A 110,628-nucleotide genomic window follows, 5' to 3' on the forward strand; every position below is an offset into this window, starting at 1 on the left:
TAGTCCCGTTTGTTTACTGCTTGTTAGTTGCTATTGCTATAAGCTGTTCTGTTTCAAACAACTCTTTATGCATTGACCTACCTCCTTTAGACCTTGGCCCATATGGACAGTATGATTACTTGCTGAATAAGTGCCCTCCACAGACAGCTCAACTCTTCAATAAGTCTAAGTTTAATCCAAAGTTGTTTTACTTTATAAAATGAAAAACATGGATGTTCACTGGTTAAATTGTAAGTGTAAATAGTCTTCTACACCTTATGCCCACTATGAAGTCTAAAAACAAACTGAGGGAACAAGAAGAATATGGAGGGATCTAGCTAAGGACTAAACCAACTAATCCAAACATGTAGGTAAACTGAATTGTACCACTTAGGAATACAGTAATAACAAGTTGTAGTTACACTGGTTGCCACTAGGTGTCAGCACAAAGATATTTATACATTACATAATGGATTCAATGTAAAGCGAAGGATACACCATAAGTGTACCAGAACACTGGCAATCCTGAATATATTTCAAAGGCACACATTTGCCAATTAAAGTGTATACAATCAATTTTTTTTTCTTATTTTGAAAGCAATGGTTAATTTTTTTTTGCTTCACTAGGAAGATTTTCCTTTACCTTCTGTGTTATAGACCCAGCTGTAAGAGAAAATCTTTCCTAAATGAAGGATCAGGAACAAGTGTCCCCTTCTAAGAATTTCTTGTTTTCTGTTCTAGTAAGAACTTAAATTTGTGGATCATACCTCAGTGTCTATCACTTTGGCAGTTATAACAAGGGCATAGGGCATAGTCAAACTCAAGTCATTTTTTTTTTAATAGAGCCCCAGTTTTGGTAGCAATTCCCACCTCCCCTCCAGCATTGCCTCAGAAGTAATTCCATTATGCCACTGGATATCTGGGCTAAACAATTCAGAAAACCAAAGACATACTATTACAGGATGTCATAGACAAGCCCCCGGAGGCAGATCCAGGTTTAGACCTTGGGGAGGCCGGGGCACTTCAGGTTCGGGCAGCCACTTATACACAGAGTTGGTTTACATTCTCAATGACAGACACACATTTTTAAAAATGCAGTCACAGGGCTCCATGTCTGGTTTGCTTGAACTGACAAAATACATTTTTGAAAAACAATACAACATACAAGTCCAAAGTTTTGCAGATGATGGCCGGCAAAATCTTACTTCCCAAGATACATTTAATAAATAAAGTCATTTATATAATACATTTTATATTATTTTATTATTATTTTCGATTTTTATTATTTTATATATAATTTTTTTATATTGTTTTATATCATTTTTGTATAGAGGGGGACCCTTCTGTCAGGGGGTGCCCAGGGCAATAGCTCTTTTTGCCCCTTAAATCCAGCCCTGCCCTAAGAAAGTGTAACCACGAAGCCCTTCACACACAGTAATGCAGAGCTCCACCCTGACATGTTTCGTCACACGTGACTTTTTAAAAACGTCACGTGTGACGAAACATGTCAGGGCGGAACTATGCACTGTCTTCACCAAGCTCTACGTGACCCCAGAAGCACGGGCATTCGTAGTTTCTTTGTATTTTATTGCCGGCAAATATTTTTTTTTAATTTTATGTACATTTTGTAACCTTTTTGAATAAACCACATAGTGTTTTCAAGATAATGCACTATTGGAGCCCCCCTTTCTTTTCCTCCACATGTTTCGTTCCTGCCTGAAAGAGTGCCCTAGCTCTCCATTAGAGGGAAGGTTTCTCTCTAAATGGCATGGTTAACCAGCATGGTGTGCAAGGAAGATGACAGGAGTCGACAGGGACCCCCATCTCGGACAAATCAAGGACCCAGCAAAGGGTGATATCTGCAGCAGAAAAATGACCTTGCCACTAGTAGGAGGTCCATCACATCTGGTAAGGGTCCTCATTTTTATTCCGGTGTGTCCCTCAAGAAGTGACCTACTCTTCATCCCTTCGGTGGTGGTGGAATCATCTTTCAACCTTATTTTCTTTCTTTCTTTCACTTTAAAATTGGACTTATTGTTCATCTTATGTGGACTTTTTTGCACATTTATTCTGCTTATGTGAATATCTTTGCAATTGCATATACTGTTGGTTACGTTTTTATGTAACTATCCACATAGTGCACAATATTCTTTTTTAGATATTCATTGTTCACAAGTAGCGCGACTATTTCTCTTTCTTACATTATTTACCTTGCATGGATATCACATGTTTTTTTGTGCCGCAGCTTTGTCTCCACAAGAGTTATTTTTCATTTTTTCACTTTTGAAAAGTGTTGATCAATAAGAAGAATTGGTTTAGATTTTCTTCACCTTCGGTCCATATCATAAAGATATCATCAATATAGCAATAATATCTGTATGGCTTTTGTTGTATGCTGTTCAGGAATTTGTCCTCCAGGTCAGCCATAAATAAGTTTGCATATTGGGGTGCCATTTTGCTTGCCATAGCAGTACCCATACATTGGAGATAGATGTCATTATTGAAAGTGAAGTAGTTGTGTGTAAGATTGAATTTGATGAGCTGTGTAACATCCTCAGCAGTGTATTTGTGGTTTGGTGAGGATGAAAAGAATCTGTGAAATGCTGCCAACCGATCCTTGTGAGGGATGTTACAGTACAGAGATTCTACATCCATAGTGACTAGAAGTGCAAGCGAGGATGAATTTACACAGACATACCATCAAGGAACATAAATAAAAATGCACACCTGTGGGGCATCACTTCTTACAACCGGACCACACTATAGAAGACCTTAATGTTTTAGGGCCATATTCTCAAATAATTTACGCCGGCGTATCAGCAGATACGCCGACGTAAGTCCAATCCTATGTTTAAGTGTATTCTCAAACTGAGATACACTTAAACATGCCTAAGATACGACGGCCTGCGCCGTTGTATCTTAGGCTGCAATATTTACGCTGACCGCTAGGTGGCGGTCAGCGTAGAATATGCAAATGACTAGTCACGCCGATTCTCTAACGTACGCTTGCCCGCCGTAGTGTTTTAATGTCGTTTCCGTAAGCGATACGCGGCGTAAAGATAAACATGCCCCCTAGGTGGCGTACTCAATGTTAAGTATGGCCGTCGATCCCGCGTCGAAATTTGAAAATTTAACGTCGTTTGCGTAAGTCGTCCGTGAATGGCGCTGGACGCCATTTACGTTACAGTCAAAACAAATGACGTCCGTGAGACGTCATTTAGCGCAATGCACGTCGGGTAATTTACCCGACGGAGCATGCGCATTACGATCGGCGCAGGAGCGCGCCTAATTTAAATGATCCACGCCCCCTACCAGGATCATTTGAATTAGGAGGGCTTGCGCGGGTGGACTTTACGCGCCGCCGCCGCAAGTTTACAGGTAAGTGGTTTGGGAATCAGGCACTTGCCACTTAAACTTGCGGCGTGGCGTAACGTAAAGGACATACGTTCCGCCGCCTCAGATCTTTAAGAATATGCCCCCTAGTTCTTAAAGGGAATTTCATAGCTATCCAGGAAAGGAAAACGTTTGAACTAAAAATGATAATTCTTTTTGACACAAAAACTAATGGCCTAAATTTAGATATTGGTTTCCTTACCCATTATACTACTGTTTTATGACCCCCCTCTGTGACTAGCATCCCCCCTCAAGTCTATAGCTCTCCCTCTGTCTTATCTCACTAACTCTGCTGCTATCTTTATTACCATTGATTTGTATGTGTTTGTTTTTCTTTTCTTTTTTCTTCCTTTTCCTCAGATTTTTTTTTTTGTTTTGTTTTGTTTTAACATTCTGCCAAAAAAATTGTGAATCAGTACTTGTCATGTTACATGATATTATTTTTATTATGTACTGTCTCTTTAATGCCTATCTAGTTTGACTCTTGTGGCATTCCTTAGTTTGCATGCTGCTCAGTCTCCTCCCCCTCTTTTCTGTATCAGTCATTTTAATGCTGTAATTCATGTGACCTGTATGTTTCTTCTACCTGCATGGAAGAATCGTTCTTTTACCTGTTGTAACTTGCATTCTACGGATCATATGACGAATAAACATCGCCAGATCTTCTTTCATGTGAGTTGTGACTGAGTAAGCTATCTGGAAAGGTGATTTGGGATGGATAATCTCTTCAGGGCAATGAGCTCCATGTGCTACTGAAAAATACATTCATAGCCTTTGCAGCCGATTCAGAATAGTAAAAGAACGTATCCAGCAGCCTGCACAGAGATAACTGCGTCACAGGACAGATCATAGTGAAGTGTAACTGTGTGTATTGCATGAGAATTCTGCATACAACCCCAGCACAGCTTGTTACAGCTCCTCACAGTATACAGACACTCTTCACTGCTACAGTCAAGCCTGTGTACTGCAGGCCATCATGAGTGGAAAGGGCTCAGTGTGTGATGAAACACCACAGCATGCTTCACACAGAGAAAGCCAGGATGAGGACCCAGAGTTCACTGCATTGACCAAACGCTCTGTGAAACCCACTTGGAAGGTTAAAGAGAACTATGAATCCATGAGAACTGAACTAGCAACCAGTTTGAAGCAGATTTGGGATAAAATCCTCACCCACATTGATGTGATTTCATGTCCCAGCCATGAGGTACTGCAACTAGAGGGCGCCATAAAGCATCTCTCTGCTTCATACGAACTGTACGAGACTACAAGCAACAAATATAAAACTATTCTGCAAAGCATCAACACTGAGGAGTCCTTAGAGCAACTTAACAATGCCCAGCTTCTTAATGAGGAAAGAGAAAGCTTTATCCAGCGAACTAAAGCAAAGGCAGAAGCAAAATTAATGCTGCCACGGGGCACTGTATCTCACAAATCTGTATCCACCAGACGTTCTAAAGGTTCCTCTAGATCCCGAAGTTCAAGGCACTCAACGCTTAGTGAACAGCTAATAAATGCCCGCGCCGAAGCAGAGGCTATCAAGGTACGGGCCGCATATGCAAAAAAGAGAGCAGAAATGGAAACCGAGGCAGCGCATCAAAAGGCAGTAATGGAAACCGAGGCAGCGCATCAAAAGGCAGTAATGGAAGCCGAGGCAGCGCATCAAAAGGCAGCAATAGAAGCTCAAACGGCACGTCAAAGGGCAGCAATTGAAGCTTTAAAGGAACAGAGCAACTACGAGGCAGCTGCAGCAAAACTAAAGGTTTTGGAACAAGCTATCGGTGCAGATGAAAACGCTAGCGAAAGGGTCAGCGTCAAGGCAGATGTAGAAGATCCTTTTGAACGCACTAAGAACTATGTTCTAAACCACAGCAGTGAACACTCAATTACCTCCACGTTTTTGACGGCAACGCAAGGACTTCACCACATCATCAGGTAAAAGCTGTTCCAGCCACTTCCTACATGCAAACCCACCCCAGTGCAGCTCCCGACTGTCATGCTGATCCCGCATATGTCACAAAACGGCACACTAATCCGCAAGCAAGTCGCCAGCCTCCTGCTAACAGTACTGTTCCAGACCTTCACCCAACAATTCAGCTGAATGCCCTTGCTGCACCATATCTTCCCACGTCTCTTTGCAACGATACCATAAACAATGCTATCCACAACAATCAACCAGCAACCTCCTATGTAAAGTCAGAGGCAACAGAGGTAGTAAAGTACTTACTTCGACATGAGCTCGCCAAGTCAGGCCTAGTAAACTTCGACGACCATCCTGAAAATTATAGAAGCTGGAAAGCCGCTTTCAAAACTACATTAGGCGGTATCGGTTTTACTGCCGATCGTGAGCTGGATCTGCTGATCGGGTTGCTTGGCCCACAGTCAACAGAACGTGTCAAGAGCCTCAGGTCAGTTTACATCGACAATCCAACTGCAGGTCTCACCGCAGCATGGGAGCGTCTAGAACAGACTTACGGTAGTCCTGAAGCCATAGAGAATGCATTGCTCAAACGATTGGAAAATTTCCCAAGGATATCTGGTAAGGACAATATAGAGTTCCAGAGACTCAGCGACCTTCTTCTCGAAGTCCAGCTTGCCAAAACTGACCCTAAGCTACCTGGCCTCAGTTACCTGGACACTGCTCGAGGAGTTAACCCTATCGTTTGCAAGCTTCCGCATGGCCTACAAGAAAAGTGGATCCAAGTTGGGTCATCATACAAACGGGAAAACAAGGTTTCCTTTCCCCCGTTCTCCTACTTCTGCAATTTCGTCAGGAACATTGCTGACACCAAGAACGATCCTAGTTTTGCATTCAGCGAGTTCAATACTCCCTCACCTAAAGGTGACAACCTACATACTAGCTACAGGAACCGCAGAGGTCCCGTGTCTGTTAGGAAGACAGACATTATTCCCACTCCCGCCCCAAACAAGAGCGGCAAGATCGAAAACCCAAACCGATTATGTCCCATCCACAAGAAGCCTCATCCCCTCAAAAAATGTATCGGTTTCAGAAAGAAGCCCCTACAAGAACGAAAGGAACTCCTAAAGACCTTTGGGGTATGTTATAGATGCTGTGCTTCCACCGATCACTTTGCCAAGGAATGTAAAACTCCTATCAAGTGCATAGAGTGCGGTTCCGAGGACCATGTGCAAGCACTCCATCCCCTTGAGTCCAATCCTTCACAACATGCAGACCTTCCTCCTGGGCAGAACCACAGCGGGAAGAGTACAGATCACGTACCTAATTCCACCATGGTATTTTCTTCGTGCACTGAAGTCTGTGGGGAAGACCACTGTGACAAATCTTGCGCTAAAATATGCCTAGTGAATATTCATCACAAGGATCAGCCAGAAAAGACTTTAAGGGTGTATGCTATCTTAGACGATCAAAGCAATCGATCGCTTGCACGATCCGAACTGTTCGATCTATTTTGCACAAAAGGAGAGGTTCACCCTTACACCTTAGGCACTTGTAGTGGAACTACAGAGGTTTTTGGAAGAAGGGCTCATGGATTTATTGTGTCTTCCCTAGAAAATAACCTACAATTACCCTTACCTACACTTGTAGAGTGTAACCAGATACCAGCCAACAAAGAAGAAATACCTACACCAGAAGTTGCCTTCTACCACCCTCATCTAAGGTCAATAGCCAGTGAAATCCCACCACTTGACAAAGATGCTAAAATCCTTCTTCTGCTGGGAAGAGATATTCTAAGGATCCACAAGGTACACAGGCAGGTCAGCGGACCTCCAGAGGCCCCATTCGCCCAGTACCTGGACTTAGGCTGGGTCATCATAGGCAACGTCTGTATAGGCAAAATGAAAAGGCCTACTAACATTTCTTCATTCAAGACAAATGTATTGCCAAATGGTCGTAATACTCACTTTGAGCCATGCCCACATCACTACTGGGTAAAGGAGAAGGTAACTAGCTGCAAGTTGCAACATTGCAACACAAACCTTTCCCGCACCTACGATGACAGCTTTGGTTCTACAGTTTTCAACGTAAGCAGTGAAGACGACAAGTTGGCTCCTTCGGCAGAAGACAAAGAATTCCTTAAAGTAATGGACAATGAGTTCTTTCAGGAAGATTCCAATAGCTGGGTAGCACCCCTACCCTTTCGCCTCCCGAGAGAGAAGCTACCAAACAATCTACATCAAGCAGTCAAAAGATTCTCCTCCTTAAAGCGTACCTTAAGCAGGAAGCCAGAGATGGAAAGACATTTTGTGGACTTCATACAGAATATCTTTGACAGGGGTCATGCCGAACCCGCACCCCCATTGAAAGAAGGAGAAGAATGCTGGTACCTCCCTTCCTTCGGTGTGTATCACCCACGAAAGCCAGACCAAATCAGAGTTGTCTTTGACTCCAGTGCCCAACATGAAGGCTTCTCACTTAACGACATGCTCCTCACAGGGCCCAACTTGAACAACAACCTCATTGGAGTCCTAATTCGCTTTCGTCAAGAACCTGTAGCGGTGATGGCCGACATTCAACAAATGTTCCACTGCTTCATCGTCAAGGAAGATAACAGGAATTACCTCAGGTTTCTATGGCACAAGGACAACGACATCAACAAAGAGGTAATTGATTACCGAATGAGGGTACATGTCTTTGGGAACAGCCCTTCCCCAGCTGTAGCAATCTATGGACTAAAAAAGACAGCTCAGCTTGGAGAAGCTGAGTATGGATCCGATGCTCGTCAATTTGTTGAAAGGAACTTTTACGTAGATGACGGGCTCAAATCCTTTCCTACTGCTAAAGAAGCAATTAATCTTCTTACCAGAACAAAGGAGATGCTAGCTGTAGCAAACTTGAGACTTCACAAAATTATATCTAACAGCCAAGAGCTAATGAATGCATTTCACCCTGAGGACTATGCTGCCAGTGTGAAAGACCTTGACCTTGGGTCAGACACACCCCCTATACAGAGAAGTCTAGGTCTGCTGTGGAACATCAAGGCAGACACATTCACCTTCCAGGTGTCAACCTGTGACAAACCCTTCACCAAGAGAGGAGTCTTGTCCGTAGTGAACAGCATCTACGACCCACTGGGATTTATAGCCCCAGTCACCATCCAAGGTAAGATGTTATTAAGACAGCTTACTACCGATAACCTAGATTGGGACACTCCGTTACCTATTGAGAAACAACAAAGATGGGAGAAATGGAGAGGTTCTCTGAAGACATTAGAACAGCTCCAAATTCCACGTTGCTATGCCCCAGTCTCCATCTCAGCCGCTGTCCAGAGGGAAATCCATATTTTCTCTGATGCATCAGTTGAAGCTATAGCTGCAGTGGCCTATTTGAAGACCTCAGGAGTTAATGGAGACATACACTGCAACTTTGTTCTAGGCAAGACAAAGCTAACACCAAAACCCGCACATACCATACCCAGACTTGAACTTTGTGCAGCTGTGCTAGCAGTGGAAATAGCTGAAGTCATAATGAGTGACTTAGGCAGGAGTACCGGCTATACCCGCTATGGCGGGGAGAATATCACTATCACTATTGACTGTGCTACTGTTGAAGTCCCACGATTACAAACGATAGACTGCAGGACTCAAGCCATCTGTTTTTTGGACGTCATGTTTCATTGTTCATTTACTGCATACCTTCTTGTGTTTGCGGGTATCTCGTATCTATGGTTTACACACCAGTTTTACCTTTAACGTTTCTTCCCCTACAGGTTCAAGTTGGACTTATCTTTATATATGTAATAGACTTTGAAATCTAAAGATTTCAGGCGGGGAGTGTCATGTTACATGATATTATTTTTATTATGTACTGTCTCTTTAATGCCTATCTAGTTTGACTCTTGTGGCATTCCTTAGTTTGCATGCTGCTCAGTCTCCTCCCCCTCTTTTCTGTATCAGTCATTTTAATGCTGTAATTCATGTGACCTGTATGTTTCTTCTACCTGCATGGAAGAATCGTTCTTTTACCTGTTGTAACTTGCATTCTACGGATCATATGACGAATAAACATCGCCAGATCTTCTTTCATGTGAGTTGTGACTGAGTAAGCTATCTGGAAAGGTGATTTGGGATGGATAATCTCTTCAGGGCAATGAGCTCCATGTGCTACTGAAAAATACATTCATAGCCTTTGCAGCCGATTCAGAATAGTACTGCTTAGACCTTGAAGAAGCAAATAAAAAAAGTATCACGTACAGTACTCAATTTCCCCTTCAGAAACAAAACCAAAACCAAAAACAAAGTAATCATGATTATAAATAAATATTCAATTACATTACTACACAATTTTAATATTTTTGTCTTAGTTTACTATTGCACATTTTTCTTACATATGAAAATGTATGTAAATATAATAGCTTTTGGTGGTTTCATGGTGTTTATGAAATAAAACAGCACTGTGGATACTCAAACCTTCACGTCCATATGTCAAATACAAAAAGAGGCCCACAGTGCACAGATCAGATCAATTGGCTTTCGGCATCTTTTTCCAATGAATGCCCTTTGTCTACATTATAACGCTGAAATCCACGGTGGTAATAATTACAGTTCTCCTCCATGTTGCTATTGCCTGTTTTGGATGGGATGAGTCCGTACTCTGTAGATAATGACGGCTGCAGCCGGGAAGAGAAGCAATGATGTCATCACCAAGATGGTGGCTAGAATAAGGAGTATGATGACCCAAATTTCCAGTATGTGTTTAGGGATCTCTGCTGGGGATGGAGTCACGAGATCTGTCATTTTGGCTTATGATGTGAAATCCACTCCCTGGAATAAGTAAAAACAGAAAACAACAATGAAAAAAGACGAACCATTAAGTGCTACGTAATTTAGGTTAAAGCGGAACTCTGGGAAAAGCAGTATGGCCTAAATTCAAGTGGCAAGTATATTCTTACTTGAAACTTGGTTTGTTATGTATTTCTTCCAGATATGTGCAGTTACCTAACTTCTGTGCCAGAGCTTCCTACAAAAAAGACCAATCTCTGTTTGTGCAGGGTCAAGTATCCGCCCCCTCCTATAGTTTTCTGCAAGAAGCATGTTTCCAACCAAATTAAATGACACATATAAGAGGTATTGTAAATTTGAATAGCAATGCAGATAGTAATACAATTTTTATTTTTACAGTAAAACCTTGGATTGCAAGCATAATTGGTTCCAAAAACCTTCCTTTAATCCAAAGCACTCTTATATCAAAGCAAATTTTCCCATAAGAAATAATGGAAACTCAAATGATTCGTTCCACAACCATTTTATTCATAAGCCCTTTAGTTTATAGTCCATATAAAAAGATTATAGCAAAGTTGTGTAACCATAAAATGTCCATCCACAAATGGAAGCCTCCACAAGGGGATTAGAAGCAATATCCAGCAGGAGTTCCAGAGTATAAAATAGAAGAGAGGCACCTCTAAGTGTAGCAATATGGTTACATTTAATGAAGGTACAACATTTAGCAACTCACATGGTTGATGAATAAAAGAGGCACATCTACCCAGGCATCAGGGGTGAGGCTGTCCCCATAGACCGTCCTCCGCACTGTCAGTCAGCAATCGTGACCGGGAAGACTACCCTGCAGTAGACCGATCTGAACGTGAGGCTTGAAACGCTTGTGGAGGGCAGTGTGGAAGGGATGACGTTAATGGCAGTGAGGAGGATGGTCTATGTCAGGGATATGCAATTAGCGGACCTCCAGCTGTTGCAAAACTACAAGTCCCATCATGCTTCTGCCTCTGAGTGCTATGCTTGTGGCTGTCAGAGTCTTGCTATGCCTCATGGGATTTGTAGTTCTGCAACATCTGGAGGTCCGCTAATTGCATATCCCCGGTCTATGTGGACAGCTTTACCCAGAATGCCTGCATACTTAGATGTACCTGTTTTGATCATCAACCATGTGAGTTGCTAAATGTTGTACCTTCATTAAAAGTAACCATATTGCTACACTTAAAGGCGCCTCTCTTCTCTTTTATACTTGTGACATGACGCTACTCTTATATCCAGACATCGCTTGTATATCAAGCTAAACATTTTAATTTTATTAAAAAATTTAGCTTGTCTTGCAAAACGCTCTTAAACCAAGTTACTCTCAAACCAAGGTTATACTGTATTTTTAATTGGGCAACTTTTTTTGTCATGAGTTGACTGTAAGGCCTCGTAGACACGACCGAACATGTCTGCTGAAACTGGTCCAGTTTCCGCGGACATGTTCGGTCGTCTGTACGGCCGACCGGACAATTTTCCGGCGGATCGGACAGGTTTCCAGCTGGCAAATGTTTCTTAGCATGCTAAGAAACATGTTCGCTGGAAGCCTGTCCATCGGACATGTTCGGTGGTCTGTACGACTCACCGGACATGTCTGCTCGGCCGAAAGCCCTCGCATGCGTCGAAGTGATTCGACGCATGCGTGGAAGCATTGACCTTCCAGGGTCGCGCACGTCGCCGCGTCATCGTCGCGGCGACGGCGCGGCCACGTCACCGCGTTTGCTGTCCGCGGGAAATTTGGTCTGATGGTGTGTACAGCCATCAGACCAAAATCCGGCAGCGGACATGTCCGATGAAAACGGTCCGCGGACCGTTTTCATCGGACATGTCCCATCGTGTGTACGAGGCCTTAGAAGTCATATTTCACTACACATAAAAAAAAAGTGTCCCAAGAATGTTCATTCCACGATGAACCTTCTTCTTTAAAAGGTGCTCCATGGTCAAATATTAATCAAAAAAGGGCTGAAGTGCTCAAAAACATCATAAGGTGAAATGTGGCACACACCCCTTGTGTCCTTACAGCTGAACTTCCAGCTGTTAGGCATAAGGGCCTAACACTCTTATTCTGGTAAAAGGTTGTTTGGTTGATCTTTTTCCTAAATACCCCGGGGACTGATGCAATAGGATGTTGCAGTTGCTAATGCTGGTGCCACTTGTAACCAACCATGATGAATAGAGGGAGAGACGCATTTCGCCCCCCACACATTGTCTTTGAAGACGCCGTGTGGGATAGACAAAACGCGTTGATGGAATTTCTGGTTCCACTTACACGAGGAATGCACGCAAAGCTGCTGCGAACCCGGAAGGTGTCCAAACACAATTGGCAGCCCAGCATCTTGTAAAGCAGATACATGTTTTCTAGTTTGTAAGTGTAATTTTTTTTTTTTTTATTAAATAAACAGATTTACTACATTATGAGAGTTCTCTCCCTCTATTGATCCGGGTTGGTTACAAGTGACACCAGCATTGGCAGCTGAACATCCCATTGTATCTGTCCACTGGGTATTTTAAGAAGATCAGCCAAGAACCCTTTCACCAGAATAAGCGTGTTAGACCCTTATGCTTAAAAGGGTTGTAAAGGTACAATTTTTTTTCCCTAAGTAGCTTCCTTTACCTTAGTGCAGTCCTCCTTCACTTACCTCATCCTTCAATTTTGCTTTTAAATGTCCTTATTTCTTCTTAGAAATCATCACTTCCTGTTCTTCTGTCTGTAACTCCACACAGTAAAGCTTTCTCCCTGGCGTGGAGTGTCGTGCTCGCCCCCTCCCTTGGACTACAGGAGAGTCAGGAGGCCTTCTACGTTGCAGATAGAGAAAAGAGCTGTCTGTTAGTGGGCATCCTGACTCTCCTGTAGTCCAAGGGAGGGGGCGAGCACGACACTCCACACCAGGGAGAAAGCCTTGCATTACTGTGTGTAGTTACAGACAGAAGAACAGGAAGTAAGGATTTCTCAGAAGAAATAAGGACATTTAAAAGCAAAATTGAAGGATGAGGTAAGTGAAGGAGGACTGCACTAAGGTGAAGGAAGCTATTTAGGAAAAAAAATTGTACCTTTGCAACCCCTTTAACAGCTGAGGGTCCATTTTTTCTGGTGAGTAAGGACACGAGAGGGATGTGTGCCACACTTCACCTTGTGGTGTTTTTTTGAGCACTTCAGTACTTTTTTGATTACTATTTGAGCACGGAGCACCTTTTAACCACTTTAGCCCCGAACCATTTTGTTGCGATTCGGCACTGCGTCGCTTTAACTGCCAATTGCGTGGTCGTGCGACGTGGCTCCCAAACAAAATTTACGTCCTTTTTTCCCCACAAAGAGCTTTCATTTGGTGGTATTTGGTGTGGAGAAAGCCTCTTGAGGGGGGAGGGGGTGAGCAGGAGTGTCAGGACACCCACTAGCACACAGCTCTTTTCTCTATATGCAAAGTAGAAAGTGTCCTGACACTCCTGCTCGCCCCCTCCCCCCTCAAGAGGCTTTCTCCACACCAGGGAGAAAGCCTCGCATTACGGTGTGGAGTTACAGACAGAAGAACAGGAAGTGAGGATTTCTCAGAAGAAATAAGGACATTTAAAAGCAAAATGGAAGGATGAGGTAAGTGAAGGAGGACTGCACTAAGGTATAGGAAGCTATTTAGATGGGCTGTATGTGTATGTGACAAGACAGTCATCACCGCTTCTGATTACAGGAAGCGGTGATGACTGTCATTGTCACTAGGCAGAGCGGGGAGATGCTTGCTTACATTAGCATGTCCCGGCACTATCTCTTCGTGAGACGATTGCGGGTATCCCAATGGCAAATGAGTCCGCGGGACCCGTGGTTGGCGCGCACGTGCACAATGGCGCTTCCTTAAAGGGGACGTATATATACGTCCTTCTGCCCAGGAGTGCCATTGTGTCGACGTATATGCATGCGGCGGTCAGGAAGCGGTTAAAGAAGAAGGTTCACAGTGGAATGAACATTCTTTGGACACTTTAACAATTTATTTTTACTGACAGTTTATTTCTATGTGTAGTCCAATATGACTCGTTTGCAGCAGTTTAATCTACTGTATATGTAATTTGGTATATACTGTAATGCGCAGTGGTTTATAATGTAAGGCACCAAGCAGGTGTATAAAGCCCTGTACACACGATCGGTTTGTCTGATGAAAACAGACCAATGGACCGTTTTCATCGGACAAACCGATCGTGTGCGGGCCCCATCAGTTTGTTTTCCACCGGTGAAAAAAAATAGAACATGTTTTAAAATTTTCCTATGGATAAAAAACCGATAGAAAAAAAACAATCATCTATGTGGAAGTCCATCAAACAAAAATCCATGCATGCTCAGAATCAAGTCGACGCATGCTCGGAAGCATTGAACTTCATTTTTCTCAGCACGTCGTAGTGTTTTACGTCACCGCGTTGGACACGGTCGGATTTTTGACCGATGGTGTGTAGGCAAGACTGATGAAAATCAGCTTCATCAGATATCCGACGAAAAAATCCATCAGATTAGATTCCATCAGATATCCGATCGTGTGTACAGGGCTTTACACTTTAAGCAGCAGCAACAGAGGTAGAGGTTCACATGTTATAATTCCTAGCGTGTGTTTCTTTGATATTTGAACTATTTGTCATGATTTGTTTCCAGAGAAAGATCTAGTGAAAGCTCCCTCTTTGTTCATCTGAACAAAATTCACATGTTATCATGTTACATAGTAGGTAAGGTTGAATAAAGACAATAGTCCATCCAGTTCAACCTGTGTAGATGCTTGTGAGTCAGTGTCTATAATTATTTGCCATATCCCTGTATTTTGTGTTCTTTAAGATGCACATCCAAGAGTTTTTTAAAAATATCCATACATGTGGTCACATGTCCTCTGACACTCCTTGAGACTGAATAGTTTTCCTATAGTTACAACATAGACGTGATCATGCTTTCGTTGGTTGTTTTTTAAACATTAATTCACATTATTGTCTACATTAAATGTATATTGAAAAAATACAATTATTTAAAAAGACTATCTAATAAAAAAAAATGATTCTTATAGATAAACTCTGCAGCTTTTCACATAGTTACACTTGAAAAGTGAAATGCGAAAAGAGAAAGAAGACTCTTGGGAATGCCCCAGAAACATCAGCTGAGGTTAGGGGAAAAGTTCTTGAGATGCTAGTAGACATTTCAGCCTGATCAATAAAGATGTAGTTTGAATGTTTGGTGTGGAGGAACTTGAGTGGCCCGCACATGGCCCTGACCCTAAACCAGACAGCTTTTTGGTCCAACGTGAGCACCTGAATTCACAAATGCTCTTTTGGCTTACTAGGCACACATATCCACAGACTCCAAAATCTTGTGCAAAGCATTCAAAGAAGAGCAAACACTGTTATAGTTACAAGGGTGGGTGTCCATCTCCATATTAATGTCCATGATTTTGAAATAAGATGCCCAACAAGCTGATAGTCAGGTGTCCACAAACTATCACCCATATACCTCTTTGGGATTCCCCCAAATAGTTACTCCATGCCATAGCTATTGGTTTTGATCCCACCCACCTGAGTTTGGAGTTTTCCCACTGCTTGTTTTGCATTATCTACAATATTAAATATTTGGACTATCCAGTAATGAAAGTGGCTAGACCTATACAGGCTGCAGTAGGTGCACAGATCAAGGAACTTAGAAAAAAAGAGATCTCACTAGATTACCCAGGTAACATATACCTTTAGGTCAGGGGTGCCCAACCTTTTGAAGAGTGAGGGCCACTTAAGCAACTTGGTAACCAATCGCGGGCCACAATGAGCGGAGCGGACGGATGACAGGTCACGGCTACTCTATAGGCTCTCCGATCTGCCCAGATAGAAGGGGACGAATTCCCTTCTGTTTTTCAGATTGGAGGTAGGCGAGCGTAAATGGACATCTGTTGCTTTATAGAGGTGAATTGAGGGTCCCAATTGGTTGGGCTGATGTTTTGAAAAGGACCTAAGACTGCTTTCACACTGATGTGCTGTAGTTTACCCACACCATGGGTGCAGTGTAAGGCACCGGTGTCTATCCTGCAGCTTAGCTGAACTTTGCCATAGACTCTGCCTGTGGCAAAAGCCAGCGCTGTAGAGGAAGCATCGGCTTATTGGGCTCTGCTCCGCAGCAGCTTTCTTCGTCTACCACCAGCTACATTCACAACACTGATGCTGTGGTATTGTGGGTCAACCTGCGATCTGGGCTTGCCGACCCGCCATTCCAGAGCAGGAGGTCGCGGGCCACATCAGAGGGCGCCGCGGGCCACTGGTTGGCCACCCCTGCTTTAGGTGGTTCGATGAGGAATTATCACTTTTGGGTGAAAAAGGATATGAAACCAAACTCAAAAGAAAAACAGAAAAAGAAGAAACAGAAAAACAACAGACACTTAAATTCAACATTTGTCCATTGCATTTGTTACGATCAAATACGCAACAAAGACAAACATTTTTCAGAAGAAAGCTTTGGTCCCATTTCTGATCATAAATCAAGCAGTAAAACTGTATTTAGACTCATAAAATAAAATCAACAATTTAGCCAAGCTGTGCAAACATCCCCAGGATAAGACATGCTACAGATTACTTGCTACTGCCCATCAGCAGCTGGCAGAATCGAAATTTCTGATTATAAACAGAACTATCTGCATGTGAAACAATATCGTCTATGGAGCGTTGTCTTAATAGAAAGCAGCTGGATAGAAAGCAAATTGAGGTTTTCATTTCTACCCTGCACTGAAAATGATTGCACTATTATAAGTATTATTGATTTGAGAGGAGACAGAGAACACATGCTTTCTTTCACATCAAAAGCTACAAATTGTGATAAATTACTAATCCTACTTGTAATCCTGTCATCTAACCCTTCCCATACTTGTAACGCTAATCTTCCCAATAACCCTAGCAATCACCCTCAAACTAACTCACTGTAACCTGGCAACTAAACACTTATGCTAACCCTTCCAATAACACTAATGCTAACCTTCTAACTCCCAGTAACCCTAGCATTAACCTGGCAAAACCCTACCTGATACCCTAACACTAATCCTCAATTTTTTTTTAAAATAAACACTAAGGCCTCGTACACACGATTAGTACATCCGATCAGAACGGTCTGAAGGACCGTTGTCATAGGTTAACCGATGAAGCTGACTGATAATCCGTTGTGCCTACACACCATCGGTTAAAAAAAACGATCATGTCAGAACGCGGTGACGTAAAACACAACGACGTGCTGAAAAAAACGAAGTTCAATGCTTCCAAGCATGTGTCGACTTGATTCTGAGCATGCATGGATTTTTAACTGATGGTTGTGCCTACTAACAATCGGTTTTGACCTAGAAATCCATTGGTTAAATTTAAAGCAAGTTTGCTTTTTTTTAAACGATGGTTAAATAACCTATGGGGCCCACACACGATCGGTTTTGACCGATGAAAACAGTTCATCAGACCGTTATCCTCTGGTTAACCTATCGTGTGTACGAGGCCTAAGGCCTCGTTTAGACTTGTGGTTGGAGGGTGGCACAAATGCGTAATCGAGCTGTGTTTTTGCTGCCCGTCAACCAAAGCTGTAAAAGGCAGCGGAACAAGGATGTTTTCATGCCGCAGCCACGATGTTTCACAACCATGGCAAAGTTGACCCGTGGCAAGCCCACCTAACGCTACACATTCAAGTCAATGGGGAAGGTCCCACAAATTTGCTGTATGTGGTTGCAGCAAATTTGTTGGCAACAATGTTGTGAAAACAGGCGGTGAGGAGGCGTCGTATTACTTCCTCACCACCTGTTCATAGCCTCTGGAGCGAGATCTGAGCATGGATCAGACTTCAGAGGCAACGGAGATTTAGACACACATCTAAAACTACCTTAAAACAAACCCTCCCTGTGAACCTAACATAACTTGCCCAGTAACCCTAATGTGGGTTAACCTAATACTGACCGAGTGCCCCCCCCCCCCCCATAACCAAACACTAACCCTTCAGCTAACTGTCCAAGTAAACCTAAATTAAGCCCTGTACACACAATCGGATTTCTGATGGAATAAAATCCGTTGGATTTTTTCGTCGGAATTCCGATGAAGCTGACTTTCATAAGTCTTGCATACACACTATCAGACTAAATTCCAATGCCAAAACGCAGTGACGTAAAACATGAGGAGCCGGAAAAAGTTCAATGCTTCCGAGCATGTGTCGACTTGATTCTGAGCATGCGTGGATTTTTCTCCAATGAAGTTCCACACAGATGATCGGAATTTACTATCGTTTTTTTATCCATCGAAAAAATTTCAAACATGTTCTATTTTTTTACACCGATGGAAAAAAGACCGATGGGGCCCACACACGATCGGTTAGTCCGATGAAGAAAGTCCATCAGGCATGTGTACATGGCTTAACTCTCCCTGTAACTGTCCAATTATCCCTCTCTGTAATCCTAGGGCTCATTCACACTATGTGTGGAGATCTGCCTTTTTCTGCACCTGATCAACGGAGGTCTCCGCAAGGGCACCTAGAAATCAATCCCAGTCCCACCACAACAGCGTGGAGAAGTGAGAAAAAAGGCAGCATGCCTGCATTTTTGCTGCACTGTACCTGAGCTCCCCTGAAGTCTCTGTAACACTAACCATCTCCAACTAAGTCTAAAAACCTAACATTAGCCCTCCGACTAAATTGTAAAATTAAACCTGCCTGTTACTCTAACCCTAAGGCCCCGTACACACGGTCGGTTTGGTCCGATGAGAATGAACCGAAGTTCATTTTCATCAGACCAAACCCACCGTGTGTATAGGCTATCGGTCTGTTTTCCTTCGGTCCAAAATTTTAAAACATGCTTCAAAACCGAACCGATGGACCGCTGCCCCATCGGACCAAACTGATGGTTAGTACAGAAAAGCATCGGTTCAAAACCCGCGCATGCTCAGAATCAAGTCGACGCATGCTTGGAAGCATTGAACTTCGTTTTATTCAGCACGTTGTGTGTTTTACGTCACCGCGTTCTGACCCGATCGGATTTTGAACTGATGGTGTGTACACATATCAGGCCGTACGGCCACTTCAGAGGTGAACCGATGAAAACGGTCCGTCGGACCATTCTCATCGGTTTTGTCCGACCATGTGTATGGGGCCTTACTCTCTTTTTATCCTTTCTTTGACCCAGAGGCGTAGCATGAAGCCTTTGGGCCCCCTCACTACTACTCGTCGTTTCCACTGCATGCTTGTCCCATCACCCTGTGTAGGTGAAACAGGTAACTCAGAGGGCCCGGGACAGGCCTGGGTGGGCCCCTGGCTCTGAGTTTACTGAATTACCTACGCAGGGTGACGCAGCAAGTGCTTTTCCCCAGCGACACAGTGTAAAACAGGTGTAGGCAACCTTTGAGAGATGGAGATCTACCTGAACAACATGAAAGAGATCAAAGATCACCGGGTTCTGCGCCCTTTTTTTTTTTTTTTAAGAAATTAACTAGTAAGGCCTAACTTAGTAGTAAACTTATACTACCTTCTATGCTCGTAAGGCCATTACAATGAACTTGAAACAATCGTCTCCCCCCTCTGTCAGATTCTGGAAAAGCCTAGTGAATGCCAGTTTACCACTGTATAAAGCCATCTACTTGGGCAAGGGTTTTCCACAAAAATTTGAAAAGGTATGGACCTGTTGGCTAGATGACAATACCACGGCAACTGATGCAATAACCAATTCCTAGATTAACACAATATCTTTAGTCTGTTAGTATATTGACCCAACTATTCTCATGTTGCATTATCCTGTCGGTACCAATTTGAGCACAGATTCTGCTGAACTGAACCTCTCCCCACACTGAGGTTATAGTATAAGTTAGTTTGTTTATGTTGTGCCCTGTTGTGGTATGTTGCTGCATCAGAAGAACTGCCCCTGCGTGGGCAAAGGTTTGACCCCTGCATGGGCTAATTTTGTATGCTTTTTTTCCCTGCAGCTGCTGAATGACGGTGGGAGAGAGAGGAGAAGCGTGTCTAGTAAATGCCACCACCGCCCATCTTGTCCCTGTTCTTCTTGCTGTCTGGGCCCCCTGGAGCATCACCGTGACCCGTGACCCCTATTGCTACACCCATGCTTTGACCCCAACATTAAAGAGATTGTAAGCCCTGAGCTAAAACAAAAACCCAATATCCTGTGTGGATAAACATATATAAATCAATCAATCTTATACGAAAAATATTACAGGCAGTGCAGAATTATTAGGCAAATTAGTATTTTGACCACATCATCCTCTTTATGCATGTTGTCTTACTCCAAGCTGTATAGGCTCGAAAGCCTACTACCGATTAAGCATATTAGGTGATGTGCATCTCTGTAATGAGAAGGGGTGTGGTCTAATGACATCAACACCCTATATCAGGTGTGCATAATTATTAGGCAACTTCCTTTCCTTTGGCAAAATGGGTCAAAAGAAGGACTTGACAGGCTCAGAAAAGTCAAAAATAGTGAGATATCTTGCAGAGGGATGCAGCACTCTTAAAATTGCAAAGCTTCTGAAGCGTGATCATCGAACAATCAAGCGTTTCATTCAAAATAGTCAACAGGGTCGCAAGAAGCGTGTGGAAAAACCAAGGCGCAAAATAACTGCCCATGAACTGAGAAAAGTCAAGCGTGCAGCTGCCAAGATGTCACTTGCCACCAGATTGGCCATATTTCAGAGCTGCAACATCACTGGAGTGCCCAAAAGCACAAGGTGTGCAATACTCAGAGACATGGCCAAGGTAAGAAAGGCTGAAAGACGGCCACCAATGAACAAGACACACAAGCTGAAACGTCAAGACTGTGCCAAGAAATATCTCAAGACTGATTTTTCTAAGGTTTTATGGACTGATGAAATGAGAGTGAGTCTTGATGGGCCAGATGGATGGGCCCGTGGCTGGATTGGTAAAGGGCAGAGAGCTCCAGTCCGACTCAGACGCCAGCAAGGTGGTGGTGGAGTACTGGTTTGGGCTGGTATCATCAAAGATGAGCTTGTGGGGCCTTTTCGGGTTGAGGATGGAGTCAAGCTCAACTCCCAGTCCTACTGCCAGTTTCTGGAAGAGACCTTCTTCAAGCAGTGGTACAGGAAGGAGTCTGCATCCTTCAAGAAAAACATGATTTTCATGCAGGACAATGCTCCATCACACGCGTCCAAGTACTCCACAGCGTGGCTGGCAAGAAAGGGTATAAAAGAAGAAAAACTAATGACATGGCCTCCTTGTTCACCTGATCTGAACCCCATTGAGAACCTGTGGTCCATCATCAAATGTGAGATTTACAAGGAGGGAAAACAGTACACCTCTCTGAACAGTGTCTGGGAGGCTGTGGTTGCTGCTGCACGCAATGTTGATGGTGAACAGATCAAAACACTGACAGAATCCATGGATGGCAGGCTTTTGAGTGTCCTTGCAAAGAAAGGTGGCTATATTGGTCACTGATTTGTTTTTGTTTTCTTTTTGAATGTCAGAAATGTATATTTGTGAATGTTCAGATGTTATATTGGTTTCACTGGTAAAAATAAATAATTGAAATGGGTATATATATTTTTTTTGTTAAGTTGCCTAATAATTATGCACAGTAATAGTCACCTGCACACACAGATATCCCCCTAAAATAGCTAACACTAAAAACAAACTAAAAACTACTTCCAAAAATATTCAGCTTTGATATAAATTAGTTTTTTGCGTTCATTGAGAACATGGTTGTTGTTCAATAATAAAATGAATCCTCAAAAATACAACTTGCCTAATAATTCTGCACTCCCTGTATATATAAGTGAAAAAATATATATACCGTATATATATATATATATATTGCATGGATAGTGTGGTGAACGCAATAAAATGTGACCAAAAAATGTATTGCCGACATAAACATCAATGCACCATACTGTTCCTGTGAAGAAAAAGGTGGCCACTAATAATGCTCTAAACAAGCAAAGGCAAAAACAAAAACAAAAAATATGGAAAAACCAAAACAAAACCAAAAAACAGAATGTTTTTGTTTTTGGTTTTGTTTTTTGGTTTTGTTATTCCATATTTTTTGTTTTTGTTTTTGCCTTTGCTTGTTTAGAGCATTATTAGTGGCCACCTTTTTCTTCACAGGAACAGTATGGTGCATTGATGTTTATGGCGGCAATTAATTAATTTTTTGGTCACATTTTATTGCGTTCACCACACTATCCATGCAATATATATATATATATATATATATATATATATATATATATATATATATATATATATACATATATATATATATTTTTTCACTTATATATAATATTTTTCGTATAAGATTGATTGATTTATATATGTTTATCCACACAGGATATTAGGTATGTTGATGTACCTGATATAATATTTTATATAAGGTGGTTTGTGCACTAAATTAGTTCACAGTTTATATAATTATCTCCAGAGACCGCATTCTTTGGACAAATAGATCAGCGCAGTAACACTTTTTCTTCATATGCACATTTAATCCCTCTTTTGAGGGCTTACACAGTATTGCAGCAGATCACGTAAAATTTTAATTTATTTATTTTGCGCCGGTGACACCTATAATAATTGTTAAAACAAAAACCTGTAAGACAAAGGCATAATGAGCTAGTATGCATATCATACTAGCACACTATGAAATATTTAACTTAGGACAAAGCTCTCCAGCATCACCCGCACACTGGCGAGACAGCTGACATCTTCCCCGCTGTTGACACTATGTTGACACAATGTTGACACTCCCGATCATGTGCGCGGAAGCCGCCGTTTATGAAACGGGCTCTGAAGGTCCGGCACAGTAAGCCGGACCTTTAGAACGCATACGCCGATGAAGTCATCAGCTGCATGCACTCTGAATATCTCCTAAACTGTATTAGCCGGATTCAGGTAGAGCGACGTATGTTTAAGCCGGCATAGCGCATCTCATATGCGCTACGCCGACGTAACATAGAGAGGCAAGTACAGTATTCACAAACACTTGCTCCGTAAGTCACGTCGGCGTAGTGCAAATGGGCCGGCGTAAGCTCGCCTAATTCAAAGTAGGCATGTAGTGGGCGGGCTACATTTAAATTAACCGTGACCCCATGTAAATGAGGCTCGTTCGTACGGCGCATGCGCGCGCATGCTCAGAATCACGACGCAAATACTCCCTACGAAACGACGTTGGCTCAATGCTTTTCGACGTGAACGTAACCTACGACCAGCCCCATTCACGTACGCTTACGCAAACAACGTAAAATACGACGGCTGTTCCGTCGTCCATACCTTGCATGGGCTGCGCCATCTTTTTGGTGGTTTATCTTTACGCCGGAAAAACGCCATTCGTAAACGGCGTATCTTACTGCGACGGGCGTACGTACGTACCTTGCTCATTTACATATTCAACGCGTAAATCCAGGTACACGCCCCTAGCGGCCAGCGTAAATATGCAGATAAGATACGACGGCGTAGGAGACTTTCGTCGGTCGTATCCTAGCAACAGTGAGGCGTATCTCATTTTAAGAATACGCGCAAAGATACGAAGGCGCGCATTCGGATTTACGAAGGCGTATCTACTGATACGCCGTCGTACGTTTTTCTGAATCCGGCTATATAGGTTTAGGAGATATTCACAGTACCTTATTATAGGCTTACCTGCAGGTACAACTAAAAAATACGATTTTACTTCTTCTTTAACCCTTAATTAATTTTCGTTCACACATGACTCACAAGCCTTGTTACCACAACTAATTAACCCTCTTTTACCACAACCCAACCACCCACATGAATACTAAATATACAACCACTCACAGCTGTACTCATGCTGCAGTAATACTTACATGTCACCTTCACTGGGCAGTCTCATAGCTAAATGTGACTACTGCAGTTCTATAGGTCCACACCAGAACTGTACCACAACGGTAGGCAATGCATGTGATTGCGGCCTGGTAGTACGGCAATTACAGGGTTAAATCAGGCATGTTGTCTCCTTACTGCTTGTCAAACACCTCCTAAAAAGCGATTTCAGTGTGAATCACTTTTCAGTGGAGCAGAAACTCTAAGGCCCGGTACACACGAGCAAACATGTACGATGAAACCGGTCCGTCGGACCGTTTTCACCGTACATGCCTGCCAGAGGGCTTCTGTACGATGGTTGTACTAACCATCGTACAGAAGTCCGCGCGTAAACAATACGCGGGGCGTGTCCGCGTCGTCGCCGCGACGATGACGCGGAGACGTGGGCGGGCCTGCCATTTAAGGGCTTCCACGCATGCGTCGAAGTCATTCGACGCATGCGAGGGACGGCGGGCGCCTGGACATGTACGGTAGGTCTGTACTGACGGTGGGAGGAGTCTGGAGATGGCGCGGTCAGTGTGGAGGAGTAGCTAGACGGAGGCGCCCGCTCTCCAACCCGCTCTGAGTACGGAGACTGGGGATGCATAGGTGCTGGATTCCCTGCTCCCTCCGCTAGGTCGTCCCCCTCCCCCTTCCCCCTCCCCGGACTGAAGTCCCTGGATCCCTGGATCGGATCGGATCCTCACCCCCCTCACCCCCCTCGATCAGGTTAGCCTGACGCGTTACCTGTGGACACGTGGGCGGTGCGGCTTCCCTGGCTTCCCTGGCTCCGCTGGCTGATTGGGCGGCGGCGGCGTGCAGTGACGAGCAGTGACGAGAGGACGGAGCTCCGAGACAGCGTGCAGAGTGGGGGGGACGGGGATCTGCAGAAGTGAGTGGGGGACGGAATCCCCCTGTGGTAACAGGCTGTGCTGTGTCGCCCTCCATCGGAGTGTGTGGGCGGCTGAGCTGTTGAGGTGAGCCGCACCCCCCCGGGCTGTAGTATAGAAGAGGAGGCTGAGGGAAGGGGAGACACGGCGCCAGGCAACTCTGCAGTCCAAGTGAAATATCACATTAAAAATCTCACTGGAGAGGATCGAATCTGTGGTTGGCCCTACCAATGTCATCAAAGTAGGTCCAGAAACATGGTCAAACACATCGCAGTAAAACATATTCCTCCCTCTTCATGCCTGAAAACTACCAGAGTGGTGAGTACATGGTGAGCTCATTGCATGGTGCAGAATGGTGAGTACATCGTCCTTTAATGAATTAAAGAACTAAGGAAAAATAAATAAGTATATATATACACATATCTCAATGGGACATTTTTCCAGAGGAACTAGCAACTGGACGGGACTGGCATGAAGAAAGGCAATGACGTGATATAAGGGATATGAGTTCATTACTGTCATTTCCTATGTTTGTAGAGACGTGTTTATAATGATGCTGATAACCTTATAACTTCGTTGGCGGCTCCCCCTTGACATTTCCCTTTTTTCCATTGGGAGAAATTAAAGATACAGGGAGAATTTCCTTTTTTTCTCTCCCCCTGTTCCCTTTTTTTTTTTTTTTTTTTTTTTTTTTTTTTTATATATGCAATATATTTTGAACTCTTTTCATATTATACTTCGGAATCTATAGTACACGGATAAGTTGGCAGAGAACGTAACTAAAAATTGGCGGAGACAACGGTAAAAGCGCAACATATAGTATAATGAATCATACTATATAGCCCTGAAAATCAGTAAAAAGAGGTCATTGAGTGAGACGCGCACTGGAGACCGACAGAATAGAGGGGTTAATATACGCGCTTGGTGCTCCGAATATCTTTAGTACAAACCAAAGCTAAAGAGTAGAAATACTAAACCAATTTTAAAACGTGATACCAAAGGGTATTGTCCTGTGTAGTATACACCCCCCGTAAGTGTAAAGTGGTCTTTCAATAAAATTTGCTGTAAAGTGTCGCAGTTTTAACTCAGGCGCGGCAAGAAGCACGGGTAAGCAACCAGGTCTACGGTAGGACCGAGAGGGGGCGAAGGATGACCACAAGGGGAAAAGGAGTAAAAGGTGGGGCAATCCCAAAGGTCCCCCGCTTAAGTCAAAGCCCAGGCCCGATGTGCAAATTTGTGACCCATGGGACAAATGGAGATAATCAGCATATAGAAAAACCATCAACTACCCGAGGAGGCCAGGCAGAAAAGGAAAAGAAAAAAGAGAAGAAAAAAGGGGTAGCTAATATCTTGACAGACGCAGAAACACTCCCAGAGTCACTATCAGAGACTAGAACAGATCAAGATAGAGAAACAGACAAAGAAATAGACCTTGAACAGGGAAACAAGGAAGAAACGCAGGACATGACACTTTTGCCAACAAAAAGGGAAATGGAAGGAATGTTTGCCGCCTTAGAAAGATCACTTAAATCGCAAATGGAAAAAATGGAGAGAAATATGGGGCATATATTGGAAAGAGTGGAAGAAGTTGAGAAAAAAGTTGACTACAACATAACCTCAGTTAAAAAATTAGAAGATGAAATAAAAGCATTAAAAATAAATCAACGAGAGCAGGCGTATAAATTAGAAGATCAAGAAAATAGAGATAGAAGGAAGAATATAAAAATACGCGGAGTTCCAGAAACGACACAGGCTGAGGATCTCCCAGAAACAATAAGAAAAATTTGTAATCCAATACTAGAGAGAGAAATAATTTCCCCACTAAAAATAGAACGTGCGCATAGGATAAGACGTCCCAGAGAGAGAGCACAGGACTATCCAAGAGACATTATTGTGCGATTTGAAAGTTGGGAAGAGAAGAACCAACTATGGAGAAAACTGAGAGGGAAGTCGCCATTAGAGTATGATCAGCATAATATTCAAATATATCAAGATCTGTCACAAGAGACGTTAAAAAGAAGAAGAAGTTTAAAACCGTTGTTAGGAGTCTTGCAGGAACATGATATACAATATAATTGGGGATTCCCAGCCTGCCTAATAGGCAGGAAAAACGGTATCTCTGCAAGACTGAGGTTTTTAGAGGAAGTGCCAGAATTTTGTCAGAGATTAGATATCCCAACACCAAAAAAAGATTAAAAATGTTAGACGGCGGTGGGGGGGGGGGGGGAGGGGGGGGGAGGGGGGGGACAGGGAGGGGGAATATAGTAAGCTACAGGAGCGGGATGGGAGAGAGGGGGGATCTGGAGAGCACTCCTTCCCTAATTCCCCAGCATAGGGGGATAGGAGATCGGGCTAAAACAGAACTCCACCTTAGCCTGAGGAGCAAAAGAGCGCCTGGAGCGCCAAATAGAAAAAGCTCTAAAAGACCATAGGGTCAGGGATCGACCGGGGGGAAGGGGGGGAGGGGATGACAAAGCCCCATATGAAGAACACGGGGGCAAGATACGACGGGAGGGGAGGGTGGGGGGGAGGAGATGGGAGAAGGGCCTCGGGTGGGAGGGGTGAGGGGGAGATTAGGAGGGCTCGGAGGGGGGGGAAAGGGGATTTAGATCTGTGTGTCATGCAGCAGGAAAGAACATACATACTTGAGAAAGACAGAAAGAAAAAAAAAAAGAGACAGAAATGACAAATATAAATTTTTTAACATATAACGTAAGAGGTCTCAGTTGCCCGGAAAAAAGGCATATGGTATTAAGAGAGGTCGAAAGGTACTCCGCTGAAATAATTTTTTTACAAGAGACACACATAACGTTGGATTCAAATGTTAGACTGTATTCTCGGGCAGTTCCCACTTGGTATTATGGAGACTCCCCAAAGAAGAGAGCTAAGGGGGTCGCCATAGGAATAGGGAAGAATATCTCTTTTACAGTAGAAGATAGGAAGGTAGACCCTGAAGGTCGCTATTTGTTCCTAAAAGGTGTACTCCAAGGGAAAAAATACACGCTAGCAAACATATATTGCCCAAATAACCAACCTCATAAATATCTGAGGGGGATTCTGAATGCCTTAATGGATTTTAAATCAGGACACGTAATACTAGCAGGAGACCTCAACCTCTCAATGGACTATCAACTAGATAGTACGTCTGGGGCTCAGAGGCGAAATATTAAACAGCTCAGAATATTAGGAAAGAAAATGCACAGCTACGGTTTAATAGATCCTTGGAGGATTACATATCCAAATAAAAGGGACTATACCTATTACTCTTCTGTGCACGGAACATACTCGAGACTGGACTATATAATGGTAGACCATGAGTTACTGGAAGAGGTAATTAAAACTTCAATAGGGGTAACTACAATCTCAGACCACGCCCCTGTAATGGTGAAAATTAGATTCAAAGAGATAGAGCAAAGAAAGGGATCATGGAATTTAAACGAAGAACTCATAAAAGATATAGAGGTAAACAACATAGTGAGAACAGATTTGGAGCAATATTTCACTCTTAATAATACACCTGAAGTAAAGGTAGCTACTGTATGGGAGGCCCATAAGGCATACATCAGAGGGAAACTAATCTCGATAGGAGCAGGGAAAAAAAAGATAAGAAAACAAAACATGAAAAAATTAACAACTGAGCTATTTGAATTAGAGCAAAGGCATAAAGAGCGAGGGGAAAACGAAATACACCAAGAAATTGTTGTAAAGAGGGTCCAGCTCAGAGACTTGATGAAGGTTGAAACAAGGGACATATTCAAAAATGTTAGAAAAGAGAGATATAAATGGGGGAACAAACCAGGGAAATATTTAGCTAGAATATCTAGGGAAAAAAAAAAAAAAAACTACATAGAAAAAATAAAAAATCAAGGCGGCCTTATGAAATATAAGACGTCTGAAATTGCGGAATCGTTTCGGACTTTCTACAGCTCACTATACTCAATAAGAACTAATGAAACACTAGAGCAGGAAAATATTAGAAAAAAGAAAATTAGGGAATACTTAAAAGAAGTGAAATTACCTAAACTTGCTCAAAACGACGTTGAATCCTTAGAGGCTCCAATAACTCAAGATGAGATATACAGAGCTTTCCAGGAAACACCGTGCGGTAAGAGCCCAGGTCCTGACGGCTTGCCGATTATATACTACAAAAAATTTAAAGAACTCCTGGTCCCAGAGATGTGTAACTATTTTAATAAAATAGGGGAGGAAGAGGAAATAAGAAAAGAATCCTTATTAGCAAATATTTCTATTATCCCTAAACCAGGAAAAGATGGAACTCTGTGCTCCAACTATCGACCAATAGCATTGCTAAATGCAGACCTGAAGGCATATGCGAAAATATTAGCAACTAGGATAAAAAGCCTAATGCCACAATTAATAAACACAGATCAGGCGGGCTTTGTAACAGGCAGAGAAGGGAGAGATAACAGCATAAGGACCCTGTTGTTGCTACAACAGGATCCAAAAAAGAAACCCCCAGTCGTACTCATGTCTTTAGATGCTGAAAAAGCATTTGACAGAGTCGACTGGGGGTTTATGATGGAAACTTTACAAAATATAGGCCTGGGACCAAGGTATATGAAATGGGTAAAGAATTTATATAGTCACCCGACGGCAAGGGTGAAGGTCAACGGGAGTATGTCGTCTGTGTTCGAAATGAAAAATGGAACCAGACAGGGGTGCCCGCTCTCACCTCTCCTATATGTAATAGCTCTGGAACCGTTATTAGCAAAAATCCGGGAAAACCCGGATATAGGGGGGGTGAGAGTGGGAGACGAAGAACATAAGGTGGCGGCGTGCGCAGACGACATACTCCTATATTTGACCAAACCTAAAGTTTCCCTTCCTAATATCATAAAGGAAATAAAAAGATACGGTGAACTCTCAAATTTTAAAATAAATCCGATAAAAACAGTAATTTTGAATTTGGGGATAGATAAAAAAGAAGTAGAAGAACTACAGAAAGAGTTTCCATTTACATGGGAAAAAGAAGCTATAACGTACTTAGGAATAAAAATTACATCAACAGTTGAAAAACTTTATCTGGTTAATTTTGTCCCCTTAATTAACGACATTAATCAAGATCTGAAAAATCTCGCAAAAAAACACATTTCTTGGATAGGTAAGATCAATGCGTTTAAAATGATGATATTACCGAAGATTACATATAAACTTCAAATGCTCCCAATAAAAATACCACAAAGTTTTTTCAAAGTAATCAAAACAGTAATTTTGAAATATATATGGGCAGGTAAAAAGGCCAGACTAAACTATTCATTGCTGAGCATGAAAAAAAAAGGAGGGGGGTTGGGGCTCCCCGACATAAAAAGATATTATTTTGCTGTTAATTTAGCCAGGCTGGTAGAATGGACAAATATTCACACAAAAAAAAAATGGGTACGAATGGAAGAATTATTAAGTAGCACACAATTAAATAGAAGTGTATGGATACCACCAAAAACGAGGGAATTGGGCACAAATACACATAGCATAACAAGGAACGTATTTAGAATATGGGACACAATATTTAGACGGGAAAAATGGGAGTATAACTCTCCACTAATCCCATTAGTAGGCACAAATTTTTTTCCACCAGGTAATGGAACACGTTTTGGAAAGCAACTGGGGGAGAAAAAATTAAAAGATATTGTTACACGGGGAAAAATTAAATCAAGACAAGATATAAAGATAGGGGATGGGGAACAAAAGATGAGTGAGTGGGAGTATTTGCAGTTAAAACACTTTGTGAGCACATTACCACAACCGATTAGGGAAGACAAGACACTATACCCAATAGAAAAAATATGCAATACAGACAAACCCCTGGTACACGGTATATCAAAAGCATACGGGATATTAACGGAGCTCGAGACCCAGGAAACTCTCCCCTTTTTAGAAAAGTGGGAAAGCGATTTGGGTAAAAGGATTGATAAATCACAATTGATAGGTGCAGTATATAATCATGCTTCAGATATGACCACCATAGAAGCAAACTATAAATGCATGGTTCGTTGGCACTTGACCCCATCAAGAATGAGTAAGATCCACCCAAATAACTCAGACCTATGTTGGAGAAATTGTAAGCAAAAAGGAACAACCCTGCATATGTGGTGGGACTGCCCGAGAATACAGGAATACTGGAAAGAAATTTTGGAATATATTGTAGAAATAACAGGGGAGAGGATTCTCTGTAGCCCGCTGCCCTATTTGTTTCACGGAACTGAAAAAACTAAAAAACAATATGGAACAACTTTGGTCCCAGTGCTGCTAAACGCAGCAAAGGCTCTGATCCCAAAAAACTGGTTACATCCAAAGAGGCCATCAATTAAAGAGTGGATAGAAAGGGTGGAGTATATAGAAGAGATGGAGTATCTTGCCTGTGGAGAGACAGGAGGAGAAGACAAATACAGGGCGGTCTGGGAAAAATGGAAAGCGTTTAAAGCCACAGAAAAGTTTGTCCAGGGAATGACAGAAGCAGATAGGTAAGAAACAAAATAGAAGATTGCATGGCACACAGATCTAGGGAGGGGGGAGGACAATGGGGGGGGGGGGGAGAAAAGGGGGGGGGGGGGAAAAAAAAAAAAAAAAAAAAAGGGGAGATTAGCCATGTTATAACAGTAAGTAACGCAGTTAGACTTGTTAACCTTGAAAATAATAATTAATGGTGTAAAAATGCCAAATCTGTAATTGTATAAAAAAAAAAAAAAGGAACCCAAACAAATAATATGTAAGGGGGAGAAAAGAAAAAAGAGAAAAAAGAAAAAAGAAAAAATAAACATGAGGTGGAGCAAAAAAAAAAAAAAAAAACCCCCACGGATGATGCGAAGCCACAAGGGAGACGCTATGGGCGGTCGAACCGTGAGCTAGTCTCGTAGCCATATCTGAGCAGAGTCTGACGTGGAAAAAAAGAAAAAAAAAAAAAAAAAAGGTCTGTACTGACGACCGTACATGTCCGAGCGGGCAGGATTCCAGCGGACGGTTTTAAAACACGTCCAGGAATATTTGCCCGCTGGGAAAAGGCCCGGCGGGCAAATGTTTGCTGGAATTCGGCCCGCTCGCGCCTACACACGACCGAACATGTATGCTGAAACTGGCCCGCGGACCAGTTTCAGCATACATGTTTGGTCGTGTGTACGGGGCCTTACACTAAACCTCCAACTAACCCTACCTGTAACCTTTAAGTATAACTAAAGGCAAAACTTTTTTTTTTGTTTTGGATAGAGAAGAGAGGGATCAGAACACCTGTCCGTTTATATTGCTGTATGTGCCCCTGTTAAAGCGGAGGTTCCCCCTAAATATAAAATAGAGCTTATCCAGAAGAGCTTATTTTTTAGATAAACATTTCGCTATCTAAAATTTTTTAAAGCATTGAAATACCTTTAATCTTTTCTTATTTGCAGACACTTCCTGGTCTCCCACGGGAGTGGGTGTGTCGCTTTCCTTTCTCAGTGCCCGAGTGTTTGCTGGGAGTTTTTCGCTATGTCTCCTGGGAGCACAGCGTCACGCTTTCCATAATGCCCCGTCTGAGCTAGAGCTGATAATCCTGATGCTGTGCATACCGCCACAGCGGGGCGTGCACTTTTCATGACGCCGCCCGTTGTGATGGCAACCGCTGCTCGCCGTCAACACGGCTCATGCGCGGGAGAGAGCGGTGAATGCTGGGATATCAGCATTCACCGCATCCCGGAAGTATTTGCTTTTACGGCCGAATGACAGTGCGGATGAATAGAAACTACAGACAAGTGAGTACAAGCTTAACAAACGTAAAACAGCTTAAAAAAAAAAAACGATTTCCCGCAGAACCCCTGCTTTAAGGAGATTCACCCTCTGTTTGCCAGTATCATTGAAAGTGAAAGTAAAAGAAAAGCTCAAGTTTTAGGTTGTCCCCAAAAAAGTAATAAAGGGGAAATGTTCCAATGGGGACACTCGTTCTGGTGACCTGGGTGTCCCCATGGGATCCTCTAAGGCCCTGTACACACGATCAGTCCAAACTGATGAAAACAGACTGAAGTTCAGTTCATCAGTCCAAACTGACCGTGTGTATGGCCCATCAGACTTTTGTCCTTCAGACCAAAGTTTTAAAACTTGCTTTAAAATCAGACTGATGGACTGATGACCGATCGATCAAAACCGATGGTTAGTACGCAAAAGAATCAGTTCAAAACCCACGCATGCTCAGAATCAAGTCGACGCATGCTTGGAAGTATTGAACTTCGTTTTTTTTAGCACGTCATTGTGTTTTACGTCACTGCGTTGGACTTGATCGGATTTTGAACTGATGGTGTGTAGGCACATCAGACCATCAGTCCATCAGACTTCAGCCTTCAGTCCGTTTTCATCAGTTTGGACTGATCGTGTGTACAAGGCCTTAATGTGCAGGAATTTCCTCTCACTTCCTGTTTGGCTATGGGAGAGGAAGGAGAAATCTCTACAATGGGACACAGATGGTGAAAAAAAATCTGACAGGGGTTATTACCCTCGTTTGCTATATCCATAATGGAAAAAAAAATTTTTGTCTTGAAGTCAGGATTTTTGGAATAACTCTTTCCATGCTGAAACTAACTCCCTATGGTAATGTAGCCACATCCTGGGCTACAGAAATATGGAGAAGGAGACATTGCCCTTTACTCATCTGTCCCTCTACTGAGATACTGCACCTTCCTCCTCCGCCCAGTAGGAGTAGAGCCAAAGCCAAGCAGGTTTGAGATGGCCGCCATATGAGGGGATGTATAGACTCCTTACACTGAAGATCACATTTGGCACTGTGCAGAAGGAAAAGTTGAGAAACTATTTTTATTAAACTGCTTGGGAAAATTCTTCCTCTTGGCACCGAGGAATTAGAGAGACAGCACCTCTGGATGTTCACCTGACAGCGGGGGGGCTATACCAGTAAAGATCTGAGACTGGAAGTGAGGACACCGCAGCACTGCCCACATCACAGCACCTGCACCACAGCCACAGGGAGACTGGAGTGTCCACTTACCCTCTGCTTCCCACCGCTGATCACCGGGGGTTTTCAGGGAGAGAGCATCCCAGGGACTGGGGAGAGGCTATTCGTCTATTGCTAATACTGCTAGCAAGGACTGAGCAACTGACACCAAGTGTAGCCAATCCAAAGTGCATCCATGCTGCACTCAATACACTTATTACAAACCTTGATTGCACCTATACCAACCCATGCATTATACATTAATTATACTGTATATAATTACTACTATATATATAATAATAATAATAATGATTAATTATACTGCATTATACTGAACCTTTACTGAACCTTTACTGCCTTTACTGCATCTTAACTACTTTGCACCTCTGCTTAGACTATACTCTACCTATTCTGTACCTATACTGCATGCAGGTTAAAGTGGTTGTAAACCCCCGAAAAAAAAAAAGAAACCTGAAAGACAAAGGTATAATGAGCTAGTATGACTAGCATACTACCTCATTATTAATTACTTACCTTAGATCGAAGCCCCCGCAGCGGTCTTTGTCTCCCCCTCCAGCGGCGACATCTCTTCCAGAGGTTACTTCCTGGTATCGCCACTCCGGTGCTGTGATTGGCCGAAGCGGCGATGACGTCACTCCGCGCATGCGTGGTGGGAGCCGCTTTTCACGACATGACCCCGTCATGAAATGGCACGGAATGCCCTTTCAAGACGGCGCATGCCCTGAAGGCGACGGCGCTCTGGGATAATTGAAAATATCTCCAAGACCGTGTAGGTCTCGGAGATATTGCAAGCACCTACAGGTAAGCTATAATCTAGGCTTACCTGTAGGTGTAACTTCCCCGAAGGGATTTACAACCACTTTAATTGGAACTGTTGTTAAGTGCACCAATACCCTTAAAAGGCACTAACAATAGCCAGCAGAAGAACATCTTAAAGGACTGCCACTCCTTTAATAATTAATCTGCAAGTCCCCTCTCTCTCGATCATCCCCCCTCGCCCCCTCCCCCCCCCTTACCCCCTCTCTCTCTCACTCTCAAATCCCCCCCCCCTACTTTCTCTCTCTCCCCCTCTTTCGCATGCAGGCAGGGGGATCCGAGTGAACACTGACAGGTGACAGCAAGTGAGTGTCACCTAATTCATCCCCACCCAGCACTGCAACTGATTCCATCAACCCCCCAAACACTGCTGCCACTGATCCCACCATCACCCCTGGACTCCTATCATCCGCAGGTAGCCAGTATATGCTGGGATCAGAGAGATCCCAGCATATACTGGTCTCTTACGGAAAACTACTACAACACAGCATTCAGTATTTAGTAGGGTTGTCCCGATACCACTTTTTTAGGACTGAGTACAAGTACCGATACTTTTTTTCAAGTAGTCGCCGATACCGAATACCGATACTTTTTTAAAATGTGTCCCCAAATGCAGCCATGTCCCTCACATATGCAGCCATGTCCCTCACATATGCAGCCATGTCCCTCACATATGCAGCCATGTCCCTCACATATGCAGCCATGTCCCTCTAGCCATGTCCCTCACATATGCAGCCATGTCCCTCTAGCCATGTCCCTCACATATGCAGCCATGTCCCTCTAGCCATGTCCCTCACATATGCAGCCATGTCCCGAGTCCAGCCATGTCCCGAGTCCAGCCATGTCCCGAGTCCAGCCATGTCCAGAGTCCAGCCATGTCCCCCATACCTTTGCCGCCGCCGCATGGAGAAGATCACAGCATTCATTTGAATAGCTGTGATGTTCCCGCACGGCGTTTAACCAATGCGGTGGTGCGGTGCGATGCGGCGGCTTTCGATGCGGCGGCGACAGCGGCGGGGGGGTAGTATTCTATTTAGGTATCGGGGGTATTTGCACGAGTACGAGTACTCCCGCAAATACTCGGTATCGGTCCCGATACCGATACTGGTATCGGTATCTGGACAACCCTAGTATTTAGGATTCCCGGCGGTATAAAGTCCGCAGGGAATCCCGACAGGAAAACCGAGAACATGCTCGGTAACATTCCCCATGTACACACGAGAGGTTTTCCCATCAGGAAAACTGCGAGGGGAGCTTTGGCTGGGAATCCCGACCGTGTGTATGCTTTCTCGCAGCGTTTCCCTATAGGAAAACTGCCGGTTTAAAACTGCTGGGAATCCCGACGGGAAAACCAAGAACCTGCTCGGTAACTTTCCCTGTGTACACACAAGAGGTTTTCCCGTCAGGAAAACTGCGGGGAGAGCTTTGGCCGGGAATCCCGGCCGTGTGTATGCTCCCTCGCACTGTTTCGCCATAGGAAAACTGCTGGGTTTAAAACCGCCGAGAATCCCAGCGGGAAAATAGAGAGCAGGTTCTCTATTTTCCCGTCGGGATTCCCGGCAGTTTTCCTGTCGGGAAAACTGTGAGGAAGCATACACTGCCGGTTTTCTTGGCCAAAAGCTCTCTTGACAGTTTTCCTGGCGGGAAAACCGGTCGTGTGTGCGAGGCTAAAGAGAAAATAGGTGGCTGCACTAAACTTCTGATCTCCGTGTAATCTGTCAGCAATCACACTTCTAACACTCTCCGGCATGCTATGGGTGACAAAGTGGCAGGTGGGGTCGAAGGGAGGCAGGGAAGAGGGAGAGCGGGAGGAGGGCAGAGTTGCTGCACCATGGGCCTTTGTGTTATACTTGCCCCCTGGGCCAAAAGTTGCCAGTCAGCCCCTGCTGGTCGCGGCTGTATGTCAACACCTGTGACCTCAGGGAGTGGAAATATTCGGAATTCTTGCGGTGTATGCCTGAATGTGTCTGCATGCACGAGCCCTAGATATTGATTGAGTATGTTGTTTTTCTAATAAATTTGACTGACAAAGTTTGCAACGAACTTTCACATCACATATTTTGCTGTCAGTGTTGAGGAATGTTGTAAACACACCATGAAATCACTCTCACGCTATTTAAACAAACAGTCACAATGTTACTATGAAAGGGAAGTAAATATGGTCTTCCCCTTTTCTCATAATGTGAATTTTTACAATTAGGCAACCTTCTCAAAGATTGTTTTATTATCTCATCAACTTAAATACCTAATAGAAGAATAAAAGTAATATGTTCGCACCTACTCTGCTAAAGTGGACAGATATTCTTTCATTAAAGCGGCATTAAACCCAAAACTAAACATGTAGGGGCAGATCCACATACAGCGGCGCATTTATCCGCCGGGTGTAGCGTATCTAAGATAACTTACTTTTTTTTTCTTCAAATCCACAAAGAATCCGCGCCGTAAGTTACGGCGGCGTAGTGTATCTTTGGCGGCATTCAAATCTCTGTGATGGGGGCGTGTTTTATGTAAATACGTCGTGACCCGACGTAAACAACGTGTTTTTTTAACTGCGCATGCGCCGTCCGTAGGGGTATCCCAGTGCGCATGCTCGAAATTAACCCGGAACAAGCCAATGCTCATGACGGTGACGTCATTCTACGCAAATCCCTATTCGCAAACGACTTACGCAAACAACGTAAAAAATTCAAAATGCGAGGCGGGAACGACGGCCATACTTAACATGAGTGCGCCACCATATAGTAGCTTTAACTATACACCGGAAAAAGCCGAACGCAAATGATGTAAAAAAATGCACCGTCCGGACATACGTTCGTGGATCGCTGTAACTAGCTAATTTGCATACTCAACGCGGAATTCGACCGAAACGCCACCTAGCGGCCGCCGAAAAACGTACGCCTGTCGGATCGATCCCAGATGCCGTCGTATCTTGTTTTGTAGATACAAAACAAAGATACGACGCGGGAAATTTAAAATTACGCCGGCGTATAAATAGATACGCTGGCGTAATTCTTTTGTGGATCTGCCCCCTAATGTATTGCAACTTACCAATCATTAGATGTGGTGGCTGCATTGGTTTTATTTTTTTTAGGATTTTCTGTCTTTGTTTTCACCTGGTTATCTGGCCAGTAGCACACCTCCTGTATTGGGAGTTTTTCAGGCGGTTTTGCGCTAAAAATAGCGCCTAAATACCGCCTGAAAAAATCCTGCCCTGCAGTCTCAGTGTAAAAGCCCGAGGCCTTTCACACTGAGGCGATGGGCTGGCGGGACCACTCCAAATGTCCTGCCAGCAGCATCTTTGAAGCGGTGAGAGGAGCTGTGTGTTTACTGCTCCTTCCCATTAAAAACATTGGGACACCGCAGCTATACCGCCGGCAGTGCACCTCTGCAGAGGAGCATTGCCGGTGGTATTAACCCTTTTTCGGTCGCTAGCGGGGGTTAAAACCGCACCGCTAGTGGCCGAATACCGCTGCAATTCCGACAGTATAGCGCCGCTGAAAATAGCGGCGCTATACCGCCACCGCACCTCCTGCCCCAGTGTGAAAGGGGCCTTAGAGTGCCCCCCCACTCTGGATGAAGGAGAACAGGGGGCACCTTATAAAAGACAGCATTGTTAATCTGGGGGAGGGGAGCGTTAGATGCAGTAGAAGATTAAAATATACTAAACAATATAAAGCCAAACTCCAGCTAACATTTTTTTTAGACCCAGTGCACATTGGGCTTAAAAAAACACCACTTTTACAGGCATTGAGTCTGTAAAAGCGCATCTATGTTAGCCTACGTGTTCATGCAACACATGTTTATAGGCATTTTACAGGCTGAAATATATCCATCCCTAACACATTCAGGAGAGGAGCTTTTGAGCAGAAAAAACACTTGATGATCCACGCATCTAAGCAATTAGTGTGCGTTTAGGCATGTTTGAGCGTTAATGCATTCCAATGGGCAGAATAAATTCATATTCTGGCCAATGGAATCCAAAAACACTTAAATGCTTGACGCGCCTAATCGCATGTGAATGAGACTTCAACAGATTTTTTCCTTTTAGTGTAAACGTTTCACATAAATGAAAGCTTATCATTGTAAACACCCCTGTCAGTGGTTAAAGGTTTGTCTCAACACTTTAAGTACTCAATCTGCAGGACAGCTTGTTCTGTTAAAAAACAACAGTCTTACTGGCTGGATCACCAGGTGAAATTAAAAGAAAGGAAGCCTACAAATGAAAACGAATGCAGCCACCACATCTAAGAATTGGTAAACTGTAATATAATAAATAGTTGCTTTTGCACTTAACACTGCTTTAAAGGTAAAGCACAGCCAAAGCTCATTTGCTAATACAGTGGAACCTCGGTTTACGAGTAACTCAGTTAACAAGCTTTTTGAAAGACGAGCAACTTTTTTTAAATAATTCTGACTCGGTTTGCGAGTGTTGTCAGAATTCAAGCTAATTGAGCCTACAGTATCGCATTTGGCCTGAGGTGGGGGGGGCGCCGGAGCCAAGCAGGGCTGCACGTCGCTGATCACAGCCGATCTGCGCCGTTCGGAAATGCATGAAAAGGCCCGAGGACAGCTCGGCTGACCTTGGCAAATCTCGGGAGAAAAGTCTTTCTGAGGTTGGCCCAGGTCACATGAAGAGTCCTCGGCCCTTTTCGGCCGTTTCCGAGGCTCTCCGGCGCCCCCTGCCTCTGGCCGCATGCGGTATTGAATGTCATTGAAGTCAATGCGGAACAAATTATTTTTGTTTCCATTGACTTCAATGGGGAAACTCGCTTTGATATGCAAGTACTTTGGATTACGAGCATACTCCTGGAACGGACTATGCTCGTAATCCAAAATTCGAACATGCTGCATTTTTTAACAACGTTTTAAACGATGAAGTTTTTCGGGTTGTAAAAAAATGATCGTGTGTGGGCTAAAACGACGTTAAAAACCCGCGCATGCTCAGAAGAAAGTTATGAGACGGGAGCGCTCGTTCTGGTAAAACTACCATTCTACCATTGGAGTAAGCACATTTATCACGCTGTAACAGACAAAAAAGCGCAAATTGTCTTTTACTAACACAGAATCAGCTAAAGCAGCCCAAAGGGTGGCGCCATCTGAATGGAACTTCCCCTTTATAGTGCCGTTGTAAATCACCGCGCTTTGCTAGAGCATTATTTTTAAAACTATGGTGTGTGGGCAACGTCGTTTTAATGATGAAGTTGGAAAAACGTTGTTTTTTCTACATGCCGAAAAAAAAAATAGTTTTTCATGCCGAAAAATTATCGTGTGTACGTGGCATCAAAACCTGCAAAGGGACAGATGCTGTATCCATAAAGGTGAGTATTATTTCTAAAACTTCCCAAACTTGTAATGCATGCAAGCATATTTGGCAAATATTTGGTGAATATCACACGTACTGCTTTGTAAATATGTCCCTTAGCGTTATTTAATATGTCTTGCATAGATCACAGTCCTCCCCCTGACAATGCCTTCATCTGATATCTTTGTCTCGAAAAGGACTGTGCTACTTTTGTTCAGGTGTCATCCAGGGTTAGCATCTACTTCCTGGACAGAGATAACACATCATGTAAATCACAGGGCCAGTTCTTCAATGTGCCCTCCAAAGTGTGACACAGATCAGCCCCTGCATCAGACTCTCAATTTGTGCATTGCTATCAATTTACAATTTTGCAGTCTGATCGTTGTAGAGGAGATGACTGAGGAAATGCTCCCTATTGCCTGCAGCAGACCCATAAGGCCTCGTACACACCAGCGGATCTGTCCGCTGAAAACGGTCCGCCGGACCGTTTTCAGAGGACATGTCCCGCTGCGTCCGCTGCCGGATTTCTATCTGATGGTTGTACACACCATCAGACAGAAATCCACGCGGACACGATACGCGGTGACGTAGCCGCGCCATCGCCGCGACGATGACGTGGCGACGTGCGTGGCCCTGGAAGGTCAATGCTTCAACGCATGTGTCGAATCACTTCGACGCATTAAGGGGGCTTTCGGCCGATCGGACATGTCCGGTGAGTCTGTACAGACGACCGAACATGTCCGACAGACAGGCTTCCAGCATGCTAAGAAACATTTGTCCGCTGGAAACCTGTCCGATCCGCCGGACAATTGTCCGGTCGGCCGTACACACGACCGAACATGTCTGCTGAAACTGGTCCGTCGGACCAGTTTCAGCGGACATGTTCGGTCGTGTGTACGGGGCCTCAGGAATGTGGAGTCATGAGCACTCTGTTCTATTTAGAGAAGTGTCCCAACCTTTAGGATTGATTGGCACTTGTAAATAGAGCAAGAGAAGTAGATAACATTTCTAAATCCCAAACCAAAAATGTAATGTATTACAGCTTACTAGTCCTTGGTGTGGCGGCTGCATTTGTTTCCTTTTTTCAAGCTTCCTTTCCTTTATTTTCACCAGGTAATACTGCAAATAACACACTTCCTGTCTCTGGGCGGCTACGTCAATAATAAGGATCTTTGCAAAACCTTCAAAACAGGATTCTTCCAAACAGGAAGCCAGGGGGTGGTAAAAAAAGGCAGTTGAGCTGCGTTTTTTTTTCTGTCTTTCTTCTGACCACCTACCTACAGTGGACATGGTGCCACATTGCGGTGTTGTGACAATTTTAACTCAACATGAGTTTGACCGGCAGCACTGCTTGTCAAACTCACACCTGTAAATGAATAGTGATAATAATTATTGGCTTATGGTTGTGGCATGGTTCTACAATGTAAAATCCTTGAAGGGCAGTAAAAGGGGGTAAATGTCTTCTTTAAACAAGCTTCTGATAAAAATCAGTCATTGTGTATTTAACCACTTCAGCCCCGGAAGGATTTGCCCCCTTAATGACCAGGCCGCTTTTTGCGATACGGCACTGCGTCTCTTTAACTGACAATTGCGCGTGCGACGTTGTACCCAAACTCAATTTATGTCCTTTTTACAGCTTTCTTTTGGTGGTATTTGATCACCTCTACGAGTTTTTATCTTTTGCTCTATAAACAAAAAAAGAGCGACCATTTTGAAAAAAAAACTATATTTTTTACTTTTTGCTATAACTATCAAAAAAAAATGAACAATAAAATAATTTCTTCATCACTTTAGGCCGATTTGTATTATTCTACAAAAACAAAAACAAAAAATCGCAATAAGTGTTTATTGATTAGTTTGAGCTAAAGTTTTAGGGGCAGATCCACATACATCTGCGCCGGGCGCAGCGTATCTAAGATACGCTACGCCGCTGTAACTTACTTTTGTTTGGTTTGAATCCTCAACGAATTTGCGCCGTAAGTTACGACGGTGTAGTGTATCTGTTGCGACGTAAGGGCGCGGAATTCAAATGGAAGTGATAGGGGTGTGTTTTATGTCATAACGTCGTGACCCGACGTAAACGTTTTTTTTTTAACTGCGCATGCTCCGTCCCTGGGGGTATACCAGTGCGCGTGCTCAAAATTAAACCGGAACCAGCCAATGCTTATGACGGTGACGTCATTCTACGCAAATTCCTATTCGCGAACGACTTATGCAAACGACGCAAAAAATTCAAAATTGTACGCGGGAAGGACGGCCATACTTAATATTGAGTACGCCTCAGAACAGCAGCTTTAGCTATACGCCGAAAAAAGCCGAACGCAAACGACGGAAAAAAATGCGCCGGGCCGACGTATGTTCGTGGATCACCGTAAATAGCTCATTTGCATACTTGACGCGGATTTCGACGGAAACGCCACCTAGCGGCCGCCGAAAAATTGCATCTACGATCCGAAGGCGTACGAAGACGTACGCCTGTCGGATCAAGCCGAGATGCCGTCGTATCTTGTTTTGAGGATTCAAAACAAAGATACGACGCAGGAATTTTAAAATTACGCCGGCGTATCAATAGATACGCCGGCGTAATTTCTTTGTGGATCTGGCCCATAGAGTCTACAAAATAGGGGATAGATTTATGGCATTTGTATTATAATTTATTTTTACTAGTAATGGTGGTGATCTGCGATTTTTAACGGGACTGCGACATTGCGGTGGACAAATCGGACACTTTTGACACTTTTTGGGGACATTGTCATTTATACAGCCATCAGTGCTATAAATAGCCACTGATTACTGTATAAATGTCACTGGCAGGGAAGGGGTTAACACCAGGGGGCGATCAAGGGGTTAAGTGCTCCCTAGGGAGGTGTTTCTAACTGTGGGGCGAGGGGACTGACAGGGAGTAGAGAGACATCGCTGTTCCTGATCACTAGAAACAGCAGATCTCTCTCTACTACCCTGACAGAACAGGGATCTGTCTGTTTACATTGACTGATCCGCGTTCTGTCTATCGCAGGAGCGATCGCAGGCGGACATCGCGGCCGCCGGCCACATGCATCGGCTCCGGTGTCGCGTCACCTATACTTAATTAAACGGCCGATGTGCTGCCGTATAACTTGCTGGTCGGCAAGAGATTAATAATTAGGCTTGGTTCACATGTCTGCGTTCCTAATCGTTGGCGGAATTGCGGCGATTCTGCCCTCGATTCGCTATAGCGGCAAATCGCAGGACGCCTGTGCATTCCCCGCACATTGCCTGTCAATATTAATAGCACCCCAAATGTGGCGTGACAATCGTACAAAATGTACATGAGCTTCTTTTGGGTGACGGGCATCCTGCGATTCTATTTGCGCGATTGTCACCCCCATACGCCAAGATGTGAACGAAGCCTTAGGCTGCATTCAAACCTGAGCGTTGTAGCTTGAAGCTCCAAAACGCTGGAGAAAAAATTAATTATTCTCTAGGGAGATGGTTCACATCTCAGCTCCATGCCGCCTGAAGCCAAACGCCTGAAGCTCAAAAAAGTTCTGGAGCTTTTTTTAGCTTGAATTGGGCAGATTTTAGCGCTTTTGACGCATTTTTATTCTCATAGAAATGAATGGAAAATTGAATGAATAAATAATTGTAAATTAAATACACAAATAACTATCACCATAAATAAGTAAAATAAATCATATGTAATAATACATTAATAAATAATTAACCTCCAACCTTAAAAAATAATAAATACATTATTATTATTATTATTATTATTATTATTATTATTAATAATAATAATAACAATTAAACAACCAAACACAAACAAAAAATACATTAATAATAATATTTTTTTGTGTTAAGGCTAGGGTGTTTAGTTATTTAGTATTAGTTTATTTTTTTAAGTGGTAAGAGTTAAAGTGAAGGTTTACATATTTATTTATTGTTACTTAGTATTGATTTATTGAATTTATTTATTTTTTATTTATGATTTTTATTTATTTGTGTATTTATTTTACAATTATTTATTCATTTATTATTATTCATATAATAATAAATAAAAATAATAATAAATAACCCTAACCCCGACTCCTAATCCTAACCCTAACCTGAAGTGAACTCGAACCCCTTACCCTAACGAAAAATAACATTATAATAAATGAATAATAATAATAATAAAAAAAGAAGAAATAAAAGCTAATGGAAAAGCAAAAAGAAGCTGAAATACCGAGCAACATATTGGCTAATAAAAAACGCCAAAGCCCAAAAATGTGCATACAAAGAAGCTACGCTCAGGTGTGAATGCAGCCTTAAATATGGCTGCTCTATGTGCATGTGGTATATAATTGCTATATGTAGAAGCAATGCTTTTTTAACCACTACTCCACTGCCCGCCGTCATATGACGGCGGGACGATGAGCCTATTGTTCTGGGCGGACGTCATATGACGTTGCACCTTCCAGAGCCACTAGGGGGGGCGTGTGCGCCGCCGCGTCACTGGAAAACCGATGGGCGTGCCTGGCAGCCACGATGTCCGCCGGGAACCTAGTAACTGAGCAGGACCGTGGAGCTCTGTGTGTAAACACACAGATCCATGTCCTGTCAGGGAGAGGAGACCGATGGTGTGTCCCTTGTACACATGGACACCGATTGGTCACCTCCCCCCACAGTAAGAATCACTCCCAGGGAACACATTAACCCCTTGATCGCCCCCCTAGTGTTAACCCCTTCCCTGACAGTCATATTTACACAGTAATCAGTGCATATTTATAGCTCTGATCGCTGTATAAATGTGAATGGTCCCAAAAATGTGTCAAAAGTGTCCGATGTGTCCGCCATAATATGGCAGTCATGATAAAAATCGCAGATTGCCGCCATTGCTAGGAAAAAAATAAAAATGCTATGAATCTATCCCCTATTTTGTAGCCACTATAAAACTTTTGCACAAACCAATCATTACCAAAAATAAGTAGAAGAATATGTATTGGCCAAAACTGAGGAACTTATTTTTTTATAGATTTTTGGGGGATATTTATTATAGCAAAAAGTAAAAAATATAGCTTTTTTTTTCAAAACTGTCGCTCTTCTTTTGTTTATAGTGCAGAAATAGAAAATAGATCAAAAATAGATCAGCTAGAATAAATCCCCCAATCAATAGACCCTGCAGCACACCCCAGCACAATTTGCCATTGCATACAGTCACATACATGCCAATTTTTTGAGATGCGAATGAGGGACACCTATCAGCAAAAGTATGTAGGCATTTTATATACATCTATATAGATCAGACCAAAATGAGGGACAAAAGAGTAGGAATGAGGGACAAATGAGGTGGAATGAGGGACAAATGAGGAGGAATGAGGGACAAATGAGGAGGAATACATGAGGAGGAATGAGGGACACATGAGGAGGAATGAGGGACACATGAGGGGGAATGAGGGACACATGAGGAGGAATGAGGGACACATGAGGAGGAATGAGGGACACATGAGGAGGAATGAGGGACACATGAGGGGGAATGAGGGACACATGAGGAGGAATGAGGGACACATGAGGAGGAATGAGGGACAAATGAGGAGGAATGAGGGACAAATGAGGAGGAATGAGGGACACATGAGGAGGAATGAGGGACACATGAGGAGGAATGAGGGACACATGAGGAGGAATGAGGGACACATGAGGGGGAATGAGGGACACATGAGGAGGAATGAGGGACACATGAGGGGGAATTAGGGACACATGAGGGGGAATGAGGGACAAATGAGGAGGAATGAGGCACATTGCTCCAAATCAGGGCCAGTCCCTCCCAATCAGGGACAATGGGGAGCTATGCAGGCAGGGCTGGAGGTGCCAGGACTGTTTCCCCCCGCAGTGCTTTACGTAATTAGAACATTTCATTTTGTATGGCACGTCTGCTTTAAAATGCTGCAAGGTTATTACGTCAAATGGAAAGTAGTCTTATCTTTACTACACTCATCAGTTTCCAATACAGAGAAATGAAGAACAAACAGGAGCTCCCGACTTGCCATTTGTATTGGTGTGATAAATATGTGTGCCAGTCCTCCCCTCCATGGATGAACATAACGGCTGGGTTTCTGCTGCTCTCTGTTTGTCTAGCAATTAGAAAATGATCGATATAATTGCAGATAAACATGCGGCAAGCCATCCATACTCCTCACTGCAGAAAACTTAGACAGAGAACCATGTTCATTTTTTTTTTACAGGCGGAGGATGTGAGCAATTACCCCAAGCATGATTTAATCTTTGGCAGGAAGATAATTACACCAGGGGGAAAATATATGGGTGGGACTGGCTTTTCCCCTTTCTTATCTTGACTGAATGAGAAAATTGCTCCCACTACAAGGTTAATAGTTTCCATTTTAAACTTTAAAGAGCTCTAACCAATTATAATTAAAACCATAAGATAATAAAATCAGAAAGTTCCAGGAAAATGGACAAATTCCATTAGTTATTATTGAGTGGGATGGATGACATTATGTTGTTTTGTCGACTTCTGTGCAAAGTTGTTTGGCTCGCCAAATTCACACCTCCCTTTGTTTTAGCAGCATAAAGTCTGTATTTTATTATATTTGCATGGACTTTATTTAAGGGCTCATTTACATGGGCGCAGGGGCAGCCCACCCTTTTATTTTTGAAGCACCAGGTGGACTCATGGTGCAGAGCATTGCGCTCAAAGTCTACCCAGGTGTGTTAGAAAAGCAAATGAATATTCGCTTTTCTAACACTGAATCGCCTCTCCGCCAATCAGGAAGCGTGTTTCCCGATTGGCTGAAAGGTCAGGTGATCCTATTAGGAGAATGAGGGGGATGAGGGAAAAAAATGGATTTGATTGACAGCAGTGGGAGCCAATGGCTTTGTTGCTATTAATCTATCCAATCAGGACACAAGACACCAGCTAGAGCTGGTGTGCTCTTTCTCAGCCAGAGGATGACAGATGGGCCTACAACACTACAGAAGGTTTTTCACCTTAATGCATAGAAAGGGTGAAATATAGCTATGCAGCCACATACACTAACAACTGCGATGCACTGTGTGTTCTGACACCTTTCTATCAGAACCAGCATTACCCTTTTCAGCAGTTTGAGCTACAATAGCTTTGATTTTGGATTGGGCTACACAGGCCAGCTTTTTGCTTTCCATGTGCATCAGTGAGTCCTGGCCATCCATGACCCTGTCACGGGTTCACTGGTTGTCCTTCCTTGGACCACTTTTGGTAGGTCCTCCTGACCACTGCAGAGAGGAAACATCCCATAAGAGCTACAACTTTGGAATCACTCAAATCCTTACGCTTTCCCCCTTTTTTTATGCTTTTACACATCAACTTCAGCGATAACATGTTCACTTGTTGCCTGATATATCCCACCCACTTTCAGATGTCATTGTAACAACATAATCAATGTTATTCACTTTACCTGTCAGTGATCATAATGGCCGATTAGTGTATACAGTATATGATTAGGGATTTCTGATCTTGCTCAGTTTTACTGCACGTTAAAGCGGGGGTTCACCCTAAAACATCTACATATCGTTACATCCAGCATACTGCTGACATCAACAGTACTTACGTTTTTTCGTTGTTTTCACCCGGCTTCCGGGTTCTCGCTGCCCCGGGGAGTAGGCGTTCCTAATACGACGCATAGATGATTGACATGCGGGTAAAGCGCGTCATCGCCTTCCGGAAATATCCGAGGGGGACTCGGCACTTTACGGCGCCTGCGCAGTCAGCTCTACACCGCAGGCGCAGGAGCCGTATAGTGACGTAAAGAGCCGAGTCCCCGTCGGATATTTTCGGAAGGCGATGACGCGCTTTACCCGCACGTCAGTCGTCTCCTGGGAGGATCAACACTCACTCCCAGGAGACATTGCGCAGAGCTCCCCGTCGGAGAAAAGGAGCGACACGCCCACTCCCCGCAAGGAAGAAGACCCGGAAGTGAGGTTGAAGACAGGTAAGTGTCCACATTTTAAAAAAAATGACAACGCTACAAGCCTTTATTAAGGCTGGAGATAGGTTAACTAAAAAGTTTATTTTGAGGGTGAACCTCCGCTTTAAGGCCCCTTTCACATGGGTGCCTCCGTCTTGCGGATTCCTGCTTGATCCCCGCTGAGCAGGCGTATGACAAGTCCTGTCTTCTCCGCTGTGCAGAGCGGACATGGACACAGTCCCATTCTCCTCTATGGGGTAATCGGGTGGAAACGGACCGCCTGTCAATTTTCCATCCGCCAGACGGATGGAAAATAGGACCACCATCTGTCTGGATTTTGCAGGCAGGATCGAATTAGATAGCGGCGGGTGTTTAGCGGACATGTGTCCTCTGACATCCACCACTCCATAGAGGAGACTGCAAGGTCCGATCAGGTCCGCCTGAAAAACTGACAGGTCACAGGAACTGATCAGAAAGCCCATATGAAAGGACCCTAACGTGTTACTAAACCCACAACAGTAAAATCAGTCTATATATCCAGTAAACCATGCTTGTTATACTCTTTGTGGAACTTAAGGGGTTACTCCTCCGCATTGTGTAAAAAGACTGATCCTCCCCTCCTTCCACGGCCCCCAAACCATCTCCTGATAGAACAGAGGCTAGGGGGCAAGCTGCACATGCTCAGTTTGATGTGTATTGCTAAAGACTTTTTTTTTCTTGGGAGAGTGCATGTGATCAGCACAGGGCCAATCAGCACTGCCCAGACAGAGGGTCATGGGTCCTGCAGCCTCATAGGACAATCGGCGGAGAATGAAATCTGGTCCGGCCAGCTTAAACCGGACACTGAAAGAAGTCACAAGACTGCTCTAACTGCTGATGAGAAAGGGTATTTAGCAGTTTTTATTTACTAAAACTATTGTATTTCCATGTTCTGTGTACTATAAGAGACCAGATATAGTGAATGCAGGTTCCAGGGTTTAGGAACACGGTAACTGCAGCTGGGAATAAAACATGTCTCCTACCCTACCAGACCAAGCTGTGCTGTGTGGCAGAGATGGGCAAATCTCAGAGCCGAATCGTCAGAAATACAAATCCTTTAGCAAATAAAACAGCTTATAAATGTAATTCAACTTGTGGCTTTAGCAGGTTTGCCTGGAGTCCTTGTAATTGCCTCATCAGATGGTTAGAATTGGAAATTGTAGTGAAGACGTCTCGCAAATGAAGTTCCTGTCAGCTATAACAAGCCAAGATGAGAGTCTACTTGACATCAACCGCATAAAACCAAAATACGAGTTTTAGGTGGGGCTGACATTTAATTCTCGGCACACGAAATGGCTTTGACTGCTGAAACGATGTATTGGAAGTATCGAGGATAAACTAAAGCAGAATAATAAATGAATTATGTCTGCATTAGCACGGAAATCAAATTACACCAAGCTGCTCTCAGTCTTTCATTTTTAAATGTCCATGCAGGCAGCGCTGTTTTATTTGGAGACCTCAGTGCTGGAATCCTTTCAGGTCAGCTGACACGCTGCTGGCAACCTCATCGTCTCTTGTAATGGGACAGGAATTCTGCCTGGACACAGACACAAAAGCTGGATGGGAAATGAAAGCAGCCACAGCATTTGAAGGGGGTTTATCAGGCAGCAAATCCCTGCATGAAAAGCCTCATGCGTCTGTGTCCTGGACCACAAATGGATTCCAGGGCAGTCCAGCCAACACCCAAGATGAACGCTTCCTTTTTGTTATTATATGAGATGTGTAAATCAGCCACAAGAGGCAAAGGAGATTAAAGGGAAACTAAAGGTACATGTTTTTTTCACCTTAATGCATCCTATGCATTAAGGTGAAAAAACATCCGACAATAACGTCCCCCCCGTTTTACTTACCTGAGCCCGTTCACCTGCAACGCTCACCCCCGACGTCCTTTTCGCCGCTCAGCCTGGTCGTTGATTGGCTAGAGAGGATGTAGTGAAAGCAGCGCAGCCATTAGCTCGCGCTGCTGTCAATAACATCCAATGACGCGGCGCGCCGGGGGGCGGGCCCGAGTGATACAGTAAGCGGCTATAGCCGCCGGCTGTATCACAGGAGCGCGCCCGCAAGAACTTACCACCATGCATGAAGGTGGAAAGTTCTTGCGAGCAGGACCAGAGCCAGCCGCCGAGGGACCCCAGAAGACATGGATCGGGGTCACTCTGTACAAAATTAGCTGCACAGTGGAGGTAAGTATAACATGTTTGTTATTTTAATTAAAATTCTCTTTACAACCCCTTTAATTACTACAATGACTTGCCTGGCCGCTTAAAGGGAACACATATATATATATATATATATATTTGATCCCCCACCAACCCACAATAATTCAGTAATATAGTCGTCTCTCATCAAACTTTTACTAACACAAGGATCAGCAAAAGCAGCCCAAAGGGTGGCGCCATTTGAATGGAACGTCCCCTTTATAGTGTCATTGTACGCATTGGAAATCACCGCGCTTTGGTCGAGCGTTTTTTTTACTGAATGTGTGTATGCAAGGTAGGCTTTAGAGCAGGGGTCTCAAACTCAAATTACCTGAGGGCCACAAGACAAGTTTTCATATGCCATGGGGGGCCGCATGCAAACTTTCAAACTTCAAAAACAACAGTACTGGTGTCAGCGAACACATTATTAACCCCCAGCACTGGTGTCAGCGAGCGCATTATTACCACCAGCACTGGTGTAAGTCAGGGTTTGACAAATTTGCTTGGAATCTAGGAGCCAGCTAAAAAAAGTTAGGAGCCAGAAAACGCACCCCGTCCCGATGAGCTTGCGCGCAGAAGCGAACACATACGTGAGAAGCGCCCGCATATGTAAACGGTGTTCAAACCACACATGTGAGGTATCGCCGCGATTGGTAGAGTGAGAGCAATAACTCTGTAACTTAAAACATGCAACATGTAGATTTTTTTAAACGTCGCCTATGAAGATTTTAAAGGGTAAAAAAGTTTGTCGGCATTCCACAAGCGGACACAATTTTGAAGCGTGACATGTTGGGTATGAATTTACTCGGCGTAACATTATCTTTCATAATATTAAAAAAAATGGGGATAACTTTACTGTCTTATTTTTTAATTAAAAAAAGTGTAATTTTTTCCCAAAAAAGTGCGCTTGTAAGACCGCTGCGCAAATACGGCGTAACAGAAAGTATTGCAATGATCGCTATTTTATTCTCTAGGGTGTTAGGATAAAAAATATATATAATGTTTGGGGGTTCTAATTAGAGGGAAGAATATGGCAGTGAAAATAGTGTAAAATGACATTAGAATTGCTGTTTAACTTGTAATGCTTAACTTGTAATACCAACGGCCACCACCAGATGGCGCCAGCTCACATCTGGTGGTAATAACTATAATTTTTTTTTTTTTTTTTTTGCTCCCCTCACTTCCACCCTGCCTGAGGGCCATTTATAACTGGTCCGCGGGCCGCAAATGGCCCGCGGGCCGGTACTTTGAGACCACTGCTTTAGAGGAATCACGTCAGGAAAAACGTGGGGTTTTGGCATGTCAGGAAAACCAGTTGTGTGCACAGGGCATAAGAACACCATTAGCTAGATTCAGAAAGACCGCCTTAACTTTGCGGCGGCGTAGTGTATCGTGTTTACACTACACCGCCGTAAGTTAGCGAGGCAAGTACATGATTCACAAAGTACTTGCCTGCTAAGTTACGGCGGCGTAGCGTAAATTGGGCCGGCGTAAGCGCGCCTAATTCAAATTCGGCTGAGGGGGCGTGTTTTATGTTAATGGAGGGTGACCTGACGTGATTGACGTATTTTACGAACGGTGCATGCGCCGTCCGTGTACATATCCCAGTGTGCATTGCGGCAAAGTACGCCGCACTGTCCTATTGGTTTCGACGTGGACGTAAATTACATCCAGCCCTATTCACGGACGACTTACGCAAACAACGTAAAATTTTCAAATTTCAACGCGGCAACGACAGCCATACTTAACATTACTATTCCAGCTATTTGATGGAATAACTTTAGGCCTGAAAATGCGTTACGTAAACGGCGTATCTTTACTGCGTCGGGCAAGCGTACGTTCGTGAATCGGCGTATCTACTCATTTACATATTCTAGGCCGACCGCAATGGAAGCGCCACCTAGCGGTCAGCCTAAAAATTACACTTTAGGATACGACGGTGTAAGACAATTACGCCGCTCGTATCTGAGCCTAATTTAAGCGTATCTGGTTTCCAGAATACGCTTAAATTTGCGTCGGCGCAGATTCTGACTTAGACCGGCGTATAAATCTTTCTGAATCTGCCTACATCCCTACAGTTAAGCACGGAGGTGGTAACATTATGCTTTGGGGCTGTTTCTCTGCTAAAGGTACAGGCCGACTTGTTGCGTTGAGGGGCCAATGGATGTGGCCATGCATTGTAAAAATTTGATTGAGGTTTCTTGTAAAAAAAAAAAAAAAAACTATTGGATGAGGACCTTCTTCCCTCAGCCAGAACACTGAAAATATATCGTGGTTGGGTCTTCCAGCATGACAATGACCAGAAACATGCTGCCAAGGCAACAAAGGAGTGGCTCAAGAAGAAACACAATAAGGTCATGGAGTGGCATAGCCAGTCTCCAGACCTTAATCCTTTAGAATATTTAGGGAGGGAGCTGGAACTTCGAGTTGCCAAGAGACTGCCAAGTTACCTTAAGGATTTAGAGAATATCTGTAAAGAAGAGTGGACCAAGTACAAAGTCAGGTTTTGCTTGGGAAACGAATACTTATTTTAAACTGCACATTTGTATCATGTGTTTTTTCTGGATTTTTGGTTGATATTCTGTCTCTATCATTTAAAATGCACCTATGATAAAAATGATAGCCCATTCATTTCTTTGTAAGTAAAAAAACTTACCAAATCTGCAGAGGATCAAATAAGTATTTTCCCCAGTGTATATATATACTGTATATAAATATATGTGTATGTGTATATATATATATATATATATATATATATATATATATATATATACCGTATTTATCGCGGTATAACGCGCTCCCGCGTATACCGCGCACCCCTAAAGTTGCCCCGAATCCTGTGGAAAAAATGTTTTTTTTGTACTTACAGTTTTGGTGTCTTGCGCGACGTCCATCGGCGGCCTCGTCGGATCCGGCGTCCTTCTGCGGCTTCGCAGACAGAATTCTCACCGCTCCAGGTGAGCCTCGTGATGATCAGGGGTTGTTGAACCACCAGGGTGCTGGCAATGCGGTAATAGCAAAAAAACAAAAGAACAAAAGCTGGACAGCCGCACTCCAAGATTTTCTTTAAAAGAGATGTCTTTATTTTCAACTGTGCATACAGTCACTGCAAGCCCACAAAAATCAGTATGGCCAACGTTTCGCACTGGCGTCAGTGCTGAGCCATGACTAAGCACTGACGCCAGTGCGAAACGTTGGCCATACTGATTTTTGTGGGCTTGCAGTGACTGTATGCACAGTTGAAAATAAAGACATCTCTTTTAAAGAAAATCTTGGAGTGCGGCTGTCCAGCTTTTGTTCTTTTGTTTTTTTGCTTCTGCGGCTTCGGGTGTCCTCTTCGTCGGGTCCGGCGTCCGTCTGCGACTTCGGGTGTCCTCTTCGTCGGGTCCGGCGTCCTTCTGCGGCGTCCTTGCGTCCTCCCCGCTCGTTTCCCGCGCCGAGTTTGAATACTGCGCCGACATATACAGAGCGCAGTACACTCGTGTATTGTCGGGCAGGCTCGGCAACTCTCGCGCTGACGTCCTGTACGTCCAGGACGTGAGCGCGGAAGGAGCCGAGACTGCCCGACTATACCCGAGTCTACTGCGCTCGGTATATGTCGGCGCAGTATTCAAACTCGGGGTATGGGCGTATACCGCGCACCCACGACTTTTCCCTGATTTTCAGGGCAAAAAAGGTCGCGGTATACGCCGATAAATACGGTATATATATATATATATATTTTTTTTTTTGTGTGTACGCAATACCATACACTCTACATGAAAAAGTGTGTGTGTATCTCAGAGCATTTAGCATTTTTAACTGTACTTCTGCTTTTAGCTTCAGGAGTCTTTGACGCAACAAGTATGCAAATAAAGACTTGTACTACTTTCCTGATCTGTATACTTATACTGAGTCAGTGACTCAGAAAGTATTGAAGCCAAGGATTAGCATAACAGCAGAAAACTGGCATTTTCAGAAGCAGGTCCACAATGGCAGTCCCAATATTTCTCCTATAAAAAATATACTTTACATACACTATATTGTCAAAAGTATTGGGATGCCTGCCTTTACACACACACACACACATGAATTTTAATGACATCCCAGTCACAGTCCGTAGGGATCAATTTTGGAATGGCCCACCCTTTGCAGCTATAACAGCTTCAACTCTTCTGGAAAGGCTGTCCACGAGGTTTAGGAGTGTGTCTATAGGAATGTTTGACCATTCTTCAAGAAGTTCACTTGTGAGGTCAGACACTGATGTTGGATGAGAAGCCCTGGCTCGCAGTCTCTGCTCTAATTCATCCCAAAGGTGTTCTATGGCGTTGAGGTCAGGACTCTGTGCAGGCCAGTCAAGTTCCTCCACCCCAAACTCGCTCATCCATGTCTTTATGGACCTTGCATTGTGCACTGGTCCAAATCATTTGGCAAAGGGGGGATTATGGTGTGGGGCTGTTTTTCAGGGGTTGTGCTTGGCCCCTTAGTTCCAGTGAAAGGAACTCTTAAGGCGTCAGCTTACCAAGACATTTTTGGACAATTTGATTCTCCCAACTTTGTGGGAATAGTTTGAGGATGGCCTCTTTCTGTTCCCACATGACTGCGCACTAGTGCACAAAGCAAGGTCCATAAAGACATGGATGAGAGAGTTTGCGGTAGAGGAACTTGACTGGCCTGCACAGAGTCTTGACCTTAACCCGATAGAACACCTTTGAGATGAATTAGAGCGGAGACAGTGAGCCAGGCCTTCTAGTCCACAAATGCGCTTCTGGAAGAATGGTCAACTATTCCCATAGACACACTCCTAAACCTTGTGGACAGCCTTCTCTGAAGAGTTGAATTTGTTATATCTGCAAAGGGTGGGCCAACTCAATATTAGACCCTACAGACTAAGACTGGGATGCCTTTAAAGTGGTTGTAAACCCTTGTTTACAACTTTATGTTGCAGGTAAGCCTATATTAAGGCTTACCTGTATCTAACAAGGATATCTCCCAAACCTGTTTAGTAGATATCCTTGTATTTGCATGTGCCGACGACATGCGGCACATGCGCATGCAAGTCAACTGAAGCAATGGCACTATGTGCCGCTGCTTCAGTTGTACTGTGCCGTCCCCGTGCGCATGTGTAAGAGTGATGTCATCGCGGCTCCAGCCAATCACAGCGCCAGAGCCGCGATACCCGGATGTCACTCCAGGACAACATGTTGGCGTCCGGAGGGGGAGACGTGGACCGCTGCGGAGGCCTCAATCTGAGGTAAGTAATACATAATGAGCCAGTATACTATGCATACTAGCTGATTATGCCTTTGCCTTGCAGGGTTTTTTGTCATTTCGGTTTCTTTCGGAGGGTTTACTTCCTCTTTAAAGCTCATGTACGTGTAAATGCAGGTGTCCCAATACATTTGACAATATAGTGTGAATGTATAAAAAAATTATGCGCAAAACAAAAATCTCATATTGGGTTATTAAAATCCAACTGTAGAAAACATGTGGATGGAGCTTGGTTGGAATATCCTGCTTATGCCCTGTTTGATCTGAGGACACATCTCCAGCTGATGACCCCATGCAAAGATTGTTACATCAAGCCTGTTTGACCCTTTATAATAAAGGGTCCAGGCTCTCTAGTAAGAGTCTATATTGCCTGTGGTGACAGTGCACGCACGAGGTGGAAGTTTTTTGGATTCAACTACTTATCACGGGTTTGTGTTTTCTACAGTTGGATTTTAATAACCCAATATGAGATTTTTGTTTAGCGCATAATTTCTTGTCTATATGTTGTTTATTGCGATTATATCTCACTTTTGTGGTGCTGTTGGACAATTTATTATATAGTGTATATGTATGATGGTATATACTCGAGTATAAGCCAAGTTTTTCAGCACATTTTTTGGTGTTGAAAATGCCCCCCTCGGCTTATACTCGAGTCACCTTTTTGCGCCTGATCTCCCAGACTTTGGGGACCCGGTACCAGCTGGCCATAAATCCCCAAACTTGGCACACATATAGCCCCACTTCCTCTACAAGTGTGCAAAGTTTGTGGTCTGGGGGACCTACGGCCGGGGAGCACCAATTTTTCAAATCCGGGCACCCCTTCCATAGACTCCCATGTTAAACTGTAATTTCTCCGGTAACTTTGGGGATCCGGTACCGGCCGGCTGTAGGATCCCCTGGACCCGAAACTTGGCACACATGTAGCCCCCTCCTCTACAAGTGTGCAAAGTTTACTGTCTGGGGGACCTACGGCCGGGGAGCAACGATTTTGCAAAGCCGGGCACCCATTCTATATACTCCCATGTTAAACATAAGTCTAGTCATGGACACAGTGAGGCATGGGCACAGTGAAGCATGGACACAGTGAGGCATGGACACAGTGAGGCATGGGCACAGTGATGCATGGGCACAGTGAGGCATGGGCACAGTGAGGCATGCACATGGACAGAGGCTTATATATGAGCCAATAAGTTTTCCCATTTTTTCTGGTAAAATTAGGTGCCACGGCTTATATTCGGGTCGGCTTATACTAGTCAGGGCCGGATTAACATAGGGGCTATTGGAGCTGCAGCTCCAGGCCCCTTCCTCAAGATAGGCCCATTTGCCGAAGAAGAAGAAGAAGAAGAAGAAGAAGAAGAAGAAGAAGAAGAAGAAGAAGAAGAAAAGAAGATCGACTTTGAGGATTGTAGCTCGGTGACCAGGGGTCACAGAGACCCCACATGGGGATATGTAGCTAAATACCCACCCCACCACTGGTCAAAATATGGGGCTCCTATCATTTATGGTTCCAGAGATACGGGGCTGCTTGCGCAGCCAGTTTAAATACAAGCTGACACACTCTGCAGCAGCAGACTGAGAGGATGAAGATCACAGGGGTTATAATTATTTGTATATTACTTATGGTAATTAACCCCTTGCCACCCAGGCCGATTCTGACACTTATAAAAATAAAGTGCAGCGCTAAAAAAAGTCAACAAACATAATAAAAGTAGTAACTCAAAACCAATGTGTGCTATGTGCAAAAACCATAACTGAATGTAATAATATAAAAGTCCATGTAAGGAATCACACACTGTGGAAAATGACAACACTGGATAAATCAAACAAGCAAAATAAGTGCTTGGTGTGAAACAACAACTGAATGTAATGAAAGAAAGTCCGAGTCAGGTAACCACACAACGTGAAATATTCTTCAAAGAACAGCCCAGGATGTTGAATAACAGGTTGCCTGAAGAAATCTCGGTAACTTCATATACGGAATAAATGAGGTACTCTTACCGTGTGGACTCATCTGTTTGGATAACAGTAAGTCTGATGCGCTTATGGTCTCAAAGGACCTGGATTGGTACAACAAGATCTCATCAGTTGGCAGAGCGGTCTCGATGACTCAGGTGCGGTAAATCACAGAAGTGGAAGAGATGAACCAATGGGCCTCCTGCTACAGGATAGGTGTGGACCAAATCGTGTAGGCTCGGAAATAGAACAAAAAATAATGCTCCAGATGGTGCAGGTCATAAAAAACCATGGAGGGTTCATTTAAATAAAAAAAGGGATCTTACAAAAATGACAAACAAAATAAAAAGTGATCACATGAATAACGTAAGAAAAAATCAGTATAGGGTGCTGTGAAGCAAAACCCAACGCGTTTCAAGTCAGAAAGCTGTCAACAGGGGCACTTCTCTCCTACATGTAAAAATCATCATTTGTTTTTTGCTAGAAAATTACTCAGAACCCTCAAACATTATATTTTATATATATATATATATATATATATATATATATATATATATATATATATATATATATATATATATATATTAAAAAAACACTAAAGTTAGCACGATTTATTTTTGTATACTAAGCGATTCTTTATTTTTTTTTTACAGGTTACATGTTTAGCGTTACAGAGGAGGTCAAGTGCTAGAATTATTGCTCTCGCTCTAACGATCGTGGCGTATGTAACCTGTGTGTATCTGGCTCGGATACTAGCCAGTGCCTACCCAGGGACAGACCAGTATCTCTCCCCAGCCTGTCCCCACACACCCTATCACCTGCTGACCTGTGGATGGGGGAATCACTTCTGCAGTGTTATTGTGTTCTTCCTGTGAATACAATGATCAGTGTTGCTAACTATAGCTGGCAGCACTGATTGTTTTGGGAAAAACCTGACAGGCTGGTTGTACTCAAGTCAGATAATAGATTGACTTGTGTAAAACCAGCTAGCCCATACATACAGTAGATTGACTATGGCTGGTCTCTGCTTAATTGGCGTAATTTCAATCCATGTATGTACTGCTTAACCACTACTGTCAGGTCACCTGTGGCCAGGTGACAAGTGCACCCTGTTAGGTTCAGAGATGCACCACAGGGTAGTGAACCCTTTAGCCGACTGCTGCGAACAGAGAGGAAGCGTGAGCCCAAGATTCCCCAGGGCGCGGAGTCTAAGACCCAGCTTGGTGTTCACCAGAGCCTCTGGTGGTGAGGATGGCCTTCGCTGCAGCTGGATCCAGGTCGCAACACCTGGGGTCCCTTAGGTCACGCTCCGCAGGGAGCGAGGGAAAGCAGCAACCTGGACAAGCGATAGTGATGGGTAAGCCAACGTTAGGGCAACAGGCAGACAAGGGTAACCGAGGGACAGGCAAAAGGTCAGGGAAACCGGCAAGAAGGAGTAGTCAGGCACAAGCCAAAATCGGTACACAGGAAGGTAAACTTAGCACAGCAGACAGGAACTCAAGCTACAAACAAAGGTTGAACAGAAAAACAGACTAGCAGTGCAGTGGTTAATATAGGCTTCCTGGGATAGCCTGGGGTGGAGCCACACAGGAAGGAAGGTGGTAAAAGACAGCCAGGAAGAGAGTCAGGTAAGCTGCCAGACTTTATTGCATATCCATGACAACTACGCATTTCCTAAACATCCGTCCACAAACCTTTACATTTTTCCTTCCCAGATTCCTTCATCCTCCTCACCTATACATACTCTCCACACTTCTCTCCTGTACATAGTGCCCACTGTCATACCCTCCACACTCCTCTCCTGTACATAGTGCCCACTGTCATACACTTCTCTCCTGTACATACAGTAGTGCCCACTGTCGCACTCTCCACACTCCTCTCCTGTACATACTGCCCACTGTCATACCCTCCACACTCCTCTCCTTACATAGTCATACCCTCCACACTAGTCCCCTGTGCATACTGCCCACTATCATACCCTCCACACTCCTCTCCTGTAGATACTGCCCGCTATCATACCATCCACACTCCTCTCCTGTACATACTGCCCACTGTCATACTCTCCACACTCCTCTCCTGTACATACTGCCCACTGTGATACCCTCCACACTGCTCTCCTGTACATACTGCTCACTGTGATACCCTGCACACTCCTCTCCTGTATATACTGTAACCCAACCTTACCCTCCACACTCCTATCTTTCTCTTCACATTCCTCTCCTGTACATACCGCCCCCCATCATACCCTCCACACTCCTCTCCTGTAAATACTGCTCACTGTCATACCCTCCACACTCCTCTCCGGTAGTGTTGCTCACGAATATTCGCATTGCGAATATTCGACTCGAATATAGCATATTCGAGAAATCGCGCTATATTTCGAATTTCGCGGTGAATATTCGCAATTCCGAATATTCGCATTTTTTCAATTTGATTTTTAAAACAGATCACATCCTATCGACGTCTAAAAGCATTGCTGGTATGATTAGAGACCCTGGGCCGAGTAGCTAAGCTGAGGCGATCCTTTTATGTTGCCAAATTGAAAAAAAAAATTGCGATTTTTCGCTATTGCGAATGCGAAAATGATTGCGAATTTTCGATAACTGTGTTAGGAGAACTCTGATTGTCTCTGATGCAAAAGGGGGGGGGCTTTGTGTATGTGTATGTTATGAATATTTGTATGTTTGATATTATTATTTTTTGTAAGAAGGAAAAAATTGCGCATACCTTAAAAAAGGGGAGAATACAGCAGCAACTCAAAAATGTTATACAACATAAATTAATACAAGACAGAAAATGGAGTCGCTCTACAAGAATAAAAAATATGTCTAGTGACAAGACATGTGGGCAAATTATAAAATAAGCAAGCGCAAATAACTTGTGAAATACACAGTGAAACAAATATATAAAGAAATATAGTCCCAATAATAGAAAAATAATCTTTCATAAAAATGTCTTTGATATGTGAAGTGAAAAAAAGTCCAAAGCATGCAGCATGAACGTGTTCAATCTTCAAGGTGTTTGATTGACAAACGGCTGTGACAGATGGATAGAGTAAAGAATCACCACCAATGCAAAACACTTTTTATTTTCTATTGTAAAATATCAAGAATATTCTGAGCCAATCAGAGTGCTCCTTCTGCATTTGCCGAATATTCGCAATTATTTTGTATTGTAAAATATCAAGAATATTCTGAGCCAATCAGAGTGCTCCTTCCGCATTTGCCGAATATTCGCAATTATTTTGTATTGTAAAATATCACGAATATTCTGAGCCAATCAGAGTGCTCCTACAGTATTTGTCGAAATTGCGCAATAAATATCGCATTCGCATGTTGCGATATTTCGATAAAATATCACGAATATTCTGAGCCAATCAGAGCGCTCCTCCAGCATTTGTCGAAATTGCGCAATAAATATCGCATTCGCATGTTGCGATATTTCGATAAAATATTACGAATATTCTGAGCCAATCAGAGCGCTCCTCCAGCATTTCTCGAAATTGCGCAATAAATATCGCATTCGCATGTTGCGATATTTCGATAAAATATCACGAATATTCTGAGCCAATCAGAGCGCTCCTACCGCAGTTATCAAAAAATCGCAATTATTTTCGCATTCGCAATAGCGAAAAATCGCAATCATTTACTTTCGATAAAATATCACGAATATTCGAATTTAGCGAATATATCTCGAATATTCGAATATATATTCGAGATATATCGCGAAATCGAATATGGCATATTCTGCTCAACACTACTCTCCGGTACATACCACCCTTTGTCATACCCTCCACACTCCTCTGCTGTGCATACTGCCCACTGTCAGTTCAACTAAAGGAAATCTTCTTAGTCCTCATATTTGTTCTGCCCCATTATTAGTACTTATTTAAGTTTGTTATTTTATTTTTTTATTTAATTTTACTACTGTGATGTATAGAGGAACATAGGGGTTCTCACCTACTCTAAATATAGCACTGATAAAAAAAAAGTGTCCCTTAAAAATATTTTTGAAATATTGGCAACTATGCACTTAGGCACTGCCCAAGGGCCACCGGGTCAGTAGGGGGCCCCATGAGAGGCTCCTGTGATAATAAAGCGGTAGTAAACTTTGCTAACATTATTACTTTTTAGAGACCCTGAGGTAGGTTATGCCATAGTGTACAAATCTGCACAGCATATTAGCACATTAGGGTACACTTAAATTGTCAGACTGAGTCCTCCAGTGCTGCGCTGTGATCAGTCCGGCGGGTCCCGGGAGCTTCCATCTTCACCTGGTCTTCCTTCTAGGCTCTGTGCCTTTGGTTACTTGCTTTGATGTCATTCCCATGCATGCTCATGCACATCCTCTCTCATCCTCCCTCCCTTACCCTTTGCCCTCTCTCTCTCTCTTTCTCATCCTCCCTCTCTCTCTTTAATATAAAAAATTTGCTCTTGTGGTACACGCTGTGCTTTCAGTCATATACAAAAAATATAATTAAATGTCTTGTAATTTTTAATGTATTTCCATAAAACATTATTTTTATGCTCAACCGTGTAGCCTTTTGTGTGTTATTTCTATTTTTCTTTTTCTTTCTTCCCGCCCCCCCTCAGGCCATCACCTTATCCATACCTTATTATATCTATGTGTTAATTTTCCTTCTGCCCCCAGGCTTCTCTAGGGTCTGGTGCGTGTGCTTTTTCTCATTTATATAATGCTTTTTTTTTTTAACTCCTTTCTATGTCCCTCCCTAACCCCCACTAGACTCCCTATCTCCGGAGTCTGTCTCCCTCTCTCTCTTTAATTGAATTTGTTATAACAAAAAATTGTTTGTTTATTATTTATAAAAGGCCCACCAAAATCCTCAGCACCAGGCCCATGATGCTCTTTATCTGGCCCTGACTCGAGTATATACGGTATCCTAATAAAGGTTCTTGTGCTTTTAAATATTTTAAATATTTCCTCAGGTCTGTTGATTTATGAATTGCTACTGGAATGACAAATTTGCTTAAGGAAGCAGGCACATCTCTAAACTTGTGTAGCCTCCGGGGCGCACGCACGTATTACCAGCTGAGTTCCTGTATTGTAAACTTCTCTTTGCGGTGTCCCTGTGAAGCCTCCTCCTTCTCTCTGCTGTCCCAAAGGTCAGCAGTATGTCAGGCGAGTGGTAAACTATGCAAACAGAGTAAAGCACAAATCTTCTTCTATAATGTTAAAACCCAAATCAGATGTATGGGTCAATGTTACCTCTCCCTGATTGCAATACACTGTCCATTGTTTCACAGTACTTTTCAATCAATACTTGTCATTCTGGTTAATTAGCCTATTCTGGAAATAAGCGCTGCGGGTCCCCATAGACCACGGGACTTGTGTCGCGTCACTGCCCTACTTTCCGATTGGACACTCACAGAATGCAGTCTGCAGCCAAACGTTCTGCAAAAGGCCAAGGGGAGAAAGGGATAGAGGCAGGAGATCAGCAATGCAGGCCAGAGTACTGACTGAGATGTGCAATCTGGCAAAAAAAAAACAAGAATTGATTTATAAGTACCATGAAGAAATCAGATGATGTATTACATCTGAAGAGAGGTAACAATCGTTTACACATCAAAAATGTGCAAAGTTTCTGGCCCAGATTCTCAAAGAAGTGCCTATCTTTAGGCGGGCGTAGCGTATCTCAGATACACTACGCCGCCGTAACTTAGGCCCCGTACACACGACCAAACATGTATGCTGAAACTGGTCCGCGGGCCAGTTTCAGCATACATGTTCGGTCGTATGTAGGCGCGAGCGGGCCGAATTCCAGCAAACATTTTCCCGCCGGCCTTTTCCCAGCGGGCAAATATTCCTGGACGTGTTTTAAAACCGTCCGCTGGAATCCTGCCCGCTCGGACATGTACGGTCGTCAGTACAGACCTACCGTACATGTCCGAGCGCCCGCCGTCCCTCGCATGCGTCGAATGACTTCGACGCATGCGTGGAAGCCTTTAAATGGCAGGCCCGCCCACGTCGCCGCGTCATCGCCGCGTCATCGTCGCGGCGACGACGCGGACACGCCCCGCGTAGTATTTACGCGCGGACTTCTGTACGATGGTTAGTACAACCATCGTACAGAAGCCCTCTGGCAGGCATGTACGGTGAAAACGGTCCGACGGACCACTTTCATCGTACATGTTTGCTCGTGAGTACCCGGCCTTAGAGTGGCAGGTCCCGTATTCAGAAACAACTTGCGGTCTAAGGCCCCATACACACGAGAGGATTTATCCGCGAATACGGTCCAGCGGACCGTTTCCGCGGATAAATCCTCTCGAGGATTTCAGCGGATTTCTCTGCGATGGAGTGTACTCACCATCGCATTGAAATCCGCGCCGAAATCCTCTGGCGATGACGTGTCACGCCGTCGCCGCGATTATGACACGGCGACGTGCGCGACGCTGTCATATAAGGAATTCCACGCATGCGTCGAATCATTACGACGCATGTGGGGGATCCCTTCGGACGGATGGATCCGGTGAGTCTATACAGACCAGCGGATCCATCCGTTGGGATGGATTCCAGCAGATGGATTTGTTTGGCATGTCAGCAAATATCTGATCTGCTGGAATCCATCCCAGGGGATAAATATCCGCGGAAACAGATCCGCTGGAGTGTACACACCATAGGATCTATCCGCTGAAACCCATTTGCTGGGATTTTTCAGCGGATGGATTCTATCGTGTGTATGGGGCCTAAGTTACGGCGGCGTAGTGTATCTGACACGGTGTAAGCCCGCCTAATTCAAACTAGGCTGGTAGGGGGCGTGTTGTATGTAAATGTTTCGTGACCCCACGTAAATGACGCTCTTATCGAACGGCGCATGCGCGCGCATGCTCAGTATCACGTCAAATTTTCAAAGTAAATTATGCCCGCTCAATGCTTAGGCGACTTGAACGTAACCTACGCCCAGCCCCATTCACGGACGACTTACGCAAACAACGTAAAATACGACGCTGTTCGGACGTTTCCGACGTCCATACCTAACATGACTTACCCCTGCTTTATGAGGGGTAACTTTACGCCGGTCCGACGCCTTACGTAAACGACGTATCTTGATACGCCGGGCGCACGTACGTTTGTGAATCAGTGTATCTAGCTAATTTGCATATTCTACGCGGAAATATACGGAAGCGCCCCTAGCGGCCAGCGTAAATATGCACCCTAAGATACGACGGCGTAAGAGACTTACGCCGCTCGTATCTAGGCAACTGTGAGGCGTATCTGATTCTATGAATCAGGCGCGGAGATGCGACGCCTCACACTCAGAGTGAATCCAGGCCTCTGTGGCTGGAGTTGGGCTTAGTAATCTCAAAACAATGTTTTTACAGTAATGGCCCATACACACGATCCGAATCTCGGACAAAAACTGTCGTCCGAGGAAGAATCGTACGATTTTCGGAGCGTGTGTACACTACTTTCGAGAATCGATCACGACAGTTCATCCTATATTATCAGATCAGACAAGCACGAAAATGTTCCTCCTACGATACCAGATTGTACGATTTTTGTTTAGTCAGTATACTTGTCATCAGAAAATACAATACAAATACATTACAACACATGACATCACTTCCGAATTTTTTTCTCTGTCGTACGAGAATTTTCGTGATCCCATTCAATTTCTAATTGCGACTATAAAAGCCCATCTGACACCTTTTAGGACTCATGCACACCAGATGCACTGAGCTGCATTAATTAACCACTTAAGGACCATGGCTTTTTTTTTGCTAGAAAATTACTTAAAACCCCCCAAACATTATATATATTTTTTTCTAACACCCTAGAGAATAAAATGGCGGTCATTGCAATACTTTTTGTCACACCGTATTTGCGCAGCGGTCTTACAAGCACACTTTTTTTGGAAAAAAAATACTTTTTTTAATTAAAAAATAAGACAACAGTAAAGTTAGCCCAATTTTTTTATATATTGTGAAGGATAATATTACGCCGAGTAAAATGATACCCAACATGTCACGCTTCAAAATTGCGCCTGCTCGTGGAATGGCGTCAAACTTTTACCCTTAAAAATCTCCATAGGCGACGTTTAAAAAATTCTATAGGTTGCATCTTTTGAGCTAAAGAGGAGGTCTAGGGCTAGAATTATTGCTCTCACTCTAACGATCGCGGTGATATCTCACTTGTGTGGTTTGAACACCGTTTACATATGCGAACGCTACTCACGTATGCGTTCGCTTCTGCGCGCGAGCTCGTCGGGACGGGGCGCTTTAAAAACATTTTTTTTTGTTTTCTTATTTATTTTTATTTATTTTATAAATTTTTACACTGAAAAAAATAAAATTGATCACTTTTATTCCTATTACAAGGAATGTAAACATCCCTTGTAATTGAAAAAAGCATGACAGGTCCTCTTAAATATGAGATCTGGGGTCAAAAAGACCTCAAATCCAATATTTAGACTTAAATGCAAAAAATTGGCATTTGAAAAAATTACAACTAGGAAATATTGCTTTAAGAAGCATGGGCGGAAGTGACGTTTTGACGTCACTTCCGCCCTGCTATGCTATGGCGCCTCCGCCGCTACCGTCGGCTCCAGTAAGCGGCGGAGGGCGCGGGAGAGTGGCGGGGGGGGCCCTCTCCCGCCGCTGATAACGGTGATCTTGCGGCGAATCCGCCGTGGAGACCACCGTTATTGTTTACAGGACCGCTCACAGTAAAGATGAATATCTCGGTTGTGGCAGCAGCTGCTGCCATTACCGAGATATCCATCTTTAAATACAGGACTTATATATACAGTGAGCGGTCCTTAAGTGGTTAACACAGGCCGGGGTTGCCACCCTCCCGCAACTTTTGTTTAATAACTTTTGTTGCCAAACTCTTTTGTTTAATGACAGAACATTGAAAAGTTACTGACAGAGCACATTTTTTACTGACAACCTAAACAAGTTACAGAACTCCTATTAGAAACTAAAACAAATGGTATTTAAACAGTATAATCAACTTTTGTTTAATAACAGAACATTGAAAAGTCACTGACAGAGCACATTTTTTACTGACAACATAAAAAAATGACAGAACTCCTATTAGAAACTAAAACAGATGGTATTTAACCGCTTAAGCCCCGGACCGTTTTGGTGGTTAAAGACCGGGCCACTTTTTTGCGATTCGGCACTGCGTCGCTTTAACTGACTATTGCGCGGCCGTGCGACGTGGCTCCCAAACAAAATTTACGTCCTTTTTTCCCCACAAATAGAGCTTTCTTTTGGTGGTATTTGATCACCTCTGCAATTTTTATTTTTTGCGCTATAAACAAAAAAAGAGCGACAATTTTGAAAAAAAATCTATATTTTTTACTTTTTGCTATAATAAATATCCACAAAAAATATATAAAAAATTTTTTTGTTTCCACAGTTTAGGCCGATACGTATTCTTCTACATATTTTGGGTTAAAAAAATCGCAGTAAGCGTTTATTGATTGGTTTGCGCAAAAGTTATAGCTTCTACAAAATAGGGGACTGTTTTATGGCATTTTTTTTTTTACTAGTTATAGCGGTGATCAGCGATTTTTATCGGGACTGCGACATTATGGCGGACACATCTGACATTTTTGACACCATTTTGGGACCATTGTCATTTTTACAGTGATCAGTGCTATACAAATGCACTGATTACTGTAAAAGTGACACTGGCAGTGAAAGGGTTAACCACTAGGTGACGCTCCAGGGGTTAAGTTTTCCCTAGGAAGTGGTTCTTACTATTAGGGGGTTGGCTACACGTGACACCTCACTGATGACCGTTCCCGATCCCGATACAACTGGGGGAATCAATGGTGGAGAAGAATCTGGTGGTCTTGGTAGAGCATAAGCTCAATAATGGCATGCAATGCCAAGTTGCGGTTTTCAAAGTGAGCAAAGTCCTTTCTTGTATTAAAAGAAGTATGGATTCCAGAGACAAAGATATATTTTTTTCCCTGTACAAATCATTAAAGCGACCTCCTCTGTAACACACAGTTCAGTTTTGGGCTCCAGTTCTCAAGAAGGATATTGGGGAACTGGAGAAAGTGCAGAGAAGAGCAACCAAACTGATAAGAGGCATGGAGGAGCTCAGCTATGAGGAAAGATTAGAGGAACTGAATCTATTCACTCTTGAGAAGAGGAGATTAAGGGGGGATATGATCAACATGTACAAATATATACGTGGTCCATATAGTGAACTTGGTGTTGAGTTATTCACTTTAAGGTCGAGAGGACAAGGGGGCACTCTTTACGTCTAGAGCAAAAAAGATTTAATCTCTAAATACGGAAAGGTTTCTTAAAAGTAAGAGCTGTGAAAATGTGGAATAGACTCCCTCCAGATGTGGTTCTGGCCAGCTCAGTAAATTGCTTTAAAAAAGGCCTGGATTCTTCCTTAAATGTAAATAATATAACTGAGTACTAACATTTATAGGTAAAGTTGATCCAGGGTAAATCCGATTGCCTCTCGGGGGATCAGGAAGGAATTTTTACCCCTGCTGTAGCAAATTGGAGCATGCTCTGCTGGGGTTTTTCAACTTCCTCTAGATCAACTGTGGGTGAAGGATTATGTATATGGGATTGTTTTTTTTCTTTCTTTTGGTTGAACTAGATGGACTTGTGTCCTTTTTCAACCTGACTAACTATGTATAAACTGCATCATTTTGTTTTCCATTAAAGGGGTTGTACAGGTACATCCCCCCCCCCCCTAAATAGCTTCCTTTACCTTAGTGCAGTCCTCCTTCCCTTACCTCATCCTTCAATTTTGCTTTTAAATGTCCTTATTTATTCTGAGAAATGCTCACTTCCTGTTCTTCTGTCTGTAACCTCCACACAGTAATGCAAGGCTTTCTCCCTGGTGTGGAGTGTCGTGCTCGCCCCCTAACTTGGACTACAGGAGAGTCAGGACGCTCTCTGCGTTGCAGATAGAGAAAGGAGCTGTGTGTTAGTGGGCGTCCTGACTCTCCTGTAGTCCAAGGGAGGGGGCGAGCATGACACTCCACACCAGGGAGAAAGCCTTGCATTACTGTGTGGAGGTTACAGACAGAAGAACAGGAAGTAAGGATTTCTCAAAAGAAATAAAGACATTTAAAAGCAAAATCGAAGGATGAGATAAGTGAAGGAGGACTGTACTAAGGTAAAGGAAACTATTTAGGATTTTTTTTTACCTTTACAACCCCTTTAAGGCATCTTATAATCAAATGGACCTGGGTGAGAATTACTGGTGGTATCACCAGGTGACAATATGTTTAAAAAGCCTGAAAAAAGCCCCCTTCCAGCTCTTAAAGGGTCACAATGAAATTTGACATGTGCAGTAAGGGTCCATTCACATCAGATGTGGTGGGACTGCATTGAGTGGCTATTACAGCGCAGTCCCACTGCCCCATTATCGCAAGACAAGGAAAAAAGCTTTATTTTGGGTGTGGCTGGCTCACACTACTGCATCGCCATGGTCTGCAGGCAGTGTGTGCTGAAAAACGTAATATGTGTAGTACTTTCTTCCAGCGCAGCACGGGTCACCACATGCTGGCCAACAGAACTCTATGAAATGCCAGTGTCACATTTCAATAAAGTTTGTTTAAAACTTCAATAAAGTTCATAAAAAAAAAAAAAAGACCTGTGTGATGCACCTGTATCGGCACATAAACAATACGCTGGTCCAGCCGGACCGCATCGCGCCACGTGAACGAGCCCCGACACTGCTTGGTAACATAAGTTACCTATTTCTAAAAAAGTAAACAGTAATGTATAAAGGGCAGAGTCTAAATCAGCAGTCCAACCTACTCAATCAGTCCTCGCTATCAGTAAGCCATAGTTATAAGATTTCCACCCACCTATTATTCTGGAATACAGCCAATGTCGCCTTCCCATAAAATAAATATCCTATCTAACAGACTGTCCTGTGAAAACAAAATTGTAGGACCTACACTGGTCTTTTTTTTATTCATTCTGCAGAATGCACAAAATGAATCTAATAGATTACCACATCCAAAGTGCAGATGGACTAATCTTCATCTATGGCTATTGTATTCTAACCAGCCATTGCCATTGGATTCAGGGGCTGTTCAATTTTCCAACAGGCTCCTTCAACAAAAGTCAAATGAACGAACTGTAGCTTAAAGGGTCACTAAAGGAATTTTTTTTTTTAGCTAAATAGCTTCCTCTACCTTACTGCAGTACTGGTTTCATGTCCTCATTGTTCGTTTTTGCTTTGAAGTAGCTGTAATTCTGCTCCCACACTTCCTGGTTGCCGGTTTCCTTATAACCATGGTACTGGGAGATTTTCACGGTGGTCTAAGCTGTCATTACTGTGTGTCTAAAACTCCTCAGAACCAGATTCATTTTAAAAACAAAACACTGCCCTGGATTTGTTTGTTTTTGTTCTGTGAGTCTTCCCGACTCACCTCTCACCCGGAACTTCATGTATGTACCTTTAAAACCGAAAGTGAAACTAGAGGCACATTATATGATAGATTAAATTCAATTTTAATCATTTTTAAAAGGAATCAGTTAACTTTTATGTCTCTATACCCAATAAACAGTCATTTCAGCAAAAAAAATTTTTTCCTTTAGTGACCCTTTAATCCAATAATTGCAGCCTGACTTTTCTCAACAACAAACGAATGTAAAATGAATTTAGATATACTAAAAATGACTAAAATAACTCTAGCGAAAGCAATGACAGACTTCCAGGAAAATATGAAACACATGAACATTCTATTTACGAAATGAATAAGTTCATAAATACTTAATTTGTGCGCAAAAGATAATCACTTTCTCATGCAGATGACTGTTATTCTAGTAAAATACGTAGTAATGAATGATGGGTCATATCCCGGCATGATGTGCCTAGATGAAGTGTAAAACAGAGCTAAAGGCTGACATAGAGGACCCATACTTAAAGTGGAGGTTCACCCAAAAACTTAGGGCCAGATTCACGTAGAATCGCGGCGGCGTAACGTATCGTAGATACGTTACACCGCCACAAGTTTTCATCTCAAGTGCCTGATTCACAAAGCACTTGCAATGAAAACTACGCCGGCGGCCTCCGGCGTAAGCCCACGTAATTTAAATGGGCATGTGCCATTTAAATTAGGCGCGCTCCCACGCCGGACCTACTGCGCATGCTCCGTTTGGCAATTCCTGTCGTGCTTTGCGCACAGTGACATCATTTTTCGAACGGCGACGCGCGTAGCGTAATTCCGTATTCCCGGACAGCTTACGCAAACGACGTTCATTTTTAAATTTCGACGCGGGAACGACGGCCATACTTTATACAGCAATACGATTGCTGTGTAAAGTTAAGGCACCAAAATCGACGAATAACTTTGCGACGGGAAACTAGACTAGCGGCGACGTAATCCGTTGTGGATCGGCGCTTTATAGCCTTGTGCTTTTCAGTCCGTTACAGCGTGACGAATGTGCTATCACCATTACGAACGCTAGTTTTACCAGACCGAGCGCTTCCGTCTTGTACTTGATTCAAAGCATGCGTGGAATTTTGTGCATTGGAATTGTACACACACGATCGGAATTTACAAGAAAGGGTTTTGTTGTCGTAAAATTTGAAAACTAGCACAAATTTTTGTTGTTGGAAATTTCGACAGAAATTGTCTGATGGAGCCTACACACGGTCGGAATTTACGACAACAAGCTCCCATCGAACATTTGTTGTCAGAAATTCCGAGCGTGTGTACGCGGCATTACCCTCCAACTTCTAAAATGAGCCTTCCATACATCCCTGTTGAGTATTCTTCTTAAATTGCTGTGTCTTATGTCCTTCCTGGAAAACTCCTTCTCCTCTGCAGTTTATCAGTGCCGCCTCAGTGCCCATCAGTGCAGTTTATCAGTGCTGCCTCATCAGTGCAGCTTAGGCCCCGTACACACGACCAAACATGTATGCAGCATACATGTTCGGTCATGTGTAGGCGCGAGCAGGCAGAATTCCAGAAAACATTTGCCCGCCGGGCCTTTTCCCAGCGGGCAAATATTCCTGGACTTGTTTTAAAACCGTCCGCTGGAATCCTGCCCGCTCAGACATGTATGGTCGTCAGTACAGACCTACCGTACATGTCCGAGCGCCCGCCGTCCCTCGCATGCGTCGAATGACTTTGACGCATGCGTGGAAGCATTTAAAAGGCAGGCCCTCCCACGTCGCCGCGTCATCGCCACGGCGACGGCGCGGACACGCCCCGCGTATTGTTTACGCGCGGACTTCTGTACGATGGTTAGTACAGCCATCGTACAGAAGTCCCCGGGCAGACATGTACGGTGAAAACGGTCCGACGGACCGGTTTCATCGTACATGTTTGCCCGTGTGTACCCGGCCTTAGCAGTGCCCATAAGTGCAGCCTTATCAGTTGCGCCTCAATGCCCATTAGTGCAGTTTCTCAGTGCCAATCAGTGCTGCCTCATCAGTGCCAATCAGTGCTGTCTTATCAGTGCCGCCTCAGTGTAGTTTATCAGTGCCCATCAGTGTAGCCTCATCAGTGCAGCTTATTAGTGCCCATAAATGCAGCCTCATCCATGTGCATCAGTGCAGTCTTATCAGTGCCCATAAGTGCCGCCTCAGTGCAGGTTATCAATGCCCATAAGTGCAGTTTATCAGTGCCCATCAGTGCTGTCTTATAAGTGCCACCTCAGTGCCCATCAGTGCTGTCTTATCAGTGTCCATAAGTATCGCCTCGGTGCTGTTTATAAGTGCCCATCAGTGCTGCCTCGTCAGTGCAGCTTATCAGTGCCCATAAGTGCAGCTTATCAGTGCCCATAAGTGCAGTTTATCAGTGCCCATCAGTGCTGTCTTATCAGTGCCCATCAGTGCTGCCTCATTGGTGCAGCTTATCAGTCCCCATCAGTGCAGCCTCATCAGTGCTGCCTCAGTGCACTTTATCAGTGCCCATTAGTGCTGCCTCATCAATGCAGATCATCAGTGCCGCCTCAGTGCCCATAAGTGCCACCTCAGTGTCCTTCAGTGCTGCCTCAGTCCCCATCAGTGCAGTTTATCGGTGCCTATCAGTGCTGCCACATCAGTGCAGTTTATCAGTGCCCATAAGTGAAGCCTCATCAGTGCCACCTCAGTGCTGTCTTATCAGTGCCCATAAGTGTCGCCTTAGTGCAGTTTATCAGTGCCCATCAGTGCAGCTTATCAGTGCCCTTAAGTGCAGTTTATCAGTGCTCACCAGTGCTGTCTTATCAGTCCCCATTAGTGCCACCTCAGTTCCCATCAGTGCTGTCTTATTAGTGCCCATAAGTGCCACCTCAGTGTAGTTTATCAGTGCCCATCAGTGCTGCCTCATCAGTGCTGTCTTATCAGTGCCCATCAGTTCTGTCTTTTCAGTGCCCATAAGTGCCGCCTCAGTGCCCATCAGTGCAGCCTATAGGTGCTCGTCTGTGCAGAAAGCATTGTTAGGAGAACCGCCCGATGACACAGAGCGGCAATCTCCCAGTGTGACAGATCTTGTATGTGAAGCTCCAGCCGTTGTAAAGTCCCACCTCCTGGACCGGCATTGTGATACACAGCACACTGGTCCAATGCCGGTCCAGGAGGCGGGATGTCACAAGGCTGGAGTTTCACATACACAATCTGTCACACTGGGAGATCGCTTTGTCTTTGGGAGGCTCTAACAATCCCGTGCAGCATGACAGATGGGTGGGGTGGGTGGTTGTCAAGCGGGCGGGCTGCCGGCCGCGGGAATGTTGGGGGTGGTACTGGCAGGGAGCGGAAAAGGAGGACACCACCTATATGGGCAGTAAAGACCAGGGTCTACAAGACCCCTTCCGCCCACTACAGCAGGCTGGGACGGAAGTACATCCCTGCTTGCTGTTTATAGGACTACAAGTGGGAAGAGACAAAACCGGTGGCTGAGAGTACAGGAGCAATAGCAGCCACCGGTCTAATGCCGCGTACACACGATCATTTTTCAGCATGAAAAAAACGTTGTTTTTTTAAAAACGTCATTTAAAATGATTGTGTGTGGGCTTTACATCATTTTGCAGGTTCTGAAAAACGACCAAAAAAAAATTTCGAGCATTTTTTTACGTAGTTTTAAACTATGTCGTTTTTCGGGTTGTAAAAAATTATCGTGTGTGGGCTAAAACGACGTAAAAAAACCCGCGCATGCTCAGAAGCAAGTTATGAGACGGGAGCGCTCGTTCTGGTAAAACACCGTTCATAATGGAGTAAGCACATTCATCACGCTGTAACAGACAGAAAAGCGCGAATCGTCTTTTACTAACACGGAATCCGCTAAAGCAGCCCAAAGGCGAATGGAACTTCCCCTTTATAGTGCCGTTGTACGTGTTGTACGTCACCGCGCTTTGCTAGATCATTTTTTTAAAACAATGGTGTGTAGGCAACATCGTTTTAATGATGAAGTTGGGAAAACTTTGTTTTTTCGACATGCTGAAAAATGATCGTGTGTACGCGGCATTACAAACAGGAAACCCCAGGGCAGTAACAGTTTTTCTGTAAAATCAGCAGGCTACTACAGAGGAACTACAGAGCTCAGAAGAAGATGGATAATGAGGGTTGGAGATCAGCAACAAGAAAATATAAAAAAAAGTTTTTGCCCAGAGTTCTGCTTTAACCACTTCAATACCAGCCACCGTCATATGACGTCCACAAAGTGTCTCTACCATCCAGAGTGGACGTCATATGACGTCCTGGACTTTGGAGGGGGATATCTGAATGATGCCTGCAGCGAGAGGCATCATCCAGATATCTATCTCTTGTTCCGGCGATTCTGCACAACATAAGAATGATCATAGCGGCGGTTCCGCCGCTAGATCGTTCTTACAGGCGGCGGGAGGGTACACCCCCCTCCCGCCGCCATCCGGTGCTTCTTCTGGCTCTCCCGTGCCATCGGGGGCCCGGAGAAAGAATCGTCCGGTGCTGGCAGGAAGTATAGAGATGACTGGTGACCAGATGGTCACCAGTCATCTCTATGACCATCGGAGGACCCGGGCGCGCGTGATGTGATGACGTCACGCCCGGGTCCCGTAAGTAAACAAAGCCGCGATTGCGGCTGTAAGCCACATTATTCATGAGACCAGTGAATTTTTTTCACCGATCTCATGGTTTCCAGCCTGGAGGAGAGATGCGGGGTCTTATTGACCCCGCATCTCTCCATAAAGAGGACCTGTCACACACATCCCTATTACAAGGGATGTTTACATTCCTTGTAATAGGAATAAAAGTAATAAAAAAATAAAAAAAAAATAAAAAAAGTGTAAAAATAAATAAATAAATATGTAAAAATAAATAAATAATAATAATAAAAAAAAATTAAAACGCCCCTGTCCCCGGTAGCTCGCGCGCAGAAGCGAACACACACGCAAGTTCCGCCGACATATGTAAACGCTGTTTAAACCACATATGTGAGGTATCGCCACGTGCGTTAGAGTGGCAGCAACAATTCTAGCACTAGATCTCCTCTGTAAATCTAAACTGGTAACCTGTAAAAAATTTCAAAGCGTTGCCTATGGAGATTTTTAAGTACAGAAGTTTGGCGCCATTCCATGAGTGTGCGCAATTTTAAAGCGTGACATGTTAGGTATCTATTTACTCGGTGTAACATCATCTTTCATATTTTACAAAAAAATTGGGCTAACTTTACTGTTTTGGTATTTTTTTAATTCATGAAACAATTTTTTCCCCCCAAAAAGGTGTTTGAAAAATTATTGTGCAAATACCGTACAAGATAAAATGTTGCAATGACCGCTGTTTTATTCCCTACGGTGTCTGCTAAAAAAACATATATAATGTTTGGGGGTACTGCGTAATTTTCTAGCAAAAAAATTATGATTTGTACATGTAGGAGAGAAGTGCCAGAATAGGCCCGGTATGGATGTGTGTATAAAAGCCCTGTATGGAAGTGGTTAAGGATCTAAGTTGCGCTATTCTGCTGAATCCATGTCAGGATTTGAAATAATAGGGCATTATGTCTCAAAGTTCTTTTACAAAGATATTTGCCTCCAGTTGGATTCACACTTTCAAAGCATGCCCACTGCTGGTTGGTAGCCCATAGCTTTGTAGAATATTGGCTGCCCAGTGCCCATCATAGGTCCTCAGCTAGGACCTCTCTGCTCCTTGTGCTTTGGGATACCATTTTTCATTTGTTTAGAGCAGTCAAAATATTAAACAATGATGTGATTCCTGGAGGCTACAAGACCTTACCCATAAGAAGTACTACGTTGGGACAAATGTTGCTGGTCCAGAGTACAAACATTTGAAAGCTATTGTTTGTGTATGCATACTTTTGTTTCTAGGCACTAACCACGTATGATCTGTTAATGTTTGAACAGTACCCTGCAGTGCATGCCTCTGGCATGCTTGGATCATTTGGAGTCTGTCAGGCTTTGCAAGGGTCATCCCTGCTGTACAGCTCAATGAAGAGCCCTGAGTCTATGCAGATGAAATAAAGGCGGTATTAGATGAATAAATGTAATTTGCTGCATTAACCACTTAACCCCCGGACCATATTGCTGGTCAAAGACCAGAGCACTTTTTGCGATTCGGCACTGCCTCACTTTAACTGACAATTGCGCGGTCGGGCGATGTGACTCCCAAACAAAATTGGCGTCCTTTTTTTCCCACAAATAGAGCTTTCTTTTGGTGGTATTTGATCACCTCTGCGGTTTTTCGTTTTTGCGCTATAAACAAAAATAGAGCGACAATTTTGAAAAAAATGAATATTTTTTACTTTTTGCTATAATAAATATATCCCCAAAAACATATAAAAAAATATTTTTTTTCCTCAGTTTAGGCCGATACGTATTCTTCTACATATTTTTGGTAAAAAAAAAATAAAAAAAATCGCAATAAGCATTTATTGATTGGTTTGGGCAAAAGTTATAGCGTTTACAAAATAGGGGATCATTTTATGGCAGTTTTATTAATAATTTTTATTTTAATAGTAACTGCGACATTATGGTGGACACATCGGACACTTTTGACACATTTTTGGGACCATTTTCATTTTCACAGCGAAAAAATGCACTGATTACTGTGAAAATGACAATGGCAGTGAAGGGGTTAGCCACTAGGGGTCGCTAAGGGGTTAAGTGTGCCCTAAGGGAGTGATTCTTACTGTAGGGGGGGGCATGACTGGAGGTGTGACGTCACTGATCGTCGTTCCCTGTGACAAGTGACAAGCCACAGAGAAGAACGGGGAAGGTTTGTTTACACTCACCTCTCCTGTCCTGTGACCTGATTGCACGCGCGACCCATGGCTGGGCACTTAGGCTCCATTCACATCTAGGCGGACGAAATCGCGGTGTTTTGTCGCCGCAAATCACGGTACAAATAGCAGCGTTTGTACCGCGATTTGCGGCGACAAAACAATGGTATTGTCCGCCTAGATGTGCCCCAGATTGACCCCCTCTATGGAGATGCTTCCCATCTCCTAGCCGAACGCCGAAAGACGCCTGAAAAAAAGGTCCGGGACCTTTTTTCAGGCGGCAGGCGTCAGGCGTCCGGCGTTCGGCGTGGAGATGTGAACCATCTCCATAGAGGAACATGTGTTTCCAGCCCTCTGGCGGCAGCGGCGTAGCGCTACAGGCGTAAAAACGCCTAGATGTGAATGGGGGCTTAAAGGGCAACGTACCATGTACGTGCCTGTGCCCAGCCGTGCCATTCTGCCGACGTATATCGGCGTTAGGCGGTCCTCAAGTGGTTAAATACAAACACAGGGCCAGATTCACAGAACAAATACGCCGGAGTATCTACTGATACTCCGGCGTATTTTCAAATTTGCCGCGTCGTATCTTAGTTTGTGATTCACAAACAGGATTCGACGGCTTTTGGCTAAGATCCGACAGGCTTACGGCTTCGTACGCCTTCGGATCTTAGGCTGCAATACTTCGGCCGCCGCTGGGTGGAGTTTTCCAGTGTCGGGTATGCAAATTAGCATTTACGGCGATCCACGAACCTACTCGCGTGCGTAACGTTGTTTTTTCCCATCGCAAAGTTAAGCAATCTTTTTCATTGCTTAACTTTACACCAGTCATGTTAACCACTTGCTTACTGGGCACATATACCCCCCTCCTGCCCAGGTGAAATTTCAGCTTTCGGCACTGCATCGCTTTAACTAACAATTGCGCGGTCGTGCGACGTGGCTCCCAAACAAAATTGACGTCCTTTTTTCCCCACAAGTAGAGCTTTCTTTTGGTGGTATTTGATCGCCTGTGCGGTTTTTATTTTTTGCGCTATAAACAAAGAAGCGAGACAATTTTGAAAAAAATACAATATTTTTTACTTCTTGCTATAATAAATATCCCAATTTAAAAAAAAAAACATTTTTTTTTCTCAGTTTAGGCCGATACGTATTCTTCTACATATTTTTGGTAAAAAAAAAAAAAAAATCGCAATAAGCGACTGGTTTGCGCAAAAGTTATAGTGCTTACAAAATAGGGGACAGAATTATTTTTTTTTAATTATTTTTTTTTACTAGAAATGGCGGCGATCTGCGATTTTTAATGGGACTGCGACGTTATGGCGGACACATCGGACACATCGGACACATTTTTGGCGCCATTCACATTTATACTGCGATCAGTGCTATAAATATGCACTAATTACAGTATAAATGTGACTGGCATTGAAGGGGTTAACATTAGGGGGTGAGGAAGGGGTTAAATGTATCCCTGCTTAGTGTTCTAACTGTAGGTGGAGGGGGGGGTGACTGGGGGGGTGACCGATCTGTGTCCCTATGTACAAGAGACACAGATCGGTCTCCTCTCCAGAGACAGCACCGCTGTCTCTGTGTAAAACGGCAATGAGAGATGATCTCATATGTTTACATATGAGATCCTCTCTCATTGGCCGCACAGATCGCCTCGCGAACGGCCACTCTGATTGGCCGTTCGCGGCGATCTGTAATTGGCTGTGTCCGAGGGACACGGCCAACACAGATTTTCCCCGCAGCGCGCTCTGGAGCGCGCGCGGGGAACGCCCAAAGGGGCGGCCGTCAATTGACGGCAGTTTGGAAATTGGGATCCGCACTGCAGCCGTCAATTGACGGCAGGCGGATCCCAAGTGGTTAAAGTATGGCCGTCGTTCCCGCTTCGAATTTGAATTTATTTTTTTCGGCGTAAGTACGTTACGCACGTCGCCATTCACAAACACGTTGGGGCGCTGTAATTTCGCGCAAAGCACATCGGGAAAATTGCGAACGTAGCATGCGCAGAACGTTCGGCGCGGGAGCGCGCCTAATTTAAATGGTACACGCCCCATTTGAATTAGGCGGGCTTGCGCCGGACGTCTTTACGATACACCGCCGCAAGTTTACAGGTAAGTGTTTTGTTAATCAGGCACTTACGCTGAAAACTTGCGGCGGTGTAACGTAAACACGATACGTTACGCCGCCGGAGTTCTACGAGAATCTGGCCCACAATTTTGAAGTACTTTTGAGCAACATTCGTCAAGTCATCTAATATATACTAAGATTTTTTTTTTTAAATTCGAACTTTTCAAAAATCTACTAGTGAATTGCCAGATTTACAATAAAGGTAAACAGGCTCATTTATAATTTAGATGTGTTTTCCTAAAAGTAAAAACTGGACCCAGATGGCTGGGAGAGTTGTTATTGATTTCAGTAGCACAGTACACACCCGGGGGCTATATGTGTGGACTTTCCTGAAAATCCTGCAAGCCGCAGTATTAGCAAGCTTGCCTAGGTAACTTTTCCAAATTGCAGGTACAATGTTTACAAAAATGTTAATTGGAACGACACGCAGTTACAAGAAGGATCCTTCCTGTTTTCTCTGTAATATGCTTACAAATATCCATCTAAAATAGAGGATACAAAAGAAAACTGCTATGTATATATCACAAAACGCATGGCACATGCTTTTAAGCACAAAAGAATCAAAGCGTCCCAAAGAATACACTGCAAACATACAAAGGAGGTCAAATGGTGTGGATACAGACCTTTCTGCTTTTGTTATATATACTTATTGGCCCGGATTCAGATAGAATGCTCTATCTATCTGCGGGCGTAACGTATCTTAGATACGTTACGCCACTGTAACTTTGGGCGCAAGTTCCGTATGCAGAAATAACTTGCGCCCTTAGTTACGGCGGCGTAACGTATCTGTGGCGGCGTAAGCCCGCCTAATTCAAATGGGGATGTTGTGGGCGTGTTTTATTTAAATTTAAGATGACTCCGCGTTTTTTACGTTTTTTTTGAACGGCGAATGCGCCGTACGTGAAATATCCCAGTGTGCATTGCTCCAAAGTACGCCACAAGGACGTATTGGATTCGCCGTGAACGTAAATGACGTCCAGCCCTATTCGCGAGCGACTTACGCAAACGACGTAAAATTTTCAAAACTCGGCGCGGGAACGACATCCATACTTAACATTAGCTATGCCTCATATAGCAGGGGTAACTATCCGCCGAAAAAAGCCTAACGTAAACGACGTAAAAAAATGCGCCGGCAGGACGTACGTTTCTGAATTGGCGTAAATACCTAATTAGCATATTCCTCACGTAACTATACGGAAGCGCCATCTAGCGGTCAGCGTAAATATGCAGCCTAAGACGGTGTAAGACACTTACGCCGGTCAGATCTTAGGAAAATCTATGCGTAACTGATTCTCTGAATCAGGCGCATAGATACGACGGCCCGCACTCAGAGATACGACGGTGTATCAGGAGATACGCCGTCGTATCTCCTATCTGAATCCGGGCCATTGTTTTTAGGTTTTACGGATTTCAAACCTAACCAGTAGATGTTCCTCCACAGAGATCTCAGCTAGTGGTGGCAAGACGATGGAATTCTCACTGACTTTATCAATCAGTCAGATCAACAGCCAAACTCGCAAAACAAGATCAGAATTAGGTGACTGTCTTTTTTGTATATTGGCAGCTTGAAATCTATAAAAGAAAAAAGGACAAAAGACTTAAAACAGAACCAAAGTCCACAATACTTACCTTAAGCCGGCCATAAACGGGTCAAATCTTGGCTGATTCAGCAGGAACTGACCAAGATTCTAAACCATGTAAGTGCAGGCTGAATGTACCCAAGTTAATTGATCAAACAACTTGGGTACAACCAGCCTGTCAGATTTTACATGCGATTATTGCTAGCTTCCGCTATAGCCGCTAGCAATAATCAGGCTTTCCCCACCAGGAGAACACAAGAGCTCTGAGGGAGGGATTCCTTGCAGAAAATAAAATCACTCTGTCTATGGCAAGCCTTAATTCCAATGGTCCAACACCCATGAGGTCCCTCGTCGGTGCTGGCATCTTCTCCCCAGCTTTCTACTGGTGCTTTACCCATCTTGATTGGCACAGGATAATAAACCTTCCGCACATGCACGGAAGTTCAGTCATCTCAGCACACAGGCACAGCACCAGAATGGATACTGAGCTCTGCATGCACAGTCTACACTAAGGGTACTTTCACACTGAGGCACTTGATGCGCTGGCGGTAAAGCGCCGCTATTTTTAGCAGTGTTTTACCGTTGTCTTTGTCGCGATTTTCGGGTGCTAGCTGGGAGATTTTAACCCCCGCTAGTGGCCGAAAAAGGGTTAAACCTGCTCGCAAAAACGCTGCTTTGCGGGCTTTGGAGGCGCTACCCCATTGATTTTAATTGGCAGGAGCGCTATAGGAGCGGTATTTTTACCGCGCCTCAAGGTTTCGTCTGGCAGGACTTTTTTTAGCGTCCCACCAGCGCAACGCTCCAGTGTGAAAGCCCTCAGGCTTTCACACTGGATAGAAAGGAACGGCTCTTTCAGGGCGCATTGCAGACGCTATTTTTAGTGCAATAGCGCCTGCAAAGCCCCTTAGTGTATAAGCAGCCTAAGGAAGACTGTGAGCAAGCAGGTAGGTTTATTTTATTTCCATTGCATGCCTCTTTTATAATAAACAAACCTGTCAGCTTGCACTTTTTTGTTAAAAAAAGACTATAGTTCCGCCTTAACCACTTGCTTACTGGGCACATAAACCTCCTTCGTTCCCAGGCGAAATTTCAGCTTACGCCACTGCGTCGCTTTAACTGACATTTGCGCGGTCGTACGACGTGGCTCCCAAACAAAATTGACGTCCTTTTTTCCCCACAAATAGAGCTTTCTTTTGGTGGTATTTGATCACCTCTGCGGTTTTAATTTTTTGCGCTATAAACAAAAAAGAGCGACAATTTAAATAATATGTATATTTTTTTTACTTGTTGCTATAATAAATATCCCAATTTAAAAAAAAAAAAAAAAAAAAAAAAATTCTCAGTTAAGGCCGATACGTATTTTTCGACGTGTTTTTGTAAAAAAAAAACGTGCCTACAAAATAGGGGACAGAATTATGTTTTTTTTTTATTATTTTTTTTTTTACTAGTAATGGCGGCGATCTGCGATTTTTATTGGGACTGCGACGTTATGGCGGACACATCGGACACTTTTGACACAAATTTAGCGCCATTCACATTTATACAGCGAACAGTGCTATACAAATCCACTAATTACTGTATAAATGTTGATGGCAGTGAAGGGGTTAACACTAGGGGGTGAGGAAGGGGTTAAATGTGTATCCTGGGTGTGTTCTAACTGTGTGGGGGAGGGGGGTGACTGGGGGAGGTGACCGATGCTGTGTCTCTATGTACAAGAGACACAGATCGGTCTCCTCTCCTCTGACAGCACGTGGAGCTCTCTGTTTACACACAGAGCTCCATGTCCCTGCTGTCTTACCAACGATCGCGTGTACCCGGCGGACATCGCGGCCACCAGGTACACGCATCGGCTCCCGAGCGATGCGCCGGGACAGTGTTTACCCGCCGCGCGCCCCCCAGTGCCCCGCGCGGGTAATGCTTTCAAATGACGTCCAAAGACGTCCAGTTGGCACTTGAGAGCCGCGCTGTTGACGTCTTTTGTCAATAGCGCGGGTCTCAAGTGGTTAAAGGGTAACTCCACTTTTGTGAGGGAAAAAATTGCAAATAAAGAAAAAATAATATAGCATATACTATTGCAACTCAAGTCACATTGTAATTGAATGTTATTAAAAAATACCTTCCCTTTTCAATCCGCAGCTCTGTAATTTTCTGAAAATGCAATATGGCTACCTGGAGGGGTTCTGTACACAGAACGCGTACTGAACACCCCCCCAGAAACATCATTTCCTGCTTGTGTGATTGGCTCACCGATTTTCCCAGAAGTCTCCCTAAGACACAAGTCAGATTTCAGGCACCCCCTGCAACAAAAATGTCATTTCTGATGAGATATTCCCAATAGAAAAACACGTCTAAAGAAATGGCCCAGCAGATTTCCTCATTAGTGCTCTGCAGATGCACAACTGATTGATAATTATGAAACCACTCCCATAAGACCCACTTAGCACAGGGCTTAGAGGAACAAACAGGGATTTCTTAAGCATAACAAAAGGTAGGAATCTGCAACAAAGTTTGTTAAAACCCTTGTAATGTACATAGATCGCCCAGAGCGGAATGTTTTTTTTCTCAACAGAAGTGGAATTACGCTTTAAGTATACAATTAAGAACTTTTCTTTCCTCAATTAATTTTCCAAATCGGCATACGCGCATAGCCCATTACAAGGATGTCCCACTTCCCCTGTTGAATCTTTTAAAGGATTTTATTTCTTGGAGAATGCAACATGTGGAGTGAGAAGACTCCACGGTGGACAGGAATAATCCAAATTTAAAGGGGTTGTAAAGGTTTGTTTTTTATTTTCTAAATAGGTTCCTTTAAGCTAGTGCATTGTTGGTTTACTTACCTTTTCCTTTAATTTCCCTTCTAAATGTTTTTTTTCTTTGTCTGAATTTCTCACTTCCTGTTTCTCCTCAGTAAACTTGCCTCCATCATCCAAGCGGTGGTTAGTCAGCCAGAACAGCTTACTGAGGAGGAACAGGAAGTGAGAAATTCAGACAAAGAAAACAAAGAAAACAAACATTTAGAAGGGAAATCGAAGGAAAAGGTAAGTGAACCAACAATGCACTAGCTTAAAGGAACCTATTTAGAAAATAAAAAACAAACCTTTACAACCCCTTCAAATATGACAGGAAAAGAACATCTATGAATGTAAGGTCCAACTTCTGGGGTCCTAAGGATACACAGAAATACAGAAAGTGACTTAAAGCGGTGGTTCACCCTAAAAAAACAAGTTTCTACCATGAAATCCAGCATACTAGCGTGAGCTACAGTATGCCTTTATTTATTTTTTTGCGCCGTACTCACAGTTTAATCCCGTAGTTACGTTTCAGACTCCCAGCGAGGAGTAGGCGTTCCTATGCAGAGGGGAACATGATTGACGGCCGGCTATGGCGCGCCACGCTTCCCGAAAATAGCCGGAGTAGGACACGGCCATAGCCGGCCGTCAATCATGTTCCCCTCTGCATAGGAACGCCTACTCCTCGCTGGGAGTCTGAAACTTAACTACGGAATTAAACTGTGAGTATGGCGCAAAAAAATAAAAAATAAAATAAAGGCATACTGTAGCTCGCGCTAGTATGCTGGATGGCATGGTAGAAAAAAAATATTTTTTTTAGGGTGAACCCCCGCTTTAAGCCAGGCCATACGTGTATCAAAGTTTGACCAGGTCAGCAGGGACCGGCAAAGATTTGATCCATCTATGGGCAGACTGATTGTACCCAAGTCAATCCATTGATCAACGTGGGTACAAGCAGCCTGTAGGACTCTATACATGCGATTATTGTCAGTGGCTATAGCTGCTAGCAGTGATCATTGTATTCTTCCAGCCAAGAAGGCTCCCTGCCCCCACCCCTGATGACAGAACACAATAACGCTGCGGGGGGCATTCTATCATCAACACTGACTGCGTTGATTGGGGAATTGAGCGGTTTTCTTTCCTTCCACCCCTGGCGACAGACAAGAAAATCAATCACTACTGGCTTTAGATTCCATCTTTTTTTAAAGAGCTAACAGTATAGCAAGTACCAAATCTAAAGGATACTCTCTACAAGCCCCAGAGGGGTTCTAACACGTTCCGATAATCCAAAACTAAAATAAGAAAATGTTGGCTTTAGACATATATTAAATTAGGTGTAAAGAACGAGTTATGCTTGATATAATCTTATGTGTAGCTAAGAGGAAAAACTTGTTTTAACAACACTATGTGATTAATCGATTAACAGTGAGCAGGACTGGGGATAAATAGAAAACGTACAATTAGTTGTATAACCCATTCATGTCAGATGTCATTATTTGCAGTTTATATAACACAATCTTCGTGAACCACTTAAAGGAAACCTATCAGGAAATAAATGTGGGCACTGGTATGGCTTATTTAAAGAGTATATAAAGTTAACCTATATAAAGTTAAATATATATATATATATATATATATGTATATATATATATATAGTATATATATATAGTATGTATATATATATATATATATATATATATATATATATATATATATATGTATATACCGTATATACTCGAATATAAGCCGAGTTTTTTAGCACATTTTTTGGTGCTGAAAATGCCCCCCTCAGCTTATACTCGAGTCACCATTTTGCGCCTGATCTCCTGGACTTTGGGGACCTGGTACTAGCCGGCCATTGACACACATGTAGCCCCCCTCTTCCTCTACAAGTGTGCAAAGTTTGTTGTCTAAGGGACCTACAGACGGAGAGCACTGATTTTTCAAATCCGGGCACCCCTTTTATAGACTCCAATGTTAAACAGTAATTTCTCCAGTGAATTTGGGGACCCGGTACCGGCCGGTCATAGGTCCCCTGGACCCGGAACTTGGCACACATGTAGCCCCATTTCTCCTCTACAAGTTTGCAAAGTTTGTTGTCTGGGGGACCTACAGCTGGGGAGCACCGATTTTTCAAAGCCGGGCACCTTTTCTATAGAATCCCATGTTAAACATCAGTCTAGTCATGGACACAGTGAGGCTTGGACACAGTGAGGCATGGGCACAGTGAGGCATGGGCACAGGCATGCACATGGACACAGTGAGGCAAAGTGAGGCACAGTGAGGCATGCAGATGGACACCCTAGGCTTATACTCGAGTCAATACGTTTTCCCATTTTTTGTGGTAAAATTAGGTGCCTCGGCTTATATTCGGGTTGGCTTATACTCGAGTATATACGGTGTATATATTAATATATATATATATATATATATATATATATATATATATATATATATATAAAACTTAAGTATAAGGCTATTGGGACCGTAGATGTCGGACTAGGTCGTCAGGAAGGGTTATATTCAATGCCGTGGTCTTAGAAAGATTGATACGAAGACCCGAGATAGCGGAAAAGTTATCCAGCGTCACCTGAAGGTTGAGAAGAGTAATGGTAGGATTGGTAAGAACTAGGAGAGCATCTGCATAAAAGTTTGCCTTGTAATGGGTACCCACATAAGGAACGCCAGAGATATCGGGGTTTTCATGGAGGGCCATGGCCAGGGCCGGATTTGCTCTCCCTGCTCTCCCTGCCACCCCAAGGCCAGGTTCCGCAATGCCCCCCCTCCCTGCCAACCGAACCCCCCCCCCCAAATCAACGGAGAATGGTTAGTTAAAATATGTTTTGTTTTTTTACTTGTTTATCACTTTTTTTATTATTATTATTATTTGTAGCTTGTCGCTTGCTTTTTTAAATTTTTATATAATTTTCTTATTTTTTTCCTTATAATTTTTCTTATTCTTTACTTTTTTATTTTATTAATTTCATTATTATTTCTTATTATTTATTTATTTTTTATCAATTTTGTTCACTTAACTTTTTTGCTATCACACAGGAGAAAACAATTCCCTGTGTGATAGCAATTGGAGGTGACATGTTCTCTTTATTGACCCTGTCACCTCCAAAACAGGAGTCCTAGCACTGTGCTAGAACTCCTGTCACAGCTGAGATGGGAAGAGCACAGCTCTCCCCTCTCACTGTGTACATCGGCAGCAGGGACAGGAGACAGAGCCAGCAAAGAGAGGTCTGTGGGGTGGAGGGAGAGGGGAGGACGGACGGGAGCACACATTTTACAAGTGATTTCGGCGACATCGCCGCAATCACTTGTTAACGAGCGAGCGGATTCCCCCATAGCTTACCGCCCTTAACTGTATGTTCCGGGCATCGGGGGAATCCATGCCACTGCCGCCCCTTGGCGCCCTGCCGCCCCAAGGCCTGGCCTCAGTGGCCTTGTGGGAAATCCAGGCCTGGCCATGGCCAGAGGCTCCAGCGTGAGAATAAAAAGCGCTGGTGACAGTGGACAGCCCTGCCTTGTACCCCGGAAAATCGGGAAAGGTGGTGAAAAAAAACAGCATATTTAACTGATGTAGGGGACGAGTATAGGGCTTTAATCCAGGCCAGGAAATCCCCACCAAAGCCCCACCGCGTGAGCACAAATTCTAGATAGTCCCAAGAAAGCGAATCAAACGATTTGTATGTATCGAGAGACAATAAAAAGCCTGGTATTTTACGTTGGTGTAAAATATGAATTAAGTGTATGACCTTGCGGATATTATCACCTGATTTCTTTAAAAATGTAACTATCCATGGGTGCTGTGTGCAATAAGGATCCAGCCTGCAGCTAGTATGCTTTCTATCGCTCTCCATGGGGGAAAAGAAGGTGCTGGTGTGTGCAATGCAGCTTGTCAGCCACAGGCACTGCAGTCAGTTTATGTTAAAGCAATGCAGTGCTAAGAAATGTTTTGCAGACTGAATGCCAAAATGTTCCACTAGGCACTGGTGAGCACTTGGAACCTGCCTGCAATGTGACTGGTCTGGAAGTACCATTTATACTTATTCTCTTAACCACATGACTACCAGCCTGTAATACCCCTTCATTACCAGGCTATGTTTCTGTTTTTTAGAGCTGTGATAGTTTGACTGACAATTACTGTGTGATAGTTTGACTGTCATTCAATCCTAAACCATTTAATCAAATGTCATTTTGCTTTCTTTGGGTTGGGTGGTGTTTAATAACCACTGGGCTTTTTTTTCAATTTTTACTAAAGACCAAACATACCCAGTGGGAGGGGAGAAAAAGGTGAAGGAATTAATGTACAGATCACATACAGTGGTAGGATGGAGATGAAGGGGTAATGTGTAGGATAAGGGAAATTAAGGGGTTAATATGCAGATCACACAGAGAGACAGGGTGGAGATGAGGTGTACAGGAGAGGAAGGGGGTTGAAGGGGTTAAACAAAACAATCCCACAATCACTTAAAATCCCCCACCATAAATCTGCTGCTTCCTATGATCTCTTCATTTACTTAAAGATTTTTATTTATTTTTTATTTATTTTTTAAAAGTCAGCAGTTACAAATACTGCAACTGCTGACTTTTAAAATATGGACACTTACTTGTCCTGGGCACCCGCCATGCCGGCACCCTAAGTCGATCTGTCCCTCGGTCCTCGGTTTGCGGCTTCACTTTGTGGTTCCCTACTGTGCATGCGCAAGTCGCGCTGCACCCTCTCACTGGTCCCTGCCGTCTTCTGGGACCTGTGTGTCTCCCAGAAGACAGCGGGTGGGGGGGGGGGGACTAGGGGCCGAACATTGCATAGATATCCGCGGCTACTGCAGCTATCAATGCCTGGAAGTGGGAACAAATACCTGGTTTAGACAGGTATCTGCTCCCCCCTCCCACCTGTATCCAGCCAAAATGCACAGTGTAAGTATCTTTTTTAAAACAAAGCCTCTAAATACCTTTTTTTCAGAGATCTTTAGGCCAGTTTTGTGACTCCCCGCCGCTCTCCTACTATGATGCAGGGCTACAGCGGGAGGGGCCAAGATCTCTCTTCTTACCTCAGCTTGGAAGTCACATGACCGCGGTGCTGGCCGCGGAGCCCCTCCAGCTGTAGCCCTGGATCGGAGGTGTAGAGTGGCCGGGAGTCACGTGACCAGCCTGAAGATATCTAAAAAAAGGTATTTAGAGGCATTGTTTTAAAAAAAATACTTACACTGTGCATTTTGGCTGGATACACGAGAGGGACTGGCAGTGACATTTCTGAAAGTTTAATTTTCTACTGATAGCGGCAGGAGGCGGGGGACAGAGAGACAGACTTATACACAGAGCAGACAGACAGAGAGGGGGGGGGGGAAGTGGAAAGCAGTGGGATGATGGAGGCACGCAAACTGACCACAGTAATTAGGGCTTAGCAGCCACGATTATCATGGTCAGTACGGAAAGAGGAACACAGGAAGTGGCAAGATCAGCAAGCTTTTTACAGCTTAGAAAGGGGCAGATTAGACAGCACAATCACTGTGCTGTTTAATCTGCTATAAAGGAACAGGAGCTCTTTTTTTTTTTTTAGGGTTACAAACACTTTAAAGCGGAGGTTCACCCAAAAGTGAACCTCCGCTTTTTGGAACCCCCCCCCCTCCGGTGTCACATTTGACACCTTTCAGGGGGGAGGGGGTGCAGATACCTGTATAAAACAGGTATTTGCACCACTTCCTGGTATAGACTCCCGCGGGAATCCTGCTCCTCCTCGTCACCCCCCGTTGTGTTCTGGGAAACACACAGCAGGGACCAGTGAGAATGGCGCAAAGTGACTCGCGCATGCGCAGTAGGGAACCGGGCAGTGAAGCCGCAGCGCTTCACTTCCCGATTTGTTCACCGAGGATGGCGGCGGGGGAAGCCGAGAGTGGAGCTACCGCTCGGCTTCGGCTGCCGACGTCGCGGGCGACCTGGACAGGTAAGTGTCCATTTTTTAAAAGTCAGCAGCTGCTGTATTTGTAGCTTCTGGCTTTTAAAAAAAAAAAAATTCAGGTGAACCTCCGCTTTAATCTTCATTTGTAGTTCCTACTCTCTCCCCTTTCCCCATTGTGGGAGGAGGAGGGCTCGGGCTCTCAGATGTAAACGCTAGAATATTTACATTTGTGATCTCTGTAATTGGTAATCACAGCAATCACAAGGTACAGAGCCGCTCCGATCAACTCTGCACACTGTATATGTGGCCTAAGTAATTCAATGACAACTCAGATCAGTGCCTCCTTATAAACAGCAATTAAAAAATATACATTCACGACTCCACCATTTTTATACATATGGTGCTAGTGAACTAGTTAAACTAGTTAAAGATCTACAATAACTGAATCCCCAGATGAAAGCTGTAATTACTGTTAGTTACTGTTATACTTATTTTCTATTGGAATAAGGTCCATGCACCCATAAAATGGGAGGGTGCACTTCCTGTAGGATGACATAAGAGGATGTAGGAAAGGGTGATCAGTCCCTTACCATTTACAACCAACAAATATTCACACAAATACTTATCATTTATTTAGGGACCCCATTGCATACACATGGTCCATTAAAAGTAAATTAGGGACACAATATAAACTTTGGATACAATGTAAATTATGAAATCTATTTAAAATGCTACAATAAACAATAAAAAAGTAACATAACTACTTCACTTTTACCCATTGATCTAGAACAGCCTCTCCCCAGTTTACTTGACTATCTTTGGTCGATATGACGGTACATTTTGACCTACACAAGTTTACTACATTCATTGCTTTTTATTCCTTTATTGTATATTTCTCTTTGATGTCTCCTGCCTGCATTGCGGATTTTACTTGAATTTGCCATCAAAGGTTCACTGCTGAAATGTTAACCTACTTTTTAAACATTTTAATAAAAAACAATGAAACAGAAAAAAAAGTTATATTACAAAACAGTACTAAGAGGATGCTTTTTCAATCTAACAAAATGCATACTATAAAAAATATGAAAAGCCTGCTCTAAAAAACGCCAGACTGGCAACTTTGCCCTGGTGACCTAGCCTCCGGGAAATTTAGTCTACATCAACAGAAGCAGGGTGGCTAAAAAGGCTTCCTTTTTGGTTCTTATAGAATCACTGCCACTCTAGCTGACGCAGCAAGATGTAGCTCCCATGACTAGCGATTAAGATTCAGCAACAGTCAGGTAAGCAACACTGCGACATCTCTTTGCGTCTGGCTGCGGAAGGAGTGATTCCATAGGGACAGACAGGCAGCCTCTTTAGCAAATTAGCTGCTGGCAATTTGTCCTTAGTGGCAAAAACACCTATCTGCCCGAGGTTTCCTAATCTAAATAAATATAATACATAAAAATAATATATACAACAATATATAATGTATAAAAATAAAATAAAAATATGTAAAAAAAATAAGTAAATAAATGCTAAATTGTTGCAGACTGTGTGTTTATGAGAGTATCAGCACAATAGTAAACATATCTATTCCTATTCTAAATAAATATAATACATAAAAATAATATACACAACAATATATAATGTATAAAATAAAAATATGCAAAAAAAAAAAAAATAAGTAAATAAATGCTCAATTATTACAGACTGTGTGTTCATGAGAGTATCCGCACAATAGTAAACATATCTATTCATAATCGAAATATATACAAATAATATACACAACAATATATAATGTATAAAATAAAAATATGTATAAAAAATAAATAAATAATTGCTCAATTATTGCAGACTGTGTGTTTCCTAATCTAAATAAATATAATACATAAAATAATATACACAACAATATATAATGTATAAAAATAAAATAAAAATATGCAAAAAAATAAATAAGGAAATAAATGCTCAATTATTGCAGTCTGTGTGTTTATGAGAGTATCAGCACAATAGTAAACATATCTATTCATAATCTAAATAAATATAATATATCAAAATAATATACACAACAATATATAATGTATTAAATAAAAATATGTAAAAAAAATAAGTAAATAAATGCTCAATTATTGCAGACTGTGTGTTTCCTAATCTAAATAAATATAATACATACAAATAATATACACAACAATATATAATGTATAAAATAAAAATAAGTAAAAAAAATGCTCAATTATTGCAGACTGTGTGTTTCCTAATCTAAAAAAATATAATACATAAAAATAATATACACAACAATATATAATGTATAAAAATAAAATAAAAATATGTAAATGAGAGTATCAGCACAATAGTAAACATATCTCTTGTATTTTTCAATTATTCCACACAATATTGTTTTATTTTAGTATTGTAATACTATTGGTAGAATTGAATAGAATTGGTCGTGCACAAAACATTGATACATTTGCCACTGCAAATCTCTTATTTTAAACATGGTCAAGCAAAGAAAACTTTGAGTTAGCGCCTTTCGTAAAGTGAATAAGACCCACGTTACAATTGGCATTGTCCCCAGAAAATAATCTGCTAATGCCCCGTACACACGATCTGAATTTCCAATGAAAAAAAGTCAGACGGACTTTTTCCATCGGATATTGCGATCGTGTGTAGCCCCATCGGAGTTTTTTCATTGGATATTCCGATGAATTCCGTTAGAGTTTAGATATAGAACATATTCTATTTTACTCCGATGGAATTCCGATGTGATTTGGCCGGGCAAAAGCCTGATCGCGTGTACAAGGCATAAGAGTTAAAGTGCCGGGGGGGGGGGGGGCTTACTTCAAGAACAGAGACACTAGGTTGTCACGCAGTGCTTACTGCAGTATAGGAAGTAATACATTGACTACATATTAGTTGCACAAAACAATGTTTAAAGCTGTATATATAGAAATATTTACCTGCTCAAAACTTCTCCATGAATGTGCACGTTGAGGAGGTCCTGTCTAGATGAGCAGTGGCATTTCACCCACCCCAGGTGCTCCCTGTGAACACAGACTGCTGGGCGACACTCTTACTCCTTGCTCCTCATGGCAGCTTGGGCACTGTGCCTAAAACGCTTTCTCTAGTCTTTGAGTAAGAGGACGTGCCTGTGGGCTCTAGGGGTGGAGATGCTTCCTTTGCTTCCTCCCTCTTGAAACAAAGACTCTTCAAGTCTGTAAGTGCAGAAAGCCACCTAGTGATGGATGAGCAAGCTGCACACTGACATGAGACATTCACTGCCTGTGCTTGAATAGACAATTGCAGAACGTTCTTAAATAGAACTCTATGAACCAGGAGGATTACAATAAAAGACGCTTTACGCTGCAGTTGAAAAGTCTTGCTAACCCCAGGAACGCACATACACTATATTATCAAAAGTATTAGGACACCTGCCTTTACACACACATGAACTTTAATGGCATCCCAAGATTTGTCGTCCAACAAACACAAAACTACGTGTTTTTTTTAGCTCTTCAGCGCCACCCTTTGGGAAACTTCTCTTAATGTTGTCTTATTGTTAGCATTGGTTCTGAGCATGCGTGTTTGTACTTTGAATTTTTTTCCCGACGGACTTGTGTACTAGACATTTGCAGACTAGAATATTTTGTTTCGTTTTTTCGTTTTCGTTTGGAAAATAAATTTATTTAGTTACTCCCGAAAATCGTTTTGATTTATTTAGTTTTTCGTTGGGGAATAGCTTTCGTCCGAAAATCCAATGATACTTGGTTTCTGTCGAATGGTCAAAAGAATATTCGACGGAACGTCGAAACTTTACGTCGAATCGTACATTTCCGTTCGAATATTCCGCCTACAAGAATTCTAATGTTGTATGACTAGTAATAATGTCGAATCTATTCTCTATAATGTCGAATCTATTTTCTCATAAATCTAAATCTATTCTCTGTAATGTCGAATCTATTATTTCAATAGTGTCGAATCTTTTCTCTATGATGTCAAATCTTTTCTCTATGATGTCAAATCTTTTCTCTATAATGTCGAATCTCTCTATATCGAATTTTTACCGCAATGAAAACGAAAATAAAGCATTTTTTATGTCGGATCTTTCGGTTTTCGTTTCTTGCGCTTTCGTTATCGTTTGTTAAAACGATAACAAAAAAACAAGATTTTCGGACGAAAATGCATTCTAACGAAAACGAATGCACATGTCTATTGTGTACACACGATCGGAAAATCCGAAAAGACACATTTTTTGTCGAAAAATTTTAAAGCATGCTATCCCACATTTGTTGTTGGAAATTCCGACAACAATTGTCCGATGAAGGATACAAACAGTCGGAGGGGCAATACTTTGTAGATCGCTGTTTGACCATGGGTTGTTCTATCTCCTGTTCTTTGTTTGAGGCATTTAGTTCCTTCTTGGAATGGGTGGTGAAGGACGCGTCGGGCTTGCATTCCATTATTCACTACCTGCCCGATTTTTTGGGTGATCGGCCCTTCCGGTTCTAGGGTGTGCCATACACTGTTGGCCACACTTCAACATGTTTTTGAGGTGTTCGACGTACCGCTGGCAGCACAAAAAACTGAGGGGCCTACCACAGAATTGAAGTTCCTGGGCATAGTCCTTGACACAGGTTTGATGGAATGAAAGAAAAAGGTTATGGCAGCCTCTGACCCCTTTTTCCCATGGGAAAGTGGCGGAAGAGGGTTTTTTAATTTACACTATTAAATTAGGGTAGTAAAGGATAGGGCAGTATTATCCCCTCAGGTGGTTTTGGCGGGCTCATGGGTTGCTGGGGAGAAAAAGGTTCACTGACCTCTGTGACTTAGGAGCCCGCTCAAAACCAGGCCACTGATAGGTCAAACCCTGCTGCCAGGCAGAAAAGAAAAAGACCGCCAAAAAAGTAGCCTGAACTCGCCTGAACCGGCTGGGAGTTAGGGCTATAAATACGGAGGTCCGTGGCTCACAGCTCAGTCGCTCCAGAGGACGGAAGAGCTGTGGTGTTCTCCGAGTTCTCTCGTTTGAACAAGCAGTGTCCCCTGGAGCAGGAAGATGAGCCTCATCCGTCAGCTGCTGGAGCGGGCCGGAGAAGACGACGGAGATTCGTGGATCCGGCACTGCCTGAGCTTACCTCGGTCGGCGGGTCAAGAGGCTCCGGTGGGAGCTGCAACTGCTGACGCATCGCCGGTGATGTTACGGACGACGGTGGAGCAGCGCGCCGACAGCATCCGGGGGTCCGAGCCGGAGGAAGAGGAAGCCGGAGGATCCGCAGCAGTTCCGGGTCGTCGGCGAAGGAAGAGTCCCACCCCCGTCCGCGTCACGGAGACGCCAAAGAGGAGGCGCACTCCGCGCCAAGGGTACTCCCCCTCCCCTCCCCGAGCTCCAAGAGCTAACAGAGCTGGTCCTTCTCAGGACCGAGTGACACGATCGGGAGGCGGAGCAAGAGGCGGGGCTAAGAGAGGAGCAAGAGGCGGTGCTAGAGGCGCATCAGCCGGAGGTATTTTTGTTTCTCCCAACAGGTCACAAGGAGCAAGCAGGCTCAGCGCTGCAGGGGCGGCTGGAGGTGGTTCTCAAGACGCAGACAGGCAGGATGGAGGCTCGGAAAGCGGGGCTACACAGCAGACAAGTTATCGTCAAGAATCAGCGACAGACAACAGATCAGTGCCTCTGCTAGATACTAGGGACGGCCAGTCATCTGCTTCAATCACCCAGCAAGGTATGCATGAATCATCCTCTGGGGTACTACTTTCCAACATTGCTGAGCTTTTATCTAAACTTGCCAGGGACATGCATTCCCCACATAACAGCGTTTCTACTGATTCTTCTCACTTAGATGTGTGGGCACCATCTGGTGGTGCATTAGCTAATTGCAGCCAAACTTCAAAAATAACTGATAACCCTCAGAATGAGGTATTTTCACGCAGCATTGAGAATCCAGGTTATTCAGCTATGCGAACACAAAATCTACCTGAAACCTGTTTGAAAGCACCGATGCCTTGCGAGGTTAACCCTTTAGGTTTCCATTTACCTAATTCAGTTAAGGAGAAAATCTGGCGGGGAGAATTTATAGATATACTATCCCTACTTCCGTCAGCTAAAGATTTTTTAAATAAATCGGAAAAAAAAGACGAGGATGACAGACGCAGGCCGGTACAAAAATCTTTTAACAATTGGCTGCAGGCATTTTGTATTTTCTCGGGTATCATTTGCGAGAAGTTCCCCGAGAAAAGTCCCGGCCTCTTTCAACATCTTGAAATTGTCATTGAAGCATTTAGAAATTTCGGTGGTGTAGCATGGTTCAGCTATGATGAAACATTTCGTCAGAAATTGGCCGTGCACCCATCTCTTAAGTGGGGAGTCAAAGATGTTGGCCTATGGCTAAATCTTTTTCTGCCACAAAGGCAAGCATTTCCCAGACCTGTCATTGGTGCACAAGTCGCAGGTAACTCAGGATACAAAAAAGGCTTGTGTTTCAATTTCAACGATAGCCAGTGCAGATGGCCGAATTCATGTAAATACAGGCATGAATGTGCTTTCTGCGGTGGTTCACACGCAGTATCCAAATGTTTCAAAAAAATGGCAACGACAAGCCAGTCAGGGAACTTTTCAAAAAGCAGTCACACCGGTGAAGCTTCTAAATATGTTGCCATGGCTCAAGGAGTACCCAAACCGGCAGAAAGCGCGCCTTCTCATTGAAGGTTTTAGTGAGGGTTTTATGTTGCCCATATTTTCTGGACAAGGTTGTGCATTAGTCAATAATCTCAAATCGGTTAGTGAATTCCCCAAGATAGTGATTGACAAAATTAATCTCGAGGTTATTCAAGGGCGGGTGGAAGGTCCATTTTCCACCCCTCCTTTTGAAAACTTTAGGATTTCCCCTCTAGGTATAGTCCCAAAGAAGGATATAGGTTCATTCAGGCTAATTCATCACTTGTCTTTCCCCAAAGGCAAATCCCTGAATGATGAGATTGAGGATGAATTGTCATCTGTATCTTATGCCACGTTTGAGGACGCTCTTGTTAAGTTGAGACGCCTGGGTAAGGGCTCTCTCTTGGCAAAAGCCGATATTAAATCTGCTTTTCGGTTATTACCTATCAACCCGGCATGCTTTAATTCCCTGGGGTTCTTCTTTAATAATGGGTTTTATTTTGACAAATGCCTGCCCATGGGTTGTTCTCTGTCATGTTTCTACTTTGAAACATTTTCTTCCTTTCTGGAATGGGTAGTATCTTTTGAATTAAGCTCTGATTCCCTCATCCATTACCTGGATGATTTTCTGTTCTTTGGCCCCCCAAATTCTTCCAAGTGCGAAGAATTGTTGGGAACATTTTTTAAGTTTTGTCAACACTTTGGTGTTCCGCTTGCTATGGATAAGACAGTATTACCATCCACATGCCTGGAATTCCTGGGTATCGTTATTGATACGGAACTCATGGAATTCAGGCTTCCTGAATTGAAATTGGAAAAAATAAAATTTTTAATTTTATCTTTGATTAGAAAGAAGAAGCCCCTTTTAAAAGAAGTTCAGTCCTTATTAGGTCTTTTAGCTTTCGCAACTAGGATTCTCCCGATTGGTAGAGTCTTCTCAAGAAGACTCTATCTGTCCATTTCCGGATTAAAATCCCCATTCTCACATGTTCGGTTGTCACATGACGTAAAGGAAGACTTACTGGTTTGGTTACAGTTTTTATATAATTTTAATGGTAAAGCAATTTGGCAGGAGGAGTTCATTTTGGACAAGGAATTTTTTCTGTTCACAGACGCCGCAGGCTCAGTGGGTTTTGCCGCCATTTGGCGAAATCACTGGTGTGCTGGTCGTTGGGACTCCTCTTGGCAAGCTAAGAATCTTTTAAAAAATATTGTTTTGTTAGAATTATTCCCAATTTTAGTGGCCCTGGAGATCTGGGGACCTTTCTTTAAGAACAGGAGAATTTTAGTTCGAACTGACAATAAGGGCGTGATGTACGCCATAAACTGTCTATCATCTAAGTCTCCGCCAGTCATTGCTCTTTTACGATTTATGGTCTTCAAGTGTTTAAACCTTAATGTTTGGATAAAGGCAATACATGTAGCAGGTAAGGACAATGACTTGGCGGATGCTTTGTCTCGTTCACAGATGGAGCGTTTCTTCCGGCTGCTCCCAGAGGCGGACAAGGTGGGAACGTTATGTCCACCTTTCCTATGGGGCTTGGTTTAGGACCTATGTCACAGTTCATTATTAACTCAGTGGCCCCATCTACCTGGGCGGGATATCAATCCGCCTGGTGGTTATATATAAGTTTTTTGAATATGACGCAAGAATCCCTTTACATATTCAATGAAGATAGAGCGTTACGTTTTTTACAATTTCTCTTTGCTAAACAGTATTCCTGGTCTTACGTCTCAAAAACGTTGTCGGGTATATCTTTCTTCCTTAAACTTAACGGACTCCCTTCCTTCATGCATTATTTTACTGTTAAACAGGCCTTAAAAGGTTACAAGAGGGAACATTTTTGGCTGGATACTCGAAAGCCTATTACCCCAAAAATTTTAAGAGAATTGTGTATAGCTACGGGTAAAGTCTGTTTTTCGCATTTTGAGTCTGTACTTTTTCAAGCGATTTTCTCCCTAATGTTTTTTGCAGCACTGAGAGTGTCCGAGCTGGTCGCTATCACAGCGACGGATGTGGTGCTTACAGATAGGTCGGTTAGAATTTTAATCGGGAAATCGAAAACTGATCAATTTGGAAAGGGATCTTGGTTACAACTTGAAGCATGGGTCGGTTCACCCACATGTCCTGTGCATCTGATTACTGAATTCTCGGCCATCAGGCCTACGGGGTCTGGTAAGTTTTTTGTCCATGGTTCAGGCAGGCCATTGACAAAATTTCAGCTGACCAGTGTGCTCAAGAAATGTCTGAAATCATTGAACTTAGATCAAGCAGGCTTTACATCACATTCATTCCGAATAGGTGCGGCCACTGAGGCATCAAGGTTGGGTTTGGATGTTAACAGAATTAAGAACATTGGTAGGTGGAAATCAGATAGCTATCGGCTTTATGTCCGCCCTAACATTTCTTTTTAATCTTTTTAGGGCGTATTAAAATTGTCTGGATCGTGGGACATTCTTTCATCCATTGGGCCCACCTCAGAGCACAGAAAAGGTGTTATACTGTCAATCTGGGTCTAGATGCAAACAAGTACAAGTTATTTTGGGGCGGTAAACGTGGTATGCTATGGTCAAATCTGAACTCAGAGTTATCTCGGCTTATGTGTCGCTTCCCTCCCCCGGATGTAGTAATCATTCACCTTGGGGGGAATGACGTCGGCCAGCGCAAGACGCTGGACATTATTTTTAGCATTAGGGACGATCTCCTTAGGTTTCATCTCCTTTTTCCAACAGCTAAAATCGTTTTTTCTGAAATAATTCAACGTTTAGTTTGGCTTCCCCCGTTTTCTAGGCGTCCTTTGGAAAAAATTAGGAAGAGAATAAATAGAGCAGTTTCTAAATTACTTGTTGAGTCAGGGATTTTTTCATTTCGGCACACTGAATTGGAAGGGGGCTATGCCGGGCTGTATAGGTCGGATGGTGTGCATTTATCCGATATCGGCCTTGACATTTTCAATGCAGACCTGGGTGCTTGCGTGGAGGCGGCCGCTTAGTGGGGTTGGTGCCAGGTGGTATTATACCACCTGCCTTTTGGGTAGTTTGCAGCCTGGGCCGTAGTGGCTAGGATTGCTAAAGCTGTACTTATTTCTATATATTAAATTACCAATTACCATATTTATATTATTTATTTATATATTTAATATTTATTTATTTATTATTCAATTTAAAACAACAATAAACATCCGCGGCCGTTATTATCCAGCAAGTGGTCTGTGTCAATTCTTTTATCTTAAGTTTAAGGTAAACTGTCTCCATCTCATTACCGTCTGCTTTCCCATGAAAGAAAAAGGTTATGGCAGCCTCTGACCCCTTTTTCCCATGGGAAAGTGGCGGAAGAGGGTTTTTTAATTTACACTATTAAATTAGGGTAGTAAAGGATAGGGCAGTATTATCCCCTCAGGTGGTTTTGGCGGGCTCATGGGTTGCTGGGGAGAAAAAGGTTCACTGACCTCTGTGACTTAGGAGCCCGCTCAAAACCAGGCCACTGATAGGTCAAACCCTGCTGCCAGGCAGAAAAGAAAAAGACCGCCAAAAAAGTAGCCTGAACTCGCCTGAACCGGCTGGGAGTTAGGGCTATAAATACGGAGGTCCGTGGCTCACAGCTCAGTCGCTCCAGAGGACGGAAGAGCTGTGGTGTTCTCCCCACCCCCCCTCCCCTGTGTTCATTATGTCGCGGATGTTTTTGTGTGTTGGGGTCACCTTTGCGTGTGCATAGGGGGACGTTTGATGGTTATAAGTTTATGATTTCAATAAATAAAAAAAAAAAAAAAAAAAAATATATATATATAAATGATTATAGGAGGTTGGATGTGGAAAAGATTGGTTGGGTAGTTTGCAGCCTGGGCCGTAGTGGCTAGGATTGCTAAAGCTGTACTTATTTCTATATATTAAATTACCAATTACCATATTTATATTATTTATTTATATATTTAATATTTATTTATTTATTATTCAATTTAAAACAACAATAAACATCCGCGGCCGTTATTATCCAGCAAGTGGTCTGTGTCAATTCTTTTATCTTAAGTTTAAGGTAAACTGTCTCCATCTCATTACCGTCTGCTTTCCCATGCCGTCTGCCACTGGATAAATTGAAAGACCTGAGAGGGGCTGTCTTGGTTGCTCTTGGCAGCAAAAAGATAACATTGCGTTCACTTCAGTCGCTCATGGGCAAGCTGAATTTTACTTGCCGTATCATGCCGATGGGAAGGTTTTTTTGCAGGAAGTTGGCGGCGGCAACAGCAAGGATCAGAGCTTCACACCATTATGTCCGGTTGACCAGTGAACATCGGGACGATTTGAGGGTGTGGGAACTATTTCTGTATAATTACAATCGGTGGTCGTTATGGATGGAAGCGGCAGTGCCGGATTGCAACTTAGATCTATACACGGATGCTGCTGGTTCTGGAGGGTATGGCTTTGGCCAATTATGGCTCTCCGTTTTTTGCGCGCTGTGATTGGCCAAGCATGCAGGGTCCTAGTGCATGCTTGACCAATCATCAGCGCGCAATGCCGCAGTGAATTATGGGCCGTTGCGCGTTACTCGAATTTGGCGCGAACGACCCATTTTGTTTGAATTTCGTTGAACGCACAAACAGACGATGTTCGAGTCGAACACAAAGCTCATCCCTACTGTCCAGTGACCCTGACTTTGGGAGTGATTTGTAGTGGTGCTTGGTGGAAATAATGGAGCACAGAGAGCAAAAATTGAATGTCTCGGAAGGGCACTGGGCACAGGAAGATTTGGAGTTTCTGGTCGTTCAGGAATGGGAGCTGGAGATCGCCTACAAACAGCTGCTAGACTCAAAACTGCACCATAAAAAACTGCCTCCATCCTATTGCCCCATCAAAAACTGCTCCATAAAAACTGCAAAATTAAAATTGTCCCATCCTATTGGCCCATCAAAAACTGCCCCCATCCTATTGCCCCATCAAAAACTGCCATCACCAAAACGGCACCGTCAAAACTGCCCCCATCAAAAACTGCCCCCATCAAAAATTGTCCCATCAAAACTGCCCCATCAAAACGCCATCTAAAACTGTCCCATCAAATTGCCCCCATAAAACAGCACCATCTAAACTGCCCCACCAAATTGCCACCATCAAAATTTCCCCATCAAAAATTGCCCCCATAAAAACAGCACCAATAAAATTGCCCCAAAATTTCTCCATCCTATTGCCCCATCAAAAACTGTCCCATCAAAAATTGCAAAATCAAAATTGCCACGATCCAATTGTCCCATTAAAACTGCCCCCCATCAAAACAGCTCCATCCTATTGCCCCATCAAAACTGCCCCCATTAAAACTGCCCTATCAAAACGGCTCCATCAAAAATTGCCCCATCAAAAACTGACACATCAAAACTGCACCATCAAAACTGCCCCATGAAAAACTGACCCAATAAAAAACGGTTTATTTTAACAAGTGTGTGAGAAATGTCAATGTTTTCCTAGGCAGCGAAGGGTTAACTTATTTACCAATTTGAATCTTTTGGTCAGTTAGAAAAAAAAATCCCATGTGACATGACCATGTGTAAATTAGAATTTTTCAGTTAGAAAAAAAAAATTACTTTTTGGGTATCTATTTCCTCAACTCAACCTCCATGTTTTATATTTTATTTCTAGCTCTTGTTTTAAAAAGTGTGTGAGAAATGTCAAATTTTTCCTGGGCAGCGAAGGGTTAACTTGTTGTTGTTTGAATCTTTTGGCAGTTAGAATAAAACAAAAACAAACCTCATGTGACATGACCATACATATGTAATTTTTTTCAGTTAGAAATAAAGAATTATTAACATTTTAATTTTTGGGTATCTATTTACTCATCTCTAACATTTTATAAAAAATATTCTAATAATTATTATTATAAACTTTTTTTTTAGCTAAAAAACATGTTTATTTTTACAAGTGTGTGAGGAATAGTGTCCCATCATTGGTGTCAGTGGGAGGAATAGTGTCCCATCATTGGGATCAGTGGGAGGAATAGTGCCCCATCATTGGTATTAGTGGAAAGAATAGTGTCCCATCATTGAGATCAGTGGGAGGAATAGTGCCCCATCATTGGCATCAGTTGGAGGAATAGTGCCCCATCATTGGTATCAGTGGGAGGAATAGTGCCCCATCATTGGTATCAGTGGGAGAAATAGTGTCCCGTCATTGGTATCAGTTGGAGGAATAGTGCCCCATCATTGGTATCAGTGGGAGGAATAGTGTTCCATCATTGGTATCAGTGGGAGGAATAGTACCCCATCATTGGTATTAGTGGAAAGAATAGTGTCCCATCATTGAGATCAGTGGGAGGAATAGTGCCCCATCATTGGTATCAGTTGGAGGAATAGTGCCCCATCATTGGTATCAGTGGAAGGAATAGTGTCCCATCGTTGGTATCCTCTGGAACTCTGATGTAAGGGGGGGACTCTGATGTCAGGGGGTGGGGCTCCGATGTAAGGGGGGGAATCTGGTGACCACAGAGCACCTTCCTCAGAGTGAATGCACTATGGTAAGAGGGGGGAACCTTACTGTATTCGCCCCCCCCCTTACATCATTGCCCCTCCCCCTCAGACTGGCCTTGTAGCGCTGTCACTGACCTCCTCTCAGGTGTCCCAGGCTCAGCCAGACGCTCCTCTCTGGGCTCCAGTTTGGTGGTTTTGGTTTCATCCTCTGGTCTCCTCTCCACAGTCCTCTCACCTCTGATTCCTCCTGGGACCCGTCCTGACAGCGCTCCCGATCTTCACTCTTCTGGAGGGTTCCCAGAGACTGCAGACATGATACAGGAGATGGTCAGAGACTGCGTGGAGATGGTCAGAGACTGCAGACATGATACAAGAGATGGTCAGAGACTACAGACATGATACAAGAGATGGTCAGAGACTGCAGACATTATAAAAGAGATGGTCAGAGACTGCAGACATTATACAACAGAGGGTCAGAGACTGCAGACATTATACAACAGAGGGTCAGAGACTGCAGACATGATACAAGAGAGGGTCAGAGACTGAAGACATGATACAGGAGACGGTCAGAGACTGCAGATATGATACAGGAGATGGTCAGAGAATGCAGACATGATACAGGTGCTATGTATGGTGTGGTGATTGATCCCCCCAATCTCTTTAGAGGAGGAGATGTTGCAGATCAGTGTCCTCCCTCCCCATGTAGAATACACCTATTCAGTGTGATCCCTGTCCCCCTCCCCCTCAGGCCAGACCCGGACTCCTCTGTCCCCTCCCCCTCAGGCCAGACCCGGAATCCTCTTTTCCCTCCCCCTCCTCTGTGTACAGGCCAGACCCGGACTCATCTGTCCCCTCCCCCTCCTCTGTGTACAGGCCAGACCCGAAATATATATATATGTGTAGCGCTTATACAATGTCAATCATGACAAAAAACATTGACATTTATTTTTACGAATAAATGTGTCATTCAAATAAACGACAACAGAACATTTATAAATAACAAATGTGCATCAACTGGGTGTTAGATGACAAAAGTAAGAAATATATAATATAGTCCATAAGTGATGAAATTCCACCACGTGAATGAGTGAAGAAATGTCAAAACATCAATTCGTGACTTCTTCCGTGTATAATAATGACCCGCCACCAGAAAGAATACAGGCTTACCAGAGCAAATGGACTTATTTTTACGAATAAATGTGTCATTCAAATAAACGACAACAGAACATTTATAAATAACAAATGTGCATCAACTGGGTGTTAGATGACAAAAGTAAGAAATATATAATATAGTCCATAAGTGATGAAATTCCACCACGTGAATGAGTGAAGAAATGTCAAAACATCAATTCGTGACTTCTTCCGTGTATAATAATGACCCGCCACCAGAAAGAATACAGGCTTACCAGAGCAAATGGACTTAAGGGGACATACGTCCCCGAAAGTCGGAACAGGCTTGTATGAAGTACAATCACAAACGGTAGATGGAAGGATTGTGGTTTAGATGGACATCATAACCTCTGATAAGCGATGATTAGAATATAGCAAGACCTGTGATGGAGAATTGGGTCCCCGAACTGGTTTCTCAAGTGTATCAATGTTGTAAAGAGATAAGAAAGAAAAGTGGTCATATAGCGTAATCTTGTTTAAATAAATAAAAAGATTTATTACAGCTATTGCACTTACATGTAGCTGGAATATCACACGTTTATTACACGTTATATACAAAGTGAGGCGGCAGTGGAGTTCTGCCGACGTGGTTCATATCACAACACTTTGTCTGGCCAGACCCGGACTCCTCTGTCCCCTCCCCCTCAGGCCAGACCCGGACTCCTCTGTCCCCTCCCCCTCCTCTGTGTACAAGCCAGACCCATCTGTCCCCTCCCCCTCCTCTGTGTACAGGCCAGACCCGGACTCCTCTGTCCCCTCCCCCTCCTCTGTGTACAGGCAAGACCCGGACTCCTCTGTCTCCTCCCCCTCCTCTGTGTATAGGCCAGACCCAGACTCCTCTGTCCCCTCCCCCTCCTCTGTGTACAGGCCAGACCCGGACTCCTCTGTCCCCTCCCCCTCCTCTGTGTACAGGCCAGACCCAGACTCCTCTGTCCCCTCCCCCTCCTCTGTGTACAGGCCAAACCCGGACTCCTCTGTCCCCTCCCCCTCCTCTGTGTACAGGCCAGACCTGGACTCTTCTGTCCCCTTCCCCTCCTCTGTGTACAGGCCAGACCTGGACTCCTCTGTCCCCTCCCCCTTCTCTGTGTACAGGCCAGACCCAGACTCCTCTGTCCCCTCCCCCTTCTCTGTGTACAGGACAGACCCGGACTCCTCTGTCCCCTCTTCCTCCTATGTGTACAGGACAGACCCGGACTCCTCTATTCCCTCCCCCTCCTCTGTTTACAGGCCAGACCCGCACCCCCTTCTTCCTCCACCTCCTGTTTACAGGCCAGACCCGAACTCCTCTGTCCCCTCCCCCTCCTCTGTGTACAGGCCAGGCCCGTACTCCTCTGTCCCCTGCTCTGTGTACAGGTCAGAACTGGACTCCTCTGTCCCCTCCCCCTCCTCTGTGTACAGGACAGACCCAGACGCCTCTGTCCCCTCCCCCTCCTCTGTGTACAGGACAGACCCAGATGCCTCTGTCCCCTCCCCTTCCTCTGTGTACAGGACAGACCCAGACTCCTCTGTCCCCTCCCCCTCCTATGTGTACAGGACAGACCCGGACTCCTCTGTCCCCTCCTTCCTCGACCCTTACTCATATCAGCAGCAATGTGCAGATCCACACAGCACACAGGTCCCCTAATACTCCTGGCCAGTCAGCTCAGCAGTGTCCCAGTCCACACAGCAAATGACCCTTATCCCTTCCGTAGTCAGTAAGAAGACAGGAAGTACATCATGTGGCAGGCACAACACTATAAAGTGCCTCATGCGCTGTGGCATTAGAAGAATTGTGATATCTCTGACTTTTCAGTCCAACAAGACTGTCTATTACTCTGAAATTCCTCTATTGCCGTTCTATGGAAGCAGTAAGGTTTAAAGAGCACACCAAATGCTTAAATAACTTCTTTATTAACTTCACTTTTCTTCATAGATAACACTGCTGCTTTGCAGCAGACAGTCCATGTACAAACATGTGTTGAATAAGTATCACAAAATGGCGGTTCAAATATTCAATCTTGTCATTCAACATAAAATGGTGGATATATTTCTTTCTTCAGTATTTATACTCTCTCTCGCTCTCTGTAAGTTATCAAAGCATTCTCGGATTTCTCTGAAAGGTATAACTGTGGTTTGCAGGGTTTGTTAGCTTGTTAAAGTGGATGGATGGATGTGACTTAGTTCGGTGGAACTACAGTTAGGGCGGTTAGATGACTTTGTCTGAATGGCTTAGTTTGACGGCTTAGTTCGATGGCTTAGTTCGATGGCTTAGTTCGATGGCTTAGTTCGTTCGAGTGCAGTTAGGGCGGTTAGATGACTTTGTTTGGGTGAACTATTTAGGCCCTTGCTTCCATAAAACTGAACTCTGTATGCAGGCCCCTTTGAAGGAATTTGGGGGCCCCAAGCAAAATGGGGGCCCCTAAGCACCCCCCCGCATGCAAAGCCTACGTTAACGCTACACAATTTTTTTTTGTATTCTTACCTCCCTTTCTTCCCTGTAGGCTGCCGCTGTAGCGTGGCCGAGCTCCTCTTCCCCCTGCCTCTTCCCCAGTCCCCTATCAGATAGTGCCTGGGCCGGGCCGGGTACCGTGCGGTACAGGAGATTCAGTTTCCTGTCTTCCCGGCCGGACTGAAAGGAAGTGAGCGCTCAGTGTGCACTTCCTGTCAGTCTGGCCGAGAACAGGAAACTGAATCTCCTGTACCACGCGCGGTACCCGGCCGGACTGACAGGAATCCAGGTGGAAGGAAGAGGAGCTCGGCCACACTACATCCTAGGAAGGGGAAGTTGGGGGCCCCAGGCCAGCTCGGGGCCCCAAGCAATTGTTTGTTTTGCCTGTCCTGTAGCAACGGGCCTGTCTGTATGTCTGCTCTGCTCTCTGTCTCCATGTGGAATGAATGCAGCACATGTACAGTATTAGGAACCTTCCAGACAGAATGGATGCAAAGGTAGCTGTGATAGGTCAAGACTCTGCTCAATGTGAGATTAGCTGTGATTGGGCAAGGCTACTGATGAGTCACAAAAGCTTAACTCTATGCTTTCTGGTATGAATTTGACTGTGTAATTTGAGCTTACCTTCACTGTCATATAAATAAACGATTCTTAAAGGCATATTTTTTTTCTTTTGCTTCTGTGAACACAACATACAACTGTTATATGACATTTAAGCATAAAATCACAGTGAATATCTTTGCTTTTGTCTCTCACATATAAACATGTGCACTACATTTAGGTTCTTAGCAGGTTTAGCTGTATATACATGTAGGTTATATTAGCTACCTAGGACAGGTTCTAGCTGGCCAGCTACACATCACATGAGGGGGAGGGGGAGCAGCTGCGAAGGAGGAAGCTACATCTTTCTCCTATGAATGGAGTCCTCCAAGCACCTTATTGGTCGCTAGGATACTAGCAACCAATCGTTTTGACAGGCGGGACTTGGTAGACAACAAGGGGAAACCAGTATACTTACTGAGCATCCGTTTAGGTGACGTTCTCTCACAACACAGCGACGGCCATCTTGCTACACCCCACACTGGTCCGCAGTCAGTCAGTCAGAAGGTGGTAGCGGACATCTTTTTACACCCACCCAAGACTTGTATTTCACACATATTTTTGCAAGTAATCTGAGTTTATATAGTGAAATACAGGATTTGGAAATCCCTGACATTGTCTTTATGATGAAATTTAAAAGCAGTGGCACGTCTCATGATCTCAGAGGTTTGCTAATCTGACAGAACACCGCTGATTTTAACCGCTTAAGGACCAAGCCTCTTTCTGAGATTTGTTGTTTACAAGTTAAAAACATTGGCCCGGATTCACGTAGCACTTACGACGACGTATCTCGAGATATGTCGCGTAAGTGCACATATGCGCCGTCGTATCTATGCGCCTGACTCTGAAAGCAAGATACACCTGAAAATAGGCTTCATCCGACGTAAGTTTCCTACGCTGTCGTATCGTCGGCGCATATTTACGCTGGCCGCAAGGGGCGCTCCCATTGATTTACGATTCCAATATGCAAATGAGTGAGATACGCCGATTCACAAACGTACTTGCGCCCGGTGCATTAATATACGCAGTTTACGTAAGTCGTATATCCGGCGTAAAGTTAAGCCTCATAAAGCAGGTCAGCAGCATCAATGCAAATTTACGTTGTTTAGGTAGTACGTGAATAGGGCTAGTCGTAGGTTACGTTCACGTCGTAGGCAGTGATTCGACGTAACTTAGGCATTTCTTTCTACGTGATTCTGAGCATGCGCAATGGGAAGCGCCCATGGGACGGCGCATGCGCCGTTCGTTATTCGTATCTTGATGACGCTCGGCCCATCATTTACATGAGGTCACGCCTCATTAGCATGGCTCACGTCCACTGCCACTTACGACGAGTTTCGCCGAGGGAACCCAGCGTAGATTAGGGAGCAAGTGCTTTGTGAATACTGTGCTCGCCGCTCTGCGCTACGTTGGCGTAGCGTATATTCGATACGCTTCGCCGACATAACTATGCGCCAAGGTATGTGAATCCGGGCCATTCTTTTTTTTTTTGCTAGAAAATTACTTAGAACCCCCAAACATTATATATATATATTTTTTCTAACACCCTAGAGCAGTGGTCTCCAAACTGCGGCCCGGGGGCCAAATGTGGCCCTTTGCTTGCTTTTATTAGGCCCTTGGGGCACTATTCCACCAACTGACATCAGCGATGGAGCACCATTCCCCCCTACTGACACCATTAATGGGGCACTATTCTTCTCATTGATATCAACAATGAACCACTATTCCTCTCACTGATGCCCAAACATTTTCTACTCCCACTGGCCGGCCCCCTAAAGCCTCAAGGACAGTAAACTGGCCCTTTGCTTAGAAAGTTTGGAGACCCCTGCCCTAGAGAATAAAAAGGGTGGCCGTTTCAATACTTTTTGTCACACCATATTTGCGCAGCGGTCTTACAATCGCACTTTTTTTGAAGAAATTTTTTTTTTTTGAATGAAAAAATAAGAAAACAGTAAAGTAAGCCCAATTTTTTTTTCATATTGTGAAAGATAATGTTACACCAGGTAAATTTATACCCAACATGTCACGCTTCAAAGTTGCGCCTGCTCGTGGAATGGCGAAAAACGTTTACCCTTAAAAATCTCCATAGGCGACGATGGGCCGCTTTAAAAAAAAAAAAAAAAATTCTCATATTTATTTTACTTAATTTTTTTATTTTGACACTGTTTTTAAAAAAAACAAATCATGGTCACTTTTATTCCTATTACAAGGAATGTACACATCCCTTGTAATAGAAAAAATCATGACAGGTCCTTAAAGCGGAGGTTCACCCAAAAATCAACTTTCTGCCATTAGATCCAGCATACTGCTGACATCTGCAGTATGCTGCGTTTTTTTTTGTACTTATCGTTTTATCAGCCGTTGTTATCTGGCTCCGAGCAGGGATTCCTTCTGGGTATAGGCGTTCCTAAGCCAAGCAGGTTTGATTGACGGGCTGCTAAAGCGCATCACGCCTTCCGAAAATACCCTTAGTGACACTCGGGTGTTTACGGCGCTATACGGCGCCTGCCGTGTAGAGCTGACTGCGCAGGCGCCATAAACACCCGAGTGTCACTTCGGGTATTTTCGGAAGGCGTGACGCGCTTTAGCAGCCCCTCAATCAAATCCACTTGGCTTAGGAACGCCTATACCCAGAAGGAATTTCCGCTCGGAGCTGGATAACAACGGCTGATAAAACGATAAGTACAAAAAAAAGCACAGCATACTGCAGATGTCAGCAGTATGCTGGATCTAATGGCAGAAAGTTGATTTTTGGATGAACCTCCGCTTTAAAAAGACCTCCAATCTCATAGTTACACTAAAATGCAATACTTTTTTTTTTATGTCATTCTAAAAAAATATCCCTTTAGGAGCATTGGGCGGAAGTAACGTTGTATTCTGATAGAACACGTCCAAACACTTTGTGATATGACAGGTAGCGGCAATCTGATAGAACATCCATGCAGACATCTTACTAGATCCAGTAATCCTTTATTATTTTTCTTAGCATTTATAGTAAGAATTTGAGCTATATCCAAAGAAAAAAAATCCAACGTGAACTTGTAGGGCCAGATTATTGTCTCTGTATTGTGTTTCTTAAATACCGTATATACTTGAGTATAAGCCGAGGCTGAGAATGCAGCAGCTACTGTAAGCGGAAAAGAGGGTCAACATTGCCCATTTGCAGCTTCACTGTGCCCATTTGCACGCCTCACTGTGCCCATTTGCATGCCTCACAGTGCCCATTGCAACCTCACTGTGCCCAACATCACTGTGTCCATTGTAACCTCACTGTGCCCATTGCAACCTCACTATGCCCATTGCAACCTCACTGTGCGCCACTCACCTGGAGGATGCAGGAAGAGTCCGTAGTAGGGTGACCACATTTCCAAATTACCTTTCAGGGACAACCCCTTCCCAAAAATCATCTTGTGCTGTAACAAATCACAGAACAGTGATTGGACACAAGAGGCGGGATTTGTGATTTCTCCAATCACAAGCAGGGGGTGGGGACTATGCTCCTCCAGGCATTCCCGGCCAGGACAAGTGCTGTCAGTAAATAAAGCGGTGATGTGGCAGACTTTTTTGGGGGCATTAGTTTGGCCTGGGGGGTGGCTGTGTCAGTTTCATTCCGGGACACTCTATTGTCCTGGAATGAAGGTGCCCGGGACAAACCTGCAAAATGCGGGATTGTCCCGAGCAATTCGGGACACGTGGTCACCATAGTCCGTAGGCCTGAGTGCAGAAGCCAGGAAAGGAGGGATGCAGTGCTGGTGGAGAGGCCGGGAATACCAAGATGGCTGGCAGAGCCCGGGACTAGGCCGAAGTCGCGGTCTGGATTTGGGGCTGCCACCCTGCGGGAGGGAACCGATCCGTTCAGACCCCCGCCCGGTCGGAAGGCCATGGAGCAGGATCTGCGAGCGGTGAGGGAGACAGACACCAGGGAGGCCGGGATACAGTGCTGGTGGAGAGGCCAGGAGGAGCAAGATGTAGGGTTGTCACCTGTCCAGGATTTACCCGGACAGTTTGGGTTTTGAAACACGTGTCAGGGTTTCAGTCCATCTGAAACCCGGACACAATATTCAGACTGGGCTGTGGCTCTCCAAGTAACCGAAATAGTCATACACAAATCTGTTGCCACTGTGGGCGGCTGTTTGGGGGCAGGTTTGGCATCACTGAAGGGTGGAGTGATGATGTCAGCAAAAGCAATTTGGCCACACCCACTGGCAGGCTCTGGGCGCTACATTACTACTTTCCTTGGGGCACCCAAATGTGTCCCAGGTCTTTTATAATCCCATAGTGTTTACTGCAAAAAAAATTAAAAAATTGCACTGTGCCGCTAAAGTGGCAGCCGGATCTGAAGACTAGGCTGAAGCCTATAGTAGTGGCTGCTGCCGTGCAGAGGAGCGTCGCACCATTCAGGTACACTGACTCGAGTATAAGCCGAGGGGGCATTTTCACCCTTAAAAAAGGCTGAAAAACTTGGCTTATACTCGAGTATTTACGGTAGTTTCTATCACATACAGTGGTGGGCGTCGTATTCCGTTGATTGGTTCAAACCTCGGTGCGGTCCAGGCTCCACATATTGCTGCTGTGATCAAGTCTTC

General features: G+C 43.7%; 1 protein-coding gene across 1 annotated transcript; it reads right to left on the reverse strand.

Moving 5' to 3' along the window:
• Window positions 1-9,612: 9,612 nt before the first annotated feature.
• Window positions 9,613-91,897, reverse strand: SMIM3 (small integral membrane protein 3). The gene is made up of 2 exons (XM_040345044.1): window positions 91,707-91,897; window positions 9,613-10,113 (listed from the first exon to the last, which is right to left on the reverse strand). The coding sequence occupies exon 2, from the start codon at window positions 10,084-10,086 to the stop codon at window positions 9,910-9,912; it is 177 nt and encodes a 58-aa protein (XP_040200978.1). The 5' UTR covers window positions 10,087-10,113; window positions 91,707-91,897; the 3' UTR covers window positions 9,613-9,909.
• Between the last annotated feature and the right edge of the window lie 18,731 nt (window positions 91,898-110,628).

The sequence above is a fragment of the Rana temporaria genome, chromosome 3 (genome assembly GCF_905171775.1).
Source record: "Rana temporaria chromosome 3, aRanTem1.1, whole genome shotgun sequence".
In the NCBI taxonomy this organism is placed as follows: Eukaryota; Metazoa; Chordata; class Amphibia; order Anura; family Ranidae; genus Rana; species Rana temporaria.

What these genes read in the sequence shown, in the direction of transcription:
- SMIM3 (XM_040345044.1), bottom strand. Translation starts at nt 10,086, where the DNA reads ATGACAGATCTCGTGACTCCATCCCCAGCAGAGATCCCTAAACACATA.